Source organism: Elaeis guineensis, chromosome 4, assembly GCF_000442705.2.
Source record: "Elaeis guineensis isolate ETL-2024a chromosome 4, EG11, whole genome shotgun sequence".
Classification (NCBI taxonomy): domain Eukaryota; kingdom Viridiplantae; phylum Streptophyta; class Magnoliopsida; order Arecales; family Arecaceae; genus Elaeis; species Elaeis guineensis.
The window spans coordinates 2,838,126-2,982,304 of NC_025996.2; the positions used below are offsets into that span (position 1 = coordinate 2,838,126).

The following is a 144,179-nucleotide window of genomic DNA, read 5'->3' on the forward strand; positions in this document are numbered from 1 at the left end:
CTTGCTGCTGCAGACCTGTGTATTATGCTTGCTTAACCTTTTGCTATGTCATGGAAATAAACTGCCTTTTCATGTCACATTTTTGTATGCCTCTTTGCTGCAGCAATGCTTTTTATGTAAGTCCTGATCCTTGTACCATCCAGTTACACATATTTTACAAATTGCTTTAGAATAATTTTTTTTTCTAAATCTGATGGTGACCCACATGACCTGACAAGGAAAGAGGAACTACTACTTTCTGATTTGCTACTCACATCTTGGCATTGCCTCTTTTCTAACTCTCACTTTGTGATTATGAGCACCGCCATTTCCCTTTGTCAAGATTCATGAACTTTTACCATCTCTATCCTCATCATCTATGATTGTGGAGTCTCCACCTCTGGCAAAATTTCTAGCAAAGAATGGGACCTTGAAGGTGCACTTGCTGTATGGCTTGATATCATTTGCCTGTTTGCTTCTTCTTGGAGGGTAGGAACTTACACAAATGCTTGTTTTCTAAAGATGCCATTTTGTCCTAAATTTGGCCACGGCGTGCTTCACTTCATCTTCTTAACTTCAATATCCTTCAAATCTTCACTTTGTCGACAACTATCTCATCACCGCTATCCTGTTGACTCATCTATTACCTCCAGCATCTTGCTTTCCTCATAAGCCAATTGTTAGTGCTTTCTCTTTTCTATTTCATTCGAAACAATGTGACATATGCTGGCATCAGGTTTGTCTCAGATGATGGAGAACATGGTTTAAGGTTGGTTGGTCATACTTCAATAGGAAGCTGATATAAGCACCACACGAGGTTGAACACTAACCTCTAGTAGTAGAGATTGAACCAGGGATTAGCTGTGAGTAGCTTTTGCCATTGGAGTTTCGGAACAAAGTACAAAGCGGCATAAATATATTTGCCTGTATTTTATTGGCCACATGTGTCAACCTCTATTTAGTTGGCCATACAGGTGTGCTCTTGAACTGAATACAAGATATATGTGACCGCTGGGCACCGGTGGTGATTGAATTGACAGATGCAGTTTACTGATTGTTTTATGTATTTGTATTCAATGTATTATGCTGCATATGTTTCTGTACATTGAACTCGAAAATATAATAAGTACTTGGTTCATGATTGCAAATATGCTAGTTTTTGTGGATTCAAGTTATTGATAGGATGTTAAAATGTGCCTATCTCAAATGTTTAATGAATGTTACCGCATGGTTGAAAGGTTTTTACCATATAGTTAATACAATTAACGTAAAATGCATATACAAGTAGCCAATGATCAATGTGGGGTTGTTACATACCACCATTACAGTTGTTTTAATGATGTGATATGTGTATCTGTGAATAAATGCATATATATTTAATATGAGAATATTTGTTTTTTAAATACTATGTCATAGTTAATGTTCAAATTGCATATTTGTCGTTTTGCAGATAACAACATTATTTAAACCACTAAGGTACCAACTTTATGCCATTACTTCCAGGTTCTAATCATACTTCTAGCCTGTTAGTTCAAAAAAATTGTTTGCATGCCTTTGATTTTGATACCATATTTTAGAATTTTCATTAATTTTTGTTTTTGCCACATGAAAATGGACCTCTTGCAGTTGAGGCTGTTTAAAAAGGGTACTCAATTAAGATAGGTTTCAACTCTTTGGGAAGATGATTTGTTTTATGATGGTATTTTTTTGATTGATTACCATAGCTAAATCCCAGTAACACTTATTGTTATCTTTTGTTTTATATAGAAATCTTTGCACCTGAGGACCAGACATTACTACATGATGATTTCAAGGAGCTCTACATACCCTCCTTTAAGACCATGTTGGACCAACCTGTGAGGCTTCGTCGATTTCCTCATGCTTTTTTATCTGAGATCTGCATTTTGAAGTAGGAAATGTTGGTACCAAGTTGAACGTGCACAAACTTATCCATGCTTCTACAAAACCTATATATGTCAATAAAGAAACCATGGTTACGCCATGTAGTTCTATTCTTGTCACATAAAAATCAACGTCTTTAATTTGCTAAATGAAACATTATTCAAATATCGTAACCAAAAAGAGTGGGGAATTTTTTACCATCTTTAAGAGCCTCTTGATTTGGTCCATAATGTTACCATCAATTGAGCCAGAGGTCAGTGCCCTTTTATCATATTACAGCCTCATTATTAATCAAGTAGTATGACCAATTTTGAAAACTCTTTAAGAGAAATCTTAAGTGGCATATCTGTCATAATTCTTAACATTTTATACAAATCGGTAAGAGACTGTCATCCGATAGGTTTTTCCTACCAATTTAGATATCGTATTTGGTGTTTTGAGCTTGTTGATTGCACTAATCTCAACAAAGTGGTGCCTGCCATTTGTAATTGGAAGCATCACTGCTCAATTAAAGTAATAGGAATGCATTTAATCCCAAATGACTTCTATACTAGGTTATTATGTATTTCTTAGAATTTTGTTGGAATCTACAGTGAACATTATGTTTCTATAAATTGTGTTGAAAGCCATTGACTCCGAACAGCATGGCAAATACTTTTCCCTGACCTATTTTTCCCTCTTCACAACAGATGGTAAGCACAAAAAAAAAAAGAAAAAAACGAAAAAAAAGAGAGATTTTCCATGTGCAATGCATGTGCATGGCCTGGTGATACACAAGTGCACAAAACTCAACTTGCTTCCCCAGTCATGCTAATCTAAGGTCTTGTGGATTTGCTTATTCATGTGGTTCTTTTAGCATTTTAGCTCAGTTATTACATAAACCTCACTAGAAATATCTAAATATTGCATATTGATGTTGTTAAATTATGAAATATTTAAATATTTCTGAAGAGTCTAGCATGCACGTGCTGGACTCAGGCTTTCCCATTATGTAGTAGGGGATGTCAAGAGATCAAGTGAAAGGCTTATTATAGGATAATCATTAGTAGCATCTGAAGGGCCAGAACAGGAATTGATTATTTTATGAAAAGTTTGAAGTGATTAGCCTTATATATCCTTCCAACCAAGCAATTTTCTTTTCTTATTTATGTAATGATGTATGAAGAAAGAAGGTTATATAGCTTACATTTTGTTTCTACTCAACACTAATCTATCCTAAGATTATGGCCTTCCTTAATAATGGTAGCAATTTCTTCCCTTACTGCATATTTTTGGATTTAACACTACGTTATATTTGGAAGCTTGGTTTAAGAGTTACTTGCATTGTTATCTGTAGCTTTCTTTTTTTCTCTCTGCTTTTGTGCTGAAGAGGCTAGCAGTGATATTTTTACTTCTTTCCAGCTGATTCTTTTGAATATCTAGGGCTACTGGAGCATCTGCATTCACTTAGCTGGTCTCTATACCGTGCATGTGTTTTTGCGATTAGTAAGACTGTGTGAGTATGGCAATGGGGACAAGTGAGCAGCATTTACAGGCTATATTAGAGAATATGCCTAACAGTAATCAGCCTTTGACTCATCATATATCATCTTCCTCGGCCATTGGTACTATGATACCAACACCCGGTATGCCTCAAGGTGGATGTGCAAACTCAGTAGTTTCCTGTTCTGCTGACAGTTCCATTATCACTACTGCTGGTGCTGGTATGGTGACACGGACCACAGTGAGCACAGGAACCTTGCTACCGACTGCAACTGGATCAGCTGGTTTAAAACGCAATCCTTCACTGAATGCTGTCAATGGTAATTCTAGTTTTGTACATCTTTACCAAATGTTTTTGGTGTAATTATGCTATCTTGGGCTAATGGTGACCGTATTTGATTGTGTAGGGCCAGGTCTCAATGGATACCAGACTACCAATGCTGCTGTTGGGTCTGGTGGTGGAAATAATATAATATCATCGATTGGCATGCTACAGCAGTCAAGTCAGATGATTCCAACTCCGGGTTTGTCAAGTCAGATGATTCCAACTCCAGGTTTTAATAATTCAGTGCCATTTATGAGTTCTGATTGTTCAAATGGAGGTGCATTTTCAAGAACCCAGACTACTACTGTCTCAAACCAACAGAGACAAAGGCAATACATTGCAAATCAAAATAGGCGTGTATTGCATGGTCTTGGAGGCCAAATAGGAGCTGGAATGAGGTCCAACTTTCAGCACAAGCCTTCTCTTTATGGGTTTCCAAATGGAGTCGTGGTTGGTGGTGGCTTAGGGTTAATAGGTAATAACATGCAACTGGTGAATGGGCCTGCAGTGTCTGAGGGGTACCTAAGTACTGCTTACAGTAGCTCTGCAGCACAGCATTTGGATCAGCAACATCACCAACCAATGATATCAAGTAAACTCTTCCTCCTCTCCCTGCCCTTATCCTCATAGATGTTGTGCTTGTGCTTTTGCACGTCCAATCTAGTTGTGCTTGTGCTTTTGCATGTGCAATCTTTCTAGTTGCTTGTGGTCTTCTTGTGTGCTTTATCTGCATGCTTGTTCTTTATTGTTGTTGTTGTTGTTATTGTAATTGTTGCTTATTGTGTCAATGTTAGAAGTTTTACTAACATTCTTGCTTTTACAGCATCAGCATCGCAACAGATGTTACCTATAACAGGAGATGGATATACATCAGTTTCAGAAAACATGTGTGGCACTGCATCATCTGCTTTTTCTAGTTTGACTAACCAAAATATGAACTCCACGACCTTGCGATCTAAATTAAAAATGAACCATGCACTGCTAGCTCAACATCCAAATTTGGAATCGATACAACAGACCGCACATATAAAACCTCAAATTTTTGATCATTCACAGAGAACGAATTTCCAGTCACCTCAGTCAACTAGAGAACATATTATGCAGTCACGGCATCAAATGCAAAATTTTAAGCACCTACAGCTCCAACAGCAGTCTAACCAGCATTATGCAAGGGTTGTTCAAAACCAGCAGCCACAGCAGCAGCAGCAGCACCAGCAACTTATTTCAAAGACTGATGTGCTGCAGTCCTCTATGACTCCTAGTCTTGAAGGACAGCTTATGCCAGACCAAGGTCTTGCTTCCCATAATGATGTGTTGCTCCCACAAGCTGCTGAACGGTTTGATTTTTCAGAATTAGGAAATCAGTACTGCCAGGACACTTCCAATGGCGAACATTCTAAAGGTGAATTGATTGGTCGTTAGCTCAGGATTTCCCTCCCTCCTTTTCACAGGGTTCAGAACTGTTGCCTCCTCATCAACAGGCTTCTGGATCTGTCAATGAGTTTAGTTGCCTCTTTAATGGACCACAATCTGATGCACTCCAGCATGGCAATTGGCAGCCTCAACAAATACAGAAACTTCAAATGGCAGATAAATCTTCCTTTGGACAGCTTATCATGGAGGAATTCCATCAGAGAATAACAGAACAGGAGGAAGCTCAGCAATCTTGTTTCTCTCCAGACGGCTGTATCAATGGTCATGCTGCTGTTACAAAAAGTGCTGCATTATCAAAATCTTCAAGTGGGGCCCATTGTGGACCTGGAAAAAGTACAAATGAACAAAACTATTACAACCAAAGGAGGTGGATTTTGTTTTTGCTCCATGCTCGTCGGTGTTCAGCTACAAAGGGAGCATGCAAAGAAGTCAACTGTATAACAGTTCAGAAGCTATGGATTCATATGCGAAGTTGTCATAATGAAAAATGTAATTACTCTCGCTGCTGTAAGTCTAGAAAACTTTATCAGCACTATCGTGTTTGCCATGCAGTCGATTGTCCTGTCTGTGTTCCTGTAAGGGATTTTATAGCAGCCAACTGTAAGCCACTGACTTGTCCTCCAGATAGTGATTTTGAGAATCAGGTGAATGGCTCTTGGAGAAATTCTGATGAAGCAGGTGCGGATAGGGTGTCATGTAAGATGCGTAGATTGCCTGTTGAAACTTCTGATGATCCACAATCTCTGTCAAAACGTATGAAGGTGCACCATAATCCCCCCTCAGTTGTACCAAAGAGGGAAAATTTTTCAATTTCTGGTTCCCTTGTGAATCATTCTCATACCTTCCAGGGGGGACATCCCCAAGAGTGCCAACAGGCTGAGACAGCCGTGACTGTTAAGTCTGAGTTCATTGAAATGAAGCCTGACTCATCCATAGGTTCTGGACAACAAAATGTATGTAGCAACATAATTGGTGATGATTCAATGAATGCACATGCTGCAAAGCCTGATAGTAAAAGTCTTCTCCAAAATGAAGTTGATGGTTGTGCCAACCAAGAAACCAATCTGGCTGAGAAAGAGATGGACCAGGCTAAGGTGGAAGCTGAAAAGGAAGGAAATGCCCCACCAATGGATTCTGGAAGTGGAAGCAAATCAGGGAAACCAAAGATAAAAGGTGTATCTTTGACTGAACTGTTCACCCCCGAGCAGATCAGGGAACATATAAGTAGTCTGAGGCTATGGGTTGGCCAGGTTAGCTTTTTTGTTTTCAGATATTCCATCTCTTTTCATCTATAATAACTTATCACATGTCGTTTAGGGTTTTTGTCTTTTGCTTTTTTTTAACTGATATGCTATTTGTTCTTGATTCATTCAGACACATCAGAAATGCAGTTATCTGATTTTTTAGTTTCCTCTAAGTTTGTTCCTGGAATTTTCCATATTGCATATATGTTAAAAACAGTTTTAAACTCTCTCTCTCTCTCTCTCTCTCTCTCTCTCTCTCTCTCCACACACCAGCTCCTGTCAGTTCATAACGAGAATAGTTAAATTTTGATTCCATGGGTTATTCCCTTTAGTACTTTGCATAGAAGGGGGACCCTTATGATATGAAAACCTTACCAGATGACCATGTGGGGTTACTGCTCTCAGTTCAGTTGGTCTCTGCTCAAGGTGCGTGTCTTTCAATGCTTCCTTTTTTAGTAAGCCTATAGTCTGCTTGCAAAAGATGTAGCCCTAGCTTCAACTCTCTGTAAGTGTCTCTTTCGTCATCTTTCTCTCTCTGTGCATGTACGTGCACGTTTTGACCAGTAAAGAGCTTACCTTATTGGGGATTTGAGATGTTTCATAATGGGGATGTTAGATGACTAAGCTAGCATTTATAGAACTTCAGTCAAAGAATTCCGTTAATGATGTTTGGAGCTGAGAAGTTGCATGGTTTCTACTATGTTAGAAGTAAGTCATCAAATTGTAGCGAAAGGATTGGTTGTTGAACAGATTTATGGACGATTAACTAAGAAGTACACTCCTGCAGGAATAGGCCTGTGTGTCACGGGTCACAATCTAACAAGTGTATCTTTACAGTTGCTGCATGGCAGATTCTCTGTAGGTGAAAGAGAGGTTATGGGATGGTAAGCAACTTGTTAAACAAACAAAATTTGTAAAACTAGGGAATTGGGTAACGTTTGGATTAATGGACAAAAATTATGAGCATTGAACTTTGGTAAATGCTCATGAAGACTGTTGAGGAAGGCCATTTGTTCAGAGAGTTATGAGGTTCAGCAACCTTTGCTGGAGGCACCTTACTGATGATGTATGTTGGTAGGTACCTATGCTTCAATCTGTTTTCCAATAGTTTGACATAAATATAGGGAAAAGAAGAGAGGGTATAGAGATGGGAGGGTGCTTTGCTTCCTTAACACATTGTATCCAGATACTGGTGTTAAATGCTAATGGTGGGAAAGAATGAGTCTTTGGAATTGCATTCTTGATCTAGGCTATCTGATGCACTACCCTGACATCCTTAATTTTATTTAAATTGTCATTAATTTTGGTAAGCTGTTATTTAACTTGTAGGAGTCAGTTAATGAGATTCATGAGTTTTGGGTGCACTTGGCGTCCCATCCTTGTACCAGGAACTGATCCCAATTTCTAGGTGCTCATATCCTTAGCTTAACAGAGCTCTAGTAGAGTTCGTTACCCATCTCCAGTAATCCCTGCCCGATATCCTTTACTCTATAATTAAATACCAGTTTTATACCTTCTATTATGTTCGGGTGTTCATAAGTGTGGGCATTTCCATGTTTGGGAGAGGAAGAATTTGGTTGGGGGTTGGGGGGGGGGGGGGGCTGCTTTTCTTGTGTTTCCTCTTGTCTTGAAGAGAATCTATAACTACTATGATACTTGATAGACTTACCATTGCTGCATGGCTCTTCCAACAAAGGAAAACGACATAAATTTGGCAGATGTGAAGATGTACTTAATCTATTGCATGTACTACATTTTCATTTTTTTTTTAATTTTTAATTCAACATTTGACTGTTGCATGTTTCCAGAAGTCATCTAGTATTATCCTTTTAGCAGAAATTCATTACTTTTTTCATATTCATCTTTTATTTTTTTTATTTTTTTTTCCAACCTCCTTTTTGGTTCACAGAGTAAAGCCAAGGCTGAGAAGAATCAAGCAATGGAACATTCAATGAGTGAAAACTCATGTCAGTTGTGTGCAGTGGAGAAGCTCACATTTGAACCCCCTCCGATATATTGCACACCATGTGGTGCTCGCATTAAGAGGAATGCAATGTATTATACCATGGGGAGTGGTGATACTCGGCACTACTTTTGTATCCCATGTTATAATGAGGCTCGTGGTGACACTATTGAGGTGGATGGCACTGTATTCCCAAAAGCCAGGCTTGAAAAGAAGAGAAATGATGAGGAAACTGAAGAATGGGTAAATCCATACTTTTCACTGGGAGGTTTTGCATTGGATATATATATATATATATATATATATATATATATATATATATATATATATATATATATATGTATTGGTTTGGTTGGGTTGGGGGGGTGGTTGGGATGGGGGGCTTGGGGCGATAAGTTGCACTTCCAATTACTTACTAGCATCTTTGACCATTGCAGTGGGTTCAATGTGATAAATGTGAAGCCTGGCAACATCAAATATGTGCTCTTTTTAATGGCCGAAGAAATGATGGAGGACAAGCAGAATATACTTGCCCTAATTGTTATGTGGAGGAGGTAGAAAAAGGAGAACGCAAGCCTTTACCACAAAATGCTGTTCTTGGTGCAATAGATTTGCCAAGAACTATTCTTAGTGATCACATAGAGCAACGACTTTTTAGGCGACTCAAGCAGGAGAGGCAAGACAGAGCAAGGCATTTGGGAAAAACTTTTGATGAGGTAATTTGATTTAAGTGGCTTCATGATGCCATTGATTTCTTTTTTCCCCAACGAACTTGCTATCAGACTTAATGTGCGGCTATTATTATGTACAATATCTGAATCTTCATGAGTTATCCATTGCAGCTTAGCCTTATCTCATGCATTTTAAAGCCCAGATCTACTACATTTCTTTTCTTTTATGTTCATGTCAAAATATTTCAAAGGATGCTTGTCTATGCTAATCAGACTCTGACACTCCAAATAAAAAATTTCATCGAATTAAAATGATATGTGGCAATTACTGCTGCAAGTGGACTTGCTTTTCTTGTTCTTCTTGCTTGTGTATGACATGTACACATGCATATACATATGTATTCATTTTTGATATTTTGAAGGTAAAGATTGAAAACAACATTTTTTTAAAAAGGGCGTGTGCAAAAGCTCTTGTTCCTATAGTTGCTTGCCTTTCCATTTTCTAAATAATTATTACCATGAACTGCATCTGATGCTTTTTTATACTGTTGATGTATGCATCAGTATTTATTTTTGCATGACAGCCTTTACATTGCAGTATACTTGGCCTGCTATGTAGAGAGGGAATGCCATTTTCTACTTTACAATGACTCTGGCAATTGCCGGTGCCAGTAGGCTTGCTTTTCTCGTTCTTCTTGCTTGCATAGGCCCATCTTGCCGACAACCTCTATGTGATAAATTTGGTTTTTCTGTTTGCAAGTGTTATATCATCTGTAATATTGTTTCTTGTTATTTTTACTAGAATGTTTGATTTTGTTATAATGGTTAAAACTCCATTGTTTTTCAATTATCTAAATGCCCGTGATGATGAGAACAAAACCCTGTTTAGGTTTCTTGTATTATTGTACCTTAATGTGGATCTGCTTGTTAATTTTGCTGCATTACCTAAATTGCTACCTTTTAATTCATTGATCTTGACTGTGTTTCGGTGCAAGAGATCTAGCATGCAATGATTTTAGGCAGCAAATATCATAATATTGGTTGCTTCAATTTCAGGTACCTGGGGCAGAAGGACTTGTTGTTAGAGTTGTATCATCAGTTGACAAAAAGTTGGAAGTAAAACAGCGTTTTTTAGAGATTTTTCAGGAAGAAAACTATCCGACAGAATTCCCATACAAATCCAAGGTACTTTTTCTTAATTTGGCTCCAAATTTGCCACCAGATAAATTCCTTTTCTTTGTTATAGTGAAGAGTATTTGAGGGACATGTCTTGGACTCATGGATGGTGTCAGTGGCTATTGGAATCTCATGTTGGTGTACTTGTTTGTCCAGGTCATATTGTTGTTTCAGAGGATTGAAGGTGTGGAGGTATGCCTATTTGGCATGTACGTCAGGAGTTTGGTTCAGAATGCCAGTTTCCTAACCAACGTCGTGTCTATCTTTCATATCTGGATTCCGTCAAATACTTCAGGCCAGAAGTAAAAACAGTGACTGGGGAAGCTCTACGTACCTTTGTCTATCATGAAATTCTGGTACTTTAGGACTTTGCAAGTCTACCTAGATGCTTATTTACTTTCAGGTTATCTTAAGTTTTGATCACCATCATGATGTGCATATAAGCCGTGCTTTGTCGGTGTGTGCATATGTGGATGCCTGTGTACTTTTGCGGATAGTCAAACCAGTTTGCATTTTTCTATTAATTTATCAATGACAAGTTACATTGTCTGAGCAGCGTGTGGATGTGCATCTCCGTGTGCTTGTGCCACATGCTTTGCTGCATGGGATGCATATGCATGTGTGGCTGCATATGTAGGTTTATATGTTGCATGTGCAAGTGCTTATGCATGTCTTTTGTTGTTGCATGGATGGTTTAGCTTGTTCATGCTTCTATCAATTTATCAGTAATGATTCTATGAAGTTATCGGTAATGATCAACATTTTTTTGGGAAGAATGCAAGTGCATGCGTATTTGCTAGTTTGTGCATGTCTCCATGCATGTTGATAGTTAAACCTACCCTTAAAAAAATGTTGATACTCAAATCTGTTTGTGCTTCTATTAGTTTATTGGTGATGGTCTATAATTTTGGGATTTTATTGTGACTTTTGTGCTTCATTTATATATTTCTATAGATTGGATATCTTGAGTACTGCAAGAAACGGGGTTTCAGTAGTTGCTATATATGGGCTTGTCCTCCTTTGAAAGGTGAAGACTATATCTTATATTGTCATCCTGAGATTCAGAAGACACCAAAATCTGACAAACTACGGGAGTGGTGAGGCATTGCTTTTAGTAATTAGTCGTGTCTTTTGAGCAATAGATGTTTTCTAATATTGCACGCATGCTTAAACACATCTAAGTTGATGCATGGATCGGCAAAAAATATATACTGCAGGTATTTAGCAATGCTTCGGAAAGCTGCCAAGGAAACCATAGTTGTCGATGTCACTAATTTCTATGATCATTTCTTTGTAACTGCTGGCGAGTGCAAGGCTAAGGTAACTGCTGCTCGTCTGCCATATTTTGATGGCGACTATTGGCCTGGTGCTGCAGAGGATATGATCAATCAACTTCGTCAAGAAGAGGATGGAAGAAAGCAGCAGAAGAAAGGGAAAACTAAAAAGACTATAACAAAAAGAGCACTAAAAGCTGCTGGTCAAGCTGATCTTTCTACCAATGCATCTAAAGATGCTCTTTTGATGCAAAAAGTAAATTTTCCTGTGATTTTGTCCTTAACAGTTGGTTACTGTCATTGGAAGTGAAAATATCTTCTACATGGCTTTACCTCCTGATCTTAAATGCCCTGCATGCAAGTGGGAAGTGACTTGATGGTGTCGAGCTCACTGGATTGCGATGGGCTGATTGGTGGCTGGCCAATGCCTTTTAACTTGTTCACCTGACTGATGTTTTTTAATGTCACAGTTCTTTTACCTTTTGCTCTTTCTAGTGTCTTCAGAATCATCTGACCTTGAGTTTCTTGACAGTTATTTTTGTTTTATCTTACTGAATTATTTCTTGCACAGCTTGGTGAAACCATCTTTCCTATGAAGGAAGATTTTATCATGGTCCATTTGCAGCATGCATGCACGCACTGCTGTCTACTTATGGTGACTGGAACACGCTGGGTTTGCAATCAATGCAAGAACTTCCAGCTTTGTGATAAGTAAGTCATTTGCCAATCATCTCATTTTCTTGTGGACCAATTTGTTATTTATCATTATCCTGTTTAATCATGCTACTGGCAGGCACATCTGCCTGTAGTCAATGCCCATCTGGTTTGGTTAAAATATCACCACACCCAGATTGCCAGATGTGATGGACTAATAATATTATTCGATTGCCTTGTCATTATCCTATAATTGTTAGATATTTGTTCCATTTCTATTCATGATCAGATATTATTTTTCATTTTTTTGGGCTAATAATAGAGAAAGTTTTTATGTTACTTGAATTTTGCTGGTTAAACCATAGTGGATTGAGATGTAAATTGCAGGAACAAAATGCCTTTAGTTTGTTATTTTTATACTATGAACAATGGCCACTAGTGAAGGCCTGATTCTGTCAATTGGCATGCTTTTCCCACCTCAGCCTGTAACTCATCTTGCACTCACTGCTTGCTAATTATATTCCACTAGAATTGTATTTGGTAACTATAACATTTGTTTGAATAACTTCTACTGTTTGTTGTTTTTGTTCTCCAGGAAGCTATAATTCTTAAGTTCGTTTTCCCCTCTAGAATTCCAATATGACAAAATTCATCTTGAATTTGATGGATGCCTTGTCTCTTGTTCTAGAGGCTACTTCCCAAGTCTTGTTTTGAACTAACTAAGTGGTATTGAATGGGAGGGTGAGAGAAGAAGGAAAGAATTTCAATTGCATTAATCTCAGCGAAACTTTTATTCTCCACTTAAATCCTTTCATAATCCAGACTAAATATCAAGGATTTTAAAGACTGAACATGTTTAGATGACCATGATTCCGTTAAATGGTGGGTTAACCTGTAGGGACAACTGACCTCTTTTCTTCTTCCCCTCTTCTGTTCCCTCATTTTGCCCCTTCATAGATTTTTTTTTCTCCAATTTTTTTCTCCATCTTTATTTATGGTGCCCAAAAGTATCTACCTGCTAGGAACAACATTATTGTGCTGCATGCAGAATATGGTTACTGCTATAAGAATTATGCGGCAGTTTGGTTTTCTATTATCAAAGTATGCTTCCACTGCCGAAGCTTTCTTTGTGGAGTGGTGCTTTTGATGAGTGGATGTGGGATAAGCTCTTTTTTTTTTTGCGCCTTTCATTTTTCCTTTTTTTATTCGATGTGTCGCAAGTATAAGACTGGGTTTCCTTTGTAGGTGTCATGCTGCAGAGCAAAGACTAGAAGAGAGGGACAGGCATCCTATCAATAATAGGGACAAGCACGTCCTTACTCCGGTGAGTTGCTGAATAACGAAGTCTCCCTATTAAATGTTACCGCCTCATGTTCCATGTGCATATATATGTAGAAAAACACGGTAACGACTGTTAGATATGAGTGCTAATGTGAAGTGTCTGCAAGCAGGTTGAAATCAAGGATGTTCCTTCAGATACTAAAGATAAAGATGAAATCATCGAGAGTGAGTTTTTTGACACGAGGCAAGCATTCCTCAGCCTTTGTCAAGGAAACCATTATCAATATGATACTCTACGGCGTGCTAAGCATTCCTCAATGATGGTGTTGTATCACCTCCATAATCCAGCTGCACCTGCCTTTGTGACCACCTGCAATGTCTGCCAACATGATATTGAAACTGGTCAGGGATGGCATTGTGAAACTTGTACTGATTTTGACGTATGCAATGCGTGTTATCAGAAAGATGGTGGTGTTGACCATCCTCACAAGTTAACAAATAATCCATCCATTGCTGATCGTGATGCTCAAAATCAAGAAGCTCGGGAGAAACGGGTTCAGCAGGTATTTGCAATTTTTCATTTTATCTTTGAAATTTCAAAATGATATCGTCATGATTCACTGGCTTGGTTCTGTTTTCTGATCAACTTAAAAAGTTTGGATAACTTAATTGTTTTATTTGTAATATATTTGTCAGCTTGCCCTTCTTTTTATATGAATACTGTTTCATTTTAAAGGATAATGTTGGCTGCAAACTTAGTGTAATAGTCTTTACTCAGATTACTGCAAAATATGGCAACATGAATTATGCAGTACTTATTTGAATGAGGAGTCAGTAATAAGTAAATAAGGCTTTTTCTTGGGGTTTTCTGGTTGATGGTTTTCCCCCCTCTCTTCTAGATCTATTTCTATAGTAGGAATCACATTTCTGCTTCTCTGTGAATGGCATGTCGAAACCCTTCCATATCATCACATAATTGAGATTATTCTTATTTGTTGAGTTTCAAATTTGGGCATGTTGTGGTAACTTGTCAGACTGCCCTGCATTATTTTAATTTACTATTTTTTCCGGGAATCTATTGTTTGGAATTAGTTGATTATCTGTATAATTCTTGAAAACATCTGATTCTCTTTTAGTATCCAGTCCTTGGTAATTAGTGTAATACTGACTGCTATATTTATTTCAGCGGTGAATTTAATTTCTTATCATTCAAGATTGGCATATTTGAGACCCTTGCATATAGTTAGTACCTGAAATAGTAAATGCTATTTAGCATGTTTTCTATGTGAGCATCCAACTGGACTCCTTAACAATGGTTCAGAAACATTGAACATCCCTGTTCAATATTAGTGGCCTATCATCTGTTTTAATTTTTTGAAAAATTTAATTCTCATGCTTGTTTAGTCCTTGCTTGATTTCTTGTTTAGTATTGGATGTTGCTTTGCTAGAGGAGTATGATTATTTGATGAGCTGAAAGTGGCTGAACATCATTCAAGAGCATATACATGCAAGATTCATGTTGGACAGTTAACTAGAAATGAAATATTATCTCAGGTTAGGAAGCTTAGACACATGGCTAGTTGAACAGTCAATTGTACAATTTTTTATTGTATAACATAGTCAAAATGTGAGATAACTAAATTCCATGATTGCTCTTATAAAGATATTGTATAAAGCGTTTTACCAGCATGATTTTCTCTTTATATAGAAATTAGAATGCCCAAAATGATCAGACTAATTCCAATCATCCAGTTAATGTCTATGAAAATAAAAGCAAAGGGACTGTTTATGGCAGGTCACTGCTAAACCTTGTACCTTTTTTCCATTGGAATGATATGGTATCAGTATGATACTGGTACCAACTGTATGTGCCAAAACTTATAGCATTAAAAAGAATGAAAAATCATCACTACTGACTGGTACTGGTATGGTCAGTATGGTGCCATCAGTATGCACTTGTATGCACCAGTACAAATGGTTTTAGTGTCCCAGTTCCTGCAGCAGTGCCACTTTCAGGTTGGAGTGGTATGTTAGTAACCATAACATGCCATTCCAGTGGTTTTCTAATCCATGCTTCAACCTAGCATCTTGCATCTGCAGTTCGGTAATGAGGAAAATCAACAGCTGCAAATTTCATTCTTGAGATCACTTGCATTTTCGAATGCCCACTCTATAAATTTAGCCTACTAAACTTTTGACTGTTTCTTAATCTTTTTGTATCATTCTAAGTCCTGCAGTTGTAACTTACTGTTGCAGGTCCACTTGAAGGTGGCCTGAAGAAGCGTAGATAGATCTAAGGGATTAGAAGAGAACTGAGATCTAAAACTGCCTTGTTGTCTTGATACTGCAAACGGGGTAGAAGAGGCTTTTTTTTTTTTTGGAATTTTTAAAATTATGAAAATTTTTCAGAAAAATCTGTTTGATACTTTTGGAGGAGATATTGATCCTAGCCTCCTCGGTAAAGGAATACATGGTTGATTGGATGATCAGTGATAATCACCTGTGGACTTGTAAGAAAATCTCAGGAATCTTGTGCAGATTTATGCAAAATCTTTAACAATATCCTGCAAATCTAATGTATTTTCTCCGTAAGATCGTCCAAAAATTGTAGAAAAGAATGGATCGGATGAGGGCACTAACTTATTACATCAAAATATATGATTATTGTAATAAAGATCAGTCGTAAAGATGCAGGAATATAGTACTTTGTAGAAATGTCATAGACAGCAATGAGAAAAAGGTATTAACGAAGGGAATGATGAAAGGGAGAGAGGAGAAGAAAAAACCTAGAAAGGGAAGGGAAAAGGGGCTGAAACTGGCCTAGACTTTTTCTTCAAACAAAATAACTTTGATAAAATTCTCAAATTCATCACTTCACATGGAACTTTTCTTTGAAAGAACCTTTGCTTTGATCACCAAAAAACAAAGAATGTCGCTTTACATAGAACCTTGCTTATTCTAATTTGCTTCCTGCGCAAGGAAGGCTCTTAACTTGTTATGATGTTAGGTCTCTCTCAATATAATCTGACACCGAAAAGACTCCCTATTGATATAAGTTCTGCTGCATCCAAGACTTTCCAAATAACATCTAAATAAAAGGGAAGAAAAGATACTACCAATCAGGACTCCTGAATTCTCTCCTTAAGGACTTTGAGAGCAATTATCTCTCTTTTGGACCAAATCTTGGCTATTTTCAATTGCATTTGGACACTGATATTGTCTGATTGTGCTCCTAGCAGTTGAATTAAGTCCCAAATACTTTGGCATCAGGTTTTGAACACCGTTACTGAACCCTGTAACGGTGTTACATTGAAATGACACGGTATTGGCACACAGTTCTGGTAGTGTGGGGTTAAATACTGGGACTTATTAATTCAAAAGGAATAAAAAGCAACCAGTAACAACCAGTTTGGTTGGTTCAGTGCTGTCGGCACCGATTGGTCCAGTTGGTATGTACCAGCACAACTGGTTTTAGCATCTTGAGCCTGTTTTTTTGTAGGAACATTATGGTACTGGTGATACCATCCCATTCTGACAGTACCACATCTTGCTTTGATGGCTTGCTAATTTCATGATCTGAGCCTTTGGTTGGTCTCAACAACCATCGTAGCACTTCCAGAGCTGATTCTTCTGGCTGTTGCATCCTCTCATAGGCCTTAGCGGCTGATCTTCAACGATTGCTGCATCGCTTATAATGACCACAAAGGAAGATTCAGTTTATCATGATAATAATAGACAATGAATGGTTATTTGTCTATGGCCCCTACAAGTACAGGCTGTTCTCTTGTTTGCTGTTTCTATTTCATTAATTGCTCGTGTTGCTAGGAATATTTATTGACGCACTCCTTATTTGAAAAAGGATATGCTTTGAACTATTTCACTGCAGTATGTCTGTAGATCTTATGGTATATTAGCTACTGATATGAGCTTTCTAATTCGGGCAGAAATGTATGTTTTGGGTAACACTGTTAAAGTGACAGCCTTGTGGCACTTGAAGCGGGGTAAACAAACTACCTCTGTTAAACCTTTCACTTGGATGACAAACTTTTTAGTCCCAGCACCTTCAGCATGATCTTTCTCATGTTTTAGGTTTGCAGTGTTGTTGAAGCAGTGATTTATGATTGTGCAATTGAATATGATACATGGGCCTTTTCTTATTGTTATTGCACTATCCATTAGTTGAGAACTTCTGTCAATTGTTATTTTTCAGACTTTATTATAAACTTTTGTTGATCATGAATTCTCGAAGCATATGTCCTCATATATTGTCCTCATCAAATTTATGGTGTTTTGTGCTTCAGCTACGGAAAATGCTGGATCTTCTGGTGCATGCCTCCCAATGTCGCTCTCCTCATTGCCCATACCCAAATTGCCGGAAAGTAAAAGGCCTTTTCCGTCATGGCATACTTTGTAAAATACGTGCCTCAGGAGGTTGCCAAATGTGTAAGAAAATGTGGTATCTGTTGCAAATTCATTCCCGAGCGTGTAAAGAATCGAATTGCCATGTACCAAGATGCAAGTATGTTGAACAATTCTTTGTGATCCCTGATTCATGTACATCACATTGCCTTTTTCTAGTAACCAACCAAAATTGATCGACATTGGCATGTCTTTTTCATCCAGGGATTTGAAAGAACATATGAGGAGGTTGCAGCAACAAGCAGAATCCAGACGTAGGGCAGCAGTTATGGAGATGATGAGACAACGGGCTGCTGAAGTTTCAGGGAGCGCAGAATAACTTTATCATGTAATGAGATTTCCTAGGTGAGAGATTAGATGGAGGCTGATGCCTTCCAGACACCCCGAGTAAATGGACAGTTCCATCAGGCGAAAGATTAAATTGAGGATTCAGCAATTCGGAGTCAGAGGAGGCAATTTGCCTGGCATGGACCAATTGATTTCACGGGGAAACTGGACTTCCATCTTACAGAGGAGCAGCCAGTCTGGTATTCATTTTGAAGCTAACCATTTTCAGACAACCTGCAAAGGTTATTGATCAGTCCTGACCTGACAAGGGTGATTCTTTGATTAGTCCTGCATTGTGTTGCCGTCCATCATTGAATGGCAGTTGTATTATAGATGCCCTAATTTGTCGAAATCTAGCTGGGAACAAAATTGCTTGTTTCTCCGTTCATGGTGGGGTGGAAGGATGCGGTGGACAGCCCCTGCATTTGTTGAAAGCTGTCCTTTTGTAAAATATATTATATATATGATAAAAAATAAATAGCATGTCCATTTTGGCATAAATTTGTTAGATTCATTTGGTTGTATAGAGTGGGAGTTGAAATTTGTTTTCAACCAACAACCTGACCATGATATACATTTAGCTAATCTGTTTGATGATGGACTAGAATTGAACAAGAACTCTTGCAATCCACCGATCTTTTTCGACTCTGGTGGCCCTGTTCCCTGGCCTGTCTCCCTCTCACCCTGCTATTCTGCCATCCGTCCGTTTTACCCCTCATTTCTCTTGGCTCCATATCCTGTAGCTGCTCTACCATTCAAACATCTCGATCGGCTCATCCCTTCCCTTCCCTCTCTGCCGACTTCCATGGGTACACCCTCAACTATTAGAGCTGCCGTGACCAGGTCAGTTTGGGTAACATCCTTGTTTTCTTCGTGCCGAGTAACTGGTGTTTGGCAGACTTCTTGCTAGTTCTGAGTAAAGGGGATCGGAGCTGCCACGACCAGTTCAGTTTTGGTCACATTCTTTTGTTTTCTTCATGCTGGGTAACTGGTGTTTGCTCTCTCTCCTACAATCTATATAATTTGGAGTTGTTTTATAAAACATTGGAATTGCACCAATCGACGAATTATATTCCTTTTGCAGGATTTGAAAATTGTGCTTCTTTCTCTGTTTGCCTAGCGTGCATATAGGTACCAGAAATCCCTTTATGCATGACAGCCATTCCTCGTGCTTCACCACAGAAAACTGCCCCCAAGTTCCACCAGAATAACTTTCTGGTTCATCGAGAAGGAATGAATTTTAAAAGATGAGGCCTGTTTGGTATCAATATTATTGATATTGCGTTGTATTTCTTTACAAATCAGTGAAACATCATATGCAATTGATGTTGAAGATAGCACGGAACTCCCGTTATTTCTTGCTTTTGTTTAATTTTTTTTATAGGAGCAATGGATCTTTGCTACCAAACGTTCTAACTCTAAAGATTTACAACCAATTTAGAAAATAAAAGGGTTTCATCATACACGTTCAGTCTAGTTCATACTTCTTGGATTTTTCAAAAAAAAAAAAAAAAGAACAGAACACAAAAGCAAGGGCCCCACGATTGTCATGGCAAAGGGCATGTTGATATTGCACAAATTTTCAGCCATCCTCAGACTAGCACTCCTCTTATAAGCAATTTCCAAACAATGAGATGATCGGTAGCAGTCTGTTTAATCTTGAAATGAGGAGTTTCCAATTCATCTTCTTCTCTCCTACCGCTCACCCTCTACTTGCTCAATACATATCCTTGCTCATTGCCACTTCATCGCCAGAAAGAGAAAGGAAGAGGGAGACACGTTGGCTGCCATCGCCACCACTCACAATAAAAGGAATCATAGTTTCCATGGTCATCGACACTGCCAGTAGAGGCTGAACCGATTCTACTGTCCTCCAGCTCCCCATCCAACAGCGCCAGGAGTTGTCCTTTTGAGGTTAAGACGAGGGAGAAACTTGAAGGTTCTTAATCCTTGAATCCCCTCTAACTCGTACCGAAGTCGGCGGGCATGGGGTATAAGTCATAAATGGATAGACCGGCCAACCATTTTGTTAAATGAGTAAGTTTGGGCTTCAACCATGGTGAACCAGTGATGAACTGGTTTCAGATAATTCACACCGGCTTCTCAAGATGGGACCAATTTGAAGAGTAGCTATAAATGTTATCTGTAGATGTTTACAAAGAAATCTTTCTGATGAACAGCAAAAGACCATGAAGCATAAGCAGTATTTTATTTGAATAAGTCTCAATATAACACTGTTGCAGGAACATACACAACCCTGTAGTGAGCCTGCAACACACAAGGCCCGAGCAGCCTCAGAATGAGAACATACTGCTCCTTTAATCCCGAAGAATAAGCAATGACAATAGTTCACTAATTGAAACGCTTTTAAGCACCTTATGACCACCAATTGGGAATTATATATGCCAATGAGAAGGAAACTTTTGCCCATTAGGCAGATCTCATCCCCAATAGGTAGAAAATGATATGAGCAGAGGATTAGCATAACGTGCTCATGAAAATGTTGATGGAATGCCAAAGAATACTGAGTCCTTAAAAAGGGCAGCAACGCTTCTTATCAATTGGCCTCTTGACCTCTTTCTCCTCACTTCCTTCTCTCACCACTGATTGAGAGGAACTCAAAGCTTCGGTGAGGAGGGTCATCACGGGAAACCCTTCCTGGGGCCTTTCGGGCGACCGGCGAGACCCTTGGCTCAGGTCCAGAATGATGGAGCCTCTGGGCAGTGGATGGACGGCTGTTGGTGCTGCTTGAGAGCAACCGGCTCGTGCGACTTAATTGCTGATCACTAGGATCTGCAGAAGAACTTGGCCGGCTGCTTGAAATGACAGCCCTTTTTGATGTGCTACCATTTCTAGAAGAGGACGCATGGGTCTTGTCTGAATCATGGACCTAAAAGTAAAAAGCATACATTGTTAATCATACTTCATTAAGAAACAAAGAGTATTTAGAGAGTCATAGAAGCAGAAAAAGACAACAAAAATCATGTGATTTCCATTAATTGTGCAGTAATAATTCAAGCAGGCCTTGCAATAACTTTGATGCTCTATAAGGAGACACTGCAGAAGGCATTGCTTTTTCTAGGCAAAGTATACAAATCAACTTTTGATCTGCCATTACTTTGCAGTAGAAAGAGTCTAAAGCAGGAAAGAGGAAGGTACTGTTCTACCTAGAACAATATCATTTGCATTTGGAGAGAGGAACAAACTTCAGATTACACTTGTCTATGCTATATCAAAAAACTTGTTGTGGAAGGCGCTTTGCTCCTTTATAGTGCAAGAAGAGTTTATGGATTGATCAGCAAATTCTTTGCAACATCTTATGCTATATCAGAAACTTGGTATGGAGGGGCTGTGCTCCTTATAATGCAAGAGGAGTTTGAAGGTTTATCAGCAATTTTTTTTTTTCAACTTGGCCACTTAAGTATCACTCCCAACCCAAAACTGGAACCTGACCACCTTCAAATGATGTCTCCAGTTTATATTGATGTAGCTCCAGAGAATATCTCAATTAGTGAAAAGATTGGAGTTGTTTTCTTGCTTTTCCTGATGTTGTTGTTAATAATCATTGAAGTACTTGAGATCATATAACTTCTCTAGTATAAGCTAGCGAAGAACACTTCTCTGATGCAGACCTAGAAAGAACGCTATGTGGCAATAAATTGCACATTGAACTTAAGGATTACCTTTTTCACCAGTGACGTTTGGTTTTCTCATGTAAAGGGGTCTAATGATTGGCCAATTTTTCTATGAGGGAGCTAGACATGCTATTCTTCGACTCTTGTGGTCCATTTTTTATCATAACTCCTTTTTCATGTTGGAATGTTATAGCAAGTTAAATATGCTTTAAACAAACATAACTAGATGCAAATTGCCATGCTGTAGAACACATAATCATTCCTAATAACATTTTGCTTGAGAAGTGACCTGCATATATACTCTGCACCAAACTCCAGAAAACTTAGGTTCCCAAAGTGCACCAAACTAATACCAAGCTTGTTTTTTCTAAGTCAAACACTACTAGACCTAACAAGTCATCACTACAATCCTTCATGAACCCTACAAACGCTCAGTCGAACATATACAATGTATTTTTTGTAACAACTAGACTGGGCTTACCTATGTTCAAGTTCTTATAATAATTAATAAGACAGCTCGAGCTGTGCAATTCAAAAAATGTTCTTGTGGAACGAGACTTTGACAGCTTTAACAAGGCTTAAAAATAGGGCTGGAAACAGGCCGAGCAGGGCCGGGCCACACCCCTACTCGAGCTTGGTCCAAAATATTTTTTTGGACTTCAAGCCGGGCTTATGCCCAAAAAAGTTTTAAAACTTAAGGCCTAAGCCAAGCCCAAGCTTGGCCCAAATCCAATCGGGTCGGCCCATGCCATGCCCAAGCCCAAGGCCCAGCTTGAACCCCATCCCTCTCCCTATGTTTCTGTCTCCTTCCTCTGTCTCTCTCGAAACTTCCATATGACTTTGCCGCCTTCTTCCCCGATCGTCGACCCCCTCCTCCCCTTCTCTGTCAGAAAGAAGAGGCTGCGGGAGTGACTTGAGGCCAGTGAGGATGGTGAACTTAAGGTCGCCGATAAGGCCGAGGCCGTCAAGAGTGAGGGAGACCATGGCGCCAAAGTCGTCGGAGGAGATCTTGCCCCAGTTGCGGGAGCAGGTGGAGGATCCCTTCGGTGGGTGCTTTCAGGAGTCGACGATGCTGGAGGGGTCGATACAGGTGCCCTTTTTGAATTCCAGAGGGACCGGATGTCATCAAAGGGCACGATGGCAGAGAGCCGACCGACGAAGAAGACAAGAACGTGTAAGAGGAGATGGAGGTGGGGATCCATATCTCTCTCGGTGTCTTGCTTCCTCCTCGACTTAAGAGGAAGAAACCCTAGCCATGACGAAAACCCATATCTCTATCTAGTTGTCTTGCTTTCTTTTGCTTTTATCTGTCTTTCTCTTCTTCACCCTACTAGCGGCGTCGCTGACCATTGACGACCTCGCCCTACTTGCCCTCAAGTCGGCCATCTCCTCCGACCCAACCGGCGCCCTCGACATCTGGCTTGACTCCGATCGGGATCCCTACAGCTAGTTCAGCATCACCTGTCGTCATGGTCGCATCACCGCCATTGCCCTCTCTAACCGCTCCCTCGAGAAATATCTCCCCTCCAAGCTCTTTCTCCTCTCCACCCTCTCCCTCTCCTGCAAATGCCTCTCCGAGCCCATCCCGCCGGCATCACCTCCCTACGAAGCCTTACCGCCCTTGACCTCTCCCAAAACAACCTCTTCGGCCCCATCCCTACCGGGATTGGCGCCTTGGAGTCCCTCTCCCATCTCAATCTCCTCCAACTTCATCAATGGCTCCATCCCTGCAAGAACACTAAAACACGGATCAGATAGGCTGAAATTCGGGCTCGGGCCTAGGCCGGGCCAAAGATATGCTTGAGCCTGGCCCGAAAGACAAACAAGCCTTATATTTAGGCCCAAGCTTGGCCTAAGCTGCTTCAGGCCTAGCCCGAAGTTCGACCCGATGGGCCTTGGGCCGGCCCAAGCCTAGTTCCAGCCCTACATATCAATGTAAATCATGGTTCAATTAGAAGATCAAACTCATAAGTAGCTAATCAAGGACTAGAAAGTTTTTTAGTCACTACAATGTCAATCCAAAATTCAATAGTTATCCCAGTATTCCGTAACTCACCAGGTCAACTTGACTCAGCAGGTTTTCAAGAGGACTCAAACCAAAAACTTAGCCTTCATTACATTGTCATCGGGATATTTTTGGATTATTAGACTTGCCAAGCATCTAAAATGTCAAATGAGTACAGTGAGTCAGTAACAGTTCTCAAATAGTTAAAACAACCCAAAACTTATCTGATGCCAACCAAATAAATTATCACAAAGACAATTCCCAACCATCTTCTTTCAATCACTGCCACCCTAACGACCAGCTCACCAAACCAGAGCAGATAGCAAGCGGCCTTTGCTCTTTCCAAGTTGAAGAGGACAATAAGAATTTGACTCCAAGAAGAGGCACCTTTCTCTTCACCACCAAACTCTTCCAATCTAACCAACTCTCTGCCACCACTGCCCACCAGTTTCATCTTCCCTACCCCCAAAAAAAAGAAAAAAAAGAAAAAAAAAAAAGCCTCGTCTCCGCCATCCTTTGAGGCCCGACCTATCAAGCCTCCAACCTAACCCGTGTGCCTGCCTCAAAATAAAAGAAAAAGAAGAAGAAAAGCTTCGTCTCCCCCTTCCCTTGAATCCCAACCTACCAAGCCTCACCAACCTAGGGACCAACCTCTGTGCGTGTAAGTATATATATAGGGATGAACCATGCTACGTACTCCTCTCAATTCCAAACCAATAGTGAGGCACTCAAATCAAAGATCTACACCATTGATCATAATCCATACCATTAAAAATGCCCAGAGAATAAGGACCACATGTTTTGGTAGCCTCTAACCTATGCATCAAGTGAGTGCAAAATATACTAATACCTAACAGTTGAGGTGACTTTCATAACCAAGATACTATGTATTAGTTTTTACTAGAGTTTCCTTCCCAAACGTGCGTTTGCATGTACATCTTTACCAGTACATATAAGAGAGAACAGTAAAACCCAGTGGTTCCCAAATTCTAACTGGAACACTGATGCAAAAGATCGGGATGGATAAAGGATAGCAGGGCAGAGGGGCCCAAATTCTTCTCCCATAACCAATTCCTAATTGCTACAAGTGCTCACACTTATAATATAAGTTCTGCTTACGCATTCCTGTACCTTTTTGTTAAGTAGATAACCAAGTTGCTTCAAGTTATTCCATAGGCATATTTAAAATAAAGTGATAATTAAGCTATGTTAAGTTGACTATATTGATTATATTGGCACCTAAAGCATCAAATACTAGAAAAAAAGTTCACTGCATGACATTACAAAGAAATGTGTCAAGTGATAACACCTTTTGCCAATGTTAGCAAATAATAAGTGTTAAGCTGAGAAATATAGCATCATGATTCATGTCCAAGTCCAAAAGTGCCAATATTTCCATGCATCTAATTTGGAGTGTTGTACATAGATAGATAGATACAAATACACATGTATATGTATGTGAATTCTTTCGAAGGGATTGAGATGTTTCTCACAAACATACAATCGTGGAAAAGAAAAGGTCATTCACTTGTAATCCATGTAATATCCTAAAAGACTCGAGTCAAAAAGATGATAGTTTATCACACATAAAGTATTAGTAGTTGCTACATGTAAAGACAAGTATAAAAATCTTCACTCAACTGCAACCATAAGTTGCTCCAAATGACAAAGCAGAATTGTTGCATATCTAGCATCAAGAGTCAGGACTCCTAAATCAATATAAGATAGTGGTACCCTACTGCTCTTCCTTTCTGCAATGCTTTTTGAGGAAAGCTACATTCCTCCCATTTTTACTATCAAATGTTCTCTTAAAGATCACAAAGGGAAACAAATGTAGATCTCAAAAAAGTCATCCACAAGGTCAATCTTTAAAATCTTAATATTTTAATAATTAAAGATAACCGCCCCTATACAAAAGAAATTATCTTCAAGAGCACTTCTTCAATACAAGATGAAACTAAGTTTTGATATTGTAACTTCATGAATTGGAAGGTTGTCAAATGACTCAAATTGCCTAGGTAGGTTCTTAACCATTTAAAGGCCCAGCTGCAAATAAAGGCAGCCAGCAAGCAGGCGCCTGGGTTACAAACACATAGAAGTTAACACAAATGTATGCTTTCATATATAGAATCATGTACAGTTTCAAAACATATTAAAGAAAATCATATTGATAAACAGGAAGGTTGTCAACCACACAAGTTACGCAATAGTGAAATCTTTGATTTAATTATTTTAGTTTTACTTAATATTTTCTCTATTAGGTGATTTAAAGAATTTAAAGTTTCTTAGGATATAACATGTTCAAGCAAAAATTATTACCACAGGGAACATGTTGGAACTTGGAACTTAAAATTTACTGCCTTCAAAAAAACAATGAAAAGGTTACCTGCTTGAGAAAGTGGCCCCCAGGCAGCCAGGTGCCGCCTAGGTGCTTCAGTGGCCACCTCACCTGAAGGCCTGGAAAGCATTAAGTGCTTAAGTAGTTGGGTTGTCAAAGTGCCAAGGTCGGACCTCCCAGGCACTTGAGTGGACATATGCAATGAACTTGATAGATCGTACATAAAGACGCTAGTAATAAGGTTGGCATGAGATCGTACATAAGATGATTACAGTATGCTTGTCCATAAGATGACTGTACATAGATGCGTGGTATTATGGGACAAAAAAAGGTGCAATACTCCTAATGGAAGATGAGGTTATGGAAATAAATGCTCAGTAAGTTTCAGTCAAGTACATAATACCAGAAATATGCAATACAACAGTGGAGCACATAAATCAAAAACAAATACTTGGATATCATAACTTTGCACAATATTTCTACTCAACCAATCATGAGGTTCATGGACAATTTTAGATCCATGGAAAATGAATAATGTAAGAAACTACAACCATATGACTTACAGCCTCTTTGGGTGATAACAGTGAATCCTCCAAAGCTTTGTGCTTTGAATTGTCTCCGTGTTGACCAGAACCTGAACCATGTCTCCTAGCAAATGCCTCAACTGCACCAGAGAACCTATCACGAACCTCTTGCCCCACTGGGAAAAAAAAGTGAAGAAATCTTAAGCTGTCAGAGATCCTGAGAACACATGCTGGCCCTCCCCAGATAATAACTTTACAGAATTAGAAAACCAACCTGAAGTTCTTTCTGCCCTTTCTGTGGATGGTCCAACAGCTCCACCTGTTCTCCCACTGGGCTGCTGAAAAATAAGAAATGATGGAGTATAAGCACAAGAGAGAAGCAATATAGGCCAAACTCAGAACATGGAAGGCATCTTATAGCACATACTCTCACTCTAGGATTGGAGCCAATCTGGGGATACTTCAATATGGTCCAGTCAAAAACATAATCAAATTGATAACCTGTGTAGTGCTTTGGTCAGGAACTGTGTAGCATATTTTAGAAAAAAAAGGGACAAAACTTCATTGTTTGAGTGCAACTGCTATAGGAAAGTATTACAAAATCAACATGAAACATATTGATCAGACCAACCTTCTCGAATAAAGAGGTCACGGAAAAGTCTCTTCAAATAAGAGTAATCTGGCTTGTCCTCAAAACGCAATGATCGACAATAGTGGAAGTATGAAATAAACTCTGATGGATATGATTTGCACAGCACCTGCCTCACAATGTTGTGCAATATATCTATTAACCTCCCCATACTTGCATTGGAAATGTAATCATATGACCATCACACTTAAGATCATTAAATTCCTTGATGTAATGGAAAGATACAAAAAACACATACGAACATGATAAAGTACCTCAACTGGGGTAAGCATTTTTTTTTCACTAATCTTGTCATACTTCTGCTTTTTAGTGCCAGCTTTTAAACCCTGCCAGGGAAGGCTGAAGTGCAAATACCAAAAAGGTAATAAGAACATAAAAGAAGCATAACCATATAAGCATCCATCACATGGTCAAAGAAGAAGAAACAGAAATCATAGAACTAACCTTCCTCTTAGGAAATACATGAGCACATAACCAAGAGACTCCAAATCATCTCTCCTGCTTTGTTCTGCAGGAACATAAAGTAAGAACAAAGAGATGCTGCAGATAGTTTAAATATGTGAGGCATGATGCTCACCAACTCCAAGATGAGTATTGACACTGGCATATCTTGCTGTTCCTGTAAGATTCTTGTTCTCCCTGTAAAGGAGGCTTTAATACATCTTCAGTAAATGCACCAGAAGGCAAACATTTACTAACAAATATCTCAGGAAAAATGACTTACACATACAGTGATATGAATTTTGAAAGAAGGCATATTCTCAGAATCATGGTCAATGAAACAAGCATATACATTAGGTGACATGGTTGCCAAGGCATAACCATAATGAAAATGAAATTATGAGGAACCATAACGTGCTTTACACATCAAAGTATGAATACCACCGCATGCAACATATAAAACATACATGCACACATGCATATGTATACTATACTGATACTTTTGCATACATGGGATCACAAATTTATAATGACAATCTCACTTGTATTAGTTTACCAAGAAAAGAATAAAAGATGGCATTGGAACTGTTTCAGATTTTAGGGAAACAAATTATCAGAAATACAAATAACAGTTTAATATAGTTTGACGCATAAGGGTGGTTATGGCACCGTGGATCAAACAAAGTCTCATACTTGAGGAACTGATGTACTTGAGGCCACAGTCCAACTGAAGACCACAAAAATCTACTGGAACCAGGCCTGGGCAAGCCAACCATACATGCAGAGGCTGAAGCCTGGTCCAAATCAAGATCATCTTATGATAATCCAAATCAAGGGAAGCCATTCAAGAAACAAAATTGGGCCATTCCTTCATGATCCCTCTGTGATAGCCATTCAAGAAGCCATGCTTGCATGTGTATAACTGATACATTCATGCATGGCCTGTGATGCATGCATGCATATGTTTCTGTGACAGAGGATCTTTATTTTTGTTGCTTTGCAACTTAGCCTTGATCCAAGTCAAAGAACAGTTCAAGCTCTAGCTGCTGCCATAGGTTGCTAGACTCCCACTGACTTTAGATGCTGAGATCCATCCAAGAAGAAAATAGTGAGGTCTGTTAATTCAGTGAATCCTGGAAGACAAAGGATTCAGGTGAATGATTAGTTAGAAGAGGGGTTTGCTGTGAAGTCGTGAACCCTTTTATCATCTCCTTCTTGTCTTGCACCTCTCAAAGAAATTTGCGTTGTATCAGGTGGTTTCCTTAATAATGATCATACTAAATATTTGCAAAGTAATTTATACATAATCAGGATCACAATTGGGTTGACAGGATGCTGTTGGGTTCTAGCATAGTTTAATTTGGGTTATTTGAATAGAAGGAATAAACTAGGGGCAAAATGAAGGAATAGGATGAGCAAGTCCGGATAAAAATATTCAACCATTTTTACCAAATAGCTTCATCTGAGTTAAAGTGGAGACAGTGCCTAAAAGGCACTTTCAGCTTTTCTGATATTCCAAAAGTACCCTTCCTTTAACATGCTTTCTTCTGAAGCCAAAAAGGTTGCTTGGCAAAATAAAAAGCTGGGTAAGTGGGTTTTATTCAAACTTATCCCAGTTTATTAAAAAAAATTGTTGGGAAACAAAGCTGAAAAAGCAGGGTTTTTCCAGGTTTATTCCAGTACATTTACAAACCAATAAGGGCCTAAGTCCTTGATTCATTTGCCTATGGGTTGATGGTTAAGGTCTATTTGAAGGGCCCGACCAGACCCCATCCCTACCCAAACTATAGTACTATACAATATTTATCAAATGAATCTTTTCTGAATCAACCTGTTACAACCTAACCTTAACCAATGTAATTTGTGTTTGGGTTCAGGACCATGGAATAAAATGAGATTTGGGTTTTGGTTTTGAGTTTGCTTTCCAGCTGGGTTTGTACCGGACATTTTCTTGCTTGGGTGACGTATGGGTCGGCCTAAACCCACCCAACCCAACGAAGTTGAAGTCATAAATACCAGTACAAAGTATGAACAATCTGTACACTATATATAACAGGAAGGGTTTAGGAATTTAAAGAACTCAAAAATATAGATGATTAGATCACTGTGCACATATGATCTGACTATCATTTTATGCAACTAAAAGCATTTAGATGCAAAATACAGAGTATTTCGATATAAAGACACAAGAAAATCCTATATACACTTTTCATTTTAAAGTATTGATCTAGAGCAAATGATTTCCCTAGTGACAGAGAAACACAAAATGAAATCCAAGGTCACTTTATCTGAACTACTTTTCTGGGACTCAAAATCTCATATCCTTGAGCATGATCTTGAAAGAGCTAATGTCAATGTCAGAAAATTCCTGAGATAAATTGATACGTTAAGATAAATAGATATGATTATTGATAACCCATAGTTCAACATTTGGTTTGATTGTTCACATAAGTTGAAAGTACGCTTGCCACTACAATGTCCAGAAATCTTCAGAAATCCCTCTTCAATGCCTCTGCCATTCAATTTCTCCTTGCAGAGATAACTAGCTATAGTGATGATGTATATGAATCAGTAAAGATAATGGACAGTGATGAAGAGAGGGCAAGAACATTGGTATGTACATAGACTAGTGGTCAGCCCAAGTGAATAGAGTATGATAACTGAAAGTAGGCAATATGAACCACACACCTTCAAACAAATTGTTCACTTAACTTGCCAATTCATAAATCAAGTATTTACTGAACCAACTGGTTCATTTCGTGAAGTAGGTTTAACTCAGGGCTGAATTGAATTCGTCTATTATCAAGGAACAGGAGAAATGAGAGGTTTAAGCCACTCACATATAGACTGAAGTCACTGAACCAATTGGTTCACTTCAAAGCAGGTTGAATTAGGGGCTAAATTTAATTAGTCTAGCATCAAAAACAAGGGAGACAATAAGCTTAAAAGAATAAATCTAGCAAAATGACCCACCACCATGTCAATCAACAGATCGTTAGCTGAAGTTAGCAACCCATGTTTGACCAATTTCGGTGAACTGGTTCACTTGTTTTAGGAGGATTTAAGTGTTCTATGGGGTGAAGGAAATGAATATGCCTCTGTACTGAATATGCAGACTAATCAACTCATTAAAAAATATCCAGTCTAACTACGAGAGGCTTGCTAGATATCTGAACTTCATGTAAGTTAATTGGAATGAAAATATGAGCTAGGCATCTCCATGCAAAAGCTAGAAATAGTGTTTAAGCCTCTTTGACTCCATTTTAGTTCTTTTGCAACCATCTGATCTTGGATTTAAAGAATATGAAGCAACATGCATACAACCCTTTTTTCTTTTTCCAAAGTATCCAAGATGACCTTCTTAAATAAAACAACAAGTTAAATGACATAATCAAATTCAAGTTCATCTCATAAATAAATATAACAACAAGTACAACATTAAAATGCTTGCTACCAGTATGCAGGAAAAGGCAACCTTTAATCTGAAAGTGATATGAGAAGTAAATGACTCTTCACCTGTAAGGTATGTGCTTCTGAGTTTGCAGGTCTCTATATTTTTTTGCGAGGCCATAGTCTATAATATAAACCTGATATAAAGAATGCAACATCAAATTAGCACGAAATGATGCTGCCAGATTTTGGATTTGAATATAAAATATAACAGATGAAGATTCATTTATCCAGCTGCACTAGCAATTTAACATCAAATGAAGATGCATATGCAAAACCTTAAACTCTAAATACATAATCTGATACTTAACATACAACTAAAGAAAACTTGAATAGGTAAAGGAAAACAATGCAACAGTGGGAAACCAGCAGAAACTTATGCTGCATATATGGCACTAAATCAGAAAACAAAAATGCAAACCTAATTCTTCCCACTATCTGGCTTAGGATTTTTGACATTCATGATGAATATCCTCTTTACTTTTACCAGTCCATTGTGAACAACAATCTACAACAAATAATCAAATGCTGGTATTCTCTGATGGTTCATGTTACAGTGCTCAAGTTTCAAGCATGGTTGTCACAAGCACCCACATTTGCGCCTAGAATAGGCCTGCCTAAACAGCCCACAGCATAGGCGATTACTGAGCAATCTAGGCACCTACCTGAGCAATCTGGTGTTGCCTAGGCCACCCAATTTTAATAGGCAATCAACTAGCCCAGCCCAAATAGACCCACACCTGATACAAGAGACTGGGTCAAGAGCGGGTCGGGTCAATTCATATAATAAAAAAAAAAAGAATGAAAAGGGAAAAAGAAAGGAGGTGATTTCCTTCGACATGATCATTCTCTCATACACGATCCAACCTAAGGCCAGCTTTCTCCTACCTCTTGAATGATGCCAACACTCTACTCTCCATTCCCTTCCAACTCTGAACGGTCGCCAACAAGGCTTGCATGATGGCCAGCAAGGTCTTCACAGTAGTTGATAATGATGCTTCATCTCATTCTCTCTCCAATAAGTCTCTTGCTCTCTCTCTTTCATTTTATCTACCTGCCCTCCTCTCCCCTCCTCTATTTCTGACTCCCTCTCCGTCTCCATTTTTCTCTTTCATATTGTTAAGCTCCCAAAGGATGGGGTTACCTCAAAGTCTCCAAGCCATATTATGCCATGGCTGTTAGGGAGTAAAAGTCACTATTTGTAGTTGTTACCATTTTCCTTCTCTTAAAATTATTTGGATGACTTTGTTAAAATATTTAGGGTTTAGGGAGTTAGATAAACCATTTTTGGGGTACTCCCGATGCTTCGAATTTTATTGTAAATTTTGGTCAATTATATTTTTTTGGTTAAAATAGTTCTGCTCTGTTTATTCTCAAACTTTTGCTTTTGTTTTCATATTTGCTAAATAGCAGTATTTGGTAGAAGAAAGAAAGCTTAAAATTTCTGTTCAGGGGAGGGAAATGGAACTTTTTCAAAGCCTAAACAGCTCAACTTCCACTTTCTTTTTTTTCTTTGGCTCTGTTTGATATGGTAATAATACAGAAAAAAATTGAATAATCATGCTCTCCTTTATGTTACGGAGCATTTTATTTTTATTTTATGTTTGTCTTGTTCTGTTATGCTCTACGCTCTCAAAAAAAATCTTACTTTCTTTTCATCTATCTTCGGAAATTGCTAGTGTCACGAAGATTGTCATAGTAGAAAGTAATTTTTTCCAATAGTATCCTGATAATTTTATAACAAAAATCATTCCAAGTATGTCCTCTATCATTTGATCTAAGACAATAATGGCATTGCATACTTGTGTTCTGTAAGTTTAGAATAAACAACAAAATGAGGACAGGCTAGGAAATACCATGTTTTGAGCAAAACTCGTGCACTAATTGCTACAAATGTATTTATTGGTCAAGTTTATCAAGGACAATGCAAGTCTTAATAATTCAAACACATGGAGGTATAGATTATTCTGTAAATTTTGTACAAATTTTGTCATCTGAGTGATCGCCTAATCACCTAGCATATAGGAGGGGCCATTGCCTATGGTTGCCTGGCCTATTTGACAACAATGGTTTCAAGCAAGGTTCCCCGGCTCGGAACTGCAAAAGCCTCCTGAATAAGCATAACAACAAGTCAACAGCACCAGGCTGGTGTGATTACTTGTTCTCAGTGCAGGATATCAGACATCATGTCCCCACAAAAAAATTGAGGAAATCAATCACACTCTTCATTATGTAATTCACTCCAAATCAAGTATATACTATCTCTATATGATAAAAAATGCATGCATTAAAAAAAAAAAAACATTCAATTTGTCATCCATTTAACTCCTAGCCTGAAATCCATACATGTCATGTTATGAGGATATTTTTCAATCACACCATTGACATGATAAGAAGACATCTAATAAGAAGCAATAAGCCAGCCTTTTAATTTAACACAATGGAGATGTTCGAGAGAACAAACATTTCATGTAAACAGTCATGAGTGGCATGAAAATCTGAATCCCTAGAATTTCAATAGGCAGTCAAGTCTGGTGTAGACAGATACCTAGATATGCTGTTAAATAGATAAGTCTACAAACTCTTTTTTCTTGGTTACAAAACTTCAAAAATAATAATTTCGAGGATAGAGTAATGTAAAAAAAGAATATTTAAAAAAAAAAAAAAAACTCTACATCATTTTTCTTTGAAAAGCTAATCTTGTGGATGCCAACTATGCAATTTTCACATTAAACTGGTATCACCTGTAGGAATGAGATAGTCGCCAACCTGATTTGCTTTACGACCTAAACCCATGAGGAAATTGTCTGGCTTAATATCACGATGAAGAAAGCCCCTTGAGTGCATGTACTCAACTCGGTTAAGCTGCATAGAAATATAGATAGACAACAAAACCAGTCAAAATCATCAAATAAATGTTGTTCAGTAAGCAAGAATTTTCAATGAGTAGCCAAGGGTAAAAATTCTGCTCTTTTTTTTGATACATAGTATCATCATTAAGAACATAAAATAATGGACAATTAGAAACTGGTGCACTTACTAATTGATCAGCAAGCATAAGTACTGTTTTCAATGAGAATTTCCTGTTGCAGTAATTAAACAGATCTTCCAAGCTTGGTCCAAGAAGATCAATGACCATGACATTGTAATCTCCCTCCACACCAAACCACTTCAAGTGGGGAATTCCGGCTTTGTTTAAATAGCATAAAACAAAGAAATCACCAAGGTTGACAATATAAACATATGAGTCGTGTATCTAGAGATTAGAACTTACTCCCCCCCTGAAGCAGCATATACAATTTAGACTCGTAGTGAAGCTGGGGATGTTTCGTCTTCACAGATTCCTGATGATTATAGTATATAAATGGAAATTAGAAAATAAAATTTATCACTTGGCATTAAAGATATAACATACGAGTTAAGACTATTATGCAGAAGAATTTTGAACGGATGTGAGATGAAGACATAAATAAAGTTTAGTAGTTATTTTATACACTCCTACCTAGTTTCATTGTAACCCACATGATACCACAGCTACATGGATCATTTAACAATGTCAGAAACCATACATAAAAATTTACCAAAATCAATTTTCCATGGATCACTCCTATCACATGTAATCTCAGCTCATTCCTGCAAATTCAACATTCCATGAACCAAGCCAGAAAGACAAACTCAACTTGTCATTCTACTTAAAGAAAATAAGATTTGACTATAATTTCATGCTCTACTACGAAATAGCATGTTTTACTCTAAGACTACAACTCTAGGAAGCAAAAACCAGAAAGGCAGAGGGAGGAATTGTTCGATCACAAATCAAACCACATGGTTAATTAGGGAGAAAAAACTTCCTTCTCGAAAATACAGTCAGAGCCTTATAGGTGAATACCAGGTCAATTACACTTAAAAAAATAAATGGAAGTAACTTGTTGCTTAATCTCAGATTGAACCTATATATAATGCAGTACAATATATATAAACAGCATAATATGAAAGATGAAAAATGTTGGCAAAATAATCGTAGGAGCCAAATATATGTATAAGCAGCCTGCCTAGTGTCATCCCAGAATCTTCCAAGTTGCTTAAATTCTAAGACGAAAGTACTTTTTCCAAAACCAACAGAATGGTTCACTTTAGAATAACATTTCTTATGTTGAAAAAAATAAAAGAAAAAGAAAGAAAAACATGAAAGGTTTTGTGAAAAAATTTAGTCACTTTATTCTTAAACAGATGGCCAGTCACAGAAATGGAACACTCCGAGAAATTAAGGAAAACAAACATAAAAGAAGAAAAACTTGAAAACATCTTGAGACTTTATATGACTACAGATGTGGAAGAAGACTTTCAGCACATACCAATTTGATGGCCACTTCTTCTCCACTCTGTATATTAACCCCTATGCCAAATCAACCCAAGAAAAAAAATAAAATAAATCTCTCATCATACAATAATGAAAAACAAACTACAAGAAAGCAACTGAATACCAAAAAGGATTGGCAATTAAAAATACCTAGATAGAGCTCGCCAAACGAGCCACTCCCGATCTTCCTCCCGAGCTTAAACTTCCCCCCAATGACATGCTCCATGATAATTTATAAAATAAAGTATAAGATCCAAACAAGAATACAAACAAAAAACCAATCCAATAACCCCCCAAAAAGCTGCTTCTTTACACAAAGAATCCTCGAATATTACAGAAAAAATTAAAAGAAAAAAGAAAACTTTCCGTGTATAACCCGCTCATACACTCCTTCAAGAACTCCAATCTTCCAACGGAACCAAAATTAGAAGCATCAGAAAACTGTTCCTCCAATCTATAAGGATTTACCACCACCGAACCCAACACCGAACCCTAGATCACCACCCCCATAACTTCTCTCCTCGCATTCCCAAGATGCTAGGGACCTACATTACCACCGAATCGAAACCCCATCGTTCCAACCCAATCATCGGACCCTCCGCATTCCGATTCCCACACAGCCGGATTCCAGAATGCGACATCCAGAATCAGAACCCCGAGATTCCCCACCGCCGAAGCCACCGGGTCCTAAGAATCGATCCACATTACCGTGGAAACAACGCACACGCCATCGATCCGGCCCGGACACCTAGAATCCCCCACCCCCGGCACGAGTCACCCCGTGAGATCGGATTAACGATGAAGAACGGAAAATCTGCTACCCCGATCGAGGAGAAAGATCGAATGCGGCCAACGATGGCGAGAAAAAGATTTTTGGGAGATCGTGGGGGGAAGGGGAGCGGGGAAATTCCCAAATTTTGTGGACGGTCGGTTCTGAGAGACAAAAAGAGGGGGAGAAGAGAGGGAGGCGGAAAAGGAGGGAGTTGGAGAGGTGGAAAAGGAGGCGATAATAATGCCCAAAAGGGAACAAAAAGGCTGGTGGGATCATTTTATTTTATTTTGATTTGTTTTTTATTCTTTTATTTGCATTTTTTAAATATTTTTGTTTATGATATTTCCACCTTGCCCATTTCTTAGGATACACTCCATGAAGTTGCTGGGGAGGGGGGGAAAGGTGTCGGTTGCAAAATTGACAAGATCGGTTGGGCCATAATTCTTCAGTCCAAATCATCTAATTCATTTAATTTTAATCATCTGATTCACCAAATTTTGCTAGAAATAGAAATTTACTTAAAAAGAATACAGTTATAATACTTGGAGCTGATAACTCCCAAATACAAAAGTAATGGGATTTATTCAGATAATTTATATACGTGATAAATCTTTTATCTTGTTTTATCTGATTAAAATATTTTTATATCATTTATATTAAATTATTTATCTCATGCTTGAAAATAAAGATAAATGATACTAAATTACAAACTTTAAAACATTTTTTTTTAATTTAAGAAAAAATTTAATTTATGAAGCAAGCTCTATAAAATATATATATATATATATATATATATATATATTATATATATATATATATATATATATATATATATATATATGTTGTAAATGGTTGCAAAAAATGTAAATAACGGTGGTTGGAGCCCACTTGGCCGCACACTAGTTTTAGTCTAGCTAACATTGTAATTAATAGAGCTTGGCAAGAACCAGAAAAATATAACTAATCTAAATTGAAAAAGCCAATATTCTACTTGATTTGATGAATATTTGAGCATTATTAATTTTATCACTAATTAAATTGTTTTTGGTAAAATATTATTCTGAAGCATCTAAGATAATACAAGATTCTCTTTCTCATATCATGGCCCATGTATTATACAATCACATATATTATTGAGCAGATATGTAGGTATATGTTTGCTTGTAGATTTCTCATAGTACGACCAACGTTTTTTTTTGCAAGCACATGACTTGTGAAGTAAGTGGCTATCTAGACACTAAACTACTGAATAAAGGTTGATTAAGTTAAAGCTGAATCATGAGCATTCATTCAATTGCTCGTGTCCGTAAGCATATGCTAAATAAATTTTTGAATAAATTATATTTATAATTTTTAAATTATATTAAATTTTTTAAATAATTTTTAAATTATAAAAATTTAAATTTTAGTTCTAAATATTTTGAATTATTTTAATATTGTCCTTCGTCTATTTACGACATCTTTTTTGCACTGAAAATCCTACGTGGCAGTCATTGATGCTTACGTGACAGTTAACGATACTGATCTGAAATAAAAAAATAATAATTTATTATTTTTTATAAATTTGATATATAAAAATAATATTTTATTATTATTATTATTTCGTTCTTCGTCTTCTTCCTCCCGATCGGCCACTTCAGCCGCACCCCCGCTTGCCCCGATGCCCCCCCGCCCACCGCACCCCCTTCGACTACACCTCCGCCCGTCCTACTCCCCTCTTCAGCGTCGATGGGTTGTGCACTGGTGCCCCCTTGGCTCCACCCCACCTCCCTCTAATGCAGAGGATCAGTTTTCCTCCCTACATCGCAATGCACTCGCTGTCAAGCCCCAAACCCAGCACCTGAGTTGGGTATGTGACACGGCCACACAAACCCTAGAGCAGCGCCCTAAGGATCATGTAAGGCCTATTAATTTAACACTTCAAATTTTAAATAACTAAGTAAATACCAAATCAATCCACCAAGCCAAAACTTTAAATCAAATGTAAACACTGTTCAATACAATTTATTCAAATGTTCATTGGTATCAGACAATTTAGACTAACTAAACTACTAAAGGCTTTGTTCTTATTTGCTCTCGCCCAAACCATCCAAACAAGCATCCTGTGAGTCTGAAAAAAAAAAAAAGAAGAAAATATGAGCTTCTCCAGCTCAGTAAGAATCACTGCACATGTACATCAAGCCAGTAGATAAAAGTAATATTTCTGAAACCAATACAATTGAGAAAACTCATTGGTATATAATAACTGGAATATTGTCACAAATATGCATATGTATCATCATACATCATCAGATGAAATCTTCATTCATTGTTGAATTTCATATTATATGTTTTATCTTTCACATCTTCAGATAGACAACCTTTTATTCTTTTTGGCTTTGGACTAACCAGGATCATGCGACGATATTTTATTCGGATCGATTTCTGTGATCTTCCTCGGATCGAACTATTTATGATCTTTCTCGGATCAAAGTGGCCATGATATTTCTCGGATCAAATCTTTCATGATCTTTTCGGATCAAGTTCTTCCACACATAAGCCTGTGGAGGCTGTCCCAAGCATAAGCTCCTGGCTGGCTATTCCACATGACAAAGTCAGTCCAAACCATATTCTCTTCTTTTTTTTTTTATTTTATAGATGTATACCATTAATCAATTCAAATTTTGTAGTGTACTCAAAAATAAACATGTCATAACTATATAATCATGCCATCATATGTGTTGATGAAAATATATTCATACTCGCAATCACACAAGTAAATATCAGCATTTCACATATGATAAGTTCATTGATCTCAAATCCAACGATGCAAAACTAATAGTAAAATAGTATATACATGTGATGATGATCATGTATAATGATTCTTACCTCGATCAATGAGAAATCAATTTCACAGCCTTATAGTCTGAAAATCAAAACCCTACTCGTTGTCCCCCTGGTCGTTGGACTGTTCTCCCATCAAACAAATCAATTTAACCAAATAAATTTTCTAAAAATATATATATTGAGGTTTATCTGACTCTTACCCATGTCCCTTTTTTTCAATTTTTATTTATTTTATATATATATGTATGTATATATATATATAATTATATTATATATATATATATAAATTTTATTTATTATTTTTATTTACTTTATATATATGTATGTATATATATATAATTATATTTTATGTATATATATATATATATATATATTTTTTTTTTTTAAATTAGAGAAGAGAGAAGAAATTTCTTCTCCTCTTCCTCACGCTCGAAAATAGGGAACCCGAGCCCCTTTCCGAGCGCCTCCCCTTAATCCGGCCAGATGAGCCACCTCCGGCCACCTCCCCGGCAACGTCTCGACGACGGCAATGATACCATCTCGGTGGCAGTGCCACCATCCCTATTGCCGGCGGCAGAAAAGGAAACAAAAACAACATAAACAGAGTATCCCTGTTTGAGCCCGAACCGGCATCTCGCCGGCTTCCAAGTTCACCGATGATCGGAGGATTAATAGGGAAAGAAGAATACCTTGCTCCGACGTCCAAAGATAGCTCCGACGACCCCCCCTCTCTTCCGATCAACCACCCACGGTATTTCTTGAGAAAATCTCTCAAATCCCTCAATTTTCTTTGAAATTTTTGTTGTAAAATCCTAAGGGAGGACGGGGGATCTTTATAGTGAAGGTTTCCTACCCTAACCGGACTCTTTGAGTCCGATTTCGTCGGGAACGGAAAGGAAGAAGACTCCGGTTAGGAGTCTTCCTCCTCCTCTGTAATTTTTTTTTTTGTTGTTGTTGTTGGGCCGTCTGAGCTACAGGCCCAAGTATCTGGGCTGTTACAATCTCCCCCCTTAAAAAAATTTATCCTCGAAATTTACATACCTAAGTTTTCAAAGAGTTGTGGATACTTGATCTTCATTTCTGTCTCGAGTTTCCATGTAGCATCTCTTGCTATGATTGCTCCATTGGATCTTCACATAAGGAATAATTCGATGTCGTAACACCTGATCTTTCTTGTCAACAATCCGTACTGGATATTCTTCATAAGTCAGATCCTTCTGAAGATGCAAAAGTTCATATCTCACCACATGACTTGGATCTGGAATATACTTTCTCAACATTGATACATGAAACACATTATGTACGTCAGATAAAGCGATGGTAATGCTAACCGATATGCAACCTCTCCAATCCTGTCTAAAATTTTAAAAAGACCAATATACTTTGGACTCAACTTACCACGAACTCCAAATCTCATTACACCTTTAGTGGGAGAAACTCTCAGAAAAACATGATCGCCTACCTGAAATTCCAGCTCCCTTCTTCTATTATCAGCATAACTCTTTTGCCTGCTCTGAGCTGTACGAAGCCGTTCCTGGATCATGTGTATTTTTTTCACTGTCTGTTGCACTATTTCTGGTCCCAACAGTTTTCTTTCTCCCACCTCATCCCAACAAATGGGCGATCTACACTTCCTTCCATATAATACCTCGAAAGGAGCCATCTGAATGCTTGCTTGGTAACTATTATTATAAGCGAACTCAACCAATGATAAGTGATTATCCCATGCTCCGCCTAAGTCCATGAACAAGCCCTTAACATATCCTCTAGGATCTGTATGGTTCGTTCTGATTGTCCGTCAGTTTGAGGATGAAAAGCTGTACTAAAATTTAACTTGGTTCCAAGGGCTTTATGAAGACTCTTCCAAAATGAGAAACAAATCTACTATCTCGATCTGACACAATAGTAACTGGTACTCCATGCAGTCGTACTATCTGCTCTATATACAAGCCTGCAATCTTTCTAAAGAAAGACCAATCCAAAAGGGTAAGAAATGTGCTGATTTCGTCAATCGGTCAACAATTACCCATACAGCATTATTATTTCGAAGTGTTTTAGGTAATCCAGTCACAAAATCCATAGTAATATGCTCCCATTTCCACTGAAGAATAAGAAGAGACTGTAATGGTCCTGCTGGTCTTTGATGTTCAGCTTTTACTTGTTGACATACCAAACATTGGGCTACAAATTGTGCAATATCCCTTTTCATACCAGACCACCAAAATTTTTTTTCAAATCTTGATACATTTTTGTGCTTCCAGGATGCATAGTGTAAGCGAACAGTGAGCCTCCTCTAGGATCTCATCCCTTAATCTTGAAATCTTGAGAACACATAGTCTGTTATCAAATCTCAATGACCCATCCTCATGTGTCCAAAATTTTGTCTGTATACCGGATTCCACTGCTTCTATGACCTTTTGTAACTCTGAATCCTCCTTTTGAGCTGCCTTAATCTTTTCAATCAAAGTAGGTGTAGTACAAGATTTGTAAGCTGAACTTGAGAATCATGTAGTCGTATTTCAATTCCTGATTTTCCAAATCTAGCAATATAGCTTTTGTGAGGTAATTAGAGCAGCCAATTCATCAAAAATTTTCTACTTAGAGCATCGGCTACAACATTCGCCTTCCCGGGATGATAATTTATTGTCAAGTCACAGTCCTTCAATAGTTTCAACCACCTTCTTTGTCTCAAATTTAACTCCTTTGAGTAAAGATATATTTTAAACTTTTATGATCCGTGAAAATCTCGCAATGCTCTCCATATAAGTAATGCCTCCATATTTTTAAAGCAAACACCACAGCTGCTAATTCTAAGTCATGAGTAGGATAATTTCGCTCATATGACTTCAATTATCGAGAGGCATAAGCTATCACCTTTTCTTTTATATCAAAACATAATCGAGACCTTTACGAGAAGCATCGCTATAGATAGTGAAACCTTATGTCCCGGATGGAATGGTTAAGATTGGAGCAGTCACTAATCATCTTTTTAACTCTTGAAAGCTTTGCTCGCATTCGTCTGTCCATTCAAACTTTACTTGTTTCTATGTTAGACGAGATAGAGGCATGGCAATACTAGAGAAACCTTCCATAAACCTTCGATAATAGCCAACTAATCCCAAAAAGCTACGTATCTCTGATACGTTAGTAGGTCGGCTCCAGTCAACTACTGCTCCACTTTCCTTGGGTCAACTGAGATACCATCCTTGGAGATGACATGCCCGAGGAAAGTAACACTGTTTATCCAGAATTCATATTTTTGTAGCTTTGCATACAGCTTCTTTTCCCTCAGAGTTTGTAATACAATCCTCAAATGTTCTTCATGCTCGAGTGAGCTTTTCGAGTAAATCAAAATATCATCAATAAATACAACTACAAATCGATCCAAGTATGATGCAAACACTCGATTCATAAGATCCATGAAGGCTGCCGGTGTATTGGTCAAACCAAAGGGCATGGCCAAAAACTCATAATGCCCATATCTAGTCCGAAAAGCTATTTTTGATATGTCTCAGGCTGTATCTTCAACTGATGGTAGCCAGAACGAAGATCAATTTTTGAGAAGACCTGAGCCCCTTGCAACTGATCAAACAAATCATCAATTCGTGGTAAAGGATATTTGTTTCGCACTGTTACCTTGTTTAATTTCGATAGTCTATGCAAAGCTGAAGGCTACCATCTTTCTTCTTCACAAAAAGTACTAGAGCTCCCAAGGTGACACACTAGGTCTAATGAATCTTTGTCCAACAGCTCTTGTAATTGCTTTTGTAATTCCTTCAATTCTGCTGGAGCCATTCGATAAGGGGCTTTAGAAACTGAACTCGTACCAGGGATCAAGTCAATAGAAAACTCAATCTCTCGATCAGAAGGTAGTCCCGCAGGTCATCTAAAAAAATATCAAAAAATTCTTCACAATAGGAATATCCTGTAACCTGAGCTTATTATCTTGAGTGTCTAATACAGTGGCTAGAAATCCTTCACATCCTTTTCTAAGAAATTTCTGGGCACGGATAGCTGAGATGAACTTCTGGTGAAAGAAGGGTTTAGTACTCTTAAAACTAAACTCTGACTGATCTGAAATTTGAAACATTATTATTTTTTTGAAGCAGTCAACTGTAGCATGATATGCTGCTAACCAATCCATCCACAAGATTAGATCAAAGTCCTTCATCTCTAAGACTAATAAGTCTGCTTTCATATCCCTATCTTCAATACTCAGTATACAATCTTTGAAATTGAGTTAACCAAGATCACCTCTCCACTTGGTGTGCAGACACAGAGATTATTTTCTAGAGGTGTTGGAGACATCTCATTGGTCTACTTAATAAAACTAGTTGCTATAAAAGAGTGGGTAGCTCCAGGATCAAATAGAGCATAGACATCGTTGGATGCTATTTTAATCATACTTGTTAGATATTCATTTATCATTCAGGGCTATATATCCATATAATATTTTATGACATATATATAAAAGAACTTAGGAGATCGGTTCAGTACCTGTCACCACTGAGTTAGAAGCATTAGCATCCTGTTGTGTAAGTGCATAGACTCGTCCATGGATCTATGATTTTTGTTGTCCCGCATCTTGTCCTTGTACATCTTGGGGTGCCCGATTTGTGGGGGTATTCTGATAATTTTGAGGCATCTGCTGATCTGTACTCCTCCTCCACTGCGGCATATAATTGCTTTATGTCCATCTCGTCCACATTTATAATATTGTCCCCGGCCACGTACAATCTCATCTAAAATGAGGTCCTCCACACCTATAACATATAAGGCTCCCTTGAGGTTGTACTTTACCTTCAGTGGCAGTCTGGCTTGATTTTGGGGTCTTTGGTTTGAAGGCTCTGCTACTTTGACTTGAGAATCAATTGCTCGACCTTTTTCTTCATATTTTTCTCTCTTGCTACTTGAGCATCATTAAGTCTTTTTCTATTATTAAGCATTTGTTGACAACTTCCTTATAAGTGGGCAGCTCGAAAACAGTCACTAACTATTGGATTCTATCCCTTAATCCATTCTCAAATTTTTGGCTCGAATATTTTTCTCAGCTATCAATGCAGGGGCATATCTTGACAATTCTTCAAATTTGGCTGCATATTGAGCAACTGTCATGTGGTCCTGTACCAGTCGATCAAACTCTTGAAATTTCTGAAGTCGAATACTCTAGGAAAATACTTCTCATAGAAAACCTTTCTAAATTCTTCTCATGAAAAAGGTACATCATTTGGTCCCATCTTTCCAATTTCCATCTCCCACCAATCGACTACCTCACCTTGTAACATAAAAGTGGCAAAAGTGACATTATCTTCAGCAGACATCTTAAAGCATAAAAAATTTCTCTTTTGCTTTTAGCCAGCTTTCAGCTTCCATAGGATCTGAGGTCCTGAGAATGCCGGTGGTGCATATTTTTTGAAGTCTAATAAATTGATCTAACGTTCATACTGATTTTCAGCTTTTTGTTGTTGCTGGAACTGTGCTCCTGAAATATTTGTTGTATGATCTGCTGTTGTTGTCCCTGTTGCACCTCCAATATCCTCCTCATATCTTTCCTCGCAGCCACTTGTTGTTGAACCAATACTTGCATTAACTGAGCTGCAGTAATTTTTCCCCAAGTTGAATTTCAGGTTCTCCTAGAGTTTCTTCCCCGGGAGTGACCTCTGCAGGCTCAGTAAGATGTTCTTATTGTGGTGCATCATCATCCGATGAGGTGGAGCATTTTCTTGTTGTATAGCTGGCTCCCAAGCATTAGAGCCATCCGCAAAATGAGTAGGTCTTCGATTTCGCCCACGCTCAGTCCCTCGTGCCATGACAACCTACACAGTTTCACTTTAGTCAAGAACTTAATAAAAATATCTCATATTAGTCAATTTCCATCTAAAAGTCTACCCATATACTCTTCCTCTGAAATGAACCTTAGGATTCCTAAACCTAGGCTCTGATACCACTCTGTCAAGCCCCAAACCCAGCACCTGAGTTGGGTACGTGATACGGCCACACAAACCCTAGAGCAGCACCCTAAGGATCATGTAAGGCCTATTAATTTAACACTTCAAATTTTAAATAACCAAGTAAATACCAAATCAATCTACCGAGCCAAAACTTTAAATCAAATGTAAACTCTGTTCAATACAATTTATTCAAATGTTCATTAGTATCAGACAATTTAGACTAACTAAACTACTAAAGGCTTCTGTTCTTATTTGCTCTCGTCCAAACCATCCAAACTAAGCATCCTGTGAGTCTGAAAAAAAAAAAGAAGAAAATATGAGCTTCTCCAGCTCAGTAAGAATCACTGCACATGTACATCAAGTCAGTAGATAAAAATAATATTTCTGAAACCAATACAATTGAGAAAACTCATAGATATATAATAACTGGAATATTGTCACAAATATGCATATGTATCATCATACATCATCAGGTGAAATCTTCATTCATTGTTGAATTTCATATTATATGTTTCATCTTTCACATCTTCGGATTGACAACCTTTTATTCCTTTTTGGCTTTGGACTAACCAGGATCATGCGATGATCTTTTATTCGGATCGATTTCTGTGATCTTCCTCGGATCGAACTATTTATGATTTTTCTCGGATCAAAGTGGCCATGATCTTTCTCGGATCAATTTTCATGATCTTTCTCGGATCAAGTTCTTCCACACATAACCCTGTGGAGGCTGTCCCAGGCATAAGCTCCTGGCTGGCTATTCCACATGACAAGATCAGTCCAAATCATATTCTCTTCTTTTTTTTATTTTATTTTATGGAGTATACCATTAATCAATTCAAATTTTATAGTGTACTCAAAAATAAATATGTCATAACTATATAATCATGCCATCATATGCGTTGATGAAAAATATTCATGCTCACAATCACACAAGTAAATATCAGCATTTCACATATGATAAGTTCATTGATCTCAAATCCAACGATGCAAAACTAACAATAAAATAGTATATACATGTGATGATGATCATGTATAATGATTCTTACCTCGATCAATGAGAAATCAATTTCACAGCCTTATAGTTGAAAATCAAAACCCTACTCATTGTCCCCCTGGTCGTTGGACTGTTCTCCTATCAAACAAATCAATTTAACCAAATATTTTTTTAAAAATATATATATTGAGGTTTATCTGACTCTTACCCATATCCCCTTTTTATTTATTTATTATATATATATATGTATGTATATATATATAATTATATTATATATATATATTTAATTTTTATTTATTATTTTTATTTACTTTATATATATATGTATGTATATATATAATTATATTTTATGTATATATATATATATTTTTTATTTAGAGAAGAGAGAAGAAATTTCTTCTCCTCTTCCTCACGCTCGAAAACAGGGAACCCGAGCGCCTCCCCTTAATCCGGCCAGATGAGCCACCTCCGGCCACCCTCCCCGGCAACGTCTCGATGACGGCGATGATACCATCTCGGTGGCAGTGCCACCATCCCTGTTGCCGGCGGCAGAAAAAGAAACAAAAATAACATAAACAGGATATCCCTATTTGAGCCCGAACCGGCATCTCGCCGGCTTCCAAATTCACCGATGATCGGAGGATTAATAGGGAAAGAAAAATACCTTGCTCCGATGTCCAAAGATAGCTCCGACGACCCCTCTCTTTTTCGATCAACCACCCATGATATTTCTTGAGAAAATCTCTCAAATCCCTCAATTTTCTTCGAAATTTTTGTTGTAAAATCCTAAGGGACGACGGGGATCTTTATAGTAAAGGTTTCCTACCCTAGCCGGACTCTTTGAGTCCGATTTCGTCGGGAACGGGAAGGAAGAAGACTCTGGTTAGGAGTCTTCGTCCTCCTCTGTATTTTTTTTTTTTTTGTTGGGCCGTCTGAGCTACAGCCCAAGTACCTGGGCTGTTACACTCACACCAGCCACCAGCGAAGCCCAAGGGCAACGCCCACATCCTCTCTTTCGTCCTCCAGGGCGTTGTCACGACTATCATCCTTCTCCACCTCTACGTCGCCAGCCGCGCCCTTCACCGCCATAGCTGCCTCCAGTTCCGAAGCTGTCACCTCTGCGTGCGTCTGCGGTTCCCACTGTCAGCTCCTGGGCCTCCATCTTCAATTGTGGGGGCACATGGGGGCATAGTAGGGCAAGGCGGGGCTGAGGCAGAGGGGAGGCTGGGGGGCTGTGGCGGAGAGAGGTGGCAGGGGGTTGCAGCAGAGAGGGATGGCCGCAGCGGAGAAGGCAGCAGTGCGGTCGCGAGAGAGAAGGGGGGTCACGGGAGGGAAGGGGGGTGGCACAGGGTAGGGGGTGGCCCGGGGGGCCTGCAGCGACGGTCGGCAACGGTGTTGTCGTGGAAGGGAAGGGGGTAGCATAGGATGGGGGGCAGCTGCAGCAGAGAAGGGCAAGGGGTGGGGGGGTCGTGAGGGAGAGGGGATAGCATTTTTTTTTTTAATTTTTAATGCTACATAAACACTGAATTTTATCATGTAAATACTGAATTTTGCCACGTCAACATTAGAGGTTGCCATGTCAGCCTTTCGATGAGAAAAAATGATCGAAATCCATCGTAGGGGTAACATTAAAATAATTCAGAAAGTTAGAGGACTAAAATTTAGATTTTTATCGTTTAAACACTATTTTAAAAAATCTGATATAATTTAAGGACTACCGACATAATTTATCTTAAATATTTTGGTGATCATTTAGCCAATCATAATAGGCATTGATGCGGCCGTATGTAAAAATTTTAAGGTACTAGGTGCTTAAACTAGTGCTATAATTTCTTGGATACATCAAACACTATAAAAATAAGAAACATTCACATATTGTAGCACCATAACAATCTGTAGAGCATTAGGTCATTTAGGAAGAGATACTAACATGACAGCTTCCTGAATAAGGCTATGAAGTCTTTTCTTGAATCAGTTGTGATCATAAAGCAAATAACAAGAGAAATTAGAAGTTTGTCATCCAAACAATGATTATAGTCGGTGCATCACAATCGAGTTTTCTTTATTTGCTTATCATCACTATGCCCTGGTCAATCTTTGCTAAAAACAAGTTTTTCATGTTTAACCAAATCTAAATATAGTGAAATTTTCTATCTACACATAACTAAGTTTAGCGTTGGTTGGCCATGTTTAGTTGTAACAATCTTGGGTCATACTTGCCATGTTTATCCATATTTGGGGTATGACAATTGAGTTCACCATACCTGACCAAGATCAAGCAAGCATCACATACATGAGCATCATTTGCCCAACTTTTTTTTTTTTTTTCCTATTTTGCAATTGACTAACTAGCGCCAAAAAACTAAGTTACATGGTGTTTTTTTTTTTAATTTTATTTGTTTGCCAAACTTGGACACATAGAAATCTAAATGAATATCAAAGAGGGTACAAGAACAAACCTGGGTTTCTTGTAACAATACAAGAGAGTTCACCGACTTAGCCAGTTAGCATCCATCCAGCATAGCTAATATATATGATAGTTCGAAGAAAGCATTTAAAAATATATATGGAATATGCTATTATATGCTTGGATAGACTAGAAAATTGGGTTGCTCAATTTCAAAATAAATGATAGGCCATCCAAATTCAAGATTCAAATTGTTAAACATGATATACACTACAAAAAATACTTAGAAATAAAAATTTATATATTTTTAGTTGTCTCTAAACTATGCGTCAAATTGGTATAGAAATGGATGGTATCAATTGTATTTATAAAATAAATGACAGGTCATTTAAATTGATATCCACTTTATGAATTATGATGCACATATCTTAAAACTTAGGTAGATTTAAATTCATCAGGTTTTGATGATTTCTTTTTTTTAAGAGGCACGTGGTTTGATGATTAGATCATAGTATTATACTATTAAAATCACTCATTTTGACACCTACTTGATGACTATTACAGGCCACCAAATTTATGAATTTTGGTGTCTTGACATCTTGGATTTGGATGATCTATTATTAATTTCAAGATGAGTAGTTTGATTTTCTGATCCACTCGAGGATATAATAGCATATATGTTTATAAAAAAGATATATGCTATTATGTCTTCAAGTGGATCGGAAATCGGTTTGCTTGCCTTGAAGATAAAATGACAGGCGATCCAAATTCAAGATCCAAACCATTGAATATTTATTATACAGAAAAATATCTACAAGTCAACATTTACATATTTTGGTTGTTTTAAAACCTTTGCATCACATCGGGAACAAAATGAACGAAATTAGTTGCACTAATATAGTAAAATATATGATAAGACATATAAAGTAAAAATCTACTTTATGGATCATGATTTATACATTTTAAATACAGGTATATTTAAATTCACCATATCTCAACAGTTAGATCATAGTACAATATAGCATCATGCTACAAAAACCATCTATTTTGATACTTACTTGATGATTAGATTAAAGAGTACCAAAATAGATAAATTTTGGTTTCTAGGCATATTTAATATAGATCATTTTTATGGTTGTATCAAGAATTTGGATGGCCCATTATTGATTTTTGAAAGTAAACATACTGATTTCCTAATCTACTCAAGTGCATAATAGCATCTCTTCAAAAACCTAAAGTTGAGAAATGCATGTGGTTAGGGTTATATATTTTGTAGTTGTTGCTTTGTAAGTACAGTTCTAGTTTGTGGTTTAGTAGTTGCAGTAAAATAAAATCTGTATGTATTTGCCTATAAATTTTGATTGTATTTTAAGACAGTATTACTTATGTGTTGACGAACTATCATCCTTTTTTGGGATATAAATTCATTATAAAATCTTTTCTAGTTGTATTAGTTTGTCTTATGACAATTTGGTTGTAAAACAAAAATACTGCAAAGGACTCTGATATGTAGCCCTTACCCAAAACAATCCCATTGCTGGAACAAGGGTTGATGGACGTTCTTATATATGCAAGCAATATCATTCGATCATATCTGACCTAGTTTGCTCTTGGTAGGCCATGTTTGACCATAGTATTAGGACAATCTGATATCTAAGCATACTTGATGATGGCAGTTCATTGGTTGGACAAAATAATCAAAGTAGGATATGATATTGATTTAAAACAAGCCGTAACAAATATTGTTAACAACTTGAAAATTTTGTTGGGGAAAAAGCCAATTTCAGGTCCTCAAATAGTCACAAGGTTTGAAAGAAACATGAATAGGCATCATTTGAAAGAAAAAAAGCAATGGAGAATAACAAGCCCCCTTTTACTCATGGGACAGCCATCAACCAAAGAAACTAGTAAAGTAACATATAATCAGCACATGTAAGGATCGTTCATCTAACATACAGAAATATGTCTCCTTTATTATTTACTTCATAACAATCTTACAGCCACATGCATACAATTAAACATCAGTGACATGAATGTCACAACTGGCCTGCCTTTATTAATGATATGAATGAAACTGCAGACTAAGAAATCAGATACCCGCACAAATGGTATCGAATTTATTTCATCTACCAAACTGTTTCATATATAAGAAAACATGGTCGTATGATACATGAGCTTGCCTATGAAATTGAACAAACTCCCAACAATAACAACTGTCTGTGATGGGAGGATGACAGTGGTTGATAAACTGGTTGAGACTTGAGAAGGGTGGGTTCTGTTTTGTCACTTTTGCTTCTTCTTTCTTCCAGTACAAGCTCTTCATGGTCATCATGATTTTATAGGTTTTCTTTGGGCAAGCTTTGTTAAAATTAAATGCTCCTAATTAAGCTGAACATTTCTCCTCCACCTCTGGAATTGCTCCAATACAAACAGCCGTCATGGCAAGACATACCTAGAAGTCTGTTACTCTATCAACCACTGACCAATTGAAAACAAACAGCTTAGAAATGTAAGCAGTTTAACTGCACTAATAACAAAGAGCCATGCATGAATCAATAGTGCTAGAGTGAAACTTACAATGAATATTAATGAAAATACAAAGTATGGGATAAACTTGACAATGATTTCTGCAATCTCAACGAAAATTACTAATCCAGCTGCAAATCAAACACTCATGTCATTAGATCTAAGGCCAGGAAAAAAGGAAAAGAACAGTCTTCTATCCTTTTCTTTTTCATTAGAGTTTTTTCTTTTCTTCAATACTACAACCAGTTCGTAAAATAGAAAGTCTCAGATGCTTGTGCATGCAGAAAGGGAAGGGATTGGCTTGATGGTTAGAGATATGGTTATAGTGAGAAGTAATTGAGGGGGTGCTTGGTTCGCAACCGGAATCGGAATGGCTTGGAATCGGAATCGGAATTAGAATCGGAATGAAAATTTGAATTCATAGAAGAGAATAGGGATTGAGGGGATGTTTGGTTAGGGGGAGTGGGGTCTGGAATCAGAATCGGAATGGGTGATTCCCATTCCAACCGTTTGATTGGGAGGAGTTCCATTCCGATTCCAATTCCAGGGTGGAATGAGAATGGCTCAATCTATATAGAACTCAATCCCTACTCTCCTCTATGGATTCAAATTTTCATTTCAATTCCGATTCCAATTCCGATCACGAACCAAACGCTTCGGAGGATTTGACCATTCCCGATTCTAAGCCATTCCGATTCTTATTCCTATTCCAATTTCGGTTACGAACCAAACACCTCCTGAGTTCTATGTAGATTGGGCCATTCCCATTTCACCTAGAATCAAGATCGGAATGGGACTCCTTCCAACCAAACGGTTGGAATGGGAGTCATCCATTCCCATTCCGATTCCAAACCCCCACTCCCCCCGACCAAGCACCCCCTGAATATACCAAGAAAAAGGATATGAGATTCAACACTTTCCGTTCCCACAAATCTAATGGGAGTAGATATCAAGATGGTGTAAGCTCAAGAAATAAATGGAACTTTCAGAGCTCAACTGCTTGCAGTCAGCTGGTCAAACAGAAAGTTGATCACTGGTAAAAAGCCAATCAGGTCCCACCAGTCCATATGAGTAACAGGAAAAAGTCTATTTATATATGGTGCATCTTTCCGTCTTTCAAGAATGGGTACATCCCTACATGTATAACATATAATAGGGTAATAGGTGTACATGTGGTGTGCGCTCCTCCCCCCCCCCCCCCCCCCCCCGCCTCCTTGCTATACAGCATACTCAATCGGGAAAATTAACCTACCACTAAAACTTGATTGAGTGACCTATGCAACCTTCTTTAGCTGAAATTAACATGCTACCGGATGTAGTTCTCCATTAGCAACATTCAGTACAGATACGGAAATGGATTTATGAAACATGTATAGCATTTCCTTCTAAATATGTTCCAGTTGTGAAAAGAAACAGCAAAGTTGCCGAGCAAATATGTTAGTTAAAATTCATTAAGAAGACATAGACTATAGAAAAGAAGAGAAGTACATCCAATAATATGTTTGAATTCTAGAATTTGGGCCCTTCTATGTCATCAAGTAAGGTCACTTTTAGCGAGCAAATTACCATTTGTGGAGAAGGCAAAAGAATAGTAAACAGAAAAAGGATTCTGATTAGATATTGGGGTTCTTAAGCTGCCAGATTCCAACACTCCTAAGATGGATAAATCAACATAGGAAAGAAAGGTTCCATTAAGGAAATTCAGAATGCATGTAAATGACTGCATAAATCATGTCTGCATAAACCATATGTTGAAGGTTGAGCATTCTTATATGATAATGGTTATGGATGAATCTAATAGCAGCATGACTGAATAGATGATGGGACAAGAATTCTTAAAGATGATGAGTCTTTACTTGAGGTTTAGCACAGGAGCCGCATTGTAAGATAAGAAAGTACCACCCTTTGCTGATTCTTAATGAATGTATTTATGCATTTTGAACAGATAAAGCTCTGGCAATCTGATTAGTGAAAGCTTTGAAACGACTTGCTGTACTAGTTTCCAGTCAATAACCTTGTTCACCTTGTAGCACAACACCAAGTTGCTCGCTCAGAGCAACCTCAGGTTGAAACCGAAGCATCTTTTTCCCCTTGAATCTTACCAATAATCGCCACATGAACACAACCCATCCTTGAAGTGGTGGAAACGGTTCATATCTCTCACAACTATCTCTCTCCAACAATCTTCGATATAAACTTTGTAGCAGTGTGACAGTCTACACATACTCGAAGGTTCTTTGTCACCCGAATGGTAGTTCCTGGAGGAGTACTTATGATGCCAAATGCAATTGCAAGCCTCTCGCTATGACCACATAATGCATATCTCTTCTGCTCTTCTTCTATGTCATGGAGAACATCCTCCGTGTTGGGTACATATCCTTCCCGTTCCATCTGCTCTGACAAAACTTCCAGAGCTTCATTGATCTTATCATAAAATGGATGGGATTTATCATGTGCCACAAATGCATATACCTTGTTTTTTATTTCAACCCAGCTACAAGCTGGGTGCTTCCTCATCCCTTTGTCCTTCATAGCCATCCTTAACTTTGCTGCCTCTTTCCACTTTCCGGCAGCTGAATAAATATTCGACATGAGAACATGAGCTCCCATGTTCTTGGGTTCAAGCTCAAATATTTTCTCAGCCACTTTCTCAGCTAATTTAACATTTTTATGGACCCTGCAAGCACCCAACAACGTGGACCATACACTAGCAGTTGGTTTTACGTGCATGGTGGAAATGAAGTCATATGCCTCCTCTAACTTTCCCGCTCGGCCAAGAAGGTCAGCAACAGCTGCATAATGCTCCAAACAGGGAATGATCCCATAGTCCTTAGACATACTATTGAAATACTTCCGGGCCTCATCTACCAATCCAGCATGGCTACAGGCTGTTAGAACTGCTACGAAGGCAACATAGTTTGGCTTTCCGTTCTCTTCCTCCATCCGCTGGAACAAGGCAAGAGCTTCTTCTGCTGGCCCATGCAATGCATGCCCCATGATCATGGCTGTCCACGACACCGTATCAGGTGACCGCATCCCTTCAAACACCCGCCGAGCAACATGAATATTACCGCACTTAGCATACATGTCAACAAGAGAACTCGCTACAAACACGTTATTATCAAACCCACCTCGGATCACGTACCCATGGAGCTGCTTCCCAAGATGCAATGTCGTTAAGTGAGCGCAAGCTGGCATGATGCTCGAAAATGTGACAGGCATAGGCTTTACTTTGGCGAGCAGCATCTGACGAAAAAACCTAAGCCCCTCATCAAACATGCCATTCTGCACGGATCCTGCAATTATAGAATTCCACGAGATGGCATCAGGTTTTGGTAGAAGACCAAAAACCCGATGCGAATACTCCACTCTGGTGCACTTTGCATACATATCAATCAAGCTGCTCCCAATGAATACATCTGAATCAAACATGTGTCTTATTGCAAAACCATGGATCTCCATCCCCTTGCGCACATCCACGAATTCAGCAAAAATAGGAAGCACGCTGGATAGAGTGAAGGAGTCGGGCTTCAAACCATCAACTCCCATCTCCCTAACTATCTCAAGAGCATCCCCGTGCATTCCATTCTCAGCACACCCTGCAATCAAAGTGTTCCATGATACCACATCTCGTTCAGACACCTCATCAAACACCTTCCTCACTTTCTCGATCGAGGCCAGCCGATAAAAATTTGCATCATTCGTCGTAGGTTTGCATTCCAAACCAAAAGAATCATCAAAAGATCCCAACTTGCTCGAATTACTGTCGTCAAAATGTCTGTTCGACATCCCGGTGGACGAAACCGCGCCATTATTCGAATCAACCAACTTGCAGTACATGTTCATGAGGGCGTTAGCGGTGAAAAGGTCGGAACCTGAGCCAGAACGGACCACGAAACCATGAATTGATTCCCCAAGCTTCGAGTCTCTGAGGGCGGCGCAGGACTTGAGGACGGAAGGGAGTACGTCTCCGTCCGGGGAGTACCGGAGGCTCGCATTTGGACGAACAGAGAGACGGATTGGTGGAAGAGGCCGTGGGAGGTGGAGCAGCGGATGACGGATTTCCAGGCGAGAGGGGGAGGGGAGGGGAGGGAGGAGAAGGCGCGGAGTGCTTCGTGGAGGAGGCCGAGGGCGGAGTAGATGGGGAGGATGGAGGCGGCGGCCGTGAGGGAGGATTTGAGGAGCTGAGCATGGAGTTGCTGGGCGTGGGATTTTGTTCGGATGGAGGAGGGGTTGTGGAGGAGAGATTTGAGGACAGCAGTCGTGCTCGTGGAGGTGGGAAGCATCGAAGTTTGCAAGAAATTTGAAGAGAGAGGCGGGATAATATAGATGTTGCTTTCCGAAGCAGCATCAGTGATAACTGTTCTCGGCACTTCGGTTGACGTGACTTGTTCAAATAAGCGCTACCCCGAGAGCCAACTAGCCAAGGTGTGGGCTGAAGTCGGGTAGGATAATAGTTTATCCGTAATTCTATTTATTTTATTTAATAAATATAAATATAAATATAAATATTATTTAGATATAAAAATTTATATTTATATTTATTTTAAATAGATACAGATATAATTTAGATATGAAAGTATGAATATAATTATAAATATAATTAGATAATTAAACTTTATAATTACAGAATCAAAGATATTACTAAATAAATGATAAATCAAATTAATAGTATATATATATAGTTGTATATTTTTAAAAAATTAATAAATACTATATAAAATTATATAGAATTATAGATAGATTCGAATATTCAAAAATGGATCATGTAGTTGTTTATTCATATCTATATTCATTTTTTTTAATGGATGTAGATATTAGTTGGATCTTTAAATTTTTATCTATATTCGGATTGATTCGGATACGAAAATAAATCCGGATGGATATTATCTATACCACTTTCATCCCAAGGACTCAAGGTAGAGGAGTTTTCTGTAACATTTCAAACTAATACAATTATGATATGAGGCTTGGAGGGTTCATAATAGTGTTTAAATAAAAAGTTGGAGCTAGTCTCAGCAAGTGGCATGATGGGATTATTTCAAGGAGACATGAATGTTAACATACCGCAATATGATAGATTGACAAGTCAAGTGACAGGCTGTATTGGAACTTTTTTTTTTCCTTTTTTCTCTTTGGTATGTACAAGGCAAAGCGAAGAAGAAAAGTATGCAAACAAGTCTATCAAACAGTTACGGTCGGAAACAAACCAGCCGTAAGCATTAGCCACTAAAGACTCATTTGGTTGATGGAAAATGGAGAGGGAAGCGGTATTTCATGAAAAGTAGAGAAAAAAATCTCTTATTTGATTGGAGTTTTAAGAGGAGAGAGAGTAGAAAAAGTACTTTCCATGGGAAGTCGCTTCCCACATTTCATGAAAAGTGGAAACCTATGGAAAGATGGGTTTTGACACTTTCTATGACATAAAAAATGATGGTACTTTTTTCTTTTCTAAAATACTATTTTAAGATCTATAGCTAAAATTTAATAAAATATTAATAAATGGTTAGGATGAAATACTGAATAATAATATAATATTATATTAATATTATCTTAATATTTATATAAATATAATATTAATATTTATTATATTTTAATATTATTTTAATATTTATTTTAATATAATATTTATATTAATATTAGTATAATATTTTATATTAATATAATATAATATTTATATCTATATTAATAAATTTATTATATTAAAATATTCATATTATATTAATATAATATTAATTATATTAGTATTATATTAACATAATAAATTATTATGGTCTAATATTATATTTTAATATATTAATATTATTTTTATATTAATATAAATATAATATTAATATTTATATAAAATTTATGAGTGAAAATGTATAGTTTTATATCTATTAAGAGTATAATAGATATTTTACACAGTTTTTTCAAAAAAATAGGTGCTTATCCAAACATAAACTACTTTATAATAAGTTATTTTTGCATGATCAACCAACCACAACAAAATCTTATTTTCAGAAAGTAATTTTTTGAAAAAAAAATTCTCCCCGCAAATCAAATGAGTCTCAAGAGCCTTAAAAGATCTGAAAGAATAAGATCACCAAGTTCCCAGCATATACCAGTCTGAAGAAAAGTAGTAGCTAACCGATCAGCCACTCTATTTCCTTCTCTAAAGACACGAAACTTTAACAGCCCAGCAACCTCGTTTGATATGCAAAATATCCAACAACAGAGAATTATATGGACCATGAAACCCTAGCCTTCCAGATCCAAAAGCACAGATGAAACTAGATACATGCTTTAATTATTTTTCTGCTGCCCTATTTAGGAAATTTCTGCGGTATTCTGCAAAGTAAGAAGAAAAGAGCATGAAGATTAAGGCTAACAATTATGAATTAAACCCAAGGAGGACATTCAATAATGCAAGCAAGTTGGGAACTAAAATTTCAGTCCCCATTTAAGGATGCAGCCTGCTGTGAGAAGGTTATCCTTGTTGATTCCACATTTTGAATTTGACCTCAATGGATTGGTTGCGATGACGTATAAGGTCATTGCTTTTGAATGAAATTTTAAACCCATGTCTGCAGAGCAATAAGTGCTAAAATTGTGATGTAAAATCATACATCAGTTTTAACGGTTGCTTCGGGTCTGAGCCAAGAAGGGTAGACTTGTTCTTTCCATAAAGGAGGTGCCTTCACAAGGTCAGACCAGAAAATGGTACACGTCCTCCTGCTAAATTACTAGCACATGGCATAGGTCCAAAACTACCAATGCTGGCAATATCCCTCAAGCTGGTCTAAACAGTCCCAAGTCCCAACCAATCACATGATAAATTAACGACATTAATCATATGTATGCCGGGTATATAGTTGCTCAATATCCACATAAATTAACAATATATACACAAATAACAGATTGACAAAGAATACAGCAAATTTGGTGATATTAGCAGGATGAAAATTGATATTTACTTTCACAAGGATAAACTTTACAACTTTCAGATCCATTCAGGAACATATGCCTCATGGAAGAAGCATGACTCAACCTCCAACTTCTTCTGATTTCTCTGCTTCTTTGACCATTTCACTGCATGCCATAAAGCTCAATCTCGTGTAAAAAGCTGCCTCAATTATGACCTTAAATGGCTTGATGAGAACTGTATTTACTGAGATGTATGCGTTGCTCTTGATAATAGTTATTTAAGTCCTTGAGCCACATGATGCCTCAGAGATCAACAGGACTTATGGAGACGACATGTTCTGGCTCTTCGAGACTTCTAGCTGAGAAGGTAAAAGACTGAGGAAGCTCCCATCAACACGTTCCCTGGGTTGATCCTCTGTTTCTAAAGATTCTGGAACAGTTCATGACATAATAGATCAGGAAAACAAGTCATAGCAAACCAGACTTCTATTTTTTGAAAATGCTCCTGCAAAAATTCCCGCTCAGTAATTTGAAAAGTGAAGCCTTGTGGCGGTTGTAACCAATCCACTTTGCATCAATAACCCATCACCAAAAAATGAGATCAGATTCCTCCCAAGCAATCACATTGCTCCATTGCTGCCATTATTGCTGCTAATAAATCAAACAATCTAGGTAGATATTATTCATGGTTTGAGGTTGAGACTCCATCTGTTCACAAACCAGAGTCCTTTTATCTCAAAATGCATTCTGCCTCCTCAGCAAATCCTTCCTTTAGGAAGGAGGGCATAGCTGTGAAGACTCTCTCTCTCTCTCTCTCTCTCTCTCTCTCGTCAATAAGGGTGTATAGTTGCCAAGATAGAGAGACTGAGACCCTCTTACTCAAAACATTTTTTTCTTTTGAGAAAAATACAGATTTCAGAAAATAAAATCCATATATTCTGCAAAGATAGATACTTGTTCTTCAAAATCAAACCAGAAAATGAAAACTTCAAGTTTCCCAAAGCTTGGAGATTCTTTTTTCCCTCATAGGAACCAACAGATTTTCAGCAAATGAAACTAGAAAACTAATGTTGTGCCAGGCATTATTTCCAATCTCCTCTTTTCATCTATTATTTATATTACCATCTATTTTTTTCTGATGTTCAGAAAACAAGAAAAAATTTGGTAGCCAGATTTGTTTATCAATTTTAAATTAGTAAAAGTTAGAACATGCTTGGTGGTGATGGCGGCAGCAGAGATGCGGGATCAGTAAGGTGCTGATGGTGGTGGTCAAATTGGTGCTAGAAACTGTGGCAGTGACCATGAAGGTAGAGGCAGGATTTGCCATTGTGGTGGCAGGAGCAGGTGAAGGCAGCAATATGGTGTTAGTGTTGATAGCAGTGGCTGATGGCAGGTTGCAGGCAGTCGCAGATGGTAGTGGTAATGGTGGCAGCAACAGTAGGATGGTGCAGATGGTGGTGGTAGCAATTACCACTGATCATGGTGGTAATTGCAATGTGGAAGATTGATGGTTGTGGCAGCTGGCTGTTACAAGTATGGCCAAGGTAGTGATGGCAACACCAGAAGGTGATGGTAGCAGCAGTGGAAACAGTTGTGGCGATAGCCACAACAATTTTTTGGTGCTGGTGGTAGTTATTCCAGCGGCGATGTTGATGGAAGTAATGATGGCTGCAGTTGTAATAGTGATGCTGATGAAAGTAGTGGTGGTGGTACCAGTAGGGGGTGGTGGTGGTTGTGGTGGAGGAGGGGTGGTGATGCTAGAGCAATAGAGTTGGAGGTGACTTATATTCTAATTTTCGTTTTACAAAATATCAAAAGTGAAAAATTTTTACTTAAAAAAAAGAATTTCAAAAGATACAGGAATCATTTATATGAGAAAGTTAAAAAACCAACCTACCAGACATATTCTCAGCCTTGAATTCTGTTTTTCTGTTTTTAAAAACAAGGGGAAAAAGGAAAAGGAAGCAGTACCAAGCATGCCTAGAATTCCTTATCCAAGGAAAATATTTGCCCCCCATTTGTTCCCACAAGTTTCCTTACAACCAAAAATACCCTGATAAATAACACCTAAAAATATGGAATTAGAGATCCCTAATATTAAAAAATAAATTGCTTCACTAACATGTGCAATCGAAAGGTTAAAAATCATGGCAACAGAAATTCGGAGAGACATATATGCTCATGACACAAGGTGTTCAAGTACATACTTAGGACTTAACCCCTCCCCACCCCACCACCCCAACCCAAAAAAAAAAAAAGAAAAAAAAAAAAAGAAAAAAAGGAAAAGCCAAAACACACACACACACACACACACACACAGGGCATCTTGCATCAGAAAAAAGGTAGCTATTAAATAGTGCATTTTCTACAATAATTTATTGAATCTAGTATTGAATATATTAATGACAGAAATTTAAAAATAATCAAAGATGTAGTTAGTGGTGCAATTCTAAATAAACTAATTATGCAAATCGAATTATATAATGAAAATAATTGATCCTTGATGCTCATTTTCCTCCAACATAAAGCATTTTTAATGGATTGCATGAAGGTTGATTGAGTTTTCCTCCAATATCAATGGATGGCCTAAACACCAGCAAGGGTGATAAATTATATCCAAGATGTAAGGAAAAGAAGATGGTACCAAAGATAGACTTGATGGTTGGCTTCTTTGACTTGCTCTTCTTCTTCAATTCAGCTGTATGAGACGATGTTTATAGTCAGAGATACTGATAAGCATGGATATGCTTCTCTATCAATCTAAAAGTATCCAATTGCAATATCATATACAGCTTCTCAAAACTATCCATTGTCCATTAAACTGATGCAGATCAGAAGAACAATTTCTTAAGGGGCCGAATTGAAGGGTAAAAAATCTTAACCAAGTGGAAAGTTATGTACCTAAGCATCTCCTTCAGCATTGTTAGTATTTAAATTTTATGCAATGGAATTTTGCAAACAGAAAAGAAAACAAATTAAAACAGGAGCTTAAGGAAGTAAACCACTACTGAAATTCTATATTAAATATTTCATCTTTGCGAATTGGCAACTCCTTGAATAGTTAAATTTCTATCAGGACCCTCAAAATAATGCCAACGCAACTTCTTATGGTCAGAGCAGAAAACATTTTGACTAATTCATCCTCCAAGGGGTTCTAGAATTTTCTGCCAGCCAGCAAAACCTTTCCAAACTACAAGTAGCTGCTAGTTGATCGCTAGCTTGATGATTACAGAAACACTATTAATAAATGGTTACATAAGAAAAACCAAGACAAGTTTTCTTGATTGTAAACTTTTACTCAGAGCATCCTAAAACTGCAAATTAAGACATTTAAAAGATCCCAGTTTTGTTACAGTTGAAATCAAAATATGATAGTGAGATCATGTACTGCACTAATTCTGATGCTCCTGGTGACCTAAACTGCAGATCCACCATTATTTACCATTTATTCACACAGTTTCATGATCAGGCCATGTTAGTTCTTCAGAACAAAGTAGACTCATCATCAAGTTGATGGTTCATATGCTTCACTGTCACCCTTCTCACATGTTCCATGTTTCTATACCTAAGTCAACTTCACAATATGCATCTCTGTGTGTGTGTGTGTGTGTGTGTGTGAATATCCCTAATAAATCAGCCTGATTTTGGTGCTCAAATGCTTACCTTTGTTCATCCTGACTAAATGAAGCTGATTCTCATATTCAAATTCTTACCCTGTATAGCTGTCAATTTTCAGAGACTTAAAATTATCTAATTAGAAAGGACAAGCTTTTTTAGAAAGAGTATACAAACTTGTTGCTATAGAGAGTCTAAGGCTGTAATGCCAGGTCCAACAAAATTGAAAACTGCTACCCAAGGCATTAAAAATAAAGACTGCACGTAAATAAATGAACTCAGAAAATCTATTCTCATGCATATTTAGCTTGTTTCATTCCAGAGCAGAAGTATATTTTCCTATACCATTTGTGATTTCTCTTTGATTATTCCACAATTCCTCTCCCAAAACAAAGCATAGAAACTAGCAGGATCAAATGATTCCCCCAATTTCTTTGACCCTGACACAATGCAAGCTATCATAATCAATATCCAGTTAAATTGTTCTCCATTTTTGGTTGATTTCAAGTTACCACAATTGCTACCACTCCAGGCAGTACTCTAACTGCAGTCTAGTCCATCAGTTAGTAGGCCCTTGAGGCTCATTGATGACTCCTAAAGCATGCTACAGTTTTTAACCTTTTACACTAACATTAGTATCAGGAAAAAGGGAACTGATTCCTGAATTACATACTAAGGAAGGAACAGCACCAAGCATCAGCTAAAATTTGTAATTTAAGCCATGTATGCATGGAAAAACTACAAATTTTTTGGCCTGTTATATACTTCATTTTGCCATGTTTTCTCCTTTTCTTGACCATGAAACACCCTTTTGCTGGAAAGGTAATGTATCAAAAATAATGATCTACAAGCTTCTATAGGAATTATTAATCTCAAAAATCTCAAGCTATTGATGATATTAATAAACATAGCAATTAGATCAGGTGCTTCTAGTCAGCATATAATCCTTGCACAGCATGTTTGCAACTATTGCATCCATAACAGCAATAACAAAAATATAACAGCACAAAACCTGACACAAGCCACACAATGAGGAAGAACAAGGTGAAGTGAACATCTTTTTAAGCTAGGACAGTAGGGATATGGACAGAGTAAAGTACTGTTGCAAAGATAAACAGGCATACCTATCTTGGTCACTTCATCATCATTGACGATTTCGAAATTTTTGTATGTATAGCCCACAAAATTCAAATCCTTTGAAGAAAGCATCTGAAGGAATCAAAGAGAAGTCATGATAAGCGTTACTTGAAATATTAAAATGGATAACATCAACAAAACATGAAGTTCAGCATTATTAAATCTTAAATAACACATAACCTATGCTTCAGCACTCAATACGATGATGAAGGGCTAGCATTACACACATTTTGGGGACTAACAAACTGTGTAAATACACTGTTTTGCAAATGGATCTGATAAGACTGATATTATATATTCATCTGCTAAACCTCTGATATGAGGGGGGAACTCTAAGCATACTAATTCACAGGTTTATGACAAATCTTTTTCTGAACTCTGAATTCACATTATCAAATCTTCACATTATCAAATATTCTATGATCATAACTAAGCCACCTTTTCATCCTTAAAATTGTGCATGCATATTGCAGGTGTGACATATAATTAATGAATAGTTTTCAGAATCCTGAAAACTAGAATGAATGAATAAATATATATGACATGCGTGCATCAAGAAAAATGTTGAACAATGTCTGGAAGCAAAGAATGCAAGCATATAACCATCCCCATAAACATTTTTACCTTTCTCCAAGGGCCTGACTTTGATGAAGTCTGAATCTGGTCTCCAGACTGCAACTCACACAAGGATAAAAATGAATGCGCTATATTGATTGCTTAAGACTATCAGACAAATGAGCCATTTTGGTAGACACTCTACCTCTTCGAACTTTTCGAAGTTTTGCGTATCCAGATCATCCTTAACCTCAGGTATAAATGCAGCCTCCATTTGGTACAATCTGTCCCACTTAGTGTCTTTAAACCAAGAGTGAGCCTACAATTGCCAGAAAAATAAAGGTGAGCAAAGAGAACCTTTGTACAAATCCTACTTGGACAAGTCCAGGATTCAAAGAAAGCACAATAACAACCTTTATTTCATGGGCACCTTTTGTGCCAAGCCGCTGGTCAACATTGCATAAGAGTTTTCTGATAAGATCTTTTGCTTCTACTGATAGCTTTGCTTCTTCCGGAAACTTTAGGTGCGTTCTCCAATTTACTATCTGTATGAATCATTAGAAACAGAGCCCAAATAAATTTATTATGGAAAAGAAGGATATTGTGTTAACAAGATCTGTATAGGTAAAGTGATCTTTGATGCGCATAAACTTTGTAATAAACTTTTGATATCATGCCACTACTAATAAAAGATTTGTTACAGAAGATTTTTTTTCTAAAAAAGGAACTTCAGTGACTACCAAATCTCGTTAGAGCTGACATAGATTAGCATATGATACAAGTACATACATATATATACCTGTAGAGTGTAGACTGTAGACAATGGACAGATTCAAGGTTTGTGCATGAGAACAGCGCTGAATGACTATATCCATCTAAAGATTCAAGATTCAAACATGAGGGTAGTTCAACTCAAATGTGATAGACACTTCCATCTTATAACATTTTTATTTCCAAAGTGTAATGCCACAAAAATATAATAAGCCACTGACTGATTGTAGGGGCTTAAAAATTTCTAAAAATAGCAAGTGGTCTTTCACAAAAACAATGAGGAATTGATAGGAAAAAATGATGACCTGATTCAAACCATTAGCTATTACAACAAAAATAAATAGAAAAAATAAAATTTTCAGTGACTTATTAGTATATAAAACAACTATCATGATACTTAAATTCAACAGATATTGAATCTTTTTTCAAAGCAACACATATAAGCATCAACATTTTTATTAGTATAGTAGAATGAATTCACATTACCTTCCTACATGTTGCCATAGGCTCATCAGAATAAAATGGAGGATAACCCACAAGCATTTCGTACATGATGGCTCCAAGTGACCACCTATATAAGAAACAACATTGTTTCTACCTTAAAGATATACAATGTTCTGGAATGAATAGTAAGTGCCAAAAACAAGACTTACCAATCACATTCCATCCCATAACCCTTCTTCAACAAAACTTCTGGAGCAATATAATCAGGTGTACCAACAGTAGAGTATGCCTGCAGATTTTCAGCGGAAATAATTTCAGGGAAACAAGATAATGGAGGAAAAATTAGATCCTAGGCACCAGAAAAAGCACAAAATTGCAGTCAGCAATAGCTTTTGAACATACACGTACCTTATGTATATAAATTTTTCTACTCGACAATTTGGCAGTGTGATTTCTGCTCTCTCTCTCTCTCTCTCTGTATATATATATATATATATATATATATATATATTTATATATATATATATTTTTTTTTTTTTTTGTATGTATGTATGTATGTGAGCATCTCTGGGTCATTCTCATAATTTGGATGGCTATAAGCTGGAAAAGATATTATTGACACAGAATGTTGATTCATAATTTGAATGGCAATAAGCTGGCAAAGATATTTTTCACATGGAAGACTGATACCAATTACCAAATTAAGTGATAATAGAGGGTTAACAATACAAAAGCTAGGAATTTAATTTTATTTCAGTTTTTAAGGAGGAATTTCCTTTATTGGTCACCGGTCCTCCTAGCCTCTGGATAAAAAGATGGGCCTCTTTGCTGGACAATTTACTGGCTACATGTCAATGGCTGCCTGTTGCTTGCATTAAAATCAACAGGCATTTTGAGGGGAAGCTGTTCTTGTTGCACCTGCCACTGCTCCCTCAATCATTGCATGCAAGTTTAAGTTCAGTCAAAAGTCAATTCTGCCCACCAGACCTATAGGCAGATGTCTAGTTGATAGTTGAGACCTGATGCAATGGGCCAGACTAACTGAACATGATTGACTCAGGACAGAGCAAAACTGGTCCAGAAAACCTATACAGGCCTAAAGCAGATAAGTCTGACCAGACCAAGACATATTGGAGACGCCAACCAGATCAACTGGACAAGATCAGTCCACAAGAAGACTGATCCAAACATTTCAGACAAACACATCTAGTCAACAAGAACTGGAAATCTGTAATAAACACTTATTAGGAAATAGTTCAGAATGGCATGAAGATCAAAATATATGTCATACATATGTTGCTATTTTTGTTTCACAAAAAATGGGTGAATGTGATTGATAATGGCTCAATTCAGTTAATAAGATAAATATCATGCCATAATGTTTGAAATTTTGGTGTAACAAATCTATGATCTTTTGTATGTTTAACAAAATTGGAATCAGCAATTCAATTTTAAATTGAATAATTTACTGCCATATTGCTAGATGGCAACATATTAGCACAATAAAAGACACACACTGAGAGAACAGGTAGCTGGTAACTGCCACCCACCTTTCTATGCTTAGCAGTATATAGCATATTTATAAAATTAAAAGATCGACATATGATAAAATTTACAATTAAATGATCAATGATCAAAATTCTTTAAGCAAATCAAAATATATCAGCCAATTATTTGCTTCATACACATCTTAGAGATAAAAAGAAGCATAGAAGATTCTATCATGCATTGAATTTTGATTAAAATTTAATGAAATACACATTTTCTGTCACTTATTCTGCATTTATGATTCCATAAGCATATGCATGTGTGTTTTAAATATGTAAGCATCTATCATATACATGAGCATATAATAAAGAAGCATGCCTGCATGTCTCCAATCAAAACTGACAAACTTTACCCAACTATTAAAGAAGCATGCCAGCATAACTGTAACCAAAAAGCTGTACCTTAAAAATTTGAATGCCATATCTAGCTATGCAGACGCATTAAAAATGGCATGTGCCAAGGGAGGAAGAAAAATAGAATTACAAGTCCAGGAAACTATTAGATAAGCTAATTTGTGGTTTGCATGAAAAAAACCATGGGGCTATATTCTTTATCACAGAACTTAAACTGCAGATTATTTGATTGGAGAAGTTATTTTTTAAGCAAATAATCTAATCACATGATGGTAAGAAGTTTACCAATGTCCTTCTATTCCTTTGCCAATGCTCTAATTGTTCCTGTTGTGTGCGCTTTGGTAAAGAAGGACTTCGTAAAGAAGCACTATAGCTCTTTCCTAATGTAATATCCTTTTCTTGTAAATCTGGAAAGTTACTGCAATCTAAAGGTTTACATAATCCGAAATCGGACAACTTCAGGTGACCATATCTATCAAGTAACAGATTATCAGGCTTGATATCCCTGAATCACACAAAAGAAAAGGTTACCATTTCCCGAAAAGTTAAAAGGGCAATGAAGACTCCAAAGCATATTCATTGCAATTTAAGCAAACCTGTGAATGTAGTTGTGTTTGTGGATAGATTCAATAGCAAGAACTGTCTCACCAATATAAAATCTAGCCTCATCCTCAGTGAGTGTATCCTTCCGCATAAGCAATGTCATCATGTCCCCACCAGGTAGGTACTCCATAATAAGATATAGGTATTCATTATCTTGGAAGGAAAAATAAAGTTTCACTATGCAATTGCTATCAACCTCTGCAAGGAGATTCCTTTCGGCTTTAACATGCTCGACCTGGACAAAATTTGATATGAAATTGTAAACAGGAACATTGAGAAATGATGCTCAAAATATGCCATACCTGGCCTCGACGTAGCATCTCTGATTTCTTAAGCTTCTTCATTGCATATACATTACCAGTTGTCTTCTCCCTACAAACCCTGACCTGCACTACAAAGTTCATATAAGATCAAAATATTAATATGAGTCAAAAGGGATGACTGATTATGAAGATATGACAAAATGAAAGAATGAACTGTTGCAGAAAGCTCATGCAGGCTTCTGGGCTTGGATATGCAGCAGTATTGACATTGGTTTCATTTTCGCATGAGTGTTGAGCTTCATAAAAGGAAGACTCTTTTAAAAGGAAATTATACCAATACAAGTCAGATCAATTAATTTCCTTTAACATCCAAAACTCGCGGACAATACAGGGTATGGTTTATCGCCGCTGGTTATGTAATCATGTGCTATGACATCAGCCACAGTGGCACTTTACACACTGCATAATAGTAAGTACATTCACCTAACAGCATCTAGTACATCATGCATTAAGGTATACACAAGCAGAAAATATTCAAATATAGAAAAAGAATCAATCTTTACAACGGAAGAAAAAGTCATATAGCATAAAGATACTAATAAACACATACTTAATGGTTATACTGAATTCAAAGGTAAATATTTGTGCTGATATTGATGTCTGTGGGAAGAAAGAAAACAAAATGCACTGAAAACATGTAAATATGTAAACAGAGGACAACACTGAGGCACAGAACCATGGGTAAAATAGTTATAAAGGATGTAGCCATTTGGTAAACTGTCCCCCTCATGTCACAATAGCACATGCATGATGTGCATATTCAAGTTTATCCACACATGATACACACAATTGGAAGGGTGGGGGTAGACACTAGAGCTAAGTAAGAAAATCAAATGATGCATGGTAGGATTTTTTTTTTTTAAAAAAAAGATACAAACAACAGCAGCACCCTAGGAAGATATAAAGTGAATTAACTAAAAGTGTAGATAACATTCTACTTATTCTATCTGGAATATTTTTCTAAATAAGATACAAACAGATAAAAACCACAACCTTCAGCCCAATGCTCTAACATATATGGCACAATTCTCTTACTTGAGTACGGCATGTTAGCACAGGCACGCATGTTTGTGCAAGTGCCAACATGTTAGCATTCTGATCATGTTTATAGAAGTAACAAACATAAATTATTAACAGTCCATCAACATCATGTTTGTGGAACTATACTCACATGAGGAACTAAAATCCACATAACTAAGAGATGATACTATAGAAAACCATCAAATATTTCACAAGTACGTCAAGGATAACATACAAATCCCACCTTCCTCCTCACATATGTTTTCATTTGCATGAATTCTGGATATGACATATACAGTAAATTGGATTAAAATAGCCACTTTCTTTCAACCTTACAATGATTTATGCTACAATTTTGTGAACGAGGCTCAAATATATATATTTGAAAGAAAAAGAAATCTTACAAAGAAAACCAGACTCCAATCTTGTTTCCTCATAGACTAATCCTTCTAACATACTAATTAAATTTACACTTGGCTTTTATCAACTACTAGTTATAAGATGAAATGTTACAAAAGTATGTCAGAAGCAAGAGAGAGTTTGATGAATTTCTAAGACAACAAAAGTTAAACAAAAAATCTGATAGACATGATCAGATCTCATATAAGCTCTAAAGCAATATACCTCACCAAAAGCACCTTTTCCAATCATTGTCAGTAGTTCAAAATCATCAACTCCCATTTTGTGCCTCTGAAGGCGCATGTATTCTGTCTCCTTTTTCTCCAAATGTTTTAGGATATTGTTGTGCTCTTCTTCAGAGAGATCGCATCTGCTAGCTTCTTCTCCAAATTGTAACGTCTGATGAAATAGTATGTTTAGTTAGTTAGCTCATATCAGCAAGAATATTTTAATCAGCATATGATTAATTAAGATTAGTGTGTAATATCTGCTCTTACTTCTCATAGCATTTACAAACAGTATGATATTGTCAAACTAAATTCAAGCTGCCAAATGATTATGTATAAAATCCTAATTTTCAATAATGAAATATTATTTTTCTGGGAAGAAAAAAACACTTCACCATCCACATAGATATCAGCAGCTATCTAAACCATCTCAAGCCAACTAAATGGCTTCTACCCCAGAATTAAATGTCTATGGACCTGGCTCTAGGAAAACTGCTGAATCTTTACACTATTATTACGTTCTATTGTTTTCTATTCAACTATGGATATGTGATCATAGAATACATATGACATTGAATAAAAAATTTTATAGGATAGCTGCACAACCAATTATGCTTTATAGTATAGAATGTTGGGTGGTTAGAAAACAATATGCACACAAGACAAGTTTTGACAAAATGAGAATGGTGTGATAGATGTGTGGTAATACAAGAAACAATAGAATAAGAAATGAAGTCATTTATAAAAAAATATAGATAGTACCAAATAAGGATAGATTGACAGAAAGATGACTTAGATTATTTGGACATATATAACATAGGCCAAGAGATGCATCAATATGAAAGTGTGATTCGATACATGTAAAGGAAAAGAGGGTAGTGGTAGATTGAAAATCGCATGGAATGAAGTAGTAAGGAAGGGCTTGATAACTCAATATCTCTCAAAAATATGATCCTAAACCATGTGGAATGGAGGAAAAGGATTCATATAGCCGATCTCCAACTAGTTTTAGACTAAGGCTTAGTTGAGTTGAGTTGAGAATTTACTTCAAGAAAAAATAGCAACTTACTAAGTTGGAGGAAATGTAATGTGTTGATACTTATAATAAAATAATACATATTATTTGACTTTTTATTTTATTTATTTCTAGATTATTTTCTACCTTTACCTTAAAAAATAACCTTTAAAATTTTTTTCCTACAATTTACCAACATAAAATGGTGGCGGCTGTGGGGGCTGATAGTAAAGAGCCAAATGAATTATAAATTCATCTTTCATGAAAGTTAGGAATATTAATCTGACCATGACATCTTTTTCAAAATGCAGCATACTCGTCTAATCAATCTTTTACAATTATGAATGCCCAAATGGGAGCCTTTACAATCAATTTGGTGAACCAAAGTGCTCTTTTTTTAATCAAAGAAAGATTGCCATCAAACTTTTTGAAGCAACTCCTAGTTGTTCCATAGATTCCAGAACAGTACTTTGTTGTTTGCAATTGAAAGTAAATAATAACTACACAAGGTTGCTCTAAAGTTTATAGATTTCCAAATAATACTTCTCGGATTTCTGGGGCAATTGCAGGTTTGCAAAGAAGAGAACCAGATTTATTCAGACATTGATGGGATCAAAACCTAGCTTATGGGGTAGGTTTCTGTCGGTTCCCAATCAACATAGATATATGGTCCATAATCATAAGCAGATGCCATGTTGATGCTCATCTAAGCCAGCACTCTGGCAATTTAATTGCCTTCCTTTTTTCCAACTCTTGAGCGTTCTCTTTCCCCCATAATTCCAACATGACTTCAGTTAACATACTACCTGATATATATTACATCATGACATCATTCCTTGGTCTAAATAACTCCCAAGAAGAACACGTACACGAGCATAAAAATGTTTTTATATATGCTGACACAAATTTTCTTTTTTAAAATTAAGCCTTATGCTTTAAAATAAATGTATTAATAAAACTGTTCTGATCATCATTTTTGTTTAATTTGCAATTTGTAATTCCCCGACAATCATGGAACACTCAATATCCATGAGATAGATAAATAAAAGGAAAGGTCATATAATTATTTACATTGCTTTCAAAATAATAGACTGAACAACATTTATAGTCTTAGAAGCCATACCGCTCTTTACGCTCCTGCAGGTTCTTCATCTGCTCTTTGTAATGATTTTCTATATATTGCTTAGCAGCAGCAACTCTCTGCTTGGTAGCATTTGAAGGTGATTCATCACTCTCTTCCTTTCCATCGGTTGTTGTCGCTTCTTTCTTCTTGGTTGCAGATTTATCTCTAGGCTGAAACTTATGAAACCAACTCCTTGCTGAATCCATCAGGCCTCACAAGAAAATAAACTCAGATTTATAACAGCTTTAGAAAACCAAGATTTCCATAAACATCAGAACTATGCTCTGCGGCAGTGCAATAACCAATGCGAATCCGATAGTAGTAAATTACTATGACAATTCTGTTTTATCCGGCAAGCCCAAGCTACACGAACAAGAAACTCTAGGCATGGAGTATTTACAGAACAAAGAATCTAAATTCCAATGACAATCTTGCAATCTTGGTTCCTCTCTTTATTCCCAACTACCAAGCACAACCCAATTCAGTTTTCAGGAACAGAAAATAGGATCTTGATCTGTCAAGCCATCGAACCTCAACTTCCCTTCTGAAAACTTCCGTGCCTGGTGAATCAAGGCTTTGAATTTTGCAAACCAGAAATGCTACAAATATTCAATCCCAATGTCAGAAGTCAGACCGGTTCCTGAACCAGAAAGCTTTAAATCTTGAAGCAAATCAAAAGCCAACGCTACGGGCAACACCAATTCAACAGAGCAAAACCGCTTCGAAACGCGAAGCACAATCCCTTCAAGAAATCAAATACCATTAACCCAATCCAATGAGCATCCGAACCGACACGCTATCCCGATAAATTCAACTAATCCATCTCACCAAACGCAACAAACCAACCAAAATCACCGGCAGCACCAGATCAAATATCGGAAGAAAGGGGAAAAAACGAAAAAGAAACCGATACAATATCACAAATCCGAACAAGCAAGGAGACGGGAGACAAGATATAGCCTAAATTTGGAGAATTCTTGGGAGGTGAAAAAATAGAAAAGGAAGCTTTTGGAGAAATCCCTCCAAGATCGGAGGGGGATTCGGGTCACCGCAAGAATGGGAGAGGGAAGAAGGAGAGTATCGATCCTAATAAGCAAACCCTAGAAACGGGGCGCAGAGACTCCTCGGAGAGCGCCATTCCCGCTTTAATCGAAACCAACGGCCACTGGCCCCAGTCCGTGGCAGCCGGAACCCCTTTCTTTAAAAATTCTTAAAATAAAATAAATATAAACCTTTTATAAAATTCTTATCCCCAGCCCAAGGTTTAAATTCAAAAACAAGACCGCCTGCAAGGGCGTACCGTCTTACCGCACGATCTGCAATGATAACCGTAACGTCATAACGGTTTCTTGCAGATATTAATAACGAAACAACAAATAACGGCTAACTTTATTTACGGCTATCATACGACGGGAAGAATGGGTGACATTTAATAATGATACTTTTCTATGAAATATGTAATAATTTTTAAAAATCAATTTTTACAGGCCAACTTTTGGAATACATAATAAATCTTTTACCAGGTAAGTCCAGAACAATAATTACTTTATATTACAGCATTAATATATGATTATTATTATAATAATAAATATTTAATATTAATTTATTTAAATTTTATAAATTACATCAAATAATTGTTGTTGGAGTTTCGTACTTTATTTTAGAGCTCTATTTTAATAAAATGATGTTGTTAGTGAAAAATATTTTCAAAATATACAGTTGAGTTTAGATATGAAATGAAAGATAATCGTTCTTCACACACAGGATGCACGGATGGATTATCGTAATGTTGATATTCTCAAATAACGGCTAATTATAATATCATCATTTTATTAATATGACATTATTAATTGATACTTTTGTTTAAACACTTTAATAAATTTATTTGGAAATGAAATAAAAATTGTTATAGCACCATCATCTCATTTATTATCATAGATAATGACAAAAAATAATTTTTTAAATAAATTATTCATGACCACACAATTTTGAATCTAAGCCCTTTCACTTAGACAGCTAAGCTAATAATCATTGATACAAACCTCCACCTCTTATAGCTTTCATCACTTGAAATTGTGCTCTTTGTCTCATCCATACGAGGCCGATGAATGTGTCACATCCTTTACGAGAGAATATCTTACCATACAATATTTGTATAAGCAAAATTATTTGCTTATATGATTTGCATATTGGATAAAAAATTATATTTTTATAGTGACCTCAGGATATTTGAGTTATTTAAAAATTATTTTTATTTTTAGTTATATGAATCCATTATAATGGTTGTTATCTTAAATCATGCTTGAAGTTTAGACAGCTAACAAGTCAATATGAGGTTTGGGAAAAAGAGAAACAGGGTGTAACATAACAAACATCATCATGTTTTAACAATCATTATAATAGGAATTACTTCAACATCATACAATTATAATGACCACCATATAACTAGATTAATAACTACTATCTGGCACTGTTACGATTGAGCTAAAAAATAAGCTTTCAAGATTCAAACCTCTATGTGTCACGCCCCGAATCCAACACCCGGGTCGGATACGTGATGGCCGCACACTCCTTAGAGCAAGTCCTAAAGAATATGCAAGGCCAAATTAAATCATTACAACCTTATCAACCATAATATTTAATTTCAATAATAATTATAAAACTTACATAATTACAATTAACATTCCTTCAATCCTCTGATCAGGTATCAATGGTACTCTATCTATGCATCCGCTCACTCACAAATCCATACCATAGCCAACCATGGACATTTTGTAACTCTGAGAAGAAAAAAGAAAATGAAGGGGTGTGAGCTTTACAGCCCAGTAAGAATTTTCATATCTCACCAATATAATAATATAATCTAAAAATAATGATAGACAATAATACGTAAAAGTCGATGTTCACTGTCTAGAATACTGCAAACATTTATAGATTATCTGTTTTATCAAAAGAGATGCATCATCATATGTTAAATAAGTGAAACAATTTTATTCAACGATTGTTTCATGTCTTATCTTTCTATTTTCTTCTATTATCACATCATCTTTATCCTTTCTTTTTGGCTTTGGCTTTGGCTTTGGCTTTGGCTTTGGACTATCAGGATCATGCGACGATCTTTTATTCGGATCGATTTCTGTGATCTTCCTCGGATTGAAATATTCATGATCTTTCTCGGATCAAAGTGGCCATGATCTTTCTCGGATCAAATCATTCATGATCTTTCTCGGATCAGATTCTTCATGATCTTTCTCGGATCATATTCTTCCACATATAAGCCTGTGGGGGCTGTCCCAGGTATAAGCTCCTGGCAAGCTATTCCACATGACAAGGCCAGTCCAAACCATATTTCTCTTTCTTTTCCTTTTCATGAAATTAAAATATTTGACTTCATTAATCAATTCATCTTTTGCAGTGAAATAAATATGTCATACACATAATCATGCCATCAATCGCTGATACATATGTATTGATATAGCATACTTATGCTCAAAATTATATAAATAAATAACAATGTCTCAGATATAACAAATTCATCGATCTCAAATCCAACGATGCAAAATCAATGAAATAAAACCAATGATAAAATAACATATATAATGATGATCATGTACAGAGATTCTTACCTTTACCGGTGACTGATCCAAGCACAGAAATCAATGTTCTTCTTTGATTTATAAATTTTTCTAATAAGATATTCCACTCGATATCTTATGCAGACAATCGTATCTCTTCATGACCCTGATCAAATATAAAAATCATATATAGAGAAAATTACCGATAATTGATCCTAATAACACAGATCGAGGACCTCTCTTAGGATTAATCAAAATTAGGATTTATCTAAGTATCTAGATCCTCCACTGATCCATAAGACTTCTAGAGAGAGAAAATCCATGAAGAGAGAGAAAATTATAGAGAGAGAAAGTAGAGAGAGAAAGTGGAGAGAAAAATCTTCATATTCTTTCGATGAGGCAATCATGGTTAAGATCATCAGAGGTCCTATCAGGGTGACTTAACATAAATCAAGTGTTACAAATTTCAAATAAAATCGGACTGGGATCAGATCTACCGCACGAATTTCGGAGCAATCTCAGATCATCATATTTTTATTTCAAATTTATATTAGGATCCGTGATGCAGTCAGAGAGAGTAGAAAGATTCTAGAGAGATAAAATTCACAAAAAGAGAGAAAGATCTAGAGAGAGAAAATAGAGAGAGATCTAGAGAGAGAAACTGGAGAGAGAAGGTAGAGAGAGGAGAGAGAAAATTTTTCTCTCTTCTTCTTCTTCTTCTTATTTTTTCTTTTCTCTTTTTTCTTTTCTTTTTCTTTTCTTTTTCTTCTTCTTCTTTTCTTTTTCTTTTTCTTTTCCTTCTTCTTCTTCCTTCTTCTTTTCTTTTCTTCCCGCAGGCTTGTTTTTGACCGTAACAGGGGATCTTTGATCCCCTCATTGGTTGGCCGGCCGGCAGCGCAGCCGGTGCGGAGATGGTCGGCAGCCAAAAGAGAGGTGATTCGGCGGCAAGAGGCGGCCAAACCGGTGGTCGGCGGTGACCACCGGCGACAGAAAACGGTAAAAAGAAGGATTTCTTTCGCAACAAAATCCGGCGACTCCGGTCGCCGGCGAGCGTGCACATCGGCACGGGAAGGAAGGGGAAGGAGAGAGGAAGGGGAGGAGGCTTACCTCCATCGCCGGCGAAGCTTTTCCGACGAGAAATTGGACGGCACAGGGACGGTCTTCCGCGGTGGATTTTTCGGCGATTGCCGCCGATTGATCTTAGAATTTTCGATGGAAAGGAGAGAGGAGGGATCTCCTCCTTAAATAGAGTCGGAGGGAGCTTGTCTCCGACTCCGATTGGGAGCCATTGAACGGAGGAAGAAGACTCCCTTTGGGAGTCTTCTCCCCTGCTTCTTTCTTTTTTTTTTTGGTTTGGGCTGTGGCTGATTTTGGGCCGGGGTGTTACACTATGCTATTCAGCGAGCAAAAAAAAGGAATTGTGATACAATTAGACAATTGAATGACATTGCCTATTTTTATTATTGTCTATTATTTTTTTGTTATAATGACTATTACATGTATCCTTGTTGAGGTTTATAAACCCAACAAATAATGGCGGTAAGTTCTATTAAAACAATAAATTCGGATTCTTGAAGAAAGGTGTGCTTGAATGGTTAGTATTCTAAATGAGTTTTCTAAGAACTAGTATTATAAGGATCTGAGAATTTTTTTGTGTGCAATAACCGATTCCAAGCATATTCCAGAAATAAGTCAAACACTCAAAGCCTCACCTTTCTTCATGATGTGTCCCTTGATTAGGTTTAGCTTAATATTAGGCTCACCTAGGTTTGTTCGACTAGAAACAAAAGCCCAATTTTCAATTAGCAAGCCAACATAGTACCTCTTGACTCAAAGTAGCTAGACTTGTTCAATTAGAAAATGAACCAGACTGAACTTGGCTGAGCTTTGCCATGGAACCAGTTCATGTTATACCATGAGTCATTCACTAGACCTACATAGGATTCCACATGCAATAAATACACCAGAGGACGCCATGTTTTATAGTTCTAGCCTACTTCAATTGCTTATCCCCTGGTCCACCAATAACAACAACGTCCATATTAAGAGCCCTTTCATGCCCATTTGCCAATTGTTAAATCATTTATATATTATGGTGGAATCATTGTAGTTTAATTAGTCCTCCAGGAGATCTCAAGGACAAGCACTTGCTCATGTGCCATGCATTCCAGCAATATAGTTCCCTCCCTTTGATTATTCCCATATCATCAACCACCCTCGCTGTCCACCTATTTTTCATTGGTTTCATGGAGAAACAGAGGTCTTTCAGCCTGGTTCTCTCTCATTTTCTCCTCAATCTTCTCTTCAACTCCCCTCTTCTCATGAGTCCTGCCCAGCCATTGCCCATATTTGATGATCCAAAAGCCAATGCCAGCCAAATCCAAACCTACATTGTTCACCTACAAAGGCCTCCAGGCATCAGATTCTTTCACAACAGTGACTGGGAGAACTGGCACAAGTCCTTCTTGCCAAACATCACCTTAGACTCCGGCAAGCCTCGGTTGGTCTACTCGTACCGTGATGCGATTGATGGATTTGCTGCAAAGCTCACAGCTGATGAAGTGTTGGCAATGGAATCGATTGATGGATTTTTGCATGCGCAGCTTGATGAGAAACTCCCACTAGCAACAACCTACACACCTAGCTTCTTAGGCCTGAGCCAGTGGGATGGTCTTTGGTTTGAGTCTATCTATGGCAATGGAGTCATTGTTGGGGTGATAGACAATGGGATTGCTCCTAACCATCCTTCCTTCAGTGATGGATCAATGTTGCCTCCTCCAGCGAAGTGGAATGGGACCTGTGATTTCCTCGGCAAGTCGTTTTGCAGCAACAAGATCATTGGTGCAATGGCCTTTCATGGTGGGCACAAGCCATTGTTGATCGATGACTCCGATAACGGCCATGGAACACATGTGGCAGCTATAGCAGCAGGAAGCTTTGTTGGTGATGCAAAAGTTCTAGGCAGTGCTTATGGCCGGGCTACCGGGATTGCCCCTAGGGCTCACTTGGCTATCTACAAGGTGTGTTGGGGAGATGGTTGCCATGCTAGCGATGTACTGGCCGGCATAGACCAAGCCATCAAAGATGGCGTCGATGTGCTATCGATCTCCATTGCTCGTGATCATGCCGCGCCATTGATGAATGATACCATTGCCATCGGCTCGCTTGCAGCAATCAGGAAGGGTATCCTTACTTGCCTACCTGCTGGCAATTTTGGTCCCTATAAAAGCCTAATCTTTAATGATGCCCCATGGAGTTTGACGGTCGGAGCGAGCTCCATCGATAGAAAGATAAGGGCAACTGTAAAGCTTGGAAATGGAGTTGAATTGAATGGAGAATCTGGCTATCAACCAAGCGCTACTAATTCCACAATCTTATCCATCATATTCCCTGGATATAAAAGTCATGGTGGTCGCTATGGTTGCAAAAGTGGCTCATTTGATGGTATTGACGTCAGAGGGAAAATTGTGTTGTGTGTTGGTGGAGATATTGAGAATGTCTACAAGGGTAGGTTAGTTAAGAAGGCAGGAGGAGCAGCCATGATAGTCTTGAATCCATTTGAGCTGGGGTCTACTACCTTTGCCGAAGTTCATGTCCTTCCAGTAGCTCATGTGAGCTATTCCAATGCTCTTAAAATCATATCTTACTTAGAATCTACTTCTACTCCTACTGCAAAAATCACATACAACGGCATGCAATTTGGAGCCCGACCTTCTCCAGCGGTCGCCTCGTTTTCTTCGAGAGGCCCAAGCTTGATGAATGGCGGCATTCTGAAGCCGGATATAATTGCACCGGGTGTGAACATTCTATCAGCATGGCCAACTGATGTTGGATCTGATCCTAATGGTTCATCAACACTGGACTTCAACTTCTTGAGTGGCACATCGGTGGCCACGGCTCATCTCTCTGGAGTTGCAGCTCTACTCAAAAGTACTCACCCTCATTGGTCACCGGCTGCAATCAAGTCAGCAATCATGACAACAGCTGATAAGCTAGACCGCAGCGGTGGGCCAATTGCCGATGAGTATGATGGTAGTGTTGCTAGCCTATTTGCCATGGGAGCAGGACTAGTGAATCCTCCATTAGCTAATAATCCAGGTCTAATTTACGACCTTCGTCCTGGTGACTACACCCCTTATCTCTGTGGCATGGGGTACACAGACAAGCAAGTTACGGCGATCACTCGTCGTCGAGTTCAGTGTTCAAAAATTGCTAATATTGATGCAGAACAACTGAACTATCCTTCAATATCTGCCACCATAGGGCCCAACATAAGGAAAAATATTACAAGGCAGTTGACAAATGTTGGGGAGGCCAAATCAGTTTACACACTGCGGATTGAAGAACCAAAGGGGGCGTGGATGGATGTTCACCCATACGAACTCCATTTTTCCAAACGACATCAAAAGAAAAGGTACTATGTTGAACTTAGAACCAAGGGAGTGCCTCTAGGCAAAGGAGAGGTCTCGGAAGGGCAATTAATATGGATTTCTAACAATCATGTTGTGAGGAGCCCTGTATCCGTTACCTTCACTTGAATGTCTATGCTACGTTATAAGTAGTAGTCATCTTGATACATCACATAACCACTACTGACTAATACAGCCTTTCCAATATTTAATTTGTTGACCATTACACCCCAAATATGTGTTGGCGCGCTGTTAGATATTAGTTATTTGTCATTATAGATTTGAACTATTTACTAATTCCAAAGTAATCTTTGTAGTTTTATATATAAAGATCTTTGATCACTTGATTAAATAAGCCCTTGTGTGGAACTGGTGAATTAATAATTTATGCGGTTCATGGTCAAGGATAATTTTGAATCGGTATGTTAAATAGAAATGCAGAGTTTCCCTATATATATATATTCATGTATGTGAAAGGTATGCCACGGAATTGTTGAGTATTGCCTCAAATTCCTATTTATGACTGGTTTAGATTTATTTATTTATTGAGAGAGAAGTTTACAGGGTTAGATTTATGGAAATCATTTGTTGAGAGCTCCAATACATGGAATTGTATTACGTGTCCAACAAGAAAAGGTTTAGACTTGGAATTTCATAAATATGAATCGCAGATTACAGGGGAGGTTTGTGAGAGAGATCTGCAAGGGGAGTGTGAGAGTTTCACAGGTTTGTAGAGAGGTGAGGAAGAGAGGGACACTAGGAGCAAGGAAAGGAATATTGCTTGAGGTCTTGGGTTTTAGGATTGTCCTCTGCTCTTCATAATTTTCTTTACCAACAGTAAATCATCTCCTCTCTCATGGATTGCTAGGTAGGGAATGGCCAGACCATGATCATAAATATTTTACTTCTTTCCTATGCGACTTATTTTATTGGATCTTGGTGCGGGTATACTTTTGACATGATAAATGCAACTAAAGATGAAGTGATGGCGGATATTTTGAATAACTCTCAAAACTTTAGAGGTGCTGAAATGGGTAGCTCTTGTAAAGCATGGTAATATGCTGATTACTTGAGCTAAGTTATGATGGCTGCAACATGCCAACCAAGTGGATTTGGCAAATAGAATTAATGGAGCCAGGCATTAGATTTGGATGTGTCTCTTGCATGCTTCCTGGAATGGCAAACTCTTTTAGCGATATGATAAAACCAGCTATTGGATACCAGGTGACTCTTGGCTTAAGTGGTAACAAAATATGATGAAATATAACTTTTAAAAAATAGGATCTTGGAGTGGGACGCAAAGAATTATTAGGTGCAGAGCTTGTTTAGAGAGTGTTAGATTGGATTTAAGAGGTTAATATTGACTAAAATGTGAAAGAGAAGATTGTTGAGGATCACATATGAGATTAATTATACATGGAATAATTAGTAAGGATAGAAGAATTTATATAGATAATTGAGCCCGAATATTAGTTAGTCAGATTGCGTTGGAATAATTAGTAGGTCTATTCTTGACTTTGTAAACTCAATTCTTTCCTGATAACCGGGGCAAAGCTTCTCTGCCTCCTGTATACTTTCGATGGGAGGAAAAAAAAAAGGTATAATCTTTAGAAGTCAAAGTATTTCAAGGATCCGGAAGATATAAATATTTAATCCAACCCTTCGCTCCACTAGCTTCTTCATTGAAGTTAGATACACTAAACATGATCCTATAATTAGAAAAAAATATTAGAGCCAGGAAACTTCTTTGAGAACTATTACATTGGATCCCAAGGGATCCAAGGCGGTGATGCGCCGTGTTACTATTCGTTTCCTTGTCCTTACCATTGATTCAGATCGAGACATCCAATCTGCCCATTATGAAGAACACTCATCAATGATTTGTCTCAGACTCACTGGGACAGACACATCCCTTCCCACTTCTACGTAATTTCCTTTATTTGGATCTAGGATGCCCATATGTTCTACGTGCAGAGTGTCCTCCCTCTCTCTGCCTTCTCAACGCTCCATCGGATCCTGATGGAGAAAAGCAAGTCTATCTTCTTTACCTTCGCCTTCCTCTTCTTCTCTTCTTCTGGACCTTCTCCTCTCATCACTCTCGGCCAGCTCTTGCCCATCGTCGATGACCAAGGAGGCAACGTTAGCAGGATCCAAACCTACGTCATTCATGTACAAAGGCCGGTGGAAACCAAGCTCCTCAGCGATGTGGACAGGGAAAATTGGCACAAATCCTTCTTGCCAAACACCACTCTGGACACCGGCGAGCCACGGTTGGTCTACTCCTACCGCAAAGTTATCAGTGGATTCGCTGCAAGGCTAACCCATGACGAAGTGATGGCCATGGCATCCATCGATGGATTCTTGCATGCTCACCGGGATGAGAGGCTTCCACTCCTTACCACCTACACACCTTCCTTCTTGGGTCTCAGCGAGCGAGACGGTATTTGGTACACCAGTTGCTTCGGCAAGGGTGCATCATTGGCGTGCTCGACACCGGGATCGCTCCCACCCACCCATCTTTCGATGACAAGGGAATGCCGTCCCCGCCGCGCGAATGGCGGGCCACTGCGATTTCCGCCAGCCCCTCTGCAACAACAAGCTCGTCGGCGCGCTGCGTTCCGAGGTGGTAGGCCGATTCCGGTCGAAATCGATGACAATGGACACGGGACTCACGTTGCCGGCGTCGCCGCGGGAAGCTTCGTCGATGGCGCCGCCGTCCTCGGCAATGCCAATGGCACGTCAGCTGGGATGGCTCCTAAAGCTCACCTGGCTATCTACAAGGTGTGCTCCAAAGATGGCTGCGATGACAGTAATATACTAGCAGGTATAGACCAGGCCATCCATGATGAAGTCGACGTGCTCTCCATCTCCATTGGCTCTCGGCCTCGATCATCCATTATTGGCTCTCAGCCTAGACCTTTCTATGAGGACAGTGTGGCCATTGGCTCGTATGCGGCGACGAGGCATCGAATCCTGGCATGCGTTGCTGCGGGCAATGACGGGCCGTACGAAGGCAAGGTGGTGAGCGATGCCCCATGGATTCTGACGGTCGGAGCGAGCTCCACCGATAGAAGAATAAGGGCGACCGTGAGGCTTGGCAATGGAACGGAGCTCGATGGAGAGTCCGCCTACCAGCCAAGCTCGTTCAATTCAACCCTGTTATCAATTGCATTCCCTGGATACAATGATCGGGGTGGGCGTAGAGGTTGTGGAAATGACTCGTTCGGTGGCATCGATGTGAAAGGAAAGATTGTGTTGTGCGAGACTGGATACAATGTTGGTAACATCGAGAAGGGTGAGTTTGTGAAGGAGGCTGGAGGGGCCGCCATGCTCATATTGAATCAAAGAGAACAAGGTTTCACAACATTTGCTGAAGCTCATGTCCTTCCAGCAGCACATGTGAGCTTCTCCGATGCACTCGTAATTGAATCTTATTTCAATTCATCCACAAATTCCACTCCCATGGCAACCATTATATTCAAAGGAACGCATTTGGATCCCGTCCATCACCTGCCGTTGCCTCCTTTTCTTCGAGAGGGCCGAGCCGAAACAACGGTGGCATCCTGAAGCCTGACATCATTGGGCCAGGTGTTAGCATTCTGGCAGCATGGCCTCCAAATGTTGAACCTAGTACCAAGTTAGCTCTTCAACATCTATGTTTAACTTTCTAAGTGGTACCTCCGTGGCCACACCACACCTCTCTGGGATTGCAGCACTGCTCAAGAACACACACCCACATTGGTCGCCTGCTGAAATTAAGTCGGCAATAATGACGACCGCCGATAGGCTAGACCGTGATCGGAAGCCGATCACCGATGAGTACAATGGCAGCGCTGCGAGCCTTTTTGCCATGGGTGCAGGACAAGTGAATGCATCGACAGCCAATGATCCAGGCCTTGTCTATGAGCTTCATTCACATCAGTACATTCGTTACCTTTGTGGGTTGGGGTACACAGAGCAACAAATTATGGTTATCACCCAGCATCGGATTAAGTGTTCGAATAACCATGATATCAGGGTCGAACGATTGAACTATCCTTCGATATCAGTATCCCTTGGATCCCCTGTAAGGAAGACCATTAGGAGGAAGGTGAAAAATGTAGGGGAGGACAATGCAATTTACTTTGCTGAGATTGAAGAGCCAGCAGGAGTTAATGTGGAAGTATCTCCTTACAGACTTGAGTTTGATAGATTGTATGAGAGAAGGCATTTTTATGTCACACTAACTACCAATGGCACGACTCCAGACAAAGGTCAGGTGTCGGAAGGACGGCTATCGTGGGTTTCCAGCAAACACGTTGTGAGGAGTCCCATCTCTGTCGTCTTCAGCTAAAATTCCATACTTGGTTTCCATTCCTTGTTGTAACATGCACATTTTCCAATTTCTTGGGCAAGAAAATGAAATGAAAGTCAGATCATTATTTACTGAATTTTTTTGGTAATACTACTGGGGCTCGATCTTCTTCTTCTTCTTCTTCTTCTTTTATTTTTTTTATTTTTTAATATAAATGATTGATATAAATGCAACTCAAAAAATCAGAAAATAAAAGATCTTGCATGATCTGTAAACACACCTCACCTTGTGGTTAAGTTCAATCTCCAATGTGCTCTATGACGTAAGAAGCTACCTAATCTGCCGTTCTGTTCGTCTCCCGAAAGACATGCTGAATAGACATCATAACAAACAGATGGAAAAATATCTAGATATCACGGAGAAATAGATGGGCCTCCAATTATCTCGTGTCATCCCAGATCCAGCCGATAATGATTGTCAAGTCGTCCTTAATACAAATCCTCTCCATCCGTAGCTCCTGTGTGGCATAGAAAATGCTCACTCAGATGACTCGAAGCTCAGCTCCTGAGACCGATGGCTCAAATAGATATGAACCCCCAACTGCTAGCAACCTGATATCTGGATCCCGATGACAAAGCCGACATTATCCTGTCATCCCTGACACCATCATTAAAGTTGACCTCAACAAACCTCAAGGAAGGAGGCTTGTAGGAAATAAAAATGATCCTCGGATTTGCTGCAGGAGCAGCATAAGAATCCCAGGGCTCAGGGGCATCATAAGACGGACTGACAGCATCGAAATGGTAGTACTCCGCAACCAAATATAAAACTCTCTCCAACACCTGAGTGCAGGCACTATCTCGGTATCGAAGACTAGACTGTTCTTGGATGACCAAATTTGATAAACAACATACGTCATCCCCTCCTCCTCGGCATGTACGGGTCGACTCTCCAGCCATGCTCCGATGAATCATATCCAAGAAGGAGTCCAGTTAGGGGCGGGACTCGATCTTTGACATATGCTCTAACCAATGTGTTACAGAGAGAAGAAGTACAAGAAACAAAAAGATGAAAAAAAAATTCATAAAAATTTTATTGATTGATCGAAAATATTTCTTCTGCAAATTAAATCCTAAGCTGCATTGTATAGAAGCATTTTATAAAGTCCTACTAAAAATAGACAACTTGATCCCAAAACAAAAAAAAAACATATTGACAATATTCAACTAGGAAATATTGTTGCTGTTTGTTTCAGCTGATGTCGGAAGGTGGGTGACTGGGTCTTACGTAGTGGTGTTGGAGTGACTTGTAAAATAAAATCCAAATCAGAGATTTTCGCTTCAGTGAAGACTCTCTGATGCTCAAGTTAGGAATCAGAGAATAATAAAAGTAGCAACTGATTCTCTTAGAAGGATTACTTACCTAAGTCCTCGGGGTTTTAGCTATTTGTGCAAAATATGGCCCAATAACCGTGGGAACGTGCGGTTCTGAGATTGTCAAATTGTTGAGTTGTTGGACATGTTGTTAGTGAGCGAGATATTCTAGCCCCTATCTACTCCCGCGAGATATAGGGAATTGTTATATCCGAACTTATCCATTTGGGATGGATAGCTATTGCATGTGTCGAGAAACTGATAGATCGAGGTAATGAAGAAAGTTCACATGATCAAATAGACCGCACAGCAGATTGGATGCAAATAGCTAAACTCCACATACCTCAGCTCGATGTTGGGATTGGCAATCACGACGATAACTCGTTGTTTCGAGATATTCCTTGATAGCACACCGATCCAAGATATTCACGATACCATCATAACAGATATGTAGTTGAAAAATGCTCCCCGAGTTACAGAGCCATAATAAGTTTAGATCACATGGACTAATAAAAAATAAGTGTACGTTGTGAATAACCGAGGTTCGACTTCTTCTGTGCTTGGATCAAATTGTGATATTAAATCGAACGCAATTTTGCTGGACTTGACGAGACTCGAAGGCTTTATAGGTCCACACTCTAAACTCAAGCTCTCTACCCACGGTCCCTGCTACTCGCTTCATTTCTTATACTAACTTCTTCTTCTCCACACCTCCATCAGTTGTAGAAGCTGATCTACACCCGCCTCTCTTCTACTTTACTTTTTCCAGATCTCCTCCTCGTCACACTGTTTGGGACGTGATTTGTGGTAATGGAAATCACCTTGAAGCAAAATCTCAGTCCGAACTATCAAAATTTCCTTATAGGAAATGGCAATTAAGTTGCACAAAAGAAAGAAAAAGTAAAAAAGAAAAAAAAACTATAAGGAAGTATTGCAAGATCTGATGAGGATTTTGAATTATAATTATGGTGGCAAATCACTTCGGACAAATTGAAACCAGTATAAAATGACTTTGAAATAGCAATACGACCAAAAGATGCAACTCACTGTTCTCATTGGAAATGAACAAGGTATGTTTTGACAGCCATTCAGCAAGAAAATGATGAAAAACATTTACATCATATATCCAGACTTTTCAATTCCTGTCGCCTCAAAAAAGTAACATATTTTGTAAAAAAAATATTTGAGTATATAGAGGAATGCAATTCCACCAACATACCATCCGTTTTTTTTTTTTTCCATAAAAAAAGGACGACAACAAGCATTTGCATTCTGTTCCTTGACCTGTCTTCTCTCTCATTTAATGGAAGACTGCACGCAATGAACACTCCTGGGAACTCAAAATGCTGCCCAACCAGATGCGGTACTCTTTGCCGACCCGGACCCACTAGAAGGTAGGCTCCTCTGCAATCCAAAATGATCAGATCTCAAGAATGAGAACAGCAAAACATTAAAACATGGCATTTTTCTAATTAATGCTGTACATTCGTCAAGAAAACCACTCGAAGTGATGTTTCTTGGCAATTAGTGAGGGAAAAGAACACTTCACTTGGAACATTCCGTCGTGAAATTCTCTTCAAAGACTAAGTTTGCATGACTAAGCACTCAAGCAAACAGTGGACCAAAGGGGTGGGGAAGCGGAATACCCCTGGGTAATCAGGAAGCCACACCCAGATGTATTCCAAACTCTGTTAACGAACCAGTGAAGGTTATATGGATGTGTCAAAACCATATGGGACTTGGTCTTTTAGGTTCCAAATATCTGAGCTATTACCTCATAAAATGTACTCGCACGCCAGTTCATTATTTCTAAACAGGTTACAGTGCACTTTCACATGCATTCCACTAGGTTGCACAAATGAAAAAAACAGAACTTTGCAGACACATGCAGTGGATAGAAACATACCTCAATTGCAGAAAGATCTGCAAAAGGATCAGCAGGACGCCTTGCTGAATCTATGGGAGCCTTGATTCCAGCATTGTGACCTGAGGTCATCCTAGCAACTGCAGGGTCATTAGGTGGGGGTGGAAGAGGAGATCTGATCTTTCCGGTTCCACCAGGTGGTGGTGCAAGAAGTGTACTTGCTTTTTGTTTGCCAAAAGCCCCTCCTGATAGGCCAGCAGATGAAAGCATGCCACTTCCACTAGATGGCTTGTTCTTCACATTTATACGGATGGTTTCTCCTTCCTACAGTTAGAATCCCCCAAGAGTGGGAGAGAGAAAAAAAGAAACATGACTTGAGAAATATAGGAACAGGTAGATTATAGGCATTCTGTACAAATAATGGTAGATGACTGCAAGGGCAGCATAAAACCAACTCCATGGTTATGTTCAATAAAAGAAGATGAATGGAAGGGGAGGCTACAAAATCAGGCTGACAGGGAGCATGGATCTGGTATTGAAAACAGTCATACTGCTGTTGCAATCATGACTAAGAACACCATTAAAAAAATTTAAAAAAAAAAACAAAGAAAAGAGGATTTGTAAACAAAAATGACGATACATGCATAAATAAGAATGGAACCAACAGAAATTGCAAAACAAAAACATATCCATGTTTATGACAAAGTTTGAATTTAGTTTCTGGAGAAGCTATTCAGATTTTTTTCTGTGGCTACTGGCTGGATGCAGCAAATCTTCTTTCAAATGCTTATTTCAAGATACTGACAAACATTTCATCATAGGACAAGAAATATGCCATCATCCAATCATGTCTCATTCAAAGAAAAAGGAAAAAAACTGAATAATATATTGATGCTCACTGCACTAAATAATAAATTCCAAATACGATTAAATGAAAAAAATAATAACTTCATGACATGATGCCGGGTCTCATATAAATAAGCTATATCTATCAGTAGATATGCATAGATTAGCATTTTTCATTTGATTTAGTTCTTCGCTTGTAGAGATGGTTGGCCAAAAAAGAGTAATTCACTCCATCATGAGTACTATTTAAGGGTCTAGTTAAAATAACTCAACTATGAAGATACCAATGAATAAGGTATGAATGGTTGAGCCAGTTTTCTGATTAGTAGGTAAAGAATGGGCCGTACCAAATAAATGCAAAGAAGGGGCTATACAAATAAATGCAAATATAGGGTAATATTACATAAAATAATTAGTAGGCAATGTATTGGAGGTAGCACAAGAGTTGGACCGATTGAGGAAAAAATGATGGATTGAGAGAGATGTCGTGAGCAAGTGCAACAAAGATCAAAGGAGGCCATTATAAGGAATTATGCATGAAACTAAGAAAAAAGAGAGCAAGACCTGACAGCAGCATGGATGGAATTTGTGAGAATGGATTTACAAAGGCTTTCAAGGATATCAAAGCTGAATCTTAAAAGGAAAGAATGATAAATAAGGATAACAAACAGGATACATGGAACTTCACATTGCATGCGTGGTTGTTACCAATATGTATTGAATACCTGATAAGCATTGAATATGTTTAGGATGCATGTCAAACAATTATATTTTCAGTATCCTAATTTTAATTTTGATAAATGCTCTAAATACTTCCTGCATCCTAGACAGTTTCTAGATATGCTTAGGGATGAGTTTCTTTCTTCACGTGTCCTACTTTTTAACTAATATATTAGTCCTCCCTTCAGCCCGATCCCAATATAGTTAGTTCTCTGTTTTATAAAAAGATGTTAAGACCTAACTTACTTATAAATGAGACAAAATAGTCAATGTAATATAAAGATATTAAGGGAGTTAATCAAATCACTAACAAGACGAAAGATTATTTTGTCCCATCTATGTAAACTACAGTCTTAATTGTCTTTCATGAAAAAGAGGGCTATCATGGAATTGGGTTGAAGAAAAGGGATTAATCCATCAAAATCCCTTTCTAAAATTCCATATGCCCTAGATACTTCCTGCATCCTAGACAGTTTCTAGATATGCTTAAGATGAAGATTTTTTTGGAGGGGACAGGGTGATGATTATTAACCTTTTACTAGGCAAAATAAATGGTGGAATTTAGATTTGTGATATGGTTTTATTATGTAAAGTATGGAGGATGACCAAAGAATATGAATAATGGCTATGTAAATAAAGTTTTCGCATGTTGATGCTACTTTGTGGGACTCCAGATTATGGACCATGGATTGAGGCATCACATGCCAGCTTAATACAGGCATTTTTAATGTTGTATTTGCCATTTCCCTTTCATTCATTGAGTCATTGACACCATTGCATGCCAAAAGCTAGCACATAGTCAATACATTGCAAATGTTGAATGCCACTAAGGCACCATGATATGCCTCATGTCTTATCACGCATGCTAACCAGTGCTTTTGATCTCCATGCATCAATCATATTCAAGGTTGACCCAACCATAGTATGTATTACCATAATAGCCCATATGCTTTATGAATAATTCATACTTATATAAAAAAATGTCATATTCCTAACCTTATCACATTCTATTTTCCAAGGTGTGCCATATTTGTGTATCCCTCTCTTACTCCATCCATGTCCATGCTTGAAAGATCCAAAGCCAATCCCAAATAGTTGGGTCAAGACTGAACAAATATAGCTATGATGTTGTCCTAAGATGCATAGGCAATAATCAATTATGCGGATCCTTACTTGTATATAAAGTTGTCAAGGGCTCAAGGTGAACAAAGGTTCTAAGGTATCCTGGGGGCAAGGTGCAGGGTGCAAACCAAAGCGAACGCAATATATTGTATATCTATACATCACCTTAACCTTGGTGTGCTTATGAGTTATGACAAACTTAAGGTAAGGAGACTTGTTGAAGCAACTGGCCTCCTTAGGGGCTTAACTCAGGGTTTAAGGTGCATTAAGAACAAATTAAGACACCTTTATTCCTAAAGTTCTCACTCTCTGTTAGCTGAACAGAGCATGTATCTGGCCTATAGCTTGCAACTTGCATAACATACATCGAAGTTGGAAAACTTATTGACCAATTTGCTTCCTAAGCATCTTAGAAATCACAGAAAATTGATGCATATAATCCCAATAGACCAGCACATATATCTAGATAAGTTCATGATTGTTTGGCTATCTAAAAGTTGATGTCTAAATGAAGGATGGCCCCATTGGTTTCAACAAATATATGCAAAGACAATAATTGATATCAATCGCACGAAACTAGAGTCTGCAATGGAAACAAGCTTCATGTTAGAGGCAATAAGATGATTCAACATCTCAGCCATGGTAAGATGAATCTAAATATTGACAAAGCTTCAATTCAAAGATGTTCACTATGAAGTTGATAAGATGCGACATAAAGATAGTCATAAGATGCATTATAGTCAGATGGGCCAAACATGACATCAGATCAAAGCATGTGAAGAAGAATATTGAATGTGAGTATTGTAATTTGCAAACAAGGTGGTCAAAGGAACCTTCCAACAGTCAAAAATACCAAAAATTGAGAAAAACTAGTAAATGTGAAGTTAAATAAATCTAGGCAAATCAAAAGATAAGGGGAAACTAGATCAAAGATTATCCTTCCAATGGAATAGAAAATAATTTGAAATGTTTCAAAATTCAACGGACAATTGAAATGACCAATGTAAGAAGAAATACCTGAGGAAAGACGGGAAGGTTGTTTGGAGGTGCAAAAAAAGGAAATAACAAGAAACCAAACTCAATTGACAAGAAAAACTGAACAAGCACCCAGATTTTTGCAGAGAAAAACTCACAGCAGATCCCACCTTAAATTATAGTTAATTAGGGCAATATCAACTCAGAGTACGGTTGTCTGGGTGGACATCAGGATGATGGTGATATTAAGAGCACGCCATGTATCATCATAAGTGGTTGACAACATCACATAGAGGTGTTGGGTTCAGGCTTCCTATTTTAATCATGGCTTTTATTGAGTATAGCAAAGAAAGATGCTTACAGGAATGTGCTTTGAGCTGCATGCACAAAGAAAATGATGATGCAATGATATCAGTGGTCCACAAGATCGATTGGAGATATGTACCCCATTTTGGCAACAGACATGAGGGAAATATGAGAGAAATATTTATGCATGAGAACTTTTCTGATTACCACAAGACCCAGTTACTGAAGTCCAGCAACAGCAGCTATTTCATCGAGTTAGAAACTATCATGACATTATTCTCAAGGCAGTTGGATCCAACAGTTGTTAGCTCAAAGTAAAGTTACAATAGAATTGCATATTATTTGACTTCTTATGTCCAAAAGATGGAAAAATTAGGAGTTAATGATTGTTCATGATTTCAACTAAGCAGATTGAATTTGTCGAGCAAACTTGTATATGAAGCACATGAGTGATTATGACTAGATGCAGGTGTTGGAGAAGGAGAGGTGATTCTGGGAAAACAAATGTAAGAGAGAACAAAAACAAAAAATTTCGTTCATTCAAGGACTACCTACTATTTATATGATAGATGTCAGAACACGGTATACAACTAGAAGCAAATTAATGGAGTAAACGTAACAAAGGAATCACTACATGACAATCTGGTAAGTACAGCCAAAGGGTCAAATCATATCATTAAAAGGAATAGCACGCTAGAAATCTTAACATAATCTAGTATTAAGGTGTAGCTGAACTCAATCCTTAAGTACCAATATAACATAACCTAGCATTAAGGAATCATTAACAAAACATATTAAGGTCATACAAAAGAGAACTGCAAAGCTACAGACCTATGACCTTACTAAACAAAAATTTTTCTCTCATAATAAGGTATAGACAACAATAAGGATTAGGATAAAGAATTTGACCTATAGTTACTATCCTCCGGGCAAAATTAATTTGCCCAAACAAAAAAGTTCTGCCAAATGCACCATCAAACTAATGACCACACAATATTTCTCGTACTAAATTTAACACCCCATGAATATGACTTATAGTTATATTTTTTTAAAAAAGGAAAACTCCGTAAAGCTCAAACTGCAATTTTGTGACAATAAACCAACAAGAGAATCATGCCAAAAAACACGGAGACACTCAGAGAACAAACGTTGCTGTTACTTATTCATGAGCTACAGATCAACAAGATTAGATGCCGTCTAACGAAGCGATAATGAAGTCTGCTTCGATACCTTCAGCCGATGATTCACTGCAGGATGGATATCAATGTGACTTTCGTCGCTCTCCTCACTCGTCTCCTTCTCGTGCTCCCTCCTCACATACTTCTCATGATCAGACAGCGCCACATTGAAATCGAACGCCTCGTTGCGCTCATTGAAGCCGAGGCCGATGAACGCATGCTTGCCCTGGCCGTCCTCGATCTTGAGCACGAAGTAGCGGGAGGAGTCGAGCACGGTCTCGACCGAGCTCTCGCGCTGACCGGGTTGGACGAAGCAGGCGGCGAAGAGCTCCCCGGAGTTGGGGTCCTCGAGCCGGATCTCGCAGCGATCCCGGCACGACACCACCCGCAGGCGGCCAGACCAGATCTTGTCGGACTGGAGCCACTCCCCGCACTTGTACCCGCCGCTCGTGCTCCGCGGCGGGATCTTGTACACCGACACCTCCCGCACCACCAACAACGTGTGTTCAAATGCCTCCTCCTCCTCCTCGAAGGACGACATCGTCGATTATGGATCCAAATCCCGCTCCCTAAATCTCAAGAAAAACAAAAGAAAAAAAAAGATCAGCTTTTTCTCTCATTCAAAGAAACGCGATTAATATTGAATCAAATTGGGGCTTTTTCTCAAGAATTGGATGGATCGGACATCGAATCTTACTGAAATCAGATGTTCTTTCCCGAATTAGGCGAGATTCCAATTGTTTCCCGGGATCAGGAAGAGGGTCTTGGAGGAGATTTGCGTGGGATTTCTCGAGAGAAAGAGGTCAAGGGAAAGAATAGTTGATCATGTATGAAAGATTTTAATCGGTGGAAGGAATGGAGAAGATTTGGACTGGACGTATTGGGGGGCGGGGAAGAGGGCTTCTTGTTGCCGCGCAGAAGGAGATCGTGAGGGATTTCAAGGATTTTGGCCGGTGAAAAGTTGAAGAGAGACGAGGGATTGAAGGAAGAGAGAAGGAAGTGGGAGCCAAGAATGAGATGTATGAAATTACGAGTCTGCCCCGAGCTTTCCTTAGATCATCTTCTCTGTAACCGTTATTTCCTGCTATGTTGTTGTGGAAATAACGGCAGTTGTCTTTGCGAACAAAGAAAATGGCTGTTACCAGTTCGATTACTTATTAGTCGTTGTAATGAAAAGTAACAAGCAATAATCGAGAAAAAAATAATAAATTATTGAATCACTCGTCACTGAATAAAGAAAAATATTTCAGGCACCTGCATTAGGTAACAATTTGTAATTGTTTTCTTTGTATTTTTCTTCAATGTTTTTAATTTTTTTTTTACTCTTTCTACTTTTTTGAAAGAAAATTTATGTCGATAAATTATTTTTTATGTTTTTTATTTCACTGATTGAATTCTTTCTAGATATAAACCCCCTTTTCCTTTTTAGACCATGAAGTTTTCATATTTCAAAATGCTATGTTGGGGGCTACTTTTTGTTCACATAATAAATACATGCATATTTCCATGCAGATGGATATGTTTTGTGAATGGCAATGTTCTGTTCTGTCATATTACATTTTGATTTTACTGCTTCACTATCCTCCCTCTAGCCGGGTGATATTAATTTGTTTCAAAGTAAAAAAAAAAAAAAAAAAAGTAAAGCATAATTTTAAAAGTGGCCAACTTGCTGATAGTGTTAATTGGTCTTCAAATCTTAGAAGACGCAAATCTTTGATATTTTGCTCATATACAATATGATTCTCGAAATTTTATAAAGTATTTGTCTATTGTATTTATAAAATTGAATTTGTTAAAAAGTTGATGACATTATATTTATAAACCAACTCAATCACAAATATTTATTTCTTATTGTAAATGAATTTATTAGACAATAAGACAAGAAAACTCAATTTGTTTTCTATTAACATGCATGTGAAGAAGCACAGAGGTGGCTAGGCTCATTCTGCTAATTGTAAATATTACATTATTTAATAACCTTGGTACACCTATTTTTTATTCACTCACAATTAGAAATTTATTTATTAAAGTGATTTTTATTAAACATACTTAATTATTGATTTTTTTGAAAAGTTCAGATTTATTTTGTTTTTGCAAGATGATACTTATTGAGATAACTTTACCCTTATGTCCAAGGGTTTGATAAATGATACACAAATTTAAAGCTCTAAGATGCATATCTTGAATATTCGATGTATATTTAAAGAATCTGGTACTTGAATGAAAGGTTAAAATCTTCGAAGCCCATATTTTGTAAAGAAACAAATATAATATGTTTGAAAAGTCAATCATTTTTGGAGACAGTTTTTTAAGCCGACAGAGTTCAATAAAAAAGCAACACTACAGTAACTCAAAAAAATCACTCATAAAATCGACTAAGTGCCTTGCACCAATCACTTTGTTTCACTTGGTGCACATTTTAAGATGCCAACTTAAGGAGGACATAACAATACACCATCTAAGCTAATGACCTCTGAATTCCTCAAGCATTTTAGTGACATATTTTCTAATGCAAAATTCATTTTATTGAAACTAAGAGTGTCGCTGCAAACAATTGGGTTAGATCAGGTATGCTTGATCATGATCGGTTGACTTCATATTTGGGTCATGATTTTGGATTCGGATTAATTCTTTAGCTGATTGGATGCAATTGATATGGGTTCATGGAAAAAAATTTTAGATCCAATAAGTTATATGGGTCAAATTGGATCAAGTGTGACTTAACCCCACTTAGGATGTTCTAGTTGGGATGGAAAATGAGTCGGATTGGTTTTATAGTTTGAATCAAATATCTAACTATTTTTCATAGATAAAATATAATAATTGATAATTAAATATATAATATACAATCATTAAGAAAATTTAAAAGAGCTAACTTAAATTTAATTTTTATTTAAAAGATTTTAGTTCCTTCCAAATAATTGATCTTTTCTTGTCAAAATTATGATTTTTTAAATATATATTCACATATTGAGGATATTATAGTAAGAATATATCAAAAAAATAATAAAATATGAATAATTAAATATAATTAAATAAAAATATATAAGAGGAGGTGTACTTTTTGACCTTCGTATTGCATGCACCAGATGCAATTAGACCGCATCAAATCCTATGGTGATAACATCCATGCTACCCTTTGTATTTCATCCATTCCTGGTTGCATGCTATCCACGTACATATGCTCTGAGATTTGCTTGTCACTTGCACTAGTGCATGCAATAATATCTCTAATTCTTGAGATGACGAAAAGAAACTAATTTAAATGGGATTTCATTCAACCACTTGATAAAATATTTGAAGTAAGGAGTAAGAGGTTTATGTGATTATATTTTTTGATCAGATCAGATTAGGTCTGGTTCATATCAGGCCCATTTTTGTTGATCCACATTAGACCAAAAATGTTGTACTGGCTGGATCCTATCATGCCTGATTGGGTTGAAAAATATAAGATCTAGGCTCAAACCGGTACTTAGATTATATCCAATTCTTAACCCAATCCAACATGTGGATCTTCAAATACAGGTCGGGTTGGATCTAATCGGATGAGTAGGTCGGGTTACGGGTCAACTCCGCCAGCCGTGCACCCGACATTGATCAGCGCTCGCGTGGCTCCTCAGTCACCATCCGATATCTCGCCACCGGTGGCGAGCCATTCCCGTCCCATGAAGCTATCTAACCCTTCTCCCCAAACCCAAACCCAAACCCAAAACCGAAACCTCGTTTATAAAATACTTGGTTCGGATATAAACGTACCGGATATATACCGGATCGGACTTATATCCGGTCCGTTACTAAAGCCCTGGGGGCACCCTACCGACCCCAAACCTCATCAAGGTTGGAGAAGCGAGCGGAGAGACGGAGGAGAGGGAGCTCGGCAAGGCCGCGGGCTCCACCCCTACGCCGGCGAAGCGCGGCTGCCCGTTCAGAAGCACCTTTGCCTCGGCCGGCAGCGATTCAGCTGCTCCGGCTTCTCTTCAAGTCCTCGCCTCCTTTGCCGGTTAGCTTCTCGATCTATTTCCCGTCCTTATCTCTTTCTAATCTCCCCTCTTTTCTCCCTTAAAACGCATGCCTCGTATTTTTTATTAAAGTAGGAGATCTAGGCGTTGATGTTCATCTCTTTTCTTTCATTATTTACATATTTTTTTAATTAATCAGCACTAAGGCTTAGATTTTGAATTTCCAACACACTGTGACTCTTTATTATCGTTCTTTTTAACTCCTTGGAATAAAATTTAGAGCTTTTGGGACTGTCCTGCATAATTTTGGGTGTTTTTGTACTGTGTGTAGGCTTAAGCATTACATTTTCATGTGCCGTGTTGGGAAATCTGAGAGATAAAGGTCATGGAGTTGTTCCATGTGTTAAATTTGCCAGCGAACATAGGTTCAATTTTCTTTTAGATTTTGCCCGTTCGATGTCATTGAAAGAAGTAATGAAGTCTGTTCCTTGGAAGTGAATCCCATTTACAAACACGCGGCACCATAGAAGACAGCACTGAATGTCACTGCAAATCTTTGTCTTCTCTCATATGGATGTATTGAGCACTTGAATTTGTTGATTTGGAATTATTTTGCTGGAATAAGGACATAAGGTAACTATATACTTTCTTGGTCGAGTAAATATAAGTGGCTGAAGTGAGGCAGCAAAGTAGGGTGAGAAGTAACTTTGTATGGTAATGTTGGCAGGCTACTTCATGGTGCTTGTGGGTGGTCATGCAAGTCAGATACATGGGTTGCGGTATTTTAGTCGTTGACCAAACTCTTGGAGTCTCCGCTTTCTTGAGTTACATGACTTTCAGCTTGATCTGTGTACTCACAAACAAACCCTGTCAAGCCTTATAGTCTTAGGTCTGCAGACTGTAGGGTGACTCAGCACTATGGTTTTTGGTGTCGTCTATTTGGTCTTTCATTGAACCAAAATAGGGAATCTTGTAGTTGGAGTGTACCATTCTCATTTCATCTTAGATACTGTTACCTTATGTCTTCTTGATGAAGGGATAGTATCTTTTTTCTCATTTTCTTATATATTTCTGAAATACTTAATAGTGCTACGAATAAGATGGTTGCTGCATGTTTAGGGAATCCTATGTAAATATGTGCTTTTAGCTAAATAACCTTTATGCTGATCAGAAATGGAACTCATAAATGTTAATTTGTGACTCACCTGTTGTTTACCATACTTGTATTGAGCAGAAGTGGAACCAATAGATGTTAGTGTGTAACAGCTTTGTTGATTACTGTGCTTATTTGCTTTTCCATAGATCAAAACAATAAGAGGATTGCCTTAGCTATGCAAAGCAGAATAAAGAGTGAGCTGACATGGACTTTGAACATGCTCATGTTGCTCTTTTTTAAAGAGAAGGATGACCTCTGTAGAGATGCAACACCCCTTGCTAAGACATCTAGACTACTAGATGCTCTCCTTCAAGTTGTAGGTGCTGTTATCTTTTAGTTGTCTTCTATATTTTGCCTAATCTTTCGAGCTGTTTAATTCTTCTCGATGCATTTGCTGCATTATGCACTCAAAAGCTTTAATTCCCATTGCATATATTGCTCAATATTCAATGATGAGCTACTTTCTTACCTAAAGTGACATTTGTTCGGTAGTTTTCTTTCGACAGAAATTTTGTGACTGGCTATAATTTACCAATAAATGTTGACATTTTTGACCTGCATATTGTTCTTAAATTTTGATAATGCTTTAGAATTTCCCCTCATCAAGTACTTTTGAGTATATTTTTAGTGTTTTGAATATGGTTTAAATATGTCAAATTGAATATTTTACCAGAATCTAGCACACCTCTGTTGATTTGAAATGCATTTAGAGAAATGTGATCATGTCATATGATTTCATGTCACAGATTGATGACTGGCATGACTTAGGTTTTTGTTGGGACTATACAAAGCCAGCAAGGGTAAGAATATTGGGAGCAAATTCTGTGGTTACAGATTTTGCGAACGAGTATGAAGCATTAAGCTGGACTGATGCCCTATCCCAACCAGGGTATGTTGTATTGGTTCTGTCTCTCCTTTAATGCCAACTTATCATCCTTAGACACCCTTTATCTACATTGATAATTTATAAGTTCAAAATTGGATTATGTTAATGGCAGTCTTGGAAGTGGTGCGTCCAATACAGAGGCTTCTAACTGCAAAAAAGCAGCAGTCTGTGGATTGGTGGTTTGATGAAGGTGGCACATTTAATTTTGATGAAGAAGGGTGAGCATTAAACCAAAAATGTGCAGTTGCTGTGTCTAAACTTCTCTTTCATGCCAAATAATGAGGCTATTATGGCTCAACATAGACATTGCTTGGAAGCAGTATTTCAATGGATAGAAGATCACAATACAGGTGAAAAAATATTCAGTTTATTGGATATTTGCTTCTTCATTTGCTATCTTGCTTCAACCTGTTTAAGATCTTTGTCAGATGTCTTTTGTTCTCTTACCGTTGTTTTGAAAGGTGAACAATTATTTTCCCTTATGATTATTGATATGGTGACCTTCATGTTTTTGTTGACCATAGTCTTGATGGTAGTGTATATGTGCATACTTTCTACAGAGACTAGGCTCTCCAATATCATTGCTGCTCTCCAATATCAAAGGTTCACGAAGACAATAACAAGATGCCTTGGCTTTTCTGGGGATTGAGGGTAATGTTTCATTCCACAGGATTATGTTTTTCTGCAATCTTGTGTTGGTCATTATAACAATCAATGTTTTAAAAGGCTGTCGCAATATTTAGGCAGTCAAGGGATTATGTAGCGCACATGCAATATGTGGACGGCATATGCTGTTGCATATGCCATTACTTATTTTAAATTTTTTAAAATAAATATAAACATTAAATACAATAATAATATCAATAATAATAGTAATTATTTTTTTTGGATGGATGATAACAATAATAATAACAATAACAACCAGCAGTTAGTGTTTATTGCTTAGTACCTAATACCTAATAGCAATAATTATGACATTTTAACACTACTAGTACCCTCAAGCCCATCTGAAAGGTACATTGAACCTAACAATCTGTTTGAACCTACTTCCCCTGCTATGCTCCACATAAAAGTGGGCTGTGTATGTGGGTCCAGAATGCTAGCAGGCTCACTTATTACTGTACAATATCAAGGAGGCCCAGATAATGCTAAGTGGGTTGCCTTTTCAGTCCATTTGCAGTATGACCGCATATGTTGGCTACCTATAGGCAATGCAATGCAGTCAATGTACAGCATACGCATATGTGGGTGCATATATGGCTATATGGACTGCATCTTAAAACATTGATTCCAATGGTGTAACTTTTGAATGTGCTTAATTTTGAACTGCATCGGAAGCATCAGTGTGAAAATAGTAACATTTTGAGTCAATAGTATTAACAGTAGAAACTCTTGTTTTAATATATATGGACATTGTAGTACATATGCAAATAGAGGATGATATTTCTTTTGAGCAAGAAGTATCAAGTTAGGAGCGAACCATGGTTTTCATTTAGTTGTTATCTGAGCATCATGTACAGATGTCATCCTGCTTGTTTTAATTGAGCAGGAGATGATGAGCTTATAACTAATGCACTTGAGACAATTGTCAGTTTAGCACCACTGCTGGATCTACAGATATTCAGCTTGTCCAAACCATCATTTATCTAAATGATGTGAGATAGCTTATCTCAAAGACACCCAATTCTTTTCCAATTATATTCCAGTGCTGTGTCTGTCAGTCGTAATTCTGGCTTTACGAAACCAGTGGCAAACGTGCAGTTCAAGCCATCATGGGGATGTTGGGTTCTTCTATCAAAGCATGGCATTGTGCGGCTGCGGAATTGCTGGGGTGCCTGATAACAAATCCTGATAATGCGCCATTTCTCCTTCCATCAGCACCACAGGTCAGTACCCACTTCTGAAATATGGATGATCTTTATTGAAAGCCAAAGTGTATGAGAGAATCCCTTGATTCTACAGGGATCTCTTAAGCACTACTTGTTTGTTCATATCAAGTGGAACCCATTGAAAGGCAGACTATTTTGGTAGGTTATATGGTTCATTTAGGTCCCATATGATGTGGATCAATCATCACACAATCCAGAACTCTTCAACACATTGCAATTCACAGAGGTGGCATGCTTTCATCTAAATGGTGCATATATACATGCATGATTGAACTAAAAATTTTGGATCATTGCATCCATTGAAGTATATTATCTGTTTGGACTGTGGATCTGCAAGCGACTAGTTGATCTTCTTAGCCTACCAGCGGTAGATGCACAGGCAGCTACAGTCGGAGCATTTTATAACCTTACAGAAGTGAATTTGGATTTCCAGCTGAAGCTTACCAGCAAATAATGTCAAAGGCCTCCATTTTAATCAAATATGATGTTTGCATCAGCAAATGATGGTAAGGGCCTCCATTTTAATCAATTATGATTTTTGCATCTGTTTTTACATATGTTTGATTTAGTCAAGGCTCCAAATCCTGTGCCTGAGGTCTGCAGGAAAGCAGCAATGATATTGGAGAGCCTAGTCTGAGCCTCAGAACAGGCATATGCTTCTCCCCCTTGAAAGTACCTTTGCAGAGATCCTCATGCCAGATGGAAGTCATTCTGATACTTCTGCAAGGTGCTGTATGAGCTAACTTCAAACAATAAAATAACAACAGCTTGTGGTGTCTGGGATATGTTAAATGGTGCCTAACATACCATTGTTTTTGACATACATGTGAACTGGTTCCGATTAGAATATGCTGTAGGTACTGTTGTACACCTCTCTCTATCTACACCAAAAAATTAGGTTAGAAGAGAATGTGCTATAAGCTTTATGCATAATGTGGCAAGTGACTTTGATATGTAATGAAGCTGTTTATTCTGTATGTTGTTGTAATTTTGCTTGTATTCAGAATTGCACCATTGTAATTTAGAGAAGATTGCAGGTGTACCATCAGTGCCCATCAGGATTTTCTAAATACCTTGTCGATTAAGATTTCTTTTTGGAGACTGTTACCGTGCTCCTTAACCTTCTCTGCGGCAGGCTCCGTCTGACAGATTACATCAAGCCTTGTCCCTAGTGTTTTTGTTGGTTTTATGAAATGCTAGTTCCTATATTTCTCTGGCTTAATGTTGAATTTTCATTTGTAAATTGTAATACAGCTACAATGAATTTGGCTGAAATCACCAGGCTTTGCCCACTTGATGTGGATTCATTAAATTTAGCATTTCAAGAGCAGCTTCAATGTGAAATTGGCACTTGAAATGCTTCCCAAGAGTGATATATTCGATCTTTAGACTCTGCACCTCAAATTGCTGGTCTTTTTTCGATGCCTCTGATTTTGTGCCCAATTCTCTCTTAGCCACTGCATTGTGGATGAATGGGTTATTGCATCTCAAAAAGTCCACACTTAAATAATTATAATGAAGGTGGTCTTCTTGCCCTTCCAAGCAAGGGAGGAGCGAGCAGCAGCAGGGAGGTGGTTGCCTGTGCCTAGGATGAGAATGCTGATGAATAACTACTCCTGCATTGTCAAGAAACCACCACCACTCCCGCTTCGGTAAATTGGTTCTATGTTTCTAGGATCTAACATTACTTGGATTCTTGAAATATGATATGTATGTATGTATATAGACTTGGCAATGCTTGAATGGGTTTCCTCTTAAGATTCAATCAGGTGTAGAATGCATGGGAGTCCCATATCGAATGATCAGAGTTGTTGAATGTGATTTGCTATCTCTATACTACTTACATACAAAACTATGTGATTTGAAATTTCTAGTCTACACATCAAGTAGTCAAAAGGTTGGATAGTTTAAATAAAATGGAACAATGCATATCTTTTTGATCATTTGTTGTATAGACTAAGAATTTTCAAATCATATAATTTTTGGTATATAAGTAGTTAGTAGATTATAACAATAGTTGGATCGTCGGTGCGAAACCCATATCACTTGATCTAAATCTGGCTGGATTTGAGTGAAGGTACATTCTAGTGTTGATATATGTATTCATGCATGCATGGATGAATGTACGTATGCATACACATACGTACGTATGCATGTATGGATGGATGCATGCATGTATGGATGTATGTATGGATGGATGCAGGTATGCATGTGTGGATGTATGGATGGATGCATGTACAAATGCATGGATGTATGTATGTTGGATGAATGCATGCATGCAAGCATGTATATCAATAAGATATGATTCACTGATATCAACTAATTATTTGAACTACTTTGAAATGCCAATACTCATTTTTGCAAATAAATTTAATTATTTTCTTTGTTTTTTTTTTCTTTTCTGTTCTCCTAATACCTTGTACGATCAATTTGATTACGTATCTTTGAAGTAATTTTAACCAATTCAAACGTTCAGATAAAGGATTTCCAATTTCTTGGAAAAACTTAAATTAATTGATTTTTTCCCTACTATTTCATCTGTTAACATATATATGCAATCTTCAGTATGCCCTTTACACGCTCATTTGCAAGAATTATTTATAAGATTATTTTCTTTACGTTCCTTTCAAAATGTATGCGGTACCTGTCTTTCCGCCAGTCCGGTTCCCATGATCTTTTTGGGAGAAAAAGAATCCTGTTTTATTACGCTTGGTCCACTTTGTTCCCTCTGTCCTCTTTCTTCATGCACGATACGGGGGAAGTGTTAAGAAACAGCAAAAGAGAGAGAGGAATGAATTAGATTCATCAGAAGAGTCGACAATAAGGGTGGTACCTTACAGCAGTGTTCGGCTTACGGTGATTCTATGGGCTGCTCTCTTTTAAGCGTTTCTGGGCTTCGCTTGCCAGGCGTTCTTATTTTTTATACATCATCTGTGGATGTTTAGTTTTCTTGTTTACTCTAAATCTGTTATACAAGACTGTTTTCTGTACATCTCTTCGGCCATAGGGAGACCTTGCTGTTTCTAATCTTCCACAAGTTTCTTCTGTACACCGCTGTTTTCATGTTGTATGCTTTTAGGTTGGGTGATATTTTGTATCTTTGTTTACTGAAGCTTCTTCTCAGAAGCCAACTCATACTTTATGTCACTTTGTATCTTTTCCTTCTGTCAATATACGTTCCAGTTGTTCTTATCAGAAAAAAAAAGGGCGGTAAATTTTTTAATCTTATGTATGATTTTTCTCGCAGATTAATCCTTATTTCCTAATCCAGCATATAATTGTTAAATTTTTCTTTCTTCATTATTTAAAGATCTTATACATGCCCATGCTAGCCAACCAGTCTCCCTTCTGAGGATGTAACATTTTTCTGTAAGCTAGGAGATGAGTTCTGCATATGTAGGGGGAAAAAAAAAAAAGAAAAACTGAAAGCATTTTAGAATATAAAATTGACCTATATTTAACATATCCTGGCCAGCGGTTAGGGTGCCTCAAAGCTTTCACTGGCACTGCTCGTTGATTTGTTTCGCCTCCAAACTTGTTCTGGCTTTTGCATTTGGGACAAACCGCTCAATGGATGAACAAGTCTTCCTTGACTGATTCTGCTACATGAACTCCTTTTATGAAAGTTGCCTTTGACTTCTTTTTTTCATAAAATCTTTGTGAAGTGTAACTTTCTTTCTATGATACATCTTTATTGTTGCGCTGTTTTGACATTATTTAGGTACCTTTAAGTGGTGGTGCAAGGCATATATACTTCAATAGCCAAGAATAATCACAAATATGCATGATGCAGCCATCTAATCGAGTCACCACAACTTATCGATCATTTTGCTGGCTTTTACGTCAAGATGACCATCCTGGCAAGCTAGAATATGCGTATCTTTGGGTAGATTCCCAAATTTTAGTATCTCAAGTTTGCCCTCAAGTGGAAGAAGACACCACATGTTCTTTATTAAGCCATTTATTCAAGATTCAACTAGTCTAATACCATGGGAACACGGATGTTATTAACCAGTATCCTGTATGGACTTATGCGGTTGCCAAAAGATCTGAACATGAGTCATTGTACATACAGGGTCTTGAAAATAAATGAAAAGGAAAATGATTGTTCTGAAAGTCAATGGAGTGAAAAATAAGCGAATCTAAATCCAGCGAGTTGCTGATATTTTTGCCCCATCGACATCTTCATTTTGGAAATGTGCCTTGACTTGTTTTAATCTTCTAACCAGGTCAACTCAACCTTAGTCCATGCGCATGTGTGGCGTATAGAGGGAGGAAGGTAGGTGGTGCGGCAGATGACAATGTTTGACTAGGTCCTGGTAAACGAAAAGAAATTGTCGCGCATGAACCCAAGAATAAGGCCTTGCAAGGAGGAACCTTTTTTTTTTTATCCCGGGAATTAAATGTTTCTTTAATTCTCATATTTACAGGCGGTACGGTGCACAGTCTTGCTTATAAGAACATATAGTTTATGCTCATATATGCCGAGACACAGCTATTAATCCCTCGATCATTTAGTTTGTTCGTTCTGCCAATCGAGCATTCCTTCATTCATTTATTTGGATGGCGGATCCTGCTACCGGTGCCCTCCTCTGCGAAGCCCTAAACTGCATCTGTCCAACCGTCTGGTCCCATTTAGAGGAACCCTTGGCTGAGGAGATCCGCTCTTTCCTTAGCCTGGAAAAAAATTGGTCCTCCCTTCAAACAGAGATAGATAATTTACAGGCCACACAGAAGGACCTTGATGCAAAGCTGCAATCACTTCTGGTTCCGGACAAGGTGCCTTCAGCTAAAGTCACGTTGTGGCAGGAGAGGGCTACAAATCTCCCACAAAAAGTCCTACTCGCAAGGACTATGAAAACTTGGGGAGATGTCTCTGCCGCTGCACTCCAAATCTTCTCCATCGCTACCGGCTCGGCAAGAAGGTCAGGAGGAAGCTGCAGCAGGTGATTCGTTTAGATAAAGAAGGGAATGATCTCACTTTGGTAGCCAACGATCCCCAACAGCCTTTCGTCGTGGAGCGTCCCACAAAACCGACCTTTGGCATGGATTCGGTTCTGGAGCGGCTCTGGACCTACTTCGACGATGAGGATAACAGCATCATTGGCATATGGGGGCTAGGGGGAGTTGGGAAGACAACACTCGTCAACGAATTTAACAATGCATTGGAGAAAAAAAGAGCTGATTACCATGTGGTGATCAACATTGAAGTGTCCAACTCTGAGACACTGAATGTGGTGGATATCCAGCAGGTGATAGCAGATAGGTTGGGTCTTCCATGGAATGACAACGACAGCGAGATTTTACGAGCTAAGGTGCTGCTGAGGGCCTTGAAAGAGACGAAGTTTGTGCTCCTCTTGGACGACGTGTGGAAGGAATTTAGCCTGGAGGATGTGGGAATCCCCACCCCCAACAGGGAGAGCCATTGCAAGCTGATCATCGCCTCGCGGTCTGAGGATGTGTGCATCAACATGGGTGCCCGTCAATGCTTGATCGAGATGCAATGCTTGGAGGAGAAAGCGGCATGGAAGATGTTCTGCAGCAATTTGACCGGTAGAGCTGAGAGAGAGATCGGCGAAAACAATGATATAAGAAAACATGCCGTGGCTATTTTCCACAGTTGCGAGGGCCTGCCACTTGCTCTCAATGTCGTTGGAAGGGCTGTGGCAGGCTTGAAGGACCCCAGGGAGTGGAGACGTGCGGCGAAAGCAATATCACGGATTCCTGGTGTTGATGATATGTTTGCTAAATTAAAATACAGCTACGACAGGCTCGACGACATGTTGCAGCAATGCTTCCTGTACTGCACTCTCTTCCCAGACTACGGCTCCATCAAGAAAGATCAACTTGTAGATTACTGGATAGCTGAAGGGCTCATTGCACCTGCTACGCTATCAGACGAAGGGCGTCCCACCCACCATGATCTTTCTGATGAAGGGTATTCCATCATAGGTCAGCTAATTTCTAAAAGCTTGTTGCAGAGCAGTGACATGGAGAAAGTAAAAATGCATCACATAATCCGGAGGCTGGGCCGCCAGTTGGTAGATCCGGGGAGGTTTCTGGTGCAAGCAGGTCAGGTTTGGAGGAAGCGCCAGAAGTTGAAGACTGGAGAGGATGTACAAGGATATCTCTAATGTCCAATGATCTCAAGAAGCTCCCTGACTCCCCAAATTGTAGAAATCTCCTCACCTTGCTCATCCAACAGAATCCAAATTTGGAGAAACTTAGCTCACGGTTCTTTAGATCCATGTCCAGTCTCAGGGTCCTTGATCTTTCTTACACTGCTATTACTGAGCTTCCGGGGATTGATGCATTGGCCAAACTGGAGTATCTCAATCTATGTTACACACGCATCACTGCACTGCCCAAGCGGCTATGGGTTCTGAAGCAACTGAGGCATCTGAATTTGAGCAAAACCTCTGCCCTGAAGGAGATTCCTAATGGCACCATATCGAAGCTCAACAAGCTTAGAGTTCTGAATATTTACAGGAGTAACTATGGAATATGGGAAGTGGAAGACCTGAATCTAGACGAGCTGAGAGAGCTCGATATCCTTGGAATCACCATATATTCAGAAGCAGTTCTTAAAAAGTTAAGGAGGACTGATCCACTTGCGAAATCAACACACCTTCTGAGTCTGAAGTACTGTGAACGCATGGAGTCCATCCTTCTCTCCGGCTTGAAGCATATGGAGCATCTCCAAGAGCTCCATGTTGACTCCTGCAATGAGTTGAAGGAATTGATAGCTGAGAACAATGAACAGGAAGCTTCTTGTCTGAAGGTGCTCACGCTGGCCATTCTTCCAAACCTTGAAAAAGTATCCGTGAGATCGGTCCGCCATCACCTTCAGAATCTCTGCAAATTAAGTATCCATTCGTGTCCCAAATTGGAGGAGGTTACCTGGGTCCTACATCTAGAATCCCTTGAAAGGCTCATTATATCTGATTGCCATGGAATGGAAAACATTGTAGAAGAGAGGATCAGTGGGATGCAGGAAATGATACCAACACTTATGACTAGAGACAATGGAATTGATAGTGGAAATGAAATCGATGAACTTAGAGCAACAGAAGAGCAGAATGGAGGATCAATGCACTGCAAGGATGGCTTTTGTAGGCTCAAAACAATAATCCTGAAGGACCTACCGAAGCTGGAGAGCATCTGTCATGCAAGGGACTTTGCTTGTCTGGAGAGCATCAGGGTGGAAGCATGTCCAAATCTTAAAGGACTTCCATTGGTCCACAACCGCAAATTAGAGAAATTGAAACAGATATGTGGTTCTCGAGATTGGTGGAATAATCTTGTGTGGGAAGAGAACACAAAAGCCATTTTCTCTGCCCCTTTACTCCAATTTGATGGAAAAATGGTTGTCCAATTCGGCCACCAGAGGAGAGACTGCTAGAAACTCGAGCAAATTATGACTGTACATGTGTTGTTTGTCCGAAGATTTTTCATGTATTTGTTCTTTCAGTCTTTATGCTTAGGCTTTTTGTTAAGAGTTCCATTTAACCATTCATGAACATGTATTTTGGATTTTGTGAAAAATAAACTTTGAAGTTTATGAATTGTGATGTGTGTACTTACATAAAGCTCCACAATAATTCATTTGTAGGAAGTAGTAAGGAATTGTAAAGAAGAAGTATTGTGGTTCTACACCCATTATGTTGGTTTTATTCGAACTTTGGCTGTTAGCTTTACCAGACTGGCAAAGATTTTGTGTATCAGAATGAAGAAAGGGACCAGAACAACCACAGTGATGGCAATCAAAATAATGAAATATCCTTGACGTCTAGAGATAAGATGGGCGTACTCAAATGAGAGCATAACTTAGCTCACAAGATGTTTGTTAGATTGGGAGAAAGGCTATCTAGCACCAAAAGAGTCTCTTCTACTAGCTTATCTGGGAAATTCTAAGAAACTTCGCAAAGAGAAATTAAAAAAAAAAAAAAATCAACATTTTGCTGAACTACATAGGTTAGAACAGATCATTTGGCAAGTAGTACGATTGAAGATGGCTTCGATAAGTGCATAAATCTTCGCCCATAAAATGACTATGGTTGTCCATCTCCTTTGTGCTCCAAGAAAAGAAAATGTCTATGGTTCCTAAACTGAAACATAATCTCCTGTCATTGCAGGTATAGATGTAGCAAGACCGAATCCAGACCAGATAGATTTTATTAAAATTAGTTCAAGATTGGCGATCATCTATAAGTATACTCTATCTCGAAATCTATCTAAAACCTTTGACTTCACCAAACTCATTTATGATGATATAGAAAGGTGCAATAGAGAATTCAATATCATTACCATTTTTTTGAAATTCTGATAGCCATTGGCCAGAATTCAGGTTTGCAACAGGGCAATGAAGATGAGGATGTGATTAAAATCTTAGAACTCACAATCACAACTACCCGTTTTTGTTACTAATCCCTCTTAAGTTTGGATTCAACTAGAGTTTTATTTCTTTTGGAGATTGGATTTCCTTCTGATCTTGTTGTGTGATACTAAGGAAGATATTGCAGTTACAATAAGGTGTGACCTAAACTGGGTCCAACTTGTAACTGAGATCTCTAATGAAAGGATCTGAGCTCATAATTTTTTTTTTTTTTTCTTTTTTGGTAAGCGAGCTAATAATGGTTGGAATTAAGTATCAACAATAAAAAATGAAAATGTTGTTTAAGATGAAGGTAAAATATGCAAAAAAAAAAAAGAAAAAAAAAGATTTTAAAATATCTAAAAGTAGATATATGCTGGTCAAGCAACATGATGCGTGGCCTTTACGTAGTTTGCCCTCATTTACACCACAACAACCGTCCGTACCCCTTGAGAAATTCCTAAGTTGACCAGATCACTAGGATGAATTAGATTTCATATATATACCAAAAAATAATACCAAAAATAAATCGATAAAAAAAAAATAAATCATAGTAAATTTATATCAATCCAATCATAAACCATAATATTATAGCAAAAAAAAATAAAATAATTATGATATATCAATAAAATAAATTACCAATTATATATATACATACATAGCAATACACATTCTAACACACACACACATACATACATGTATACATATATGCATGCATACATATACATACATACATACATATAATTATATACATATAATATATATATATATATATATATAATATATATATATATATAATATATATATATATATATATATGTATATGTATATATATATTCGGATATGTATATATGTATATGTATATTATATATATATTCGGATATGTATATATATATATATATATATATATATTCGGATATGAGTTCGGTATTACCATATCCACAGGTTCGGGCCGGTTCGGGTAGAAAATAACGCTACCCATACCCGTACTATAGTTTTCGGGTTTTACCCAAATCCGAACCCAAACCCAGTCAAACCCTATTTTCGAATTTGACCGGTTTGGATAGGGTGTATACCCATCGGATCGATTAATTTTGCCATCCTACGATCCATCGTGGACCTATGAAAATATTTTTTCCAACTATAATAATGCTCTTCAGTAAATTATAGTCCGAACTAATTCATGACAGCTATTTTATATGCAGAACTCGCACCCATGGGCAAGTAGAACTTCTCGAGGTAGAATGGCAGATTTAGCCAAAAGAAACACTGCCTTTCAGCACGCAGGAGCAGAAGATATATCCACTGATTCCCCGGTTTTGAGCCCACACAACATCTTCCAAGACTAAGGAATGATTTGAAATGTCATTTCGTGGATTTGAGAGTAAAAATTAAATTATCATTGTGAGCTTCTTTATACATCTAGTCTCAAGTCTTGCCACACAGCGTGTGATTGTCTTTATACTTGAGCAAATCCTAAATGAGTTCCAAAAATGACACCACGATCCCAAAAACAAAAATAATTGACATGAGAAATGATGTCTTCACTTCAATTATTAGTGAATTGGTTTTCTAAAGTTTTTTGTTGAAAGAAAACTAATGCTTCCAGGATAAGATAAAAAAATTCTTATTATAAAGAAATGATATAAATAAATGATTTAACTAGCCTTGCTTGAGCTAGTTGGCAACTCTCCCATTTCACACTTGGAAGATGTCAAAGATTGCTCACCAAATTTCTTTAAAAAAAAAAAAAAAGTAAGCAAACCCAGCTGATTTGTGGAGCCTGATTACGCCATTCAGCTGTCAGCGATTGTTCAATAATTCCTTTGCGTCCACATTTGAAAAGGTCCTCCGTTGAATTTTCTCTTTTCTTTTTTTTGGTAAATTAGATGCATTAAATTAAACTAAACGTGAATATATACATGAATTAAGGGGAGGAATTATTCACTGACCCCTAACATTACTGCCACTTAAACATTTAATAATCAGAGACGTGTTGTTCCTTTAACATGTAGCCCCTCATCTAATTCTTTTTCTCCACACAAGTCCCTTTGACCAATATTATACACCACTTGTGTTACGTCTACTTGTTCTTGTCTCTTCGCAGAAATCAAAGGTCAAACACAATTGATATACATATCAAAGTAATGGACAGGATGTTAAATTTTTTATCAATGGATATGGCTTAGAAAAGTTTCATACAAGATAAACTCATCGGTCATGGTGCAGAGTATCGCAAGATCTGCCGTCTAGCCATGGCAGAAACCAAGGTGGAGTCTGGGTGCTACAAATTCCTTTGCAAACATAGCATCCCAAAATTCTACAAGAAGAAGACACAATCCGTCCCATTGCCAGAAGAAAAATTAGCCTCAGGCGGTCCAAATTCTCGTAAGACCACTAGATCATCAACGAGTCTTCATGGCCACCCCATCGATCCAAACGACAGACGAGACCTGCCAACCGTCGTCAACATTCCGGTGATGGCTCTGGGCGTAGAGCCCCGGTTGAAGGAGCTGGAGACCTACCTGAATGACCCAAGAGCTCACATAATCGGCATATCGGGCCCGGCCGGAGTTGGCAAGACAACTCTCATGAAAGCATTCAACAACACCTTCGGCAGCAGCAACCATAGCTTATTTGACGTGGTCATCTTTGCCTCGGCTTCCCTCGGCTCCGACGTGGGGCGGCTACAGGTGGCCATGGCAAAGAGACTGGGCTTGCCATGGCAGGAGAGTGTGAGAAAAGAGCGAAGAGCTGCACGCATATCGCTCGCACTCGAGAAGAAGAGATATTTGCTCATGCTGGATGATATCTGGAGTAGTTTGGATCTCGACGAGGTCGGGATTCCCCTCCCTGATGACGGAAACAAGTGCAAGGTGCTCTTCACCACGAGATACGAACAAATTTGCAGAGATATGGGTGCTAGTTTGACTATAAAGGTGGATCCTATGGAGCCAGAGGTGGCATGGCAGCTATTCCAGGGATTTGCCGGCGAGGCGGCCTCGAGTCCTGAAATAATGGATGTGGCCCGGGATGTAGCCTGTGAGTGCGATGGCTTGCCGCTTGGGCTGATGACGGTCGGACGTTCCATGGCTACGGTGACGAGCAGAGAGGAGTGGATAGAAGGGCTGGCAATGTTGAAGCAATCAAAGGAGGAGTTCCAACAAGGGAAGCATAAGAATTTTCCAGGTATGGAACCAGTGCTCTTCCACTTTGACTACAGTCACAAAAGACTAGCCTCAAAGGAATTGAGAGATTGCATCGCCTATTGTTCCCTCTTCCCTAAAAACCATTCCATCAAGAAGAAAGAACTTGTTAGCTACTGGCTGGGAGAAGGATTGTTGGATGACTCCGGTGGCACGGACAGAGCCTGTCGGCAGGCGGAGGACTATATGGAGGAGTTGAAGGCCATGGGGATGTTGAAGGATGGTGACAAACCTGATTTGGAGGTGATGATGCATGACATACTTCGCGAACTGATCTTGGACATAAAGAAGAATGAGTTTCTGGTTCAAGAAGGGATTGGGCTGACAAATGTTTCTAAGGTGCAGAATACTGCAGAGGCTGAGAAATTATCTCTGATGTACAACTACATCGATGACCTTGGTGGAGTAGCAAGCAGCCCCAAGCTTAAAACACTCATAGTCAAACAGAACGTTCACTTGAAAAAGCTAGCAGATGATTCATTCAAAGCTGCAACAGCTCTCAGGCTGGTGGATTTCTCATACACGGGCATGAAAGCAATCCCAATTGGCATCGACCGATTGGTCCAATTGAGGCATCTTGATCTATCATTCACCAAGATCAAGTCACTCCCCAAAGAGATTGGTGAGCTGGTGAATTTGATGCAGCTGCTTCTCGAGGGAACGAATAAGCTCTCAGTGATTCATGAAAACGTGATATCCAAGCTCTCCAAGTTGGTAGTGCTGAATATGAATGGAAGCTACGGGGATTGGGAAGTAGAAGACACAGCAGGTGGCGTCAAGAGAGGTGGAGTGAGCATTGAGGATCTTGAGTGTTTGAAACGACTGAGCGATCTTGGAATCACCATTTGCAACACCATGGCATGGGAAAGGTTCTTGAGATCCCATACGCTGTCTAAATGCACTGGCCTGTTGACTCTGAAGGGCTGCAGAGATATGAGTTCTGTGCGCCTGTCTTCGAACCTTGAGAACCTGAGAGAAGTCACCATCTCTGACTGCATCTCCCTAAAAGAGCTCAAGATTGGTGGTTCTGGCGAAGAGGCGGATGAAGGAACTTGGCAGCTCTCGCGCCTCGAGGTTCTCCGCCTCAAGGCGCTCTATCAAGCAGAGATCCTCTGGTTCGGAGCAATTACTCCCAACTGCCTTCCAATGCTTCGCAAGCTAGACATAAGCTTCTGCCATCGACTGAAAGATATCAGTTGGATTCTACTACTCGAGCATGTAGAGCATATAAACATAGATACCTGCAAGCAAATGGAGGAGATGATAGGTGGAAAAAGAGGTGTTCATGTGCCTAACCATCTGCCAAGGTTGAAGACCCTCGCACTCCGAAACCTGCCAAAATTAAAGAGCCTTTGTGATCACCCACTATCTGTTCCTTCACTGGAGTATATCAAGGTGTTGCAGTGCCCCCAAATGACTCTGCCACATTTAACCGGTGGTTCCTTCCAGGGGTCATTCATGGCGAGAAAGAATGGTGGAATACTTTAGATCGGAAGACCAGTGCGCAAGAATTTAGTTCATTCTGGTTTTTCCAAGTAGCAGAGTGAAGAGGCAGATTATCTGTGCTTGCTTTTGGAGAAAAAAGTAATTATATGTGCTCGTTAGGTTTCTCCTCCTCCTCCTCTCTCTTCTTTTTCTTACCAAATATCGCTTCGCATGATGTTTTGTCAGTAGAATTGTGTGTTGTTCTTACTTCCTGTAACTTTTGTTCTTCAAGAAGAAGAATCAATTGTGCGACATGGAAACTATAATCAGTCCAAGAAGCCTTGCTGTATGAGAAGGCTATTTAGCTGTGATGAACTTCATGAGTTAGTGAGCTTAGAAGTAGTGTGGATTTGATACTATATAAATATGTATGTATGCTAGTCGATTGGATTTGATACTAGCTGCTTTCCCTTCACCTTACCATACTTTTCTCTTGTAGTGAGGTGTAATTTCATGTCAATTCCTCTTACCTCGTGAAGAATCACCCTAGATGGTGCATGTCAGATAAAGCATGAAACATTTCAACTCATACAATAATACAAATCCTCTATTTCTAAATGCTCAATGGATTGCGGATGCGTTTGTAAATCAAAACCAACGACGAACTCAGCATATCCATACAATAAACTCGATTTAGTCTCGTTTTCGTATGATTTACTTCGTTGTTCCTCTCATAGGTACTGGAAAGCACGAAAGATGCCTCCTTGGAACAGGATAGCTAAATAACAATCATTACTGTGGAAATTAGCGTACATACAGATCGTTGAGTAAATGAATGAATTTTTAATACATATGAACTCCCATTGTGAACATCGTTCCAGGTAATGCCAATTCAAGAAAACATGGGCTCGTCGACATTTCGTCAAACACCTTGATGACCATCATATAATCGACCGCTGTTACAGAAGGGTAGAAAATCAATTATCCAATGGCTCGAACCCTTACCATAAACCCTAAACCAATGATTTATTAAAGTGATTCCTCAAATTATTATTATTTTTCTTTTCCCGGGACTAGGTGTCCCGGGACTGGGTGTCGTAATACCAAAGGGAGGGTAAGTTCGAGCAGAACACGGCAAAGCAATCACGAATCTTCTATAAAAGCCCGGAGACCCAGGACCCTTGGTCCCTCAAACTACAAGCTCGATCCTTGTACTCCTCTCTTACTCTAAACCGGGCCATCTTGTCGACTACGAATGACGAGTTCTCCTCATCAATGAGCCACCAAATCAACGCGCCCTATATACATATTCACAAAACTATTTTTAAGTAAATCCTGGGTGGGTTAACCACCCTTTCCATCCAAAAAAAAAAAAAAAAAAAAATGCAACGCCTTTATTGAAGAAATCAGTCGACCTGTTGGTGCAAAAATCTGCTAGCGCCGGAGAAGCTGGAGTTGGGGAAGCCGCGGTCGCCGCCGGGACCTGCAAGAGAAGTCTAAACCGGAGGTGGGGTTGCTCCGGCAAGACCCTCCGACGCTCAAGTCAGTTCTCTGCCTCAACAAGAATGGAGTGCTCGAACGAAAAATTTAGCAGAGTTTTGAGATAAGAAATGAGCTTAGAGAATAACGTATCTGGGTCCCCCTTTTATAGGCGGAGGAGGCAACGGATTGATGGCGACATTTGTAACCGTCTGGTAGTGGGCCGCCCATGATCAGGAGAATTTATTGCGAAGGGTAGTGGGGTAGACCCGTGGCTATTATCATAGCCCGCCACGTAGGGCCTGTTGCAGGTAGTAGAGCGGCGTCCGTTGCCGCTAGTTGTCAGCGAGTAGTGGGATCGTGCAGCACCTGCCGCAGGGAGCGGAGCAGAATCGTGGCCGTTGACACAGCCTGTCAGAGAGTAATGGGTCCGCCGCAGGGGGTGATGGAGCCGCGCGGAATCCGCTACAGGAAGTGGAACAGGATCATGGTTGTTATTGTGATCTGCCAGGGGGCGCGGATCTGTTGATCGAGGCTCGGCAGCGGTCGGAGTCCGGTCTCTGTAGAAGTCCGGGAGGGGTCCTCCTTTCGGTTGGGGTCGTAGGTGGAGTCCGGCTCCCGTAGGAGTCCGGACGGAGCTTACTTGCAGTGGATACTGAAGGCGGAGCCCGGCTCCCGTAGGAGTCCGGGCGGAGCCGAGCTGCTGTTGATATCGAAGGCGGAGCCCGGCTCCCGTAGGAGTCCGGGCGGAGCTGTGCTGCTCGAGGTCGAAGGCGGAGCCCGGCTCCCGTAGGAGTCCGGGCGGAGCCGTGCCGTTGTTGATGTCGAAGGCGGAGCCCGGCTCCCGTAGGAGTCCGGGCGGAGCTGTGCCGCTCGAAGTCGAAGGCGGAGCCCGGCTCCCGTAGGAGTCCGGGCGGAGCTGTGCCGTTGTCGATGTCGAAGGCGGAGCCCGGCTCCTGTAGGAGTCCGGGCGGAGCTGTGCCGCTCGAAGTCGAAGGCGGAGCCCGGCTCCCGTAGGAGTCCGGGCGGAGCTGTGCCGCTCGAAGTCGAAGGCGGAGCCCGGCTCCCGTAGGAGTCCGGGCGGAGCTGTGCCGCTCGAAGTCGAAGGCGGAGCCCGGCTCCCGTAGGAGTCCGGGCGGAGCTGTGCCGTTGTCGATGTCGAAGGCGGAGCCCGGCTCCCGTAGGAGTCCGGGCGGAGCCGTGCCGTTGTTGATGTCGAAGGCGGAGCCCGGCCCCCGTAGGAGTCCGGGCGGAGCTGTGTCGTTGTCGATGTCGAAGGCGGAGCCCGGCTCCCGTAGGAGTCCGGGCGGAGCTGTGCTGCTCGAAGTTGAAGGCGGAGCCCGGCTCCCGTAGGAGTCCGGGCGGAGCTGTGCCGTTGTCGATGTCGAAGGCGGAGCCCGGCTCCCGTAGGAGTCCGGGCAGAGCCGTGCCGTTGTTGATGTCGAAGGTGGAGCCCGGCTCCCGTAGGAGTCCGGGCGGAGCTGTGCCGTTGTCGATGTCGAAGGCGGAGCCCGGCTCCCGTAGGAGTCTGGGCGGAGCTGTACTGCTCGAAGTCGAAGGCGGAGCCCGGCTCCCGTAGGAGTCCGGGCGGAGCTGTGCTGCTCGAAGTTGAAGGCGGAGCCCGGCTCCCGTAGGAGTCCGGGCGGAGCTGTGCCGCTCGAAGTCGAAGGCGGAGCCCGGCTCCCGTAGGAGTCCGGGCGGAGCTGTGCCGTTGTCGATGTTGAAGGCGGAGCCCGGCTCCCGTAGGAGTCTGGGCGGAGCCGTGCCATTGTTGATGTCGAAGGCAGAGCCCGGCTCCCGTAGGAGTCCGGGCGGAGCTGTGCTGCTCGAAGTCGAAGGCGGAGCCCGGCTCCCATAGGAGTCCGGGCGGAGCTGTGCCGCTCGAAGTCAAAGGCGGAGCCCGGCTCCCGTAGGAGTCCGGGCGGAGCTGTGCCGTTGTCGATGTCGAAGGCGGAGCCCGGCTCCCGTAGGAGTCTGGGCGGAGCCGTGCCGTTGTTGATGTCGAAGGCGGAGCCCGGCTCCCGTAGGAGTCCGGGCGGAGCTGTGCCGTTGTCGATGTCGAAGGCAGAGCCCGGCTCCCGTAGGAGTCCGGGCGGAGCTGTGCTGCTCGAAGTCGAAGGCAGAGCCCGGCTCTCGTAGGAGTCCGGGCGGAGCTGTGCTGCTCGAAGTCGAAGGCGGAGCCCGGCTCCCGTAGGAGTCCGGGCGGAGCTGTGCCGTTGTCGATGTCGAAGGCGGAGCCCGACTCCCGTAGGAGTCCGGGCGGAGCCGTGCCGTTGTTGATGTCGAAGGCGGAGCCCGGCTCCCGTAGGAGTCCGGGCGGAGCTGTGCTGCTCGAAGTCGAAGGCGGAGCCCAGCTCCCGTAGGAGTCCGGGCGGAGCTGTGCCGCTCGAAATAGAAGGCGGAGCCCGGTTCCCGTAGGAGTCCGGGCGGAGTTGTGCCGTTGTCGATGTCGAAGACGGAGCCCGGCTCCCGTAGGAGTCCGGGCGGAGCTGTGCTGCTCGAAGTCGAAAGCGGAGCCCGGCTTCCGTAGGAGTCCGGGCGGAGCTGTGCTGCTCGAAGTCGAAGGCGGAGCCCGGCTCCCGTAGGAGTCCGGGCGGAGCTGTGCCGTTGTCGATGTCGGTGGCGGAGCCCGGCTCCCGTAGGAGTCCGGGCAGAGCTGTTCTGTTCCGTCGTCGATTTCGCTGGGGGTTTCGGCTGTGGGTATTTTATACCCAACACTAGTCCCCCTACTTCCGAGTTTGAATTTCAAATGAAGGAAGTACAGAGAGAGAGATGGGTACAGCCGGAACCGTCCCTTCGAATCCTGCGCACTGCCGCCTCCAGATATTTTGGCATTTAATGTGTGTACGTCAGAGCCCGCTTTTCGGTGAAGGTGACCTGAAGAGTCTTTTCGGAACCTCCGTTGAAACACGATCCCAAGCGCCGCACCGCTGGAATTTGCGAGCGGTCAACCCTCGATAGCAATGAAGGGGATAAGCGCGACACGTGGCACACACCAGCAGGCCCAGGAATACTCGCCGCCATAACTGCACTAGGATCCGTCGGCTATTTAAACCCCTCAGTCCTTTCATGGCCTCATCCTGGTGCTTTTCTTTCCCCTGAGAGTCTTGCTTCCCTCGTACCAGTCCTTACCTCCTTCAGCCCCCCAATTCTTCTCTGAGGGTCCCTACACCATGTCCTCCACCCCGGAAGCCGTCCTTGAGAGGATTTTTAAGGCTTGGAGGAAGGTGAGGAGGAGAACGGCGGCCGGTGAGAATCTCCGTCGTTTTGAAGGGGGCTCGAGGAAGAATTCCTTCAACAACGGGGGTTTAGTAATGGGGGCTGTCGGTGAAGTTATTCTGCCCGCGAATTTTGGAGTAGCAAGGCGGGGTGATACCGATCAAGAGGGCAGAGCTACCGTCATAAGCCATGACGGGATCCTTAACGCCGTCGGGGCCGAGGGACCGGAGGCGGTCGGCATCGATGGCGAGGCAGTGGAACTTGCTGCGGGGACGGTGGAAGTAGCGCATGCCGACCTTGCCGGAGCATTTTGGGTGGCGGCTGTTGTGGGGCATTCGGAGATGAGGCACATCTCTGACGTCGCTACCGCTTCCGAGGTGACTCCGATTCTTCTTGAAACAGGTCTTCGCTACTGCCGCCGTTGCCCTTACCGTCTCTGGAGATCTATCCCACCCCTTTCCCGCTAAGGCTGGGACTTCGGAAACAGAATGAGGCGAGATGGGGCGAGAGCTGTTACACGCACTGGAGAACGCGACTGAGAAGGATAGAGACGGAGAGAGGAGTTCGTAGCTCGGAGCGGCCTCCGGTTCGTCCCGCCCGAACCGTGCTTGCGAGACTTGCGATGACGTGTATCTTCTTTTTCTTTTTCCCCTGACCCACCGGGTCCTGTAACGTATACTCTTGTTAAATGAAAAAGATATCTTGGTACCTCGTCTGCATCTCGCATTAAATAGTTGTCTGTCGAATTTCTTCATTTTTCTTTCCTGCTCTTCGTCTGTGTCACGTCGTCCCAAGGTCGTCGGTGACTTCTTCAGTTCATGTGGGGTTGTCGTTTGCCGAGCTACTTTTCGGTTCTTACGCCGTTCGAAGATACCCAATTGTCATTCCGTTGATGGTTGCAGGTTTGCTTGGGGCCCTTCGGGCCCGAGATTCCTCCTAGGGCTTGAATTTGGGGATTCGAGCTTCCGTTGCCTTCGGTCACTATTTGCTTTCCTTTTTTGCTTGGATTTTTCTCCGCCGAAGTCGGGGCTAAGTTCGGCTCCCTTGGTAGTCCGAGCGGAGAAGTCCTCCTGAAGTTGGAGTAGCTTGGCTCTCGTAGGGGCCAGGGCAAAGTTTTCATTTTCCTGCAATCAAAGTCATAGGCAAAGTCCGGCTTCCGTAGAAGTCCGGGCGGGGTTGTCCTGTAGCTGATGTCGGCGATGGAGCCCGGCTCCTGTAGGGGTCCGGGTGAAATCTTCCATGGCGTCGCAGACGGAACCCGGCCCCGTAGGAGTCCGGGCGAAATCTTTTTTGTCGTTGGAACCCGGCTCCCATAGGAGTCCGGGTAAAGTCTTCTTTGTCGTTGGAACCCGGCTCCCGTAGGAGTCCGGGCGAAATCTTTCTTGTCGTTGGAACCCGGCTCCCGTAGGAGTCCAGGTAAAGTCTTCTTCGTCGTTGGAACCCGGCTCCCGTAGGAGTCCGGGCCTTCATTTCGCTCAAGCCGGCGTGAGGTTCTCCTCGTGTTCCTGACACGGCTGTGGGGGCACATTGGGGCGTTGTAAGGCCTCTCCCCCCATCCGGTCTAAAAGAACCGGGCCTTCGACTTTGCTCAAGTTAGAGCGAGGTTCTCCTCCTGTCCCTAACAGGGCTGTGGGGGCACATATGGGCATTACGAGGCCTCTCCCCCCTTCCGGTCTAAAAGAATCGGGCCTTCGATTTTGCTCAAGTTAGGGCGAGGTTCTCCTCCTGTCCCTAACAGGGCTGTGGGGGCACATATGGGCATTGTGAGGCCTCTCCCCCCATCCGGTCTAAAAGAATCGGGCCTTCGACTTTGCTCAAGTTAGGGCGAGGTTCTCCTCCTGTCCCTAACAGGGCTGTGGGGGCACATATGGGCGTTGCGAGGCCTCTCCCCCCATCCGGTCTAAAAGAATCGGGCCTTCGACTTTGCTCAAGTTAGGGCGAGGTTCTCCTCCTGTCCCTAACAGGGCTGTGGGGGCACATATGGGCGTTGCGAGGCCTCTCCTCCCATCCGGTCTAAAGAACCGGGCCTTCGACTTTGCTCAAGTTAGGGCGAGGTTCTCCTCCTGTCCCTAACAGGGCTGTGGGGGCACATATGGGCGTTGTGAGGCCTCTCCCCCCATCCGGTCTAAAAGAACCAGGCCTTCGACTTTATAAGATTGCCCTCTTGTTTTTGATACAGTTTGCTTGAATTGTCCCAAGACAGATGGGCACGCATTTTTGATTAAGACGAAATTACTGGTAGTACATCCGTAAGTTTTTCAAGCTCCATGGTCGCGGGAGGTCGGCTCCTCCGAGCTCCTTAAGATAATAGGTTCCAAGCCGGACGACTTCCTTGACCTCGTAAGGTCCCTCCCAGTTTGGGGCAAGTTTTCCCTGGCCCTGTGGTTGCGAGACAGCAGCTCGTCGGAGCATTAGATCTCCTGCTTTAAATGTCTTGTTCTTGACCCGGGTGTTGTAATATCGGGCAACTTTCTGTCTGTAGGCTGCCATTCGAACCTGAGCGATCTCCCGCCTTTCTTCCAGCAGGTCGAGGTTGGCTCTGAGATTTTGTGCGTTTTGGGGTTCGTCGAATGCCACGATTCGTGCCGACGGGAGTTTAAGCTCGATCGGGATGACGGCTTCCGTACCAAAGGCTAAAGCGAAGGGAGTCTCCCCTGTAGGCAACCTCTGGGTGGTTCGATACGCCCATAGCACATGATAAAGTTCGTCCGCCCAAGTTCCTTTCGCTCTTTCAAGCCTTGTCTTAATTCCCTGCAAAAGGGTTCTGTTAATTACCTCAGCTTCGTCGTTTGCCTGAGGATGGGCCACTGATGTGAAGTTGTGGGAGATGTTTAGATCTTCACAGAATTCAGCGAATCTGGCTCCCGCGAATTGCCGTCCATTATCAGTGATTAGGGTTCTAGGCAAACCGAACCTGCATACGATTGATTTCCAGACGAAATCCTGCACTTTCGCTTCTGTGATTTTTGCTAGCGGCTCGGCTTCGACCCATTTGGTGAAGTAGTCGATCGCTACAAGGAGAAACTTTCTTTGACCGGACACCATGGGAAAGGGGCCAAGAATATCCATCCCCCATTGTGCAAAAGGCCATGGGGCACTCAAGGGTGTGAGCTCGGTAGCAGGTTGTCTCTGGATGTTGGCGTATCTCTGGCATCGATCGCACTTTTTGACATATTCGATTGAATCATGATGCATTGTTGGCCAGTAATACCCTTGGCGGAGTAGCTTGTGGGATAAAGATCTGGCAGCCAAATGGTTTCCGCAAGCTCCCTCGTGTACTTCCCATAAAGTGTAGTCAGCTTCTGAGGGCCGGAGACACCTTAAGAGGGGCAAGGAGTATGATCTTTTGTACAATTTGCCCTCATAAAGGATGTACCGGGAGGCTTGATTTCGGAGCTTCCGGGCCTCTTTCGCGTCCTGGGGGAGAATCCCGTCTTTAAGATAGGTTGTCAGTGGATCGACCCAGCTGGGCTCGTGGTCGATCTCCATTATGGGCCACGGTTCTTCCGTACTCGGATGTTTTAAAACTTCAAAGAGGACGCCTTTGGGCAATTCGGCCGGAGCCGATGTCGTCAGTTTGGAGAGAAGATCGGCTCTGGTATTCTCCGACCTTGGAATTTGTCTGATGTCGAAACTGCTAAAGGTAGGGGTGAACTCCTTCACTTTCTCAAGATATTTGGCCATGCTGTCCTCCCGTGCTTCATAGCTCCCGCTGACTTGCCCCACCACAAGTTGGGAGTCGCTGTGCACCCGGAGTTGGCCTATTCCAAGCTCTTTGGCGACCCTTAATCCCGCAATCAGAGCTTCATATTCCGCTCCATTGTTTGTTGCGGGAAACTCGAAACGCAGAGCGTACTCTGCGACGACTCCCTCCGGGCTGACCAAGATCAGGCCTGCACCCGCGCCTGCCATGTTGGAAGATCCGTCCACATAGAGGGTCCAAAAGCAATCGGAGGGGCTGGCTTCTTCGTTGGGGGAGTTCGGTCGAGCCTTCAGGTCGTCAACTTTGCTTTGCTCAGGTTCGGCCTCCTCGGGGATGGTGCACTCTACTATGAAATCTGCCAATATTTGGACCTTTATTGCTGGTCTAGGTTTGTAGTTAATGTCGAATTCTGTGAGCTCGATTGCCCATTTTGTCATTCTTCTAGAGGTATCAGCTCGGTGCAAAACCGCCTTGATCGGTTGATCGGTGAGTAGCGTCACCGTGTGCCCTTGAAAGTAAGGTCGGAGTCTCCGAGCTGCAATCAACAAGGCGTAGGTCAGTTTTTCTAATTTAGTATACCTGATCTCGGCGTCCCTCAGCGCACGGCTAATGTAGTAGACCGGCCGTTGGACTTTCATTTCTTCTTTGACAAGGACAGCCGCGAGGGCTGTGGGAGAGACTGCCAGGTATAAAAATAGTTCCTCCCCAGGTTCGGGCTTCGCCAGCAGTGGGGGTGAGCTAAGGTAGCCTTTTAATTCTTCGAATGCCTGTTGGCATTCAGAGGTCCAACAAAAGTTCTTCGGCTGCTTGAGGGTTTGAAAGAAGGGCAAACATCGTTCGGCCGACCTCGCGACAAAGCGATTAAGAGCCGCAATCCTTCCCGTGAGGCACTGAACCTCCTTGATCGACCTTGGGGCGGTCATATTTTGGATGGCGCGAATTTTCTCCGGATTGGCCTCGATCCCGCGCCCCGATACCATGAAGCCCAGGAACTTTCCTGAGGTTATCCCAAAAGCGTATTTGGTCGGGTTCAGCTTCATTCTGTACTTTCGGAGAGCGTCAAAGGTTTCCTCAAGGTCGGCGACATGATTTCTGAAAGATCTGCTTTTCATGAGCATGTCGTCCACGTAAACCTCCATGTTTCGATCGATCTGCTCCTTGAAGATTTTGTTCACCAGTCGCTGATAGGTTGCGCCCGCGTTCTTGAGGCCGAACGGCATAACCCTGTAGCAGTAAAGGCCACGATTAGTGATAAAAGCTGTCTTTTCTTCATCTTCCAATGCCATTCTAATCTGGTTATAGCCGGAGAACGCGTCCATAAAAGTGAGGAGCTCATGGCCTGAGGTAGCGTCCACCAGTTGGTCGATCCTGGGAAGGGGGTAGCTGTCCTTTGGGCAAGCCTTATTCAGCTTTTTGAAGTCGATACACATCCTCCACTTGTCGTTTGCTTTCTTGACCAAAACAACATTGGAGATCCACTCAGGATAATTGACTTCTTTGATAAATCCGGCCTTGAGAAGCTTATCCACTTCCTCGGCTATTGCCTTCTGCCTCTCCGGGGCATGACTCCGGATTTTTTCTTTCGTCGGCCGATGTTTAGGGTCGACCGCCAGATGATGTTCCATGACTTCTGTGTCGATCCCCGGCATATCCGTCGGGACCCATGCGAAAACGTCCGCATTTCTTCGGAGGAAATCCACAAGATGCGTCCGCACCTCTTCCCCTAGGTTGGAGCCAATTAACACCACATGCTCCGTGCTCCCATCATTCAGAGGGATTGGTATTAGGTCTTCAATTGGACCGCCCCTCTCTTTAGCGAGGTCATCGCGGGCATCCAATCCATCGACCGGACAGGGGTCCGCTTGATCGCTTCTTTGCAAGGCAATGTTGTAGCAATGCCTGGCTAGCGCTTGGTCTCCCCGGACTTCTCCGATCCCCTGGCTGGTGGGGAACTTCAATTTCAAATGGTAGGTTGAAACAACAGCTCTGAGGGCATTGAGGTCGGGTCGGCCAAGAATTGCATTGTAGGCAGATGGCGCCTTTACCACCAGGAAATTCACCAGGGCTCTGGACTGCTTTGGATGCAGACCCGCAGTCACAGTTAGAGCTATCATTCCTTCCGTCGGAACGGCGTCACCGGTAAACCCTATTAAGGGGGAGCAAATCGGCCTTAGATGGCCGTCAAGAGTGGCCATTCTTGAAAAGGCGTTGTAGAACAAGATGTCGGTCGAACTCCCGTTGTCGACGAGAATGCGACGGACGTCGTAATTTGCTATGTTCAAGGAAACTACGACCGCATCGTTATGAGGGAATTGGACTCCCTGGGCGTCTTCTTCAGTGAAGGCTATGGGTTCTTCAACTTTTTGCCGCTTGAGGGATGCAGCTGATGTACTGATTGCCTCCCGTCGGGATTCCCCCGAGATGACGTTGACGGAATCCGACGGAGACCGGTCATCCGGCCACCCTTTATCGGCGACCATAACCGGAGGTAGTTGTGCAGAGACCTCGTGAGAGGGCATCAGACGAGGGAAGGAGGATTGGGCGCCGGAAAAGATGGCCAGAAGCAGGTCCGTTGAGCGCTCCTTTAAGAACAAGGGTGCTGCGAAGACACACGCCCTCCTTCTAGCGCCAATCCTGTTGGTGCAAAAATCTGCTAGCGCCGGAGAAGCTGGAGTCGGGGAAGCCGCGGTCGCCGCCGGGACCTGCAAGGGAAGTCTAAACCGGAGGTGGGGTTGCTCCGGCAAGACCCTCCGACGCTCAAGTCAGTTCTCTGCCTCAACAAGAATGGAGTGCTCGAACGGAGAATTTAGCAGAGTTTTGAGATAAGAAATGAGCTTAGAGAATAACGTATCTGGGTCCCCTTTTTATAGGCGGAGGAGGCAACGGATTGATGGCGACATTTGTAACCGTCTGGTAGTGGGCCGCCCATGGTCAGGGGAATTTATTGCGAAGGGTAGTGGGGTAGACCCGTGGCTATTGTCATAGCCCGCCACGTAGGGCCTGTTGCAGGTAGTGGAGCGGCGTCCGTTGCCGCTAGTTGTCAGCGAGTAGTGGGATCGTGCAGCACCTGCCGCAGGGAGTGGAGCAGAATCGTGGCCGTTGACACAGCCTGTCAGAGAGTAATGGGTCCGCCGCAGGGGGTGATGGAGCCGCGCGGAATCCGCTACAGGAAGTGGAACAGGATCATGGTTGTTATTGTGATCTGCCAGGGGGCGCGGATCTGTTGATCGAGGCTCGGCAGCGGTCGGAGTCCGGTCTCTGTAGAAGTCCGGGAGGGGTCCTCCTTTCGGTTGGGGTCGTAGGTGGAGTCCGGCTCCCGTAGGAGTCTGGACGGAGCTTACTTGCAGTGGATACTGAAGGCGGAGCCCGGCTCCCGTAGGAGTCCGGGCGGAGCCGAGCTGCTGTTGATATCGAAGGCGGAGCCCGGCTCCCGTAGGAGTCCGGGCGGAGCCGTGCCGTTGTTGATGTCGAAGGCGGAGCCCGGCTCCCATAGGAGTCCGGGCGGAGCTGTGCCGCTCGAAGTCGAAGGCGGAGCCCGGCTCCCGTAGGAGTCCGGGCGGAGCTGTGCCGTTGTCGATGTCGAAGGCGGAGCCCGGCTCCCGTAGGAGTCCGGGCGGAGCTGTGCCGCTCGAAGTCGAAGGTGGAGCCCGGCTCCCGTAGGAGTCCGGGCGGAGCTGTGCCGCTCGAAGTCGAAGGCGGAGCCCGGCTCCCGTAGGAGTCCGGGCAGAGCTGTGCCGTTGTCGATGTCGAAGGCGGAGCCCGGCTCCCGTAGGAGTCCGGGCGGAGCCGTGCCGTTGTTGATGTCGAAGGCGGAGCCCGGCTCCCGTAGGAGTCCGGGCGGAGCTGTGCCGTTGTCGATGTCGAAGGCGGAGCCCGGCTCCCGTAGGAGTCCGGGTGGAGCTGTGCTGCTCGAAGTCGAAGGCGGAGCCCGGCTCCCGTAGGAGTCCGGGCGGAGCTGTGCCGCTCGAAGTCGAAGGCGGAGCCCGGCTCCCGTAGGAGTCCGGGCGGAGCTGTGCCGTTGTCGATGTCGAAGGCGGAGCTCGGCTCCCGTAGGAGTCCGGGCGGAGCCGTGCCGTTGTTGATGTCGAAGGCGGAGCCCGGCTCCCGTAGGAGTCTGGACGGAGCTGTGCCGTTGTCGATGTCGAAGGCGGCATATATATATGTATATATACATATATATATACATATATACATATATAGATATATACATATATATATATATATATATATATATATATGTATATATATATATATGTATATATATATACATATATATATATCTATATATATATATATATATATATATGTATATATATATATATAGATATATGTATATATATATGTATATAGATATATGTATATATATATGTATATATACACATATATATATTTGTATGTATATATATACATACATATATATATGTATGTATATATATACATATATATATATGTATCTATATATATACATATATATATATATATATATGTATCTATATATCTACATATATATATATATATATGTATCTATATATCTACATATATATATATATATATGTATCTATATATCTACATATATATATATATATATATGTATCTATATATATACATATATATATATATATATGTATATATATAGATACATATATATATATATATATATATATATATATATATAGATACATATATATATATATATATATATATATATATATATATATATATATATATGTATGTATCTATATATCTACATATATATATATATATATGTGTGTATATATATATATATATATATATATATATACATATATATATATATATGTATAGATATATATATATACATATATATATACATATATATATATATATGTATAGATATATATATATACATATATATATACATATATATATATATATGTATAGATATATATATATACATATATATATATATATATATATATATATATATATATATATGTATGTATGTATGTATGTATGTATGTATGTATATGTATATATATATATATATATATATATATATATATATATATATTTTGTATGTATGTATGTATATATTTAATAATATTATTTTATTTATAATATATATATTAATATATATAATTAGTAGGCTAAAGCTCTGTTTCAAGCTCAACCTCTGAGTTTGGGTATGGCTCGATTGATACTTGAGTTGAGTCGATTTTGAATTTTGCCTATTTTTCGTCGAGTCGAACTTGAACTTGGAATGTCAAAGCTCCGTCGATCTCAGATCGTGTTCCAAAATCGAGTATTTTAAGTTGAGTCGAGCTCAAATTTTCAACTAATCGGCTCGATTTAGCTCGATTGCGCCTCTATATTTTTTCACGTAGCGAAGTGGCGAAGGCACTTCCATCAAAATCCATGCATAATACCATCAAAGGAAATTTAGTAAATTAAATGCCAGGCAAGTTTTTTACTCAAAGCTGCTCTAAGAATAAGGTGGTGGCAACACTGACAGCTGTCAGTCATCAGAACGAATCCTATGAGAGGTTTTGTCCGGGATGGCATGTGTGAGAACACGCCCACGACTCGTCTCACTATTAAGATGGACTAGGTCCAGTGGACCAGTGCAATAGTCATTCGTTAGATTATCCTCTTGTATTTAAACAATTCAAGAAGAAATGAGGGGCACCTGTTATCCACCAACACATGCTTCGGCATTTGGATTGGTCCACTGGACCTGGCACATTTAATAATTTCTCCCTATGACTGTCAACACAAGCCTAGCTGACAGCATGCAACATAAGACTGTATCAAGTAGCTCTGGCGGAGAAACTTTTAGTCTATCTGGAATTGGGCATCGATATTCAGGTGCAATTCAATCAGTCGTCGTTTTTACTTGCCTTGATCTCGTTGAATCCGAACAAGGATCAACTGGGTTGTAAATTGAATGGAAAATAGATATTCTCCATCACTCCTGTATATCAATTTTTGAACATGAGGGGATATGAGTGGACCTTTGCTGCCCGCATTTGAAATCTTTTTCTCCCTCTCAGATCCAATGCTTTCTTTGGCAATGTTGGAAAAAAAAACTCAATGCTAGAGATTTGCTTGGGAAGAGTCTTGGATGGAATCTTGGATGATGCATTTTGTATAATCAAGCCCCAAAAATTGTAGACCATCTTTTCTCTCATCGGCCGTTTGTTATTTATTAGGTGTGCTCGACCCACAAGCCTCCTTCCGATCGGAAATGGAGGAATTTCATCAAGCCAGCTCAACCAGTTCTGCTTATGTTATTTGCAGCCATAGCTTGGACATGTTGGAGGGAGAGATTCAATAATTTTTCTTAATAAGAATTCTTCTGTTGCAGTTGTGGCTTCAAGAGTAGGAGTGACAATCAAGCCGTATCAGATCATAAATGAATTGGATCAATACGGATTGAGTCAGAAAATCGTCAATCTAAACCTGACCTATTTATTAAATAGGTTAAAAATTCAAACTTGAATCCGACTTATTTATTAAATAGATAATCCGATTCAGCCCATTTAATTGATTTATTAAATAAATCAAATTAGATTAAACTGATTAAATAGATTAAACAGATTGGATTAAATGGATCAGAAACAAATTAAACAGATTTTAAATAAAGTAAACAGATCTTAAAGGAATTAAATAGATGAAACAGATTGGGTTAAATAGATTAACAATAGCTTAAACAGATTAAATGAATTATCTGACTCAATCCGATCTGAATATTAAACGATTTAAATAGATTAACAGTTAGATATCTAAAATCCAAATCCAATCTAATAAAACGGATCGATCTGTTTATGATCCAAATCCGTTTAGTTTAAATCCAAATCCGTTTATGATTGATCGAATATGGATCGGATTGATGGATCGGATCACATTTTGCCAGTCTATTCAAAACGTTTCATTTCTTCAATGATTGGTTGACCCTCTGTAATCACAGAGCTTAGTCTAATTTTGGAGAAATTTGGTTGAAGGTGAAGGAGCTTCCAAATGTGTTTTCAGAAAATTAGCAATTCCATGGTGTCGCTTTTCTTATTTCAGCACTCATAAGTAGTTCGAGGGACCTAAATTTATTGTCCGAGAATATTGTTTGGTCTTCTTATGCCTTTTGCCCTTCCAACAGATTGTATTCTGCTTCAAAGGAGGTATGATCTCAGATATGGAAATTGGCTGTTTTATATTTCAAAAACTCTCTCTCAAGTCGGACTCTTTTGTGAAATTTGGACGTGGTGGCCATTCCGGATTCAGGTCCTTTCTCAAAGCCTCATTCTGATGTGGGGCAGTGGTACAGCAGCTTGGTCTTCTGTGATGAGCGAAACAGAGCTCTGTTATGTTCAAAGGTGGCTGTTATTCCAGGAAAAAGAGTTGGCTTGGGAATCTTTGTGCTTGGGCAATGAATGCTTCTGCTTGTTGGTCTGGATGAGGTCCTATCCTCTGCTGCTGCTTATGAGCATCAACATTCTCTCTCCTGATTATCAGGCACTTGGTTTGGAACCATTTAGCTTCTTGCTTCTCGCATACAAAGAACTCTACACAGTTTGTAAACCTAAACATATCAAATAAAAATCTAATGGAATCCCCAACACACATGAAGGGCATATTAGGAAGAGCTGTTTAACCTTTCTACTAGATAAATAAGAAGTGTCAGGAAGCAAACATGTATTTGTGGAAAATAGAAGTGTAAAATTAATAAAAATTATATAAAATGGAACTTCTAAGTTACCAGATAAACTGAAACAGAAAAAGAACTTGTAATAAAAGCTATGAGCCTGTTCTAATCTTGGGTGCATATCTAAATCTATGGTTCAGAATCCATTGAACATATAGCATTTGCATTTGGCCCATGCTTGGGTTATGGGGGATGGATGTCAATGAGCAAATTTATAGTGTATAAATGGAAATGGCTCTCTGTAATTTTTAAGCATAAGAAGGAACATTCGCTCAAAGATCTCGATATACCCAGGCAAAAAGAGGTGTGGGACCAATGGAAATCCAAACTGGATTTCTCATATTGATGATATTGCTCGAATTTCCTAAGGATCAGCTCAAAATGCATCTCAGATACCTTGAGTCCAGAAGAAAAATGGAACAGATATTAGAAGGGTTTTCTGATTAAAGAACGATAGGTACCTACATACCACAATCCAGGAACATAATGTTATTAAGTCAGGTTTCATCTGAAACAGATCATAAAAAAGATATGCTGGGGTCAGGGCCGGCCTTGGGGCAGGTCGAACTGGGCAACCGCCCCAGGCCCCAGGCCTTGCATCGATGTTTCAACTGGATGCAAGGATGGCTTTCTACAATATTATAACAAGAAAAATAATTATATAGATTAATGATGGGTTTTACATGCTGCTTAACGAACATATCTATAGCAAATTATTGCATGTAGATTAATTTTTTAATGATAATTAATGTTTAAAGTATATTAATTTTTAATAGAGAAGGCCCATTTTTTTCATTTGGCCCCAGGTCTAAAACATGTTAGGACCAGCTCTAGCTGGGGTTCAAGGCAAAACACAGTCGCAAATCTCATATCTCGAACCGGAGAAGAGAGACATATGAGGGTTATCTGATTGTACAGAAAATAAGATATTTCATATCATGATCCAAGATATTGACATGTTATCAAAGCGTTTCTAGGATTGGAACGGAAACAAATCATGATCAGCCCAATAAGGAGATAGCGAGAGAAGATATGAGATTAATGACAGGAAACCTTTAAATTCTTGGAGGAGTTTGCAATCCTCTTCTATTATTTTCATTGTTGCTGCTACTGTTCTTCTCTCAAGTATAGAGATTGGCTTGCCAAAGCTGGTGTTTTTGAGAATCTTCGAAGTTTTCACAATAACAGAGGAGATCAGTCCCCAAACTTACCAAAAAGAGAGCAACTGTGAGAAGAAAGTGGAGCAATAAAAGATTTAGAACAAAACCTTTCCTTGAGACAGTAGGAACAGTTGAGGGAGCCTGCGCTTGGCCTCCACCTCGTGGACACACTGTTAACAATGTAGGAGGCAAATGGAAACTAGCAGCAGAAGGAAAGTGAAAGGCAAATATAGGCTTCATGAGGTTTGGGGGTTGGGGTTTGGGAGTTGGCAAGGCTTCCAAGTGAATTACACACTACACAGAATTTAAAATTTGAAAGGGGATGTTGGGAGTGACGTCAGTTTATTCATTTTATAAAAAGGTAAGAGGCACCCTTGTGCAAGAACAAGTTCTCACACCAAGCAGTTGCGTCCATCCATCTTGTCTTCTATACGACAATCCAAGTCAAAGAACATAATTAAGCTAGACTTGCTTTTTAATGTCTTCCCTTTGCCTACGATAAAAGAACAGAGATACTAACATAATTCTGCAAAAGTATAATTCAGCTAGCAATTTCCAGAAGACATCGAATGTGTAAGAACCTAAATCTTCCATCCAAGGTTATCAAAATGCACATGGAATGTGACCCAAGAATTCCAGAACACGATGATCTTCCAGAAGCCTTGAAAATTTGAAAGCCAACGTGTTTATTGTTTCAGTCTCAAATTAGTTTAGGAATTGCATGCTAATTAATTCAATACATGAAACGGGAGTTCCGAGACAGACACCCCTCATGGCGACACGTGTCACCTGTTTAGAGGGTTCCGAACTCCCCCATGTACAGTTAACACACACACACACACACACACACACATATATATCAAACGGTAGTGCACGGTAACAAATCAATGAAAAATTACGCAGAAGATCTTCCTAAACAAAGAGCCCAGATTCGCAATGGCCGCACCAAACAGACCCCTATTCCCGTTTCAAATTTCCGGTTCGCAGCATAGCTGAAGAATAAAGATTAAAACCCTAGAAAACGATCCCAAGTCCCCAAAAAATCTCACCTTCTCCACCCCCAGATCCCAAACCGGCGACGAAAGAAAGAATCGCATTCCCATTCGCATCAGCCCAGCCCTCGTGGATCTAAATCCCCATAAAAAAAAAAAGCATAAAGTGAAGCTCGAAGACGAGAAAATGGAGGGAAAACAGAGATTTCCATACCTCAAGAATCCAACAAGGAGAGTCGGATAAGGGGGTGAAACGGCAGATCGAGATGGGGAAGGAAATGGCTTCAAGCCGCCATAGTCGCCATCGCCGCACACGGAGAGGATAGAGAAAGAGAGCACTTCCTTTCTTCCCCTGCCCCGTCTCGCACAAACGCTCCAAAAGCGCGCACCACAAAGACCCATCGGGCCGGGCCGATTTTGGGTCGAACTTCGGATTAGGTCCGAAATACTTCAATTCAGATTTGAACCTAATTATACGATCCATTTAGTCTTTCGGGCCAGGCTCGGATACACCTTTGGCCTGGTCCGAATCTGAGCCCGAATTGAAGCCCGATCCCACATCGGTTTAATCTGATCAATAGTCCGAGCTGGATCATCACCGCCTTTGCCATGGCCCTCGCCGCGGGCGGTCCGCCACCGCGAGCTGGATCATCACCGCCTTTGCCATGGCCCTCGCCGCGGGCGGTCCGCCACCGCTCGCCAAGGCCGGGGAGCCCTTCACGGTCGCTGCCCTTGACAAACATGCTGAGCTGGTTCATGAGGGTGGGTCCTCTCCCGGTTTTGCTGGAACACTAGCCGGATTAAGGTTCTCCATTCTTGCGCCTGAGATTGCTTCTCCAATGGATCTGGTGGCGGCGCTGGAGGACGGGTTGGGGAGGAGGGTCCTATGCCCTGTGTCAACCATCATCAATGGGAGGCGCTTCTCAGCCTTGGGCTTCTTCTCGGCAAGGGCCTTCTCGCCCACCATCTTCTTCTCTCTGTCTTCGGCCGGCTTCTCCGAAGCAGGCTTCTTCTCCACCGGCTTACCATTGAAATCCAGGTTAAGGGGAGGGTTTGAGCTTGGGTAATCCCAGCCCTTTGTGACGTGCATTTTCTCTTCCCCACTCACTCCCTCCCGGGCCTTTCACGATCCAAACCCTAACCCTAACGCCCAAAATCCCAGATCAAGAAAGGGAAGAAAGGCAGGCGACCGATCGAGAGAGAGAGAGAGACCGATTTGTGCTTCGATGGAGGAGGAGAGGCTCCCCTCCTCGAGGGATAGCCTTAGATTTCCTTCGGGAGACCGGCCCCCGCGTCTGGAACATCAGCGGAGCCGCAGCCCCTGCCAGCCTCACAGCCGCCCTCACCGATCCTTGACCGGTTCCACGCCATGCTCTGGGAGAGGGAGGAGGAACTACGAGAGGCCACCAGGCACCAGCGACGATCCATTCCCGTCTCCTGCCGCCAGCAAGATCATTCGCTTCTACGAGGAGCTCCTCTGGGAGCTTACCTTCAACTCAAAGCCAATCAGGCATACTTTTTTTTTTTCGAGCTAGCCCAATCAGGTTGGGACGGGTTTGGGCTTAGATTTTTTAGAACTTTTCATGCTTAAGCCCAATTCGAAATTCAAAAATTTTTTTGAACCGAACTCGAGTAGAAGTGTAGCCCGATTTATTTCTAGCCCTAGCACCCAAGTGTTACTGTAAGACTCCAGTCCGAGATCAGTATGATTGGGGTGGGACTCCTTCTGACCCGAGAGCTCAACTTCAACCTCTAGAGGAAGTCCACTCTCGTCGAAAATTCTTCAGTAAGGGACGCTCCGATATTTAAGTCAGTTGGAGCTGGAGAATAGTAGAGAAAAGAGAGAGAAAATAAAAGCATGGGTTGTTCTATGAAGTTGAACTTATTTGGAGGGTCTCCTTGTTACCTCTTCATGTAGAGAGGGAGCTGTAGGCCGTTATGCCTGAATCCGATAAGCTGTTAGGCCCCAGTTTTCTGGGTTGTTAGGCCTTGATTTGATAGGCCATTAGGATAGAAAATTTGCCCACTACTTTGAGAATTAGGGTTGTTAGTCATGAGTATCAATTGTGAGTTTTGCCCTTGTTCTAAAAATTATTAGGAGATTCCAACAAATTGCCCATGTGGCTAAATAGGCTGGTGGCTTGAGATCGGTACAAAATCGAGATTCTGTATTAGTACCCATGCCTAAGATTTTAGGGTGTCATCTTTCTTTCTATCAGTCATGGGTCCTCGTTTCCTATCTTCAGTAAAAATTTGACCTTGGGATCGGTAAAAGTTCGAGCCAAGGGTTGGACAGAAATTGATGATATAAAGTCACTCTGCTTTGGTTTCTTAGATCTTTTGATGTTCAAGGTAGTTTTATTGAGTCGTCAATGAGTGCTCGGTAATGATCTGATAAGAGGAAGGTCGGCTTGGACGGTGGATAACCTCCACAATGTTTTCCCTCCACTTTCAAGCCCGAAGGGGTTTCACTGCTTTGAACGAAGAAAATAGTCGATCTCAAGGTTGGTCTCCGATTGCCAATCTGGCCTTCTCCTTGGAGCATTTACCCGGCAACATTCAACGAAAAAATTCTCCAAGCCTCATCAATATGCCACTTCTCAATTTCCACTATAATTATGAGGGATGGGCGGTTTAAGGTGCTGCGGTTTAATGATTTGAAAAGGAAGATCCGGAGATCAATTCTAGATCCATTGGGGTTTGCCACATGTCAGATGTTGGTAGACCCCATGTTGTGCATCATAGATCTGCCTACGTGGCTCAATCTGAGGGTAGTACAACAAAGAATTGTAGGATTCAACGCTTCTAATGCTAGCCACATGGCGAGATCCGATGGTTTAGGGATTTAATCTAGGCCATCAGTTGATAGTAAAATAGGCCTTTTCTCTATTGCTTTATTTTGCTCTGCCAAATTTCTGCTTCCTGCACCAACTGTTCCCTTGCCACCGCAGTCATCGAAAGGAAATCTTTTTGATTGCCATCATCTTCTTCAGTGCCGTCATCCTTCAAGTCGCCTTATTCTCTGATTGGTCCTCCACTCTTTCTTCATTCCTCCTTGTTTTTTGCCTTTCTTCCCAGCTCGGTTCCTCCTTTCTTTGTTTCCTTAGTTTCTTTTGTGTCCTTTTCTTCTTCTTTCCATTTCCTTAGTTTTTATCCACAATTTCTTCCTTTTTCATGTCTTCTGATGATGGTGAGGTCAGAGGTGAAAACCCTTGTGGTGGCCGAGGTCCTCAATTGCCATCTCCCTAGATCGGATTCGAAGATACTGCTTGGACCACCACCGAGGTCAGCTCCTCATCCGTCTAAACCCCAAAGCACGGATAGCCCTGTGCCTGGATTCCTAGATTTCTAGAGCCCAAGCAATGAAGAGTCAAGTATTATTAAGGATGATCTTAGAAGGTCTTGTATTCAGGTTTCCATCTCTTCGGCCTTCGGACTAGAAGGATAGTCACTTCGAGAGCTATACAAATGGATGAATGAGGTGGCTGGAATGCTTTTTGCTAGCTATGCAATGAGAGATTCAATGGATGACATGGCAAAAGAAGATCAATCCTTCTTTCACACCAAAGATAAACTGAGAATCTGTTTTCTATAGTTTCAGACTGTGAATTGATAGAAACAGGGTTGCATTTAAAAAAAAAATAGAAAGACATCCCTTAAAGTTTGACTCATTCGCATTTAGACCTCAAAATTTAAAAAGTTGCAAATGGAACCCAAAATTTTAAAATCATTGCAAAGTGGCCCAACCATTAGCCTTCGTTACAAAATGTTGTCATGTGAGGATCGCTTGATAGATTAATTTTATAAAACTTCCTAATTGCCCTTCTTATTAATATAGCAAGAAGCTATTGTTTTGACGAGAATTAAAAAGAAAGGAGAAGAGTAACACTTTGAGATCTGTGCCATTAGATGAATGACTCATTCTTTGAGATATATATAGGTGGATAGATGATAAAGCTTGAAGTACTTCAAGATTCATGCAAACAGATGAATGATAGAGGATAGAGTGCTTTGAAATTTGTATAGGTAGATGAATAACAAAAGATGGAGTGTTTTGAGATCTATGCAAGCATGTGAATAATAGCACAACGAGTGCTTTGAGATCTATGCAGGCAAAAAATGATAAAGGATTGAGTGCTATAAGATCTATGTAGGTGAATGGATGATGGAGGATAGACCACAATGAGATTTGTGTAAGTGGATGGATGACAAAGGATAGAGCACTTCGAAATTCATATAAACAGAGTGCTTCAAGATTTGTGCAAGCAGATAGATGAAAGGGGATGAAATGCTTTGAGATCTATGCATGGATGGATGATAGATGATAGAACACTTCAAGATTTATATAAATGGACAGATGATAGAGGATATGGTGCTTTAAGAATTGTGTAGATAAATAAATGACTGAAGATAACAAGCTTTAAGATCTATACAAATATAAGTGATCGAGGATAGTGTTTTAAGATTTGTATAAGTGAATGGATGATAGGAACTGAGTGCTTTGAGATCAATGCAGATGAATGGATCACAGATGAAGCACTTTAAGATCTGTGCAAACAAATGAATCACAAATAGAGTACTTTGGAATCTGTACAGACAAATGGATGCTAAAAAATGAAACTCTTCAAGATCTGTGCATCGATAATTGAGACTAGAGCACTTTAAGATCCATGCTGATACATGAATGACAAAGAATGGGATGTTTTAAGATTTATGTGGATAGATACATGATGAAGAATAGAGTGCTTTGAGATTTGTGTAAGTAGATGAATGACAAAAGACAATTTTTTTGAGGCAAGGATATTTTCGTCTATTTTCTAATTCCACTAATGGCATTAGAATCCAAATAGAAAGTTAGGATACTTTGCAATGATTTTAAAATTTTGGGGTCCATTTATAAGTTTTTAAATATTTGGGATCTAAATGCAAATAAGTCAAATTTTAAGAGGTGCCACTATATTTTTTCTCAAAAAAAAAAAAAAGGGAATTGACGGAACCAGAGCAAGGGTTTAATGAAACTACAGTAATTCTCTCCTGCATTTCCTATTTTTTAAGTGACATAGAACATCTATCAAATAAGTTAAATTTTAAGAGGTGCCACTGTATTTTTTCTCAAAAAAAAAAAAAAAAAAGGATATTGACGGAACCAGAGCAAGGGTTTATTGAAACTACAGGAATTCTCTCTTGCATTTCCCTTTTTTTAAGTGACATAGAACATCTATCTATCAAATAAACATAAAGGAAAAAGAACTCTGTGACGTCCAATCCATTGAATGGTCATTTCTTTCCTCACTCTAACTTAAGGGATGTCATGATTATGCTGGCCGTATCAAAAGATATTTCATTTTCATGCCATCTGTTGTTTTCCCTTCTATGATTTTTTCATATTTTCTCTGTCTTATTAGGGTGGCATCGGACAAAAAGAACTATTTCAGAAGGACAACACCATCAATGAAATTAGACTAGGTGGTAAGGGTGGAAGTGGTACGGATATTATCTGTCTAGAATTATTTTCATATCTAAATCAATTCGGATATGAACAAAAATTTGAGAATTTAACTAATATTCATATCCATCAAAAAAAAATAAATTTAGATAGACAACTATTCGATCTGTATCCGAATGTCTGAATCTACATATAACCTTATATAATTTTTATAGTACTTATTAATTTTTAAAGAAAATATACAATCATATAAATATGTTATTAACTTGATTTATCATCTATTTAGTAATATCTTTGATTCTATAATCATAAAGTTTAATTATCTAAGTTATATCTGTAATTGTATACATACTTTTAGTATCCGAATTATATCTGTATCTATTTAAAATAAATATAGATATGAATTTATCTAAATAATATCCATATTCGTATTTATATTCATCAAATAAAATATATATGGATATAGATATGCTTGTATTCGATCCATGTCTGATTTGATTTTAGCCCTACTAGGTGGCAAAGCACCGAATGAAGTCACATGATTGGGCCACTCTCCGAGTGTCTACATGTTCGACCTCCATAAACCCTTTCCCCCACCTCTTTTATAGGTATGGATCCTATCCTGCGAGCATGGTTTGATCCATATCCTCATCGTATCTTTTTTTCTCTCTCCCAATCCCTCCCTCTAGATATGTTTTGACATCAAGCTCCAATGAGTAAGGTAGAGATAGAGAGATCAAGGAGGGATGGGCCGTAATGGCTTCCACAGGCCGGCCATTAGGATCGGCCAGGGAGAAGAGTGTAATAACCCAGATTTAAAAAAAAAAAAAACCATAAGAAAGAAGAGAACGGAAGAGGACTCCTGATAGAGTCCGTCTTCCCTCTTTGAATCAAAATGGGATTGGGACTCTAGGAGCCTTAGATCCCATCTATAAATTTCCTCTTCTTTATCTTAAGCAAGCCATGAAAACATCAGGCTTCCTCTCTCTTCTCTCTCCCTCTTTTCTTTCGATGGAGTCGTTGATTGCCTTCACCATGCCCACCGAAAATCAAGATCGGAGATGCCACCGAAACCAAGGTAAGATCCCAATCCTTCCTTTTCTCTCTCTTGCTCATCTTCTCACAACCCCAGACCTCACCGCCGGCCATCGATTTTGCTGGAAATAAATTCCAAAGAAGATCCTCTGTTTTCTCCATGTTACCTTGTTTTTTTTCTTTCTGTCACTGTTTGCTGTCGTCGGTCACCAGACCCGATCTCTCGACGTCGTCGGGGACTGCTCCATCGGTTGGAGCGGTGGTCAGTTGGGGGGGAGGCCCTTAGTTCGGGAACAAGGGGGAGGAAGGACCTCCCCTGTTCCGTGAAGAAGAGAACCACACAGGTCCTATGCTCCCATGAAAAGAAAAGAAAAAGAAAAAAAAAAGAAAAAGGAAAAAGAAAAAGAAAAGGAAAAGAAAAAGAAAAGAAAAAGGAAATAATAATAATAATAATAATAATAATAATAATAATAATAAAATACATGTGAGAGAAAGTTTCTCTCATCTCTCTCTTAAGTCTTTCTCTCTCTAAAATTAAACATCATCTCTCTACATTCTCTCTTCATTTTCTCTCTCTAGATTCTCTCTCTAGATTCTCTCTCTAGACCTTTTTTTCTCTCTTTTTATGGATTTTATCTCTCTAGAATCTTTTTACTCTCTCTTTGACTGCATCACAGACTCTAGGATAAACTTGAGATGAAAATAAGATGATCTGAGATTGCTCCGAAATTTGTGCAGTAGATCTGATCTTAGCCCGATCATATTCGAAATTTATAACATTTGATTCATATTAAGTCACCTGATAGGACCTCTGATGATCTCGACCATGATTGCCTCATTTGAAAGATACGAAGATTCTCTCTCCACTTTCTCTCTCTACTTTCTCTCTCTAGAATTTTTTTCTCTTCATGAATTTTCTCTCTCTAGAAGTCTTATGGATCAGTGGAGGATCCTAATACTTAGACAAATCTTAATTTTGGTTAATCCTAAGAGAGGTCCTAGATTTATGTTATTAGGATTGATTATCGATAATTTTTTCCATATATGATTTTTATATTTGATCAGGGTTATGAAGAGATGATTATCTGCATATGATATCGAGTGAAATATTTTGTTAAAAAAATTCATAAATCAAAGAAGAATATTGATTTCTGTGCTTGGATCAGTCACTGGTAAAGGTAAGAATTTCTGTACATGATCATCATTATATATGTTATTTTACCTTTGATTTTATCTCATTGATTTTGCATCATTGGATTTGAGATCGATGAATTTGTTATATCTGAGATACTGATATTTATTTATGTGATTTTGAGCATGAGTATGTTATATCAATACATATGTATCAGCGATTGATGGTATGATTATATGGGTACGACATATTTATTACACTGTAAAATTTGAATCGATTAATAAAGTTAAATATTATAATTTTATGAAAATAAAAAGAAAGAGAAATATGGTTTGGACTGGCCTTGTCATGTGGAATAGCTTGCCAGGAGCTTATGTGTAACATCCCGGCCCAATTGGGCCCAGAATCAGCCACGGCCCATAAAAAAAAAAGCTTCTTCCCCTTCTCCGATTGAATCCGGGAAGAGCGAAACCTTGGGCAACAAGGACTCCAAGGATTCCCTATAAATCCCCTTCTCCCCTCCCTCCAAAGGATCCCAGAGCCCGGTCTCCTCTCTTCTTCCTCCCTCTTTCTTTCTCGTTTTATCGATTTTTTTAGACCCGTGCTCACCAAAAATTGAAAACGGAGACACTGCCGGAGCTCGAGGTAAGCCCCTCCCCTTCTTCCTCTCCCTCTTCGCTTTCTCCCCTGGCCCAAGGCCTCGCTGCTGACCACCGACTTTGCCGAAAATCAGTCGCAAAAGAAATCCCTTGTTTTCTGAATTTTCTCTTGATTTTGCCGGCCGAACCTTGCCACCGGCCGTCCCTTGCTCCACCACCGCCTCCACCTGCTGCCGGACCTCCGACGAAGCCGCTGCCTTCATCGGAGTCGAGCCACTGAACCCTCTCTGGTCCTCCCCCTGTTTCGGCCCAAGGGAGGCCGCGAGAAAAAGAAGAAAAGAAGAAGAAGAAAAGAAAAGAAAAGAAAAAGAAAAATAGAAAAGAAAAAGAAAAAGAAAAAGAAAAGGAAAAAGAGAGAAAAAAAAAAAAGAAAATAAAAATAAAAGAAGAAGAAGAAGAGAGAGAATTTTCCTCTCCCTCCTTTCTCTCTCTTTCCTCTCTCCTCTCTTTACCTTCTCTCTACATTTTCTCTCTCTAGATTTTCTCTCTAGCACTTTTCTCTCTCTTTACGGATTTTGTCTCTCTAGGATCTTTTCTTCCTCTCTGATTTTATTACGGATCCTAGGATAAACTTGAAATGAAAATAAAATGATCTGAGATTGCTCCGAAATTCGTGCAGTAGATCTGATCCCAGTCCGATCCTATTCAAAATTTATAACATTTGATTCATATTGAGTCATCCTGATAGGACCTCTGATGATTTCGACCATGATTGCCTCATCTGAAGGATATGAAAATTTCTCTCTCCACTTTCTCTCTCTACTTTCTCTCTCTAAAATTTTCTCTCTTTTCATGGATTTTCTCTCTCTAGAAGTCTTATGGATTAGTGGAGGATCTAGATACTTAGATAAATCTTAATTTTGATTAATCTTAAGAGAGGTCCTCGATTTGTGTTATTAGGATCGATTATCGATAATTTCTCTATATGTGATTTTTATATTGATCAGGGTCATGAAGAGATGATTGTCTACATATGATATCGAGTGGAATATTTTGTTAAAGAATCTCATAAATCAAAGAAGAACATTGATTTCTGTGCTTGGATCAGTCACCGGTAAAGATAGGAATCCCTGTACATGATCACCATTATAGATATGCTATTTTACTGTTGGTCTTGCATTATTGGTTTTGCATCGTCAGATTTGAGATCGATGAATTTATTATACCTGAGATACTGTTATTTGATTTTGAGCATGAGTATGTTATGTCAATATATATGTATCAGAGATTGATGGCATGATTATATGGATATGACATATCTGAATTGATCATAATGCAAGACAGAATTGATTTGATGAAATCAACACATAATGATTAAATGAAAAAAAAAAGATATATGGTATGGACTAGCCTTGTCATGTGGAACAGCTCCCACTGGCTTACAGGTGGATCAGCCGGCCAGGAGCTCATGCCTGGGACAGCCCGCCAGGAGCTTATGCCTGGGACAGCCTCTTACGGGCTTTCGTACGTGGGACAGCCGGCCAGGAGCTCATCCTGGGACAGTCTTGAAAGACTTTTTATGTAAAAATTGATTCGGATGATGACTGAGGTATAGACTTGGATAGTCCAGAGTCAGAAAGAAAATGTTAAAAATCATGTGATTATGAAAAGAGAAATGAAAGATAAGACATGAAATAATTATTGAATAAAAGTGTTTCACCTGTTAATATATGATGATGCATCTATTTTAACAAAACAGAAAATTTATGGATGTTTGCATTATTCTGGACATTGAACATGAGATTTTATATTTTATTGCTTATCTTTATTTTCAGACTATATTACTATATCAGTGTGATATGAAAATTTTTACTGGACTGTAAAGCTCACATCTCTTTATCTTTCTTTTTCTTCTCAGAGTTACAGGACGTTCATGATTGGCTATGGCTTGATTCATGGATTAGCAGATGGAAAGATAGAGTGTCATAGTACCTGATCAGAGGATTGAAGAAAATTAATTTATAATTATGCAAGATTTTATGAATTATTGTTGAAATTAATTGTTATGGATGTTAAGATTGTAATGATTTATTTTGGCCTTGCATATTCTTTAGGGCTTGTTCTAAGGAGTGTGCGGCCATCACGTATCCGACCCGGATGTTGGGTTCGGGGCGTGACAGAATTGTATCAGAGCTTAGGTTATGACTATTGGGGATTATGATATAAGTGATTAGGATTTGATAAAATGATATTAGAACTTAAGTTTAAGTCACTAGGAATCATGAAGTGATATCAAAACCTTATGTAAGATCAATAGGATGTGACAAAGTAGTATCAGAGCTCAGGTTATGATCATTAAGGATTATAATATAAGTGATTTAAATATTACAGAGTAATAACAGAGCTTAGATTATGATCATTGGAGATTACGATATAAATGATTAGGATGTGATAGAACAATATCATAGCTCAGGTTTAAGATCACCAAAGATTATGAAGAGATATTAAAACTTTATGTAAGATCAGTAGGATGTGACAGAGTGGCATCTGAGCTTAGAGCTTAGGTTACGTTTATTTGGAGACAATGATACAAGTGATTAGGATATGACAGAACAGTACTAGAGCTCAAGTTTAAGGTCACTAGAAATTGTCATATAAGTGATATCAAAATGTTGGGATTATAATCAATAGAGTATGATTGATAATATCAGAGTTTAAGAGTATGATCATTAAAGATGTAATAGAATGATATTAGAATTTAGGTTATGATCATTAGAGAATATGATTTAAGTGGTATTTGAGTTTAAGGTTATAATGATTCAGAATTATAATTTTAGTGATATCTGAACTTAGGTTATGATCATGAGGAACATGATAGATATAAAAGAGAAGATTCAATATTTAGATTGCGAATCAATAGATATTAAGATGAAATTACGCATAAGTGGCATATGATATCTATAATAGAATTAATGAGTTATATCTTGGATTTCAATTAGTGGAGTGGCCTGAATATAAGAAGAGTTGACCCTGAAAGGAAGCGGGAGGTATTGATATGTTATGTTGAATATACTCGATGATTTTGGAATGCTAAACTTATATGGATGGAGATTATGATAACTTTTCTGATTTTGATGTTAATTATCTGAGCATTACAAATTTTAAATTTATTAGGAGAAAGTTAGGATATGGTCTAAGAAGAAATTTCATCATATGAGAGAGAAATATTTTTGAGCATTGAACCTATAAGAGGATCATATACGAAACTCAATCTTAGATGAAAAATATACTTGAATTTTTATTATGAGAACATGAGATACACATCTTGGTGAAATTTTTGGTTACTCAAAATATCATATTCTGAATATGATTCCTTGATCTTTTAGGTTGCATTGAATTTCAAGTCAAAAGTTTATTTTTCTAAGTGGATCAAAAGTATTTTGATATTGTTGTTAAATTAAAGAAGAAAATTAATTTTGTCAGAGTATGATATATAGGTTATGATGAAATCTTTAATAATTCGTATTACTATCTTTGGATTACATTTTAACTTTTCTTGTGATTGTTGAAGATGGTGAAGTGTATTAATTATTCAAGTCAAAGTTTGGATTATTTTGAACTAAGACATCTTGTTAGTGTTAAATTTTGAATGACTTATACAAGGGACAAAATTTTGTATGGATTTATTGATTAATATTAAGGGTTGTGATGAAGGGAGTTCTATAAGAAATAATTAAGTTGATTCTACTTAAGGATGCTGGCTTGAGTTCTTCTAGTTTGTCAAGTTAGAATTAATTCTTTTAAAAAGGAAAATTGATTTAGAAATCATCTAAATGATTGTAAGATAAATCTAAGGTTAACTCCAATTGATTCTAGATATGTTGGATCCTTGAAGAGTGATGAAACTTATGCAATGATTTCAAACATAGAAAGTGGATCAAGATTTAATTTTTATAAGCTATACCCGAAGGTAGTAAAGATAAAGAAACTTAAAATTTTGTCCTAAGTCTTATCTGAAATTTGAAGGTTGGATCTATTCTAGATTGATCTAACATATAAGGATATTTTTATCTTTGATAGACTTATATAATTTGATAAATTAAGATCAGAGTGTGCAGCAAAAGCGTGGTGGATTAAATTGATTAAAAATATTAGTCTTTTAAATCAAAAGATATTATAATGAAATATATTAGTTGTAAATAAGGAAGGATTTTATTGATAATGAAAGGATACTATAAATTTTGATCTAATCTGATCATAGCTGGATAATTTTGTCAGTAGTTTGCTTCATTGTAGATAATGCCAAGAAATTTTAGATATCTCAAGTTTATTAACAGCTTGATAGTTCTGATATTAGTTCAAACTTAGAATATTCTGACATAGATCTCATATTTTTTTTAAAATTTAATATTGTTACTTAGATTGATATAGAAGATTGAGGTTTTTTTAAGATGAGAGTCTACATATAAAATTTGTTGGAAGGTCAAGAGAAGAAAGAAATTGATGATTGTGAAGAGTGCCCGATGTTTGGCCTTTATTTATTTTCTATCAAGGATAGTCTGAGATAATTATGAATTTCGAGTAAAATGTATTAGATAAATAATGATGGTATATTAATATAAGTCCAAAATGTTACAGTTCTTCAAAAAGTTGAGAAATCAATAATGTTGGTACAAAAATCTGCTTGCGCCGGATAAGCTGGAGTCGGGGAAGCCGTGGTCGCCGTCGGGACCTGCAAGGGAAGTCTAAACCGGAGGTGGGGTTGCTCCGGCAAGACCCTCCGACGCTCAAGTCAGTTCTCTGCCTCAACGAGAATGGAGTACTCGAACGGAGAATTTAGCAGAGTTTTGAGATAAGGAAATGAGCTTAAAGAATAATGTATCTGGATCCCCCTTTTATAGGCGGAGGAGGCAACGGATTGATGGTGACGTTTGTAACCGCCTGGTAGTGGGCCGCCCATGGTCAGGGGAATTGATTGCGAAAGATAGTGGAGCAGACACGTGGCCATCACCGCGGCTCGCCATGCGGAATCTGTTATGAGGGGTGGAGCAGCGTCCGTTGTCGTGACTTGCCAGCGGATAGGAGAATCGCATGGTATCCGTCGCAGGAGGTGGAGCAGGTTCGTGGCCGT

General features: G+C 39.5%; 8 protein-coding genes, 1 long non-coding RNA gene and 1 pseudogene across 23 annotated transcripts in view; 6 read left to right on the plus strand and 4 right to left on the minus strand.

The window, feature by feature from the left end:
* The window catches only part of LOC105033609 (histone acetyltransferase HAC1), a 20,548-nt gene extending 1,916 nt beyond the window's left edge, over positions 1–18,632 (plus strand). Inside the window, 17 exon segments of the mRNA XM_073255309.1 lie at positions 1,747–1,835; positions 3,283–3,683; positions 3,771–4,280; positions 4,512–5,105; positions 5,108–6,372; positions 8,276–8,572; positions 8,767–9,045; positions 10,057–10,185; positions 10,333–10,387; positions 10,390–10,532; positions 11,131–11,273; positions 11,394–11,706; positions 12,022–12,161; positions 13,350–13,428; positions 13,556–13,948; positions 17,687–17,904; positions 18,009–18,632. Of these exon segments, the coding sequence (XP_073111410.1) occupies positions 3,383–3,683; positions 3,771–4,280; positions 4,512–5,105; positions 5,108–6,372; positions 8,276–8,572; positions 8,767–9,045; positions 10,057–10,185; positions 10,333–10,387; positions 10,390–10,532; positions 11,131–11,273; positions 11,394–11,706; positions 12,022–12,161; positions 13,350–13,428; positions 13,556–13,948; positions 17,687–17,904; positions 18,009–18,123 (4,974 nt within the window). The 5' untranslated portion in view covers positions 1,747–1,835; positions 3,283–3,382 and the 3' untranslated portion in view covers positions 18,124–18,632.
* A 1,684-nt stretch (positions 18,633–20,316) lies between these two features.
* Positions 20,317–36,543, minus strand: LOC105033608 (casein kinase 1). 3 transcript variants are annotated; one of them, XM_010908476.3, is made up of 14 exons: positions 35,684–36,543; positions 35,529–35,569; positions 34,448–34,517; positions 34,214–34,362; positions 33,943–34,038; positions 31,240–31,310; positions 27,860–27,921; positions 27,727–27,790; positions 27,537–27,621; positions 27,265–27,391; positions 27,061–27,134; positions 26,908–26,971; positions 26,673–26,809; positions 20,317–21,021 (listed from the first exon to the last, which is right to left on the minus strand). In XM_010908476.3, the coding sequence occupies exons 1-14, from the start codon at positions 35,757–35,759 to the stop codon at positions 20,716–20,718; spliced, it is 1,422 nt and encodes a 473-aa protein (XP_010906778.1). In that variant the 5' UTR covers positions 35,760–36,543; the 3' UTR covers positions 20,317–20,715. The 3 variants fall into 3 exon arrangements, with proteins under 3 accessions (XP_010906778.1, XP_010906779.1, XP_019702278.1); XM_010908477.3 differs by lacking the exon at positions 35,529–35,569 and having other exon boundaries at positions 35,684–36,542; XM_019846719.3 differs by lacking the exons at positions 35,529–35,569; positions 35,684–36,543 and adding an exon at positions 34,676–35,378.
* Positions 36,544–50,439: 13,896 nt separating this feature from the next.
* LOC105033605 (putative pentatricopeptide repeat-containing protein At3g23330) lies at positions 50,440–55,392 on the minus strand. Its single transcript, XM_010908473.4, is given in 4 exon segments — positions 50,440–50,964; positions 52,869–53,190; positions 53,193–54,995; positions 54,998–55,392. Coding segments are annotated over 3 exon segments (2,184 nt in total). The 5' UTR covers positions 55,299–55,392; the 3' UTR covers positions 50,440–50,964; positions 52,869–53,110.
* A 2,520-nt stretch (positions 55,393–57,912) lies between these two features.
* On the minus strand, positions 57,913–92,791 carry LOC105033607 (uncharacterized). Its single transcript, XM_073255310.1, is given in 17 exon segments — positions 57,913–58,348; positions 60,563–60,616; positions 62,658–62,742; positions 63,295–63,342; positions 63,431–63,544; positions 63,639–63,770; positions 64,483–64,567; positions 64,650–64,729; positions 66,627–66,846; positions 66,938–67,179; positions 67,247–67,330; positions 68,912–69,051; positions 69,054–69,085; positions 71,052–71,278; positions 86,609–86,890; positions 91,766–92,288; positions 92,411–92,791. Coding segments are annotated over 16 exon segments (2,424 nt in total). The 5' UTR covers positions 92,255–92,288; positions 92,411–92,791; the 3' UTR covers positions 57,913–58,238.
* On the plus strand, positions 76,906–79,165 carry LOC140856841 (subtilisin-like protease 4). The gene has a single exon (XM_073255053.1). It carries the CDS (start codon positions 76,948–76,950, stop codon positions 79,162–79,164), a length of 2,217 nt encoding a protein of 738 aa, XP_073111154.1. The 5' UTR covers positions 76,906–76,947; the 3' UTR covers position 79,165.
* Positions 81,023–83,444, plus strand: LOC140856842 (subtilisin-like protease 4; annotated as a pseudogene).
* Positions 92,792–95,693: 2,902 nt separating the features above from the next.
* Positions 95,694–100,645, plus strand: LOC105033636 (uncharacterized). Of its 13 annotated transcripts, none has more exons than XR_012140553.1 (7): positions 97,575–97,717; positions 97,827–97,932; positions 98,018–98,175; positions 98,275–98,365; positions 99,264–99,369; positions 99,462–99,600; positions 99,746–100,645. XR_012140553.1 is itself a non-coding variant. In XM_073255311.1 (5 exons), exons 1-4 carry the CDS (start codon positions 97,699–97,701, stop codon positions 98,361–98,363), a joined length of 372 nt encoding a protein of 123 aa, XP_073111412.1. In that variant the 5' UTR covers positions 97,575–97,698; the 3' UTR covers positions 98,364–98,365; positions 99,476–100,645. The 13 variants fall into 13 exon arrangements, 2 of the variants coding, with proteins under 2 accessions (XP_073111412.1, XP_073111413.1); XR_012140552.1 differs by having other exon boundaries at positions 99,476–99,600; XR_012140555.1 differs by lacking the exon at positions 99,264–99,369 and having other exon boundaries at positions 99,476–99,600; positions 100,037–100,109; positions 100,207–100,645.
* Positions 100,646–104,089: 3,444 nt separating this feature from the next.
* Positions 104,090–107,216, plus strand: LOC105033635 (disease resistance protein RPS2-like). Its single transcript, XM_010908518.4, is given in 3 exon segments — positions 104,090–104,434; positions 104,437–105,675; positions 105,678–107,216. Coding segments are annotated over 3 exon segments (2,835 nt in total). The 5' UTR covers positions 104,090–104,166; the 3' UTR covers positions 107,006–107,216.
* A 3,016-nt stretch (positions 107,217–110,232) lies between these two features.
* Positions 110,233–112,671, plus strand: LOC105033602 (disease resistance protein RPS2-like). The gene has a single exon (XM_010908470.4). The coding sequence runs from the start codon at positions 110,233–110,235 to the stop codon at positions 112,669–112,671; it is 2,439 nt and encodes an 812-aa protein (XP_010906772.3).
* Positions 112,672–130,495: 17,824 nt separating this feature from the next.
* LOC140857056 (uncharacterized) lies at positions 130,496–132,332 on the minus strand. Its single transcript, XR_012140559.1, has 2 exons — positions 131,051–132,332; positions 130,496–130,972 (listed from the first exon to the last, which is right to left on the minus strand). It is a non-coding gene; the product is annotated as an uncharacterized lncRNA (long non-coding RNA).
* Positions 132,333–144,179: the final 11,847 nt, after the last annotated feature.

What these genes read in the sequence shown, in the direction of transcription:
- LOC105033608 (XM_010908476.3), bottom strand. Translation starts at nt 35,759, where the DNA reads ATGGAGCATGTCATTGGGGGGAAGTTTAAGCTCGGGAGGAAGATCGGG. An exon ending in GTTTGGCGAGCTCTATCTAG is followed by an intron (nt 35,570 to 35,683) that starts GTATTTTTAATT and finishes GATTTGGCATAG; the next exon opens with GGGTTAATATACAGAGTGGA. An exon ending in ATGTATTTCCTAAGAGGAAG is followed by an intron (nt 27,622 to 27,726) that starts GTTAGTTCTATG and finishes TTTGCACTTCAG; the next exon opens with CCTTCCCTGGCAGGGTTTAA.
- LOC140856841 (XM_073255053.1), top strand. Translation starts at nt 76,948, where the DNA reads ATGAGTCCTGCCCAGCCATTGCCCATATTTGATGATCCAAAAGCCAAT.
- LOC105033636 (XM_073255311.1), top strand. An exon ending in TTTAATTTTGATGAAGAAGG is followed by an intron (nt 97,933 to 98,017) that starts GTGAGCATTAAA and finishes GGCTCAACATAG; the next exon opens with ACATTGCTTGGAAGCAGTAT. An exon ending in TCTTACCGTTGTTTTGAAAG is followed by an intron (nt 98,176 to 98,274) that starts GTGAACAATTAT and finishes TACTTTCTACAG; the next exon opens with AGACTAGGCTCTCCAATATC.
- LOC105033602 (XM_010908470.4), top strand. Translation starts at nt 110,233, where the DNA reads ATGGCAGAAACCAAGGTGGAGTCTGGGTGCTACAAATTCCTTTGCAAA.